This window comes from Lynx canadensis, chromosome B3 (assembly GCF_007474595.2).
Source record: "Lynx canadensis isolate LIC74 chromosome B3, mLynCan4.pri.v2, whole genome shotgun sequence".
NCBI lineage: Eukaryota > Metazoa > Chordata > Mammalia > Carnivora > Felidae > Lynx > Lynx canadensis.
Window position 1 is genome coordinate 58,067,215 of NC_044308.2, and position 144,179 is coordinate 58,211,393.

A 144,179-nucleotide genomic window follows, 5' to 3' on the forward strand; every position below is an offset into this window, starting at 1 on the left:
TTGGGAACCTTTGCTTTCAAATGTACTTCTTTATTTTTTTATTTTTTTTTTTTAATTTTTTTTCCACGTTTATTTATTTTTGGGACAGAGAGAGACAGAGCATGAATGGGGGAGGGGCAGAGAGAGAGGGAGACACAGAATCAGAAACAGGCTCCAGGCTCCGAGCCATCAGCCCAGAGCCTGACGCGGGGCTCGAACTCCCGGACCGCGAGATCGTGACCTGGCTGAAGTCGGACGCTTAACCGACTGCGCCACCCAGGCGCCCCTCAAATGTACTTCTTTATAAATTTTCGTTTAAATGTTTTTATTTTTGAGAGATAGAGCGTAAGCTGGGGAAGGGCAGAGAGGGAGACAGAATCTGAAGCAGACTCCAGGCTCCACGCTGTCAGCACAGAGCCCAACAGAGGGCTCGAACTTAGGAACCTCGAGATCATGACCTGAGCTGAAGTCAGATGCTTAACTGACTGGGCCATCCAGGCGCCCCCAAGTGCACTTTTTTTTTTTTTAATTTTTTTTTTCAACGTTTATTTATTTTTGGGACAGAGAGAGACAGAGCATGAACGGGGGAGGGGCAGAGAGAGAAGGAGACACAGAATCGGAAACAGGCTCCAGGCTCTGAGCCATCAGCCCAGAGCCTGACGCGGGGCTCGAACTCACAGACCGCGAGATCGTGACCTGGCTGAAGTCGGACGCTTAACCGACTGCACCACCCAGGCGCCCGCCAAGTGCACTTTTTAAATGAACAAGATTGTCTAATTGAATGTTCCCCATAGTGGCCACTATAACTCTAGGTTATGTTTAATAAAGTTCTCTCATCTTTCTAGATATCTGCAACTTCTAGGACTACAGTTCTTAGACATAAAATTAGCAGGTGTGCTCAAAGGTACTACTCTTGACTCTTTAGAGTTTAAGGATTTCATTAGCTAAAGCTTTGGGTTTCTTGGAGCTGAACTAATACTTGAAAGGGATTTGCCGCGGGGTTGTGGATTGTGCATGTTTCACAGCGTACTTCATTGTATGGAAGTTTTCTTGAGGTTAGTGGGTGACCTAGTGTCGATCTAACCTGTTCTGTAACAAATTATCCTATCGAAGGAGTCTTCTTCAGGTGACAAGCTCTCTAACGGCTTTAAATGCTCAACACATGCCCATCAGTTTTTTGCAGCTTTTGGGCCTCCAAGATCCTGCTAGCGATAGCCTCTCTTGGCGCAAAGTAGGACAAACAAACGTTCACCTTAATGTATCAGTAGAACTGCGTCCTGGCCATAAGCTGGTCCTCTGCACACCACCACCAATTTTCGTGGAATCCTGCTGAGGTTTTCCACCTGGGGATTTGTGGTCTGAGAGTCTAGAGGCTTGGCTGGGGGCAGACACTTCTGCCAGCTCAGCTGGGCTCTGGGAAATCATGCCGGCTCAAACGGCTCTGGCCATAACTGTCTGCCAGCTCAAACTGACCCGCTCTGTAAAGAAAAGCCAATTCGATGAAGAGCTCAAACACAAAATAGAGCAGAACTTAGACTAAGAGGAACTTGCCCCTGGAAACTGCAAGAAACACAAAGGGCTTGCAGGTAGCACACCTGTGATTCTCATTGTCTCCCCATGCTGCTGGAAGTGTGCTTTGGTTTCCACCACTGCCACCAAATCTATTAAATAACAAAATTCAACCAAGTAAATTTGAAGATCTAATTGGCTTTATTAAGCAACTCATGGGGCGCCCGGGTGGCTCAGTCGGTTAAGTGTCTGACTTCAGCTCAGGTCATGATTTCACGGTGTGTGAGTTCAAGCCCCGCATGGGGCCCTGTGCTGGCAGCTCAGAGCCTGGAGCCTGCTTCCGATTCTGTGTCTCCCTCTCTGTCTCTCTGCCCCACCCCGCTCACACTCTGGCTGTCTCAAAAATAAATAAACATTAAAAAAAAACAATTCATGAATCAGACAGCACCCCACCTAGCAAGTAGACAGGTGGTCCAAGGAGTTGTACAAAATGGAAGGTTTTTATAGACAGATGGTGGGGACAAGAAAGCTACTAGCAAAAGAAAAGGATTGTTCCAGAAGAAGCTGTTTGTTAGGAAAAACAAGAGGCCTTATCATGCAGATTTCCTCCTCTTTTTTTGGTGGATGGAGAGGACCCAGGTGACAGACTCATGGGCAATGATGAAAAGAAACATTTCTTGACTAACCAGTTAAGGCTACATTTCTTGGGGAGGTTGAATCTGCAATTACATTGGGTATTATGCTCTGGTTTGGAAACTCTAAGTGACACCATTTAGTGCCTGCAATTTTCTTTTCTCTCTCTCTCTCTTTTTTTAATAGACCCATTCCTCACCTTTCCCTTCTCTGCTCTGTATCAGGGTGGTCTGTGGTCCCTGTTGCCTGTGTGTGTCATGTGGCTTCCAGCTGGGTTTGGCCAGTGTGGAGCACTAGTAGGGACCAGAGGCTGGGAGACTGGAAGGGGGGAGTAAAAGAGAAGTTAGGGTCTTTGTCCCTCCTTCCTCTCTGCCTTAGAAAGCTCCCTTAGCTGGCCCTAGCTTCCCACTGGAGAGCCCTACCATGATTTCAGCTTTACCAAGTATGTCAGTCAGGGTCCAGTCATCGGAGAGAGAACCTACACCGTACTGCGAATGGGGGAAGTTTAGTACAAAGAATTATTCACTATAACAGACACTGGAGTAATAGGGGATTGGCCAGTAAGAAATAAAGGGAACTCTAAAGAATTTAAAAATAGCAGATATAAGGAACAGTCACCACCTTGGGGCTGAGATAGAGAATCCAAGTACAATCCTTCCCAACCTCCCCAAAACAAAGATATAGATCTTACTGGAGACAGAATCGTCATGGCTCACTGGATGGTGGAGAAGTTTGCTGAGGCGCCATGGCAGCAGAACTTACTGAGGTACGGAGGGTAGCCAGCTACAGGCAGATGCCTCACTTTGCAACTCACTGCAAAGCTACTCTAGGGAATGCTGGGAGACACTGCCTGCAGGGGGGTACCATGTGCTACTGGCTAGGGGATACTGCAGAAGCTGGGCACTGCAGATACCATGCATGCTGCAGAAGCCAGGCTCTGCAGAGGCAAAACTGTGGGAGCACTGGTAGGAGAAGCACCTGGGAATCAGGAAAAGGAAGCGGGGGGGGGGGGGGGGGGGGGGGGGGGGGGACTCAAAATTGCTTCTGAAATGACTCTCCAGTGCCTCCTACTGACAACGCTTACCATTATGCCTACTGACAAAGGAGAAATACTCAGATGGAGCAATATTTATACTGCTGCATAATATATTACCACAAAGTCAGTAACTTACACAATACAAATTTATCATCTCACTCCTTCTGACACATTTTGTCTGGGTCTCTGCTTAGGATCTCACAAGCCTGAAATCAAGGTTTCAGCTGCTGCACCCTCATCTGGAGGCTCAGTGAGGGAATGACCCATTTCCAAGTTCATTGACGTTGCTGGCAGAATCTAGTTCTGAGCAGATGTAATACTAAAGTCTCTGTTTTCTTGTTGACTGTTGACTGAGGACCACTCTCAACAACTAGAGGCCACTGCTGCCATGCGGCCCCATCATAGGCCCTCTTAAACTTTGAATCTCTTGTTTTAGGAGAGAACACAGTCCCTTTTAGGGGTCACCTTGGTGCCATGCTCACCCAGGAAAATCACCCTTTTGATTAACTCAGTCACCTGATTTGAGACATCAACTACATTTGCAAAAGTCCTTTTCCTTTGTCATCTGGTGTAATCCAATCATACGTGTGAAATCCATCATAATCACAGTCCTACCCACACTTAAGAGGAAGGGATTATACGGTATGTATACCAAAGAGGTAGGGGTCTTTGGGGGTCATCTTAGAATTATGCCTATAGGCAATGAAGGGTAAATCTGGAGTGGAATAACTCTAGCTCCTGGGTTCCAGAAACATCACCTCCTCTCCAGCCAAGAAGAAAGCAACTGTCAACCATTGCTAAACCCTAGGTTGCCCTACCACCCCCTGTTGATTTCTTGTCTGCTTCCTCATCCATATGTTATGACTCCCTGTACTAAATTCTGTGTTTCAAATACTCAGAATAGGGGTTTTTTTTTCCTCTAGTTAGACTTTTATTAAGATAAAGTTTTGCTGGTGTGTTTTCACTCAGGCAACTTTGGGTAAAACCATAAAAGTGGCAAAGTTTATACATGGAACTGGGGTCTGGATCACCCGCCTTTGCAGTTAATTTTACTCTACTGACCCTGCTTGTGCCCAATTCAGATACACCAGTCCCAAATTACAATGGTTTATTATTAGATTCATTTGGCTTTATGACTTGGTGGGTCTTACAGAACCCAGCTCATAGCAGTCTGGCCACATCGATACACAATGTTACATAATCAGATGCTCCATTTCTATCAAGGTTCAGTAGCATAATGGGAGCTGATTTTCAAAAGGGTTTTAAGTTTTGTGCAGATTGTGGACCTTGTTCCAGAACCTAGGGTCTACATAGTGATACTTTTATTGGGGTTTGCCATAAACTGCACAAGGCAGCCTTTCCCACCATTAATACCTCCAACATTGGGGTGCCTGGATGGTTCAGTCAGTTGAGAGTCTGACTCTTGGTTTTGGCTCAGGTCATGATCTCGCTGTTGCATGAGTTTGAGCCCATCAGTCTCTGCACTGACAGTGCGGAGCTGGCTTGCGATTCTCTCTCTCTCTCTCTGCCTCTCCCTTGCTCACACTCTCTCCCTCTCAAAATAAATAAACGAACTTTTAAAAAAAAAAAAGCGTGTCTGGGTGGTGCAGTTGGTTAAGCATCTGACTTTGGCTCAGGTCATGATCTCACAATTCTAGGGTTTGAGCCCTGCATCGGGTGAATTTGAGTCCCACATCAGGTGAGCTTGTGCCCTGCTTCAGATGAGCACAAACCCTGCTTTGGGTGAGCCCCGTTTCTCTCTCTCTCCTTCTCTTTCTCTCTCTCTGCCCTTGCTCACTTATGCCCTCTTTCTCGCAATATAAATACACACACACATACATACATACATACCTCCAACATCATAAGGTCTTGTAAGTTCCAGGCAACGGTGCTGTTTATTCCATCAACTCCAGGAAGTCTTCCATGTTACTCAGTAAATGGGCTGGAATGTGGAATATGCTGTCTCCAGAACCCAGAGAAATCTATGGGGTGTTGTGCTTCCTTCTTAGTGGTGGGAGGTACAATTGTCAGGGGTGAGAGTGTGTCTACATTGTGTGAGTAGAAGTCTCAGTCCTGGGACTCCCCATGAGAGGATTTTCATGGGGATCCATGCCCAGAATAAAGAAGGTCAGAAGGAAAGTAGCAAGCAGATGCAATTTATTAAAGCAAAAGTACACTCGCAAGGAGGGAGAGTGGACAGACCCTAGGTTGTTTTGGCATTGGATATTATCGGGTCTTTCTGGGTTGGGAGGAACTGTGAGGTACAGTGGGGTGGTCTCTAATGGAGTCTGTTTCCAATCATTTGGGACACTCATCTCACAGGTTGGGAGGGGGAGTTTTTGACCATACAAGGTTTGTGCCAGAACTGTAATGGCGCCTGGGTAAAAGGGCGGGGCTCGGTGGGGTGGGGAGCCTGTGCCCACAAGGCAAATGCATTATAATGAGCCTAGGGGTTACCCTAGGGCAAAAGTGGAAGAGACGAGTGCATGTTCTGCACCTGTGCCTCTTTATCTGTGAGGCCCAAAGTCTTGGAAGCCACAAGGTCAGGATGTTGAGCTCCAGGGCTTATAATGTGTAACTTTTTTTTTTTTTTAATTACCTTCCTTGCCTCCAGCGCTTGTCTCTATCATTCCTCTTCAAGGACTTGGGACTCTGCCTCAGGGCATTCCTTCCATTGCTCTATATTCTAACTCCTACCTAACATAATTACAATAAGTTGACCTTTACTTTAGAGGAAAATGTCCTGACCTACCCAGACCACTGGATCTCTAAAAACTGATGTTTTGGCCATTGAATCTTCAAAGGGCTTATCTCCCACTGACTGGAGCACAGGTGTCTTTCCAAGTTCACCAATATATTTGCGCCTTCTGGCTCATCTAGTGTAATGAAGTCATCCATAAATATAATAGACCAATGTGACATTCTGCATTTCCAGGTGGTCCAGGTCCTTTTGTACTATATTACATCTGAAGATAAAGTTAACATGGCCCTAGGACAACAACATAAATGTGTATTGCTGTATGCATCCCACAGGAATACAAACTGCTTCTTTATTTTCTTTTCTTACCAGGATGGAAAAGAATGCATTCATCATATCAGAAGTCTGTACTTGAGACCATATTAATCTCCTCTGGCAAGGACTTTAGCAGACTTCACCCACTGAGCTCTGGATCTGAAAGCTGACTCTGATATGGAAACCGGGCAAGGAATCATGACTTTTTTGGGGGGTGGCTGCTCTCAGCCTCCTGATCATCCATTCTTGATTTCTTATTTTACAGATTGAGCAATATTCAAAACTCCTATTCGTTGTCCATTCATCTTGCTCCTAGACACACATCTCTTTGGGGGAAGAGGTTTGTTTGTTTGTTTGTTTGTTTATTAAGTTTTATTTACTTAAGTATTCTCTACACCCAACGTGGGGCTCAAACTCATGACCCCAAGATCAAGAGTCAAACACTCTTCTGACTCAGCCAGACTGGCACCCCTAGACACACATCTTCCTAACTCCTTCATAACTCCACCCTTTTTTCTTATGATAATTGTCCCCACTTTGCTCCTGATGGTTTTAGTCCTACCACTCAGGCTCCGTGACTTTAGGATCCTATTATCCCCATGGTTCTCAGGTGGTTCAGTCTTATAATGATGGAGCTTAGAGCTGAAACCCTGGCCTGCATAAGATAGTCACCATGAAGTTTCTCAATGATTCTGGTGCGCCTTTTACCAGCACATTCCTTATCACTTTAGTAAATGAGATATCATCTGGATTCTTCTGCAGAACATGGTAAACAAATGGGTTTTTCAGACTTATATAATATATCCACCTTAGAATACACATTTCTCTGAGCCTTTTAATCCTCTACTGCTTCCAAAGCAGTTCTGAATTTTCTATTTCAGAATAGAAATTTTCTATTTTCTATTTTTCAAAGCTTCCTCAAAAAACCATTCCTGCAGCAAATTAACACTATTCCCCAGAGTATTAAATCCTGCTATAGAGATTGCTCTCATAACCATAAATTCTTCTTTAGCCAATGTTTATACCTTGCCTCCATTAATCTAACATCCTTAGATCCAGTCCCACTTACATTCTCCCAGCTCCTGCCAATATATGTTGGCTAGACCCTGCAGCTTCTTTAGCTATAGTCCATTCCTTCCCTGAGTAGTTATGGAATGTGCTAGGTTATACTGTTACTTGACCCTAGTCATTAGTCTGATGGCCAGGAGGTGAGATGGGGGTTGATTATGGGGAGCAAGTACATGCTGTCTAACAGAGTGAAGGCCTCGACATCATCTTCAAGTAGCGGAGGATAAGTGGCCTTCAGCTGGAAGGAATGGGTTACTTCTTCAGGCCCAGAGGGGCCAAGGGAATCCAAGGATTCCAGATTTTCAAGTTCATCAACCCAGATAAGATATCCCCATCTCAAGTTTCAGGGTCCCACTCCTTCCCATTCAAGACCCTAACCTTGGTGTAACAGACTTGGCATGGCTAAGAATTCACTCTTCTATGGGGTTGTGCTACTATTTATAAAGTCTTGGACCCAATCTTCAACTTTTGCTTCCATCTGGCTGCAGGATTTGAGAGTCTGCTTATATGCTGCCAGGAAAGTCCTCTGGCTTTTCATATTTCATCTTGAATTGGAAATTAATTGCCCTCAATATTTTGTTGCTTTTTTTTTCTCCAATGCTTCAGTAGCATACAGCAAGAGCCATTAAATTCCATAGTCCTTATAATTACTACTTCTCCCAAACATTTCAAGGAACTGAGTTATTATACCTTGCATCCCTTCTACTAGAGCCCTATCCCAGTTCTCCACCAGTGAAAGTTTTAAATAAGTTTTTAAAAAACGTTTATTTATTATTTTTGAGAGACAGAGAGAAAGCACAAGCAGGGGAGGGCAGAGAGAAAGGGAGACACAGGCTCCAGGCTCCAAGCTGTCAGCACAGAGCCTGATGCAGGGCTCGAACCCACAAACCGTGAGATCATGACGCCTAACTGGCAGGTAGGAAGGTAGGCGCCCCTACCACCAGTGAAAGTTTTAGTAACTACACAGCTGCAGCATGCCAGGCACTCTCAGAACTTCACCTACTGCCAATGATAGATCCTTATTGCTGAAGTGGGCTTCATTGCTAGGACAGCTTGGCCACCAACATTCCTAGATGGGACTGCCTAGGAAATAGATTCTGCATTAGAGATTTGTATACAGGAGGCTTATGGGAAGGTAACGTAAGGAACAATACCTGTCAGGAAGTGAGGGAAGAGGGATTGGCTACAAGGAGATGAATTGAACTGTTTACGAGTTGCATCAGAGGCTTCAATTGATCCTGCGAGTTGTCTCAAATAGAGGCATTGGCTGGACCTTTTATACCTGCAATTAATCATTGGATGCAGGTATCCCCTAGGAAAAGGTGTATAACTGGGCAAATTAGTGCCCTTCAGCAAGGACCTTAGCCGTGTATACCACCAGCTGTCAACATACACAGCAGCTGGGAGAATTGGCACCTCTGTCCTGAAGGAGGGATCGAGAAGCACACCACAACATCTACTATAGTTAGTTTCTGCTCACAAGATTCACAAGCCAAGAGAAAGGAGAGATGTATTGAAGCAGTCCAAAAGAGATTAGACAACTATTATATTTTTAAAAGGATTTGCTTCTTAGATAGGAAATGCTTGGAAATGGGTTAATAATGAAAGAATAATTTTCATTTTGACATTACAAGTAAACTGAGGTCATTTCTGAATTCCTTGACATTCCTGATGACAACTTTCCCTGAGTTTCTATTTGATCACTTCCCAGTTTCCTTCACAAACACCTTTTCTAACATCTTCCCCACTCCTCTAAAAATGTAGCCTATGTGTCCTCCTCAGTCCTCTGCTTTGCACTTCCTTTCTTGTCTATTTCACTTTGTTCGTTAAGTGCAAAGGACACCCAGATCTACGAATCCAGCTCTCACCTCACTTCTGAGCTCCAGACTATATTCCTGCTACCTGCTGGCCATCCCTTCTATCTCACTTCAAATTCAACACATCAAAAACAAAATTCCTTTTTTTAAAGGTTTTTATTTATTCATTTATTTAACTAATCTCTACACCCAACATGGGGCTCAAGCTCACAACCCTGAGATCAAGAGTCACATGCTCTTTTGACCGAGCCAGCCAGGTACCCTAAAACAAAATTCCTTAATAGAACATTCAAGGGTCATCACAATCTGGTCCCCATCTAATTGGGCTATTGCTCCTCTACATTCACTGACATTCTGCCTTTTCTGCTGGTTAGTTTTGGGATATACATACAGTTCTTTCTGACTGGATACTCTGTTTAGCCTTCTCCATTTATCAGAATTCAGTTTGCTGTCCAAATTCCAAGTTGCATGTCACTTGATTTAAGAAATCTTTCCTCACACTACCATTAGAATTAATCTCTTCCATGAGGCCTCATTTATACCTCCAATAAAAGGGCGCCTGGGTGCATCAGTTTGTTGAGCATCCAACTCCTGATTTTGGCTCAGATCATGATCCTAGGGTTGTGGGATCTAGCCCCATATTGGGCTCCATGCTAAGCATGGAGCTGGCTCAAGATTCTCTCAAAAGAAAGAAAGAAAGAAAGAAAGAAAGAAAGAAAGAAAGAAAGAAAGAAAGAAAGAAAGAAAGAGATTCTCTCCCTCTGCCCCTCTCCCCCATTTGCACACGCATGCTCTCTCTGTCTCTCTCTCTCTAAAATTAAAAAAAAATTAAATATATATATATATATATATATATATATCTCAAAGAAGTTACCATTGTCTACCCTGTATTATGGTTATTGAATTTGTATCTGTCTTTCTACAAAGGTTGTGAACTCTCTTCAGGACTTGCATTATCAAGTAGTTTCACTCATCTTTACACATTTATTGCCAGTCTTTTGCCTAATGTAGGGTTTATTTTAGCTAGGGTACATATTCAGTTGCTGTGGCAAAGACCAAGGTAATAGTGGCTCAAACAAGATAGAAAAAAGTCTATCTCTCTCACACAGGGATGTAGGTTCCTTGTAGCTCGTAGCTCTGTCACCATTTGAGTGTCGGCCTCATATGTATGTCTTAGAGAGCCCCACTATATCCACATGTCAGGCAGTGGGATGGAGAAGGAGGAATGGAGAGAAAGAACACACCTCCCATGGCGTGACCTGGAATTGCACATACACTTCCACTCAAGTCCCACTGGACAGAGCTCAGCCAAACTTAGCTGTGGAGAGGTTGGGAGATGTAGTCTTTTACAGAACAGTCACGTACTCAGGTAGAACATTGGGAGGAAGGAGAAAATGGATGTTGGAGAGAAATTAGCAGTTTTGCCACAGAATCAATGAAAGCCTGCTTTAAAAGATAACATTAAAAAATATTTACTTGCAGAGATGTGCTAGCAGATTGGGAAAGAGGAAAGGTAAAAAAGAAAAAAAAATAGGCATGATTGCTGAGTGGGAAAGAGAAGAAAAAGAATGAGAGAGAAGGGAGAGAATCAGAAACTCCTTTTGAGTTGACACTATCACTAGATGCCCCCAGCTGACTGGAGTCCAGTTCTCTCTCAAAAAGATGGTCTTTCCTCCCTCAGCAAAGACTTCTTCAAAGCCACTTTGGCCATACAGTGGATTCACATGTCTGATTTGAGCCAGAAATAAGAAACAACTCAGACTGTCACAGCCAATAATAATTCCAAGTAACTAGATACCTCATCTATTAAGAGTTTCCTTTCTTTCAAATTACTATTTGCCAAAGCCTTCTAGAGTAGCTGTGTTTCCCCCTCTATTTAAGGGAGAAAGAGGACAGAGAATGGGAAGATGGACTCACAGCAAAGACTTTTAGGAAAAACTATTGTCTTTGCAGCTTATACTATATTCTCTGTGTTAACCAAATTTAAAGACTAGATTTATTAGCAGGACTAGAAGATGTCCAATGTCCCTTCCATAATACATTCACTTCCCCTTCCTTGTTTCTCTTCCTCCACCCCCTCTCTTAGCCCTAATTGTTATAAAAGTTATTTCTTAAAATCAGGCATACTCCCAAACTGGAAACAACCCAAGTATCCAGCAGAAAAGAACAAATAAACAAACCAGAGTCTATTCACACAGTAGAATCCTAGGCAACAGCAAAAGGATCAAAGCATTGGTACACACAACATGGAATAATCTCAAAATCATTATGCTGAACAAAAGCAGACAGACACAAAGGAGTAAGTACACTTTGTATGATCCCATTTGCAATACGCTGTAGAACTGTCAAGACTAAGCCATAGTGATAGAAAGCAGAAAAGTAGTCACATGGACCTGAGGGGAAGGGGGTTGACGAATGAGAGGCACAAGGAAACGTTCTGGCCTTTATTTTTTTTATTGTGGTTAAATGCATATAACATAAAGTTTACCACTTTTAAGTGTGCACTGTGTGGCATTAAGTACAATCACATTGTTGGGCAGCCTTCACTATCCTCATTTTCCCCAACTGAAACTCCATACCCGTTAAATACTATCTCCCCATCCCCCTCCCAGCCCCGTATAACCACTATTCTACTTCAAAAAAAATTTTTTAATGTTTCTTTTTGAGAGAGAGACAGAGAGAGAGACAGACAGGGAGAGAGAGAGAGAGAGGGATTGACAGTGCAAGATTGACAGTGCAAGAGAGAGAGAGATTGAGAGGGTCGGAAAGGGAGATACAGAATTCAAAGCAGGCTACAGGCTCTGAGCTGTCATCACAGAGCCCTATATGGGACTGGATCTCACAAATCGCGAGATGATGACCTGAGCCGAAGTCAGACACTTAACCGACTGAGCCACCCAGGCACCCCTCTACTTTTTATCTCTATGAATTTGACTGTTCCAGGTACCTCATTCAAATAGAATCATATGATATTCGTCCATCTGTGATTAGCTTATTTCACTTAGCAGAATGTCTTTAAAGTCCATCTGTGGTATAGCATGTGTCAGAATCTCCTTCACTTTTAAGGCTAAATAATATTCCATAGCATGTATATTCCACATTTTGTTTGTCCACTCATCTATTGATGGGCACTTGGGTTGCTTCCACCTTTTGGCTACGTGGATAATGCTACTATGGACACGGGTGTACAAATATCTGTTGGAGCCCCTGCTTTCACTTCTTTTGGGTGCATGCTCAGAAGTGGAATAGCTGGATCATGTGGTAATTTTAATTTTTTGAGGAATTGCCATAACATTTTCTACAGCAGCTGCATCATCTTACATTCCCACCACCAATGCACAAGGGGTCCAATTTCTCCACATCCTCGCCAACACTTGTTTTGTGTTTTTTAATAATAGCCATCCTAATGGATTAAAGTGGTATTTAATTGTGTTTTTTTATTTGAATTTCCCTCATGATGACGTTGAGCATCTTTTCATTTGTTTATTGTTTATAGATCTTCTTCAGAGAAATGTTTACTCAAGTCCTTTCTCCAATTTTTAATCAGTATGTTTTTGTTGTTGTTGTTCTTGGGTTGTAGGAGTTCTTTATATATTCTGGATACCAATCCCTTTTCAGATATAATTTGTAAATATTTTCTCCTATTCCATGGGTTGCTTTTTCATTGTTGATAGTGTGCTTTGATGCACAAAAGTTTTAAATTTGGAGGAAGTACAACTTACCTATTTTTTCTTTAATTGCCTGTGCATTTGGTGTCATATCCAAGAAATCGTTGCCAAATCCAGTATCATGAAGTTTCTCCCCCTATGTTTTTATCTGAGTTTTATAGTTTTAGCTCTTATATTTAGGTCTTTGATCCATATTGACTTGATTTCTGTATATGATGTAAAATAAAGGTCCAATCTTATTTTTTTTTTCATTTGGATATCCAGTTTTTCCAATACCACTTGTTAAAAAGACTGCCCTTACCCCATTGAATGATCTTGACGCCCTTGAAAATCATTTGACCATTTATGTGAGGGCTCATTTATGGGCTCTCTGTTTTAGTCCATTAGTCCATATGTCTGTGTTTATGCCAGAATAGTAGTTTAGATTACTATAGCTTTGTAGTAAGTTTTGAAATTGGGAATTGTGTGGCCTCCAACTTTGCTCTTCTTTTCCAAGATTGTTTTTGCCTAATCAGTGTCCTTGAGGTTCCATATGAATTTTAGGATGGATTTTTCTGTATCTGCAAAAAATGTTGAAATTTTGATAGGGCTCACATTGAAACTATACATTACTTTGGGTCATACTAACATATGAAATAAGGAAAATATTGATGATAAAAAAGTTCTATGTCTTGATTGTGATGATACATGAGTGCATTATTTTTCAAAATTCACAGAGCTGGGGCACCTGGGTGGCTCAGTCAGTTGAACATCCAACTTTGGCTCAGATCACGATCTCATGGGTCATGAGTTCAAGCCCCATACTGGGCTCTCTGCTGTCAGCGCAGATCCTGTTTCCCTCTCTTTGCCCCTCCTCTGCTGTGCTCTCTCTCAAAAATATTCATTAAAAAGAAATTCACAGAACTGTATGCTTAAAATGAGTATACCATATTGCACATCAATTATACCTGAATAAATTGATTAAAAACTTTTATTTATTTATTTTAAATGTTTATTTTGAAAGAGAGAGCGAGCAGGGGAGAGGTGGCGGGGGTGTGGAGGGAGAGAATCCCAAGCAGGCTCTACCCTGTCAGTGCAGTACTGGCTGGGGGGGGGGGGGGGTCCATCCCAGGAACTGTGAGATCATGACCTGACCTGTACCCAAGTGACAAATGCCTAACGGACTGAGGCACCCAGGCACCCCTTGATTAAAAACTTTTCAGATACTGTAGACTAGGTGCTGGAGAAACCTGTGCCAATGGACACAGAAAAGAAAAAAAGGCTCAAGATATTCTATTCTCTCTCTAGCCAAAGGATCTGGAAAGGAGTGGACCAAACACAGAAAGCTGAATTAGAAATGGTTGGCATACCAGGAGACTGAAGGGAAGACGTAGGACAATGAGAAGCAGTTACCGTACCTGTGGGCAATCTTGGACTTTTGAATAGGCAGGGGCTTTCATTCTATTCTTGCCCAACCTCACCTCACACATACTTAGCTATTTGTATTTTATTATTGTTTTATTCCTTTGGTTCTTGAAGATTTCTTCATAAAATGAAAATAGCCTTGGGAAGCATTCAGCTTTCATCACTTAACATTTTAGTTACCAATTAAACCAGTGGGTAAAAGCAATGGGGTGTAGTGGTTAGTTTTATATGTCAATTTGGTTAGACTATAGCTCCCTAGTTACTCAAACACTAATTTAAGTGTTACAGTGAAGTTATTTTGTGAATATGAATTAAATCCATAACCAGTGGATTTTATTTTAAAAAATGTAAGTTTATTTATTTTGAGAGAGAGAGCATACACACAAGCAGGGGAGGAGCAAATGGAAGGAGAGACAGAATCCCAAGCAGGCTCCACCCCATCAGCTCAGAACCTGATGTGGGTCTTGAACTCATAAACTATGAGATCATGACCTGAGCCGAGATCATGACCTGAGCCAAGATCATGACCTTAGCCAAGATCTAGAGTCGGGTGTTTAACTGACTGCACCACCCAGGTACTCTATAATCAGTAGATTTTAAATAAGAGAGATTATTGTAGATAATCTGGGTGGGCCTGACTCAATAAGTTAAAGGGTTTTAAAAGAAAAACTGAGGTTCCTCTGAAGAAGAAATTCCTCTGTACAGAACAGCTTCAGCTGGTGCCCAGGAGTCTCAGTCTGCTCTTCTTAATGGCCTACCCTACCAGTGTGCCTTGCCAGACCACCACAGTCCTATAAACTAATTCCATGCATTAATGTCTTATTAGTTAGGGGTAGGGGGATAGGCAGGGAGAGGCTTGCAGAAGGAATAAAGGTAGAGGAACAGCAAAGGGAGGGCTGACAGGGTAGTTGATTTGACAATTCTATCCCAGGCAGGGTGTATTTGGGGAAAGTAAAAGGAAAAAAAAAAAAAAAAAAAAAAAAAACCCCAAAACAAACAAAAAAACCCAGGAGCCAGAGGACACTGAAAGTTCAAAGGAAGCAAGAAAGGTGGGGACACTGCACCAAAAACTCACTCTTCTTCAGCAGCTTTAATTATTGCCAGCAGTGGGGGTAGAGACGGAGTATTGACTTTCTGATAGAACCTTGAATCTGCAGGTTGTATGAAAGTTATTCCTTGGAACACCACAAGTTCACATTCTTTGCTACTTTGCGCATTCCTATTCCTTTGTGTAACCAGAGAGGTAAATGTATACCTTTGCAATTAATGCTTCCAAATCATCTGCAAAGTCAAATGCACCTGAAAAAAAAAGAAAGGAAGGAAGGAAGGAAAAAAAAAAAGAAAGAAAAAAAGAAAGAAAGAAAAAGAGAAAAGAAAAAAAAAAGAAAAAAGAAAGATCAGAGGGAATTGAGTTTCTTCTATATCTAGAGTGTTTCCCCAAATACCATGGATAATTCTGGCAAATTTTCCAGAAACTAGTAGGTATTCTAAACTAAGTGCATATTTGAATAACTCAATAGGAAGAATATAATTCAGATAGGATGTTCGGATAAATACATACTTTAATAAGCAAGTTAGTAAAAAGATGGCAGTGTATATGAGCTTTGAAAGAATAAAATAACCCTTGACTATAGTACAATCTTCAGGGAACTTTAAGAAGGCAACTACATGCAAATGACAAAAATCAAGAATAAGCGAAAAGTCGGAGATCCAAAACTGGACAGACTTAAAATTATACCAAATATTAAAGGAATTAGCAATTGGATGAGAATTGTAAAAATTCACCTGGTAGGCTAGAATTTTTCACATAGAAATTACATGAAAAAGAAGTAAGTTAAAATAAATTAGAAAATCTTTGCTATAAAAAAATTTTGGGTTACTATTGAAACATACGATAACATGGATGAATTTCAAAAACATTGTGTTTAATGAAAGAAGCCTGTACTAAACAATGTATACCGTGTTTACATAAAGTTCTAGAACAGGAAAGACTGATTTATGACATAAACTAATCAAAACAATGGCTAGTTATGGGGGATAAGGAAAGAGATTGACTGGAATGAACAAGATGAAACTTTCCAGCGCAATTATTAGTCATCAGGAAAATACATACAAAGTGCAAGTTAGAACTACAATGAATTACTCCAACGAAAACTATGCACCAAGATAGGCATATAAATCAATGGAACAGAGCTGAGAGTCCAGAAATAAGCCCACACATTAGTGGTCAATTGTTTTTCCACAAAATAGCCAAGACAATTCAATGAAGAGAATAGCCTTTTCAACAAATGATGCTGGGACATCTGGATATCCACAGGTAAAAGATGCAGTTTGGGCCCTTCCTTCACACCATACACAAAAATTAACTCAAAGTGGATTATGGATTTTTTAAAATGTTTATTTGGGGGGGGGAGGACATGAATGGGGGAAGGGATGGAGAGAGATGGAGAGAGAGAGAGAGAGAGAATTCATATGGAGCCCCAGTGCAGGGCTCAAACCCACAAACCACGAGATCATGACCCGAGCTGAAACCAAAACTCAGATGCTTAACCAACTGAGCCACCCAGGCACCTCGGATTATAAATTTATATGTAAAAGATAAAGCTACAGAACTCCTAACAGAAAAAAATAGATGTAAATATTTGTAACTTTGGATTAGGCAATGATTTCTTAGCTCTGACACCAAAAACACAAACAAAAAAAGAAAAATAGGTAAATCAGAATTCAACAAAATTAAATGAAAAGAAACCCTGACAATACCCCATGTTGGTGAGGATTAGCAGTAACCTCTTATAGTTTCCTAATGGAGGTATAAAATGGTATAAACTCTTTGGAAAGCTGGAGGTTTCTTATCAAGTTATACATGTAGCACTCCCATAACCTAGAAATTCTGTTAGGCATTTACCTAAAAGAAATAATGGATATCTATGAATATTATAAAATTCTTTTTGTGGAGAATGTTATTGACTCAGTAGCCCCAATTCAAGGAAAGCCCTCAGGAAGATGACAACAAGGGATGTTCTGGTGCTGCTTATTTGGGGGAAGAATTAAAGCTAAGTGTCCCTCTTTGGAAATGTTTGTCCTTAACTACTCAGCTTAACTAACTCAAGATTGGTTAGTAAGCTTTAAAAAAAAAAAAAGAAGGATATTTATTGAGCACTTAGTATATGACAGGCACTGTGTTATGTGGTTAATCTCATTTAGGTGCCACCAAAATCCTAGCAGTGAATACAACAGTAATATTTCCTTCATTTTACAAATGGATTAACTAAAGAGAGTTTGCCCATGGTCACCCAGGTAAATTCATGATTATACATACCATGGCTAAAAGAAATGAATCTGTCTCTTTCATCTTTGGGTTACCAAAGTCCAGCACAAACTGATTATGTAAATGAATGAATGAATGAATGAATGAACGAACTAATGAATGGCAGAAGCGCTTGACTGTCTGACTTCAGAAAATACACACTAGTATCTCTATTCTACAGTAACTCTAACAGCCCTATTTTTAAGACACAATTTTTAATTTAAGGCTTTTTTTGTTTTGTTTTGCATATAGATACTATAGAGATATAGCTTTGACAAGCCAGTAAAATTTTTATTTCAAAATTCTAAATGCTAGCAGGACCCCTGAAATTCACTTACTGAAAGTAAACAAAATGTAGTAATTACTTGAAGGAGTCAGTAGTAATTACTGTCACACTCTGTCAGCTGGGTTAATGTACATGCTGATAACAGAGGCATTTAAAATACCCTTATTAGTTAAGGTAAATAATGCCAGCTGCTCTAACAGATGCACCCTAGAATCTCCAAGCATTAACCAAAGTGTATTTCTCCTTCCCCATACAGTCCTGTGGAGGTCAGCAGGTTGTGGGAGCTCTGCTCCTTCCACTGAATGGCTGTGCCTTCCTCTATTACTAGTATTTTTTATGGGGCAGGCTGGAAGGGCACATATCAGTTTGTTTACATTTTATTGGCCAGAACTCAGGGAGAAGGCCTCACCTAACTGCAGGCTGTTTGCCCCAGCCAAGAAAAGAGGACAAAGATAATGACATGGATACTAACAAGAAATGAGCAGTCTGTGTGGAAACACCCCAACCCCAGGGGTAGGGACCTCTCAAAATCCAACAAAAAAGGGATGTTAAGCCTACTATGACATCTGGAATATGCTGTTGCTGTTTAAAACAGACCAGTAGCTATTGACTTAATGAAAATATCAGATAAAATTAAAGTATAAAGGAGAAGAAAATAATAAGCATAAAGATATCACAACTAGGTAAAAATATATGTATATTTACTGTTAGTCAAAAGGATCAGAATGTTTTTATATCTGAAGTTCTGTCCAAAGGAAAAAAGAGAAGTAAAGGAAGATGAATTACTCCATAATGGTACTTAATCTGCCCAAAAGCTGGGCTAAAATGGGGATAACAGGGGTCAGTTGTTCCTGTTCTGGCTAGCGAGTGCTGTGTAACAAACTACTGCAAAATAAAAGTATGGGTCATGAATTTAAGCATGACTCAGCTGGAGAAATCTGTTCCATGAAGCATCATGGAGGACAACTTGATATTCATATGGCAGATGGAGTGGTCTGGGGCATCCAAGATGGCTTCACACACATGTCTAGTATTTTGGCTAGAAATCCAGGCTAAGTGGAAACTGTTAACTAGAGTGGCTATGTTGACATCAGACAAAATAGAATTTAAATTAAAAATTGTCACAGGAGACAAAGAAGGACATTATACAGTGAGAAAAGGGTCAATATACCATGAAGATAAAACAATTTCAAGTATATATGCACTCAACATCAAAGCATCCAAATATATCAAGCAAACTGACAAAACTGAAGGGAGAAATAGACAGGAATACAATCACAGTAGGAGACTTTAATGCCCATTTTCAATAATGAACAGAACATCCAGATAGAAGATCACTATAAGTGAAAAACACTATAGACCAAATGGACCTAACAGATACCTACTGAACATTCCAGCCAACAGCAGAAAAAAACATAATCTTCTCAAGGGCACATGGGTCTCTCTCCAGGTGAGATCACATGTCAGGTCACAAAACAAGTCTTAACAAATTAAGAAGACTGAAACCATACCAAATATCTTTTCTAATCACAATAGAATAAAACTGGAAATCAACAGCAAAAGGAAAATTGGGAAATTCACAAATATGTGGAAGTTAAACAATTCTCAAGCAACCACTGGTTCAAAGAATAAGTCAAAAAGGAGATTAGAAAATACCTCAAGACAAAGAAAAATAAAAACCCAACCTACCAAAACTTAAGGGATGCAGCAAAAGCAGTGCTGAGAGGGAAGTTGATAGCAATAAATGCCTAGATTAAAAAGAAGAAAAATCTCAAGTAAGTAATTTGTACCACAAAGAGCTGGAAAAAGAAAAAGATTAAGCCCAAATTTAGCAAAAGTCTGGAAACAGCAAAAATTAGAGCAGAAATAAATTTAAAAAAAGAAATGGGAAAAAATCAACAAAATTAACAGTAGATATTTTGAAATGAAAAATGAAATTGACAAGCCCTTTCACTAAGTAATGTAACAAAGAAAGACTCAAATAAAATCAGAAATGAGAGGCAAAATCACAACTGAAAGCACAGAAATAGAAAAGATTATGAGACCATTCTGAAAAATTATATGCCAATGAATTGGACAACTTAGAAGTAATGAATAAATTCCTAGAAACATCTAATCTTCCAAAACAAAATCAGAAAGAAATAGAAAATTTGAACAGACTAATTACTAGCAATGAGATTGAATCAGTAATCAAAACTCCCAGCAGGGGTGCCTGGGTAGCTCAGTTGGTTAAGTGGGTGACTCTCCATTTTGGCTTTTTAAAAAAAAAAAATGTTCATTTATTTATTTACTTTGAGAGAGAGAGAAAGAGAGCATGAGGAGGGGGGGGGGGGGGGGGGTGGTGCAGAGACAGAAAGAGAGAGAGAGAATCCCAAGCAGGCTCCATGCTGTTAGTGCAGAGCCTGAAATGGGGCTTGAACTCACCAACCGCCAGATCATGACCTGAGCCAGAATGAAGAGTCAGACACTTAATTGACTGAGCCACCCAGGCACCCCAAAAAAATTCTCAAAAGAAAAACTCCCAACAAAGAAGACCAAAAAAAGCTCCCAACAAACAAAAGTCCAGGACCAGATGGCTTCACAGGTGAATTCTATCAAACATTTAAAGAAGAGTCAATACCTACTCTTCTCAAACTATTGCAAAAAACAAAAGACAAAGAAAAGCTTCCAAATTCATTCTATGTGACCAGCATTACCCTGATACCAAAACACATTACAAAAAAAGAAAGCTACAGGCCAATATCTCTCGTGAACATAGATGCAAAAATCCTCAACAAAATATTAACAAACTGAATCCAACAGTACTTCTTTCTTTAAGTTTATTTATTAATTTTGAGACAGAGAGTGTGCGCACACAAAGGGGGGGAGGGGAGAGGAAGGGGGTGGGGCAGAGAGAGAGTGAGAATCCCAAGCAGGCTCTGGGCTATCAGCACAGAGCCCTATCTTAACCAACTGAGCCACCCAGTTGCCCCTGAATCCAACAGCACTTAAAATAAAATCATTCACCATCATCAAGTGGGATTTATTCCAGAGATGTAAGGGTGGTTCAATACTTGCAAATCAATCAATGTGATACATCACATTAACAAGAGGAAGGATAAAAACCATACAATTATCTCAATAGATGCAGAAAAACCATTTGTTAAAAAAAGCAAAGTACAACGTCCACCCATGATAAAAACTCTCAACAAAGTACGGCTAGAGGGAGCATACATCAACATACTAAAGACCATATATGAAAACCTCAAAGCTAACATCATACTCAATGGTGGAAAATCGAGAGTTTTTCCTCCAAGACAAGGATGTCCACTCTCACCACTTTGATTCAACCTAGTACTGGAAGTTCTAGCCATAGCAATCAGCTGTAATTAAGCCAGGCATTCCTCTTCATGCTGCTCACCTTCACCCAGGACAGTATGTGAATGCCACAGTAAAAACTATTGGTGAAGGCTTCAAGGTGCCATGAAAAGACCAGCCTGCTACTTATCATTAAATGAAAATCCACAGGAGACTTGGAGCTCTTTCAAACAAGAATGCTTCCATTCTGACCTGGAACTAAAACAGGCTGGACAAATGGGAAGCATAGATGAACAGCATATGGACCCTAAGTGTGGACACAACACACAATATAATCTATGTAAATGACTCTCTACCAGGACATAACAACAGCTCAGTGACTATCAGAGATTCTAAATTGTCTTCATCTAAGTATTTCTGTAAAAATCTACCATTTCCGGGGTGCCTGGGTGGCTCAGTCGGTTATGTCTCCAACTTCAGCTCAGGTCATAATCTCACAGTTCGAGTTTGAGCCCCACGTCGGGCTCTGTGCTGACAGCTCAGAGCCTGGAGCCTGTTTCAGATTCTGTGTCTCCCTCTCTCTCTGCCCCTCCTCCACTTGTACTCTATGTGGGTGTCTCTCTCTCAAAAATAAATAAACATTAAAAAGATTAAAAAATAAAAAGCTACCATTCCCTATATATTTACCTGATGGAGATAAAGAGGATCAACCAAGAGATTTGTATGATGAAACCATGCACCGACTCACATTCTCCCTTCTTAGCCACTATACCACACTTGTTATTTCCATCAAGAGCATAGATATATCAGCTGTCCTCCAACTGAGTTTTGTGAGAAAAATTACCACTCAGATTAAATACATTGGATATGGGGGCGCCTGGGTGGCTCAGTCGGTTAAGCGTCCGACTTCAGCTCAGGTCATGATTCATGGTCTGTGAGTTCGAGCCCCACGTCAGGCTCTGTGCTGACAGCTCAGAGCCTGGAGCCTGTTTCAGATTCTGTGTCTCCCTCTCTCTCTGCCCCTCCCCTGTTCACACTCTGTCTCTCTCTGTCTCAAAAATAAATAAACGTTGGGGCGCCTGGGTGGCGCAGTCGGTTAAGCGTCCGACTTCAGCCAGGTCACGATCTCACGGTCTGTGAGTTCGAGCCCCGCATCAGGCTCTGGGCTGATGGCTTGGTGCCTGGAGCCTGTTTCCGATTCTGTGTCTCCCTCTCTCTCTGCCCCTCCCCCGTTCATGCTCTGTCTCTGTCTGTCCCAAAAATAAATAAAAACGTTGAAAAAAAAACTAAAAAATAAATAAATAAACGTTAAAAAAAAAAATTTAACAAATACATTGGATATGACAAATTTTGCAGTTTGCTGGCAGTTTGCTGACAGTTTGCATTTTAGCAAAACCTCTGTAATTTGTGGATTTCGTTAGTTTTTACTATACGTTTCCCAAGTTATCTTAAGTGTTTATAAATTTAACTTCTTTATTAAAAGCAAAGATGATGAAGCACCTGGGTGGTTCAGTCAGTTGAGCATCTGACTCTTTTTGATTTTGGCTTGAGTCATGATCCCAGGGTTGTGAGATCAAGCCCTATGTCAGATTCAATCCCTATAAGAGGGATTCTCTCTCTCCTCTTTCTGCCACTCCTCCATCCACACTCTCTTTCTCTCTCAAAATAAATAAATAAATGAACATTAAAAAAAATGAGTAAGTTCTAGAGAACTACCATACAACACTGTACCTATAGTCAACAATAATATATCAACGCTTAAAAAGTTGTTAGGAGGGTAGGGGCAACTAGGTGGCTCAGCTGGTTAAACGTCTGACTTTGGCTGAGGCCATGATCTCACTGTTCATGAGTTCAAGCCCTGTGTCAGGCTCTGTGCTGAGAACTCAGAGCCTGGAGCCTGCTTCAGATTCTGTGTCTCCCTCTCTCTCTGCCCCTCCCCTGCTCACACTCTGTGTGTGTGTGTATGTGTCTCAAAAATAAACATTAAAAAAAAATCACAAAATATTTGTTAGGAGGGTAAATCTTATGTTAACTGTTCTTTCCACGATACAGTAAAATACAAAAAAAAATTGAATCACCGAAAGGATTCTTTGTGTGTGTGTGTTTGTGTGTGTGTGTGCAAAACTATTGTATTTACAAAAATGGCACAAAAGTGAATTCAACAGTCGATGCACATGAGTATTTTATTCATCTCTTTAACAAAAGATATTCTAACACTATAGAACTGAATAAGAACAGCAGCTGTTAAGCACTAGAGTCATATAAGTTACACCAGATCAGGCAAATATTGCCCAAGTAAAATTCTATTGTTAGAGCTGAAACGGGTTTAAGGACATTCAAGTTCAAGCACAGAGATACAAATCTTTCAGAGCCCCATCTATTTTTGTTTGAAGAATGTGACCTTTCTTCCAACTTGTGGTCTTAAACTTCTGTTTTACAAAATCCAAAAGGAGGGGTGCCTGGGTGGCTCAGTCAGTTAAGTGTCTGACTTTGGCTCAGGTCATGATCTCACAGTTTGTGAGTTCAAGCCCTGCCAGGGGCTCTGTGCTGCCAGCTCAGAGCCTGGAACCTGCTTCAGACTCTGTGTCTCCCTCTCTCTCTGCCCCTCCCCTGCTCATGCTCTGTCTCTCAATAATAAATAAACATTAAAAAAATTTTTTAAAAAATCCAAAAGGAAAATGCAAAAGAAATTAATACAATAGAGGTTATTTTATTTATTTTTTTAATGTTTATTTTTTGAGAGAGACAGAGAGAAAAAAAAAAATGGGTGGGGAGGGGCAGAGAGAGAGAGGATGATACAGAATCCGAAGCAGGCTCCAGGCTCTGAGCTGTCAGCGCAGACCCCGACATGGGGCTTGAACTCAGGAGCTGTGAGATCATAACCTGAGCTGAAGTCGGAGGCTTAACCTACTGAGCCACCTAGACACCCCGTGGTTATTTTAAATAAGAGTAACATACAGAGCTGAATTAAGATGAATTAAAGAAAGCCAAAACATTACAATCATAAAACTTGCTTGTTACTTGTTGGAACCAGTCCTACACTAGGAGTTAGGTAATATACACAATTATTTTCAAGCAGATTACTTTATGTTGCTCAAACACGTTCTCTTTATCAGCGCACTGTTAAACTAATCAAAAACTCTCCACGCGTATATTTCCTTACAATAGCAGCACACACTACTGCTACCTGCAAAGCTCTTTCTCAAAAGACTTAGTGAATGAAAGGAAATGAAAAGCAGAGAAATAACAAGGAGAAATAATGAGAATTAGAAGATTCATGCAGTTCAGCTCTTTTAATCAGCCAGCCAGCTTGCTTGCAGCAAGGGATGGTTTCTGTGGAGGAAGTTTCTGTGGAGTGGGAACGCGGTCATCAGTGACTTGTCTTAGTCAGAGCTGCAGTAGGAAGCTGCTTGCTTTTCAGTTGTGTTTTAGCCAGGTTGTAATCCCTGGCATCAAAGTATTTTTGCCCTTTCTGCAATCGTTTCCTTAAGAAATCTAAACCTCCAGGCTTTTGTCCCAGATGACAATACCTTGGTTTTAATTTTGCTTCCTCGGCTTTCTCTGGACTCGTCACTTTATCTTCCATTGCCTTCTACTCCTCTGTGGAGGCTGCCTTGGGGACCTCCATGGACATACTGCTTCCTGTTCCCCTGCTTCTCTTCATCAGAAGGATTCTACCAAGTATCAGGGTTAAAGACTCCAAGTCCAGGACTCTATAGTGTGGGATACATACCTTGTTACAGCCATGAGATACTGGATTTGGAGATTTAAACCCCACACACCCTTGGTGGAAACCAAGCAAAGGAAGGAAATGTAACAATACAAAAACAAACAAAAAAAAAAAAACAAAAAAAAACAAAAAAAACCATGAATCAGACTTGGTCAGCTCTGTGGTGACATTAAGGCCTGAGAGTGGAATAATGCAATTCACAAACTTCTCTTTTGTAACAATATTTAGGAACAGTGAATTTCTTCACTATAAATCAAGTGTAAGATCCTGACACTTATATGTAACACAGTGCAATCACATTTGGCTGTTCTGTGGCAAAGAGGAAAAGAGGGAACACTCAGAATCGCTGTAGCTTTGAACCTGCAAAATATTCTGCACACTTTCATATTCAGTACATGCCCCTCAAAAAAAATCAAGCCATATATAGAAGTGAATGCAGTTAATCATCAGAATCCTCCTCTCCTCCTCACCCCTCATCCCTACACTTTGGTATCACTTTGATATGTATCCTTCCTGTTTGTATGCACATATACCTACACGCAGTATATACGTGGTTAGGTATTATCCTAACCACATCATTCTTGATTTGCCTTTCCTACTTAAAATTTCTATTGGCTACATAGTATTACATATGACAATTTCAGCAATCACTCATTGAGGGGATACGTTTCATTGTATTTCACTTCTTTTTTCTATTTTTAAACTATTATTTTTAGGGGCGCCTGGGTGGCGCAGTCGGTTAAGCGTCCGACTTCAGCCAGGTCACGATCTTGCGGTCCGTGAGTTCGAGCCCCGCGTCAGGCTCTGGGCTGATGGCTCAGAGCCTGGAGCCTGTTTCCGATTCTGTGTCTCCCTCTCTCTCTGGCCCTCCCCCGTTCATGCTCTGTCTCTCTCTCTGTCCCAAAAATAAATAAACGTTGAAAAAAAAAAAAATTTAAAAAAAAAAAACTATTATTTTTAATCTATACAAGTAAAACTTGCCCATATTTTTAAAAATTCAGACCGTATAGATGTGTGTAAAATGAGAAACAAAAACATCTCCTACCTCTCATCCCCACCAACCACATCACTGCCACACCCATTACTCAGAGGTTTTTTATGAATACTTTCTGGTTTTTGGGTTTTTAAATTTAAAAAAAAAAAATTTTTTTTTCAACGTTTATTTATTTTTGGGACAGAGAGAGACAGAGCATGAACGGGGGAGGGGCAGAGAGAGAGGGAGACACAGAATCGGAAACAGGCTCCAGGCTCTGAGCCATCAGCCCAGAGCCTGACGCGGGGCTCAAACTCACGGACCGCGAGATCGTGACCTGGCTGAAGTCGGACGCTTAACCGACTGCGCCACCCAGGCACCCCTAAATTTTTTTTTAACATTTATTTATTTTTGAGAGAAAGAGACACAGTGTGAGCAGGAGAGGGGCAGAGAGAAAGGGAGACACACAATCCAAAACAGGCTCCAGGCTCTGAGCTGTCAGCACAGAGCCCGAAGTGGGGCTCAAACTCTCGAGCAGCGAGATCATGACCTGAGCTGAAGTCAGATGCTTAACCCACTGAGCCACCCAGGGGCCCCAATAGTTTCTGTTTTAAATTCTACTACTGTTTACCACTGAAACTATATGTAATATATTTACACCCTTTTTTCTTGATTTATCAACTATAGGTATTAGTTATTAACTCCTCATAATGAAAAATCAGGACCGTTTTATTTAAATTTGTAAATTCAGGGGTGCCTGGGTGGCTCAGTCAGTTAAGCATCCGACTTTTGATTTTGGCTCAGGCCATGATCTCATGGTTGGTCCTGGGATCAAGCCCTGAGTCAGGCTCCACGCTGATTGTCGAGCCTGTTTGGGATTCTCTCTCTCTGCCCCTCCCCTGCTCTTTCTCTCTCAAAATAAATAAATAAACATTTTTTAAAAATTAGTAAATTCAACACATGGATGAAAATGAAATATGGCATTTAGCTGTTGAATAATTCCAACCTGCTGCTAATAACGAATCATCTTTTGCGGTAACACAACCTGGTTGCTACAAACACTAGTTTAATTTGAGAAATACAGTAGTTTAGTAATAACTTGGATTTAGACACCGATAAACTCCTTCAGGGGACGGGAACGCCTCAGTTCACACCATGGTCCTGCTGCAGATTAACTCTGTGACTGTAAACACATTGCTTAACCTCACAGTGCCCTAGTTCCCTATCTCTTCAAGTAGGAATGATAACTATATCTCACAGATCTGAATAAGAATCAAATTAAATAAATTGTGCCTTTGAAAATGAGGCATCCTTAGTGCCTTTCCCTTTAGCCATCTGTGCCATTCCTGGAGCTGGTGCCCGGCAAACACGGCAGAGCCCAGCAGATAGGTCAGGCCGCGAGGTCAGGAATCCTCCCTGTTCCCATGCCTTGCTGCTTCTCAGGTTTCAAGGCCCTAAGAGATCTGATGGGATGGGGGTGCCAGCAGGAGTGGAAACTGAACCAGCATTTGAGTTAGCAGGGTCTCTCATGTACCCCAAGAATGGGCAGTCCTAAAGCAAAACTAGAAGCTGCAAGCGGGAGAGATAGATGCCTGTTGCCAGGGGTGGTAGCAATAGAGGCACCAATCCCCTCAGCCTGGGGCAGGATTTAAGTATCTGACAGGGGACAGGGAGTGCGATGGGAGCAGCCGTGGATGTAGGAATCAGATTTCTAAGTTTCTGAGATAGTCCCAGGAATTAAGTCCCAGGACATGAGAGCAGAAGGGGAGAGAAGAGCGCCTGGTTGCAGACAGGAATATGTCATTGTCCTGGGTGACCCAACAGTCTTACATCGACTTAGCTCTCCGCCTTGGATTCCTCGTTAACTTAACTTGCACGAGGTAACCTGACGATTTTGTATTTCTTTCTGTAAATTATTGTCATTTCCTTTATTGTTTTAATTTTCATGTTAAGAAAAATTTCAAACACACAGAAGTAGGGAAATAATATAATTAGTATATAACATATGTAATGTACAAATAGTATAAAATACCCATTAACCAAATTCAATCATTATTATCAAGATTTTCCCACACCTGCTTCACTTAAAAATTTTTTTAAATGTTTATTTATTTTTGAGAGAGTGAGTATGAGCAGGGGAGGGGCAGAGAGAGAGGGAGACACAGAATCTGAAGCAGGCTGCAGGCTCTGAGCTGTCAGTACAGAGCCTGATGCAGGGCTCGAACCCACAAACTGTGAGACCATGACCTGAATGGAAGTCAGACACTTAACTGACTGAGCCACCCAGGTGCCCCAAAACTAAAATATTTTAAAGCAGATAGATAGACCCAAGTCACTTCATCCCTACTCATTTCAGTATGGATCTTTAAAACATATGTACATGGGGCACCTGGGTGGCTCAGTCGATTAAGCGTCCGACTTCAGCTCAGGTCACGATCTCGCGGTCCGTGAGCTCGAGCCCCGCGTCGGGCTCTGGGCTGGTGGCTCAGAGCCTGGAGCCTGCTTCCGATTCTGTGTCTCCCTCTCTCTCTGCCCCTCCCCCGTTCATGCTCTGTCTCTCTCTGTCTCAAAAATAAATAAAATGTTAAAAAAAAATAAATGAAACATATGTACACTTTCCTACATACCCTCAATATTCTGCTTTGTATTTATTACTCTCTGTGAGCTAGTTAATAGGAGATGAATATATTCTCAGGGTGTCAACAAAATCAAGTTTCTGACTCTGATGCACAGCGAACGCACTGAGGTGGATGTGCCTGTGAGGATTCTTCTGGTCACCAGGATCCCTTTGTATGAGCATGGTCTGAACTACAACAATCCAGGCGCTCTCACTTCTCATGTGCCTACACACGCACACACTGTGCATACACAGACACACAGACACACACACACACACACACACACACACACACATAAAACTACAGCAGAAATGAAGTAAGTGCCTTCTACACAGTGAAACAGGCTGTCACTGCAGCAATTCTGGTAGGCCATCAAGATAAATGGGGATGCTACCCAGACAGAGAACACCAATGCAAAGGTATCATCTATGCTGGCTTGGGAAAGAGAAAACAAGAATGTCAGAGAGCTAGGAAAGTACTGGCTGTTGGAAAGAGAACCGAAAATCATAAGGCACACTAACAGAGGCAGTATGTCATGCCAGAGAGAAATTCTGCTGGTTCCACCTTATCACTTCTATCCTGGTGTGTGAGAATCTCATTCATCTTCCCTTGCCTTCCTCGCCATACCCACTGGCCTCCTCCTGACCCATGGGTCCCCAAGACAGTGATTTCATAGGAAGTTCTTCTCTTTCCCATCCTTTCTCTCCATCTTCCCTACCTCCAAGCCCTCCTCTCCAAATGCCTCGTCTATTAACTACCCAGTGCCTTAATTTTATTATTTATTTATTTATTTATTTATTTATTTAATTTTATTTGAGAGAGAGAGAGAAAAAGTGCGCACATGTGTGTAACTGGGGGAGGGGCAGAGAGAGGGAAGAGAATTCCAAGCAGCCCCACACTGTCAGTGCAGAGGCTGACACAGGGCTCAACTTTACAGACTGTGAGATCATGACGTGAGCCGAAATCAAGACTCAGAAGCTTGAATGACTGAGCCACCCAGGCGCACCCCCCACCCCCAATGTCTTCATTTTAAACTAATTTTAAGCACTAAAGACACATTTCTTTGGCCTAAGACACATTCAACACATAGCACAGTGTCTGGTATACAATCTCTGCTATGATCTGAATGTGTGTGTCCCCCAAAAGTCACCAGTTGGAATCCTAATGCCGAAGTGATGATGTTACAAGATGGAGACTTTGGGAGGTGATTACGACACAAGGATGGAGCCCTCATGAATGGGATTCATGTTCTTACAAAGGAGGTCCCACAGACCTCCCTACCCGCCCTACTCTGTGAGGACACAGTGAAAAAGCAATGGCTATGAATCGGGAAGAGGGTCCTCACCAGAAGATGACCCTGCTAGTGCCTTCATCTTGGACTTTTTTTTTGTTTGTTTATTTATTTATTTTGAGAGAGAGAGAGAGCAAGCAGAGGAGGGGCAGAGAGAGAGAATCCCAAGCAGGCTCTGCACTGTCAGCATAGAGCCTGACATGGGGCTTGAACTCATGACCTGAACTGAAACCAAGAGTCAGATGGTCAACTGACTGAGCCACCCAGGTGCCCCTTGATCTAGGACTTCTAAGCCTCCAGAACTGTGAGAAGTAGATTTCTGCTGTTTCTATGACACCCAGCCTGTGGTATTTTGTTATAGCAGCCCAAACGGAGTGAGATAGCCTGTTGAGAAATATTGGTTAGGGGCACCTGGGTGGCTCAGTAGGTTAAGTGTCTAGTTCAAGCCCCACATCCGACTCTGTGCCAATGGTGCGGAGCCTGCTTGAGATTCTGTCTCCCTCTCTCTCTGCCCCTCCTGCTTGCTCTCTCTCTCTCAAAAACAAACAAACAAACTTAAAAAAATAGACATATTGGTTGGATGGATGGATGATGAGTGGTTTTAAGCAAAAGGGTAATACTTTATTTATTTTTTTTTTAATTTTTTTTTTTCAACGTTTATTTATTTTTGGGACAGAGAGAGACAGAGCATGAACGGGGGAGGGGCAGAGAGAGAGGGAGACACAGAATCGGAAACAGGCTCCAGGCTCTGAGCTATCAGCCCAGAGCCCGACGCGGGGCTCGAACTCACGGACCGCGAGATCGTGACCTGGCTGAAGTCGGACGCTCAACCGACTGCGCCACCCAGGCGCCCCAAAAGGGTAATACTTTAAAACCCACATGAGTTCTGATGGAACTTTGCTATGACACTGAGGAGCCATTAGCCAAAATGGGCAACAGTCATCATAGCTGGCTGTTCACTCGGGAGGTTACAAGAGTGAAAATGTGATACACGTGCCCTTCCCAGCACCACCAGCTACCAAGCATAAGAAGGGAAGAAAATGTCAGGATGGAAAGATGATGGGCACTGGGCTGGGGGAAACCTGAATGCAAACCTTGAGTCCACCATCTTCTAATAACGTGGCTTTCAATAAATTATTTAAAAGACTTCATTTATCCTTGGGTGCCTGCATAGTTCAGTAGGTTAAGTATCCGGCTGTTGAATCTGGCTCGGGTCATGATCTCAGGGTCATGGGACAGAGCCCTGCATGGGGCTCTGTGCTGGGCATACAGTCTGCTTGAGAGTCTCTCTCTCTCCCTCTCTCTCTCTCTCTTGTGTCCCTGCCCCTCCCCCTACTCTGCTCTCATACACACACACACACTCTCTCTCTCTCAAAAAAAATTTCATTTATCCCATGTATAAAATGGGGATAATAGTATCCACTATGCAAGGCTGTTATAAGGATTTAATTAAATGATGTATTTAATTAAAGTTCCTAGCACAGTGCTTAACATATTTTGGGCTCAAAATCTTGTAATTTTTATGACATGATAATTATTATCATTAAGAAATCTCTGGAGAGAACCTAGGAAGTTATGGTTTATTTGTGAAATAAGCATGGTAAACACTTAAAGTTAACTTTAGACAAAGATGGTCAAATGGTATCTGTAAAAAGAAAAATTAATTTACTTAATTTTTGAGGAAGTAAACAGTGTGTAGGTAAAAGGGAACTGCTTTATATTTTCTACCTTAACACCTTAAAAAAACCTTTGACAGATTTCCAAAGGAGAGGCTGAAATAAAAGTCACATAAGATTGGAATGTTTTGTGAGGCCAATGTTTTGTGAGGCCATAAGGAACTAAGCAAACATAAGCAAACATAAGGAAGCAAAAACAATGGGTGGAGCCTGTTGATTCCAGCCAGGGGAGGGAACTAGAGGGCCCAAGTGACAGGTCTTAGAAAGGCAGCAGATATATGAAGGGTGTACTCATCATATTTCTAATTCTGGGTTTCTCGAAGGAAACAGTGCAGTTCTCTTCAGGCAGGTGGAGTCCTATGCACTTGGGATGCCTGAGCAAGTGGTAGTTAGACATCAGACAACCATAGAGTTGACAGCAATGAGAGGAAGTGGGGAAGGAGCCTGACATTAATCTAACAGTGACTGGAGCAAGCCATGTGCCAGTTACATCTTCTCATTTAAGTCACCACAACCCAGTGATAGTAACTCTTATCTCCGTTTGACAGAGAAGGAAACTGAGGCTCAAAGAGATCTTAAAATTCAAGGTCTCTCTGCTAATAAGGGGAGGGAGCTATTATAGACAACAATGCCCAGCCAATAAGCTGAGGTCTGCTGTGGATCTGGTTCCTCTGTTCAACAAATGCTTTATTGAGCACCTACTGCGTGCCAGGCACAGGGTCAGGTGCAGGAGATATGAGCAAAGATAGACAGCCCCCAGTCTCATGAAGCATAAAGCCTAACAAGGGAGTGAGAAGCAGCCACTAGTCAAATAATGCCACTAATGAAGATAAATTTACAAAGTGAGACATGAGCATATGTAACAAATGGACTTGTCTAGACTTGGGGTGGGATGGATGCCATGGGGGAGAGTGACTCTAGACTTTATCTAGAATTGAGTAGGTAAAGGAGTGGTGAAAAAAACCATGCCATATAAGGCAACTGCAATTACAATGTATATCACTTATATGTATAAGTGATCAGGAGGAGGGAATGAGCAGTGAAATCTCGAACAACACTTCTAACTAGTGATGAGTCTGGATCATGGCCAGCAAACTACAGCCCACAAGCCAAATCCAGCCTACACCTGTTTTTGTGCATCCCTTGAGCTAAGAATGGTTTCTCCATTTTTAAATGGTTGAAAAAAATCGAAAGAAGACTAATATTTTGTGGCAGGTGAAAAGTATATGAAATTCACATTTCAGTGTCCAGTGTTTTATGGGAACATAGCCATACTCATTTGCTTATTATCACCTACGGCTGCTTTCACAAGGGCAGAAGTGAGCAAATTCGACCAGCACCAAGGTATTGCTGCAAACCGGAAATTATTTATTATCTGGCCCTTTATAGAAAAAGTTTGCCAATCCTTGGGCTAGTCAGAAGAGCCTATAAATCTGACTCTGTGGTCAGACAACTGACAAGTGAGCTTTAGTGGGAACAAGTGCAAAGTAATGCACTTCGGGATAAAAATATCCCGACTATTTATAAAATGAAGACAGGGCTCTGAGCTGCGAGGTCACAACTCAGAACTAAGCACAACTGGGAGAACTAAAGGCAGTAAAAGTAATACTAAGTGATAAAAATCAGCACGCCATGGATGGAAGTGGTTATCTGAAGACTTTACCAGATGGGGGCCTGGGGAATGATTTCAGAAAGACTAAACTAAAATTGAACCAAGAAGAAAGGCTATATTCTTTTCACTTTCGCTCGAAAGTTATATATAGATATCAACAGTCTGCATGGAATCTGGGGGGGGGGGATTAGTAATAAAGAATTAGAATTTATGCTGTATATACAGGACTAATCAGGGGTGGGTTATCATCTAGACTTTGTCTTATCCAATTCTATAGCTCCAGTGCCTACTTTAGTGACTGGCATATGATAAACACTCAAATAACATTTGTGGAAGGGAAGAAAGAAAGAGAAGAAGGAAAGAGGAAAGGGAAGGAAGGGGCACCTGAGAGGCTCAGTTGGTTAAGTGTCCAACTTTGGCTCAGGTCATGATCTTGTCATCTGCCAGTTTGAGCCCCACATCCGGCTCTCTGCTGTCAGTGCTGCCTGCTTCAGGTCCTCTGTGCCCCTCTCTCTCTGCCCCTCCCCCACCCATGCACATGTGTGTGTATGTGCACTCTCTCTCAAAAATAAACTTTTTTAAGTTTAATAACAAAAGGGAGGGAAGAAAGAAGGGAAGGAGAGGAGGAAAGAGGGAAAGAAGGAGGGAAATTGGGCAGAATCCATTGGGTTTGAAAGCTGAATGGCAGTTAGCCAGACACCGAGAAGGAGAAAGAACACCCCAGCAGGGAAAAAGGAACACAAAAGGCCAGGAGAGGCCATGAGGCCTGTAAACGATGTCACTGAAACCCCCCAGCCACCTTTGTTCTAGCTGTAAGGTAACTTGGTTTCTCATATTCACTGGTCCTGTGAAGAGGGCATCCAGGGCAGTAAGAGAGTTGTACCCCAGGATAATTAAGCAATCAACCACACAGTAATTTACTCAGTCTCTTGGGGCAGTCTGGCATACACTGACTTCCCTAGCCTCACCCTCAGGCAGAGTTTCCACACCTGCAAAGTTACAGAACTGACTTGGGATCTCCGCGGCTCTAACAGGGTCATGGTACCTTGGGGGTCCTATCTGAGGTGGTTGGCCTCCCTCTCAGACACCTTTGACCTCTTCCATTTCACTGTAACAGGAGTCACATCCTGAGAATTCCCTGAGAACACCCAGCCCAGTGTGCTGCAGGGCCCAACAGGAACAAGGTGTCTTGCCCAGGTAAGATACTCTCCCTGCCCAGCAATATCACGGTTACAGAATCTATTCTTGCTACAAGGTAAACTCATCCCAGTAAACTGTGGTCTCAGGTCTTGGAAATACCCTCCATCCCGAGTAAATCAGGACAGCTGGTTGCCTGCCAGACCGGTTCCTCATTTACAATGGGCTTCTTACCCTACTGTTCCCCAGACTTCCCCTGGACCTGCTCCAGAGTTTCTGCTACCTTAAGCCCACTGTAGAGGCAGCTTTTAGGCAACATGCCTGAGCAATGGAAACCTCAGTAAGGTAAAAGGGCCCACAGTGACCACCAGGCTAAATGCAAATAGGCCCATTAGGTGACCCCCCTCAAAATAGCCTTAAGACCTAGTTGACAACTGAGCTACTTACAATGGGGCACAGGTACCAAAAAAAAGGTACCAAAATTCCACACATTCTCATACCTCCCCACCTTCCCCCCTTAACTACACCCCACCCCCCCACCCACAGCCCCCTATCAAACAGTCTCTCCTTTGCTGTCCTGCCTGTAGCTCCCTTGCGGTGTATTTAATAAACTTCTATCTCCTTTGTTCTGCCCAGGGTGAATTCTTTCACCACCCACATCACAGGCCTCCACCCAATTGGGTTGCCCCACACCCACACTCAGAATATTCAGAGTAGCTCCTTCTTGGGGTGTGGGGGGGAAGCTCACAGTGCGGGCTGGGTGGGTCACTGGGAACAGGATTAAGATCAGAGACTGGGAAACTGAGAAGGGGTTCCCAAGGAACCTCAGCTGCTGGAGAGTTGGTTGTTAAGACACCTGTCTTTCATCTGTGTCTATTTGTTTCTGTGCATACAATGAGGATTAGACAGTATCTAGTATCAGGAAAAAACTCTCATTCTCATCGTTTCTAGTATTCTGAGGTGAGGAAGGCCTACTAATGGGAAGACTGCCTTAAAGCCTATTTGTAAGTGAGTAGAATGTGAGTTAGTAAAATATAAATAACAAAGAGGAGAGTAAAACTTGGTTGATCAGTATAAAACAGCTGTAATAATTACAGTAATTTATACCTAATTACCATATGGCATAGTGATTATGAGGCATTACCCGGTCATGTAAAACATACACCAAGATCTTTGTGATTAGGGTACTAACTTCTGCTCATTCAAGCATGCTCCTATCTATAGTCATTTTAAAACCATTAGAGGTCGTTTAGGTTGGCTTGGTCTTGGGTTTTTTGCTTCAGGGAATACAAGTTATACAACAGGTGAATTTGTTACATTTGATTCTGGGAAGATCCATATAAGGATACTTCTAAAAAAAATAATTAATGCCATCTTTATTTATAAAGGAATTCTGGGAAAAACTCAAAGCACTTTGCAGATTTTAATCTAATTAATCCTCACAATAACCCTGGGAGGGAGTTTTTATACAATGGCCTTCATTGTTTAAAGCCACCAGTTCTAAGAGGTCACAAGAGTCACTTTGTCCGCAGTTGCTTCTCTGTCTTGGTTTAATTCATAAAGGTTATAATGTTCTCTGAAATAAGTCTACTGTAAGTATAAACTGAGTATTAGTGTTTTAATCATCTCCAATCAGTATGAGACAGATTAATCTCACCACTAAGAATTTCTTAGAAATTAAACATCAGTTTCAAGAAATACAAATGTTTTTTAGAGGGGAATTTAAAGTTATGAATGAACTATGATTAAAATATTTTTTCTTTCTTTCTTTTTTCTTTCTTTCTTTCTTTTTTTAATGTTTATTTATTTTGAGAGAGAGCACGAACTAGGGAGAGGCAGAGAGAGAGAGAGAGAAAGAAAATCCCAAGCAGGTTTGACGCTGTGAGTATCGAACCCAATGGAGGGCTCGATTCCATGAACCGCAAGATCATGACCTGAGCCAAAATCCAGAGCAGATGCTTAACTGACTGAGGCACCCAGGTGCCCCAGATGGTATGGTTTTTAATAGCTCTCTCTAGTAAAGTAAGTAAGGGAATGTTTTCACATGCAAAATTTCATTGGATTCTTACAGTGTTCCTGTGACAGAGGTAGGACAAATACTATTTTCCACTTTTACAGCCAAGAAAATGAGTTCAGCAACAGTATGGTGCTGGGGATCACTGTGAAAGGATGGCAAAATTAGAGGCTGAAGGAACTTCTCTTGTCTGTGATGGATTCCTAAAGCATGTCCAAAATCAGTGTTCCACCCTCACCTTCAAGCTGTTACCTCCAGACTCCAGGGCGGGTGTGCTTATGTCTTAAACCCATCCCAGCTCCTATTCCCTCTAATTTTAGCCAGATATGGTTAGAGAAATTCACAGGTACATTTCCTTTAAAAAGTAAGGAAAGACAAAGCAAAGGTATGAAAACAATGAACTTGATTGTTTTAGCTCACAGGTTGGTTTCCTGACAGATACATGGGTGTGGCCCAGAGACCCTCTCCTTATCTACTCACTGTCCAAGAAGGCAACTTGCCTGTCCTTGGACAATTCTCTTACCTACTTTGCATCCTTCTCTTCCCCTGGAGGAGGGGTTAAACTGACTCTCCAGCCACTCTGTTAGCATAGCACTCCATAGAAAGAAGAAATTATTATACTCCCCATAGTTGTGTATCACATCACTAGCTCTTGTCCATTTGTATCTGATAGCTTTCAACCCCTCCTGAAAAGATAAGAAGTCACATTCCAAATGCATCCTTTGGAAATCTCCTACAATCATCTATTCCAATGGAGAAGGAATTCTCAGGTTGGGAATATGCAACATGTGAGCCTGTCAAGTAAGTGGCACCTTTCCCCATACCTCGATTTTAAAAACTTTTCCACTTTTTCCTTTCCTTTCCAAGAAGGATTTCACAGGGTGATGTTGAAGTCTCAAGGTGCTGGCAAGTCTTGATATATGGAACAGGGATTTCTCCCAGCACACCTGAAGGAGTCTAGGTGCTTTTCTGCACATCATTCCATTTGTGTGTGAAACTGAGAGGACAGTGCAGGCTAGTGTTTGAGAGCTTGAGCTCTGAAACCAAACTGATCTGGAATTGAACTCCTGCTCTGTTTTTTAGCTGCATGACTCCAGTCAGTTTACTTCACTTCCCTGAGACTCCACGTCTTCATCTACTTAAAAAAAAACATGAGCTGTCATCGACTGAGCACTTACTATGTGCTAGGAACTACATATGCTATGTTTTACATGCTTTACATGCATCATCTCATTGAATCCTCACCACAGCCTCGTGAAGTGGGTACTCTTATCATCCCCATTTTATATGTAAGAAATTGAAGCACAGATTGGTGAAATAGTTTTCCAGAGACGATATAACTAAATGGTGAAACCAGGATACAAACACGGTCAGACTTAAGACCCATGCTTTGAATTCTTAACTTCCCCTCTAATGGAAATCAGGTCCCCTGCAGAGGTGCTTGGTGCATAAACAAGCCCCAAGTAAATGTTAGCTGTGGTATTATTTTCAGCGTTGTCATTTGTCCCAAGAGATATCTGGGCCACAAAACAGGTTCTGGACGAAGGATATTTGGGGGCTATTCTCGTTGACTGCTGGAGTGTGTGTCTTGCAAATGTCAGACTTCTGGTATTACCTAAACAGATTGTGTGTTAGGAGTTACCTGGGTAAGAAATAGGATAAATGGTTGGCAACTTTTTCTATTGCCCATGCAAAAAAGTTCTTCAACTGGAAAGAAGTATTAAGTCTCTTATAAAGAATGGCATGGTGAGCAATAGCTAGCTGAATTGCAGGCAGTGCCCAGATTATAAATGGATTATTTTTCAAAAGTTCATTTGTCTGTTGTTATAAATTCTGAATACATAGAAATAAGGTTGCAAATTCCAAGACTATTCACAGAAGTCTATTTATTTAGCCCATTTTAAAGTTCAGTGATAGAAATCATGCCACTAGCCCAAGGACAGGCCTAGGAACAAGGGCGCGCGTGATAAAAGAATAGAAAAGTGTCTTTCCTGGTACAGAGCAAAGTTGAGATTGAGTATATTCATTATCTATTGCTGTGTAACGAATTATCCCCAAACTTACCATACTAAAACAATGAACATTATTATCTCAGTCTCTGTGGGTCATCTGGGAGTGGCTTAGATGGGAGCTTCTGCTCAGGATCTCTCATGGGGTTTCAGTCAACATCTCCTGGGCTACAAACATCTGAAGGTTTAACTAGGGTGGAGGACCTGCTTCCAATACGGCTCATTCACATCGCTGCTGGCAGGAGGTCTCCATTCTCATCACATGGGCCTTTCCTTGGGGCTGCTTGAGTTCCTCGTGACATGGTAACTCTGGCTTCTCCCAGTGCAAGTGATCCAAGAGAGAACAAGCAGGCAACTACAGTGCCTCTTATGACCTAGTCTTTTAAGTCATCTACTGTCACTTATGTCACATTCTATTCCTTGTAAGCCATTAGATATTCAATAAGAGCAGCTCACATTCACTGGGAGGGAGATTAAGCTCTACCTCTGGATGGGACAAGTATCTGAATTTGTGAACATACATTAAAATCACTAATAGTTTTTGTTATCCACCCCTCACTCTGTCCAGATACCCAGCGATAGAAAATAATAAAAATAAATGGGACGCAGAACTGCACCCCTTCCCAACAAGCTTACTGTAAGTACCCAAAACAATCCATGCTCCTGCCTCAACTTTCCTTGAACACATCTATCCCCTTTCCTTGGATGGAATCCTATTTGAAGAAGTCATACTAAAGAGAGAGCAATCACACTCCTGACATAGTTGCTTTGTTTCATTCATCTTTCTCACTAGCAGAATTTCAAGCAGTATAACAAATGAAAACCACTAACCTACTCCCAAATTGGGTGGATTAAGAATTTTGGGGTTAGGAAAGCACTACTCACTAAGCACTCTCCCTTCAGCTGATAATGAACTGAGGGCCCTGATTATTGATAATTTCCTAGGCAAGGACTTCCCTCCCGGGTCTTGGGAACATGGGATCTCTGATCCAGGTTTCCTAACCTAACTCCCATGGCTGCAGCTCTGTGGGGATATGGTGGGCATTCAAAAGTGAAAGGATTGCTGGGGGAGTTTCAAAGGCAGTTGGTGCTCTTGCACCCAAGGCATGCAAGATTGAAAGTGCATTCTAAATCTTCAGAGGAAAATGATGTTCCATGTGACTTTTATTGCAGATTTTGTAACTTGAAACTTGGCAATCCATGTAGACTACTATCCAAATATGACATCCATTAACACAGGATAAATAGAGGAGTTTGCACTACAAGTCAACTCTGAGTGGAAGCTAGGGGGTTGATCTATGAGTTCTCCTGACAGTGTTGCTGTTTTAAATCTTACTTGAGTCTTAAACCCATTTAGAACATGATGAAAGCTAGGGGACTTGACTCAAGAAAACCCATATAAGCCACAATATTTTGCACATGAATTTAAGGCTTCCAGAAGCCCCTAAAACCCATTCAAGGGCTCTGGATTAAGAATCTCTTAGACTTTCAAGGGAGAAGAGGAGTGGGGAGGCCTATTGCCATTCCATTCTGCTATTATTTTTTAAAGTTTATTTATTTGAGAGAGAGAGAGCGAGACAGAGGGACAGAGCATGAGCAGGAGGTGCAGAGAGAGGGAGACACAGAATCCAAAGCAGCTCCAGCTCAGAGCTGTCAGCACAGAGCCCAACACGGGTCTGAAACTCCAAGCTCATGACGTGAGCTGAAGTCAGGCTTAACCCACTGAGCCGCCCAGGCACCCCTCCATGTTACTATTAAAAGTTAAATCTTTAAAAAAAATTTTTTTTTAGATATTTATTTTTGAGAGAGAGAGAGAGCGCGCGCATGAGTGTGAACAGGGGATGGGCAGAGACAGAGGGAGTCACAGAACCTGAAGCAGGCTCCAGGCTCAGCTGTCAGCACAGAGCCCTAAGCAGGGCTGGAACCCAGGAACCACGAGATCATCCGGGAGATCATGAGCTGAGCTGAAGTCAGACGCTTAACTGAGCCACACCCAGACGCCCCAAAACTTAAATCTAAATCAGAAACTGCTTCTCAGAACTTCTTTTAAATTTGTGGTTGTTAACAGAACCAAAGGCCAAAACGAACACCCCTACTAGATTTTCTGCTTGGGTTTAGTCTATGTTATATGGAGGGAGAAGGGACACTAAGCGAACACACAGGATAACACATACTTGCTGAAAAGCAATAGTAAATATAAAGCAGGCCATAGAACTGCTGACCATAAGCTTTGCTTGCCCTCTCACCCGTGCAGCAAATTTTGTCAACTTGCCAGAGAAGCAGCAACTCGAAGAAAGCAAGCTGCTTAGTTTCTCACTTAGCAAGAAAGCACAAATTCGTTTTCTGCCCAGGATCCGCAACCGAGATCCTGCCCCGAGATTCCTGAGGCCCTCTAGGGTGGAGCGACCTCCCGCAGCAACGCCCAGCCCCAGGCGGGCGGGACCGTTCGAATCTACCCACTCGGACCGCAGGCCCCGGCTCCATCCGCTAGCGCCTCTCCGCCTGGGGAGGCGACAGTGCGGCACCAGAGACTGGGGCTTCCCTGTGAGTGCCCCTCGGGCAGAGCCGGGCGCGCGGGGCTCCGCAGCCGAGACTGGGCTACGGGCGGGAGGCGGAGGACTGGATGCGGCACGAGCCCCTGCCCCGCCCCTTTGCGGGCGCCGCAGCCCTGCGCCGCGGGCCTGCGTGGGCTCGTGCGGACCCCTCCTTCGCGCTCCTCGCCTGCGGCCGCTGCGGCGCACGCGCGCGGCCTCGCGCAGGGCGGGGAGAGGCGGCGGCCCCCGGCGGCCGGCCCCGAACCTGTCAGACTCGGGAAGCCGGCCTGGAGTTGCGGGTGCGGCAGGCGCGAGGACGGCCCCGCTCCCCGCCCGGCCCCGGGCCGAGCTGCGCGAGTCGGCCCCGCCGAGCCGGCCGGCCGGGGGCGGGGAGATGAGCGGCGGCCCCGCGGCAGCGCCCCAGGTAGATGCGCCGCCCCTCGCGGAGCCCCGGAGCCTCCGGGCCGGCCTGGCGCCCCCCGCCGCCCCGGGCTTCGGAACTTGTGGGCAGTATTGGGGCGCCTTTAATTTATAGCGTGTTTCGTTTTCCACAGGATGGGGAGGGACGCGCGGCAGTGCCATCGGGAACTGGCTCTCCGGTGAAGTAGGAGCCGCCGGCCGGCCGCCTGCACCGAGCCATTCCGCGCCGCGGCCGCTCAGCCTCTGCCATGGCCGGATCCGGCGCGTGGAAGCGTCTCAAATCTCTGCTACGGAAGGATGATGCCGCGTTTTTAAATGACACCAGCGCCTTTGACTTCTCGGATGAGGTGGGGGACGAGGGGCTTTCTCGGTTTAACAAACTTCGAGTTGTGGTGGCCGATGATGGTTCTGAAATCCCAGAAAGGCCTGTTAACGGGGCGCACCCGGCCCTCCAGGCCGACGACGATTCCTTACTGGACCAGGACTTACCTTTGACCAACAGTCAGCTGAGTCTGAAGGTGGACCCCTGTGACAACTGCAGCAGACAGCGAGAGTTACTGAAGCAGAGAAAGGTGAAAACCAGGTTGACCATTGCTGCCGTTCTTTACTTGCTTTTCATGATTGGAGAACTTGTAGGTGAGTTGTGTGGCCAACTCACTTTCCATTTACCTTGTCCGGAGGGTTGTTGTCAAGCTTTAGCTACACAGGATTTGAGGTTTAAACGTTCTTTTCAGGAAGTTTGTTATATATCAGTATACCGATCTGATGATATGGAAAGGCCACACGGTTCCAAAGTGCAGATCAACCTAAGTACAACATAAACTTTCAGAGATAACTGACATTTTCTTCCAGTTCTCCAAACACCGTGACATCTACTGTAAAGCTAAGGACATGAGCTTCATCGTTTATCATTTAACTTCCTCTTTAAAAAATTTTTTTAAAAATAATAATGGCCAGGTTAATTTTTGCAACCTTTAAAAATAGTAAATGACCTAGAATAACTTAGAATCATAAAATTATGAAGGTATGAAGTGACCTTACTGAACACCTGCTTTACTTTCTTTTTCACACTTAAGGAATCTGAGGGCCCAAAAGAGGTGTAAATAAGTTGTGAGGACACTTAGCTGGTTAGTGAAAGAGCCACATCTACAGTCCCGGTCTCTATTTTTTTTTTTTTTTTTTTTTTGTGTGTGTCTGCATTTGACTTCAGGGGTCTCTTCATACTCTTTCCTTTTGTATTTATAGCCAAGAGATTTTCAGAATTAGCTACTACTAACCTTTAAAGTTTTTCATTATAGTGAGGATCTGAAAGGAAACAGACGGCTCCCCCAGGGTTTATGAACTTGGTTTTTTCACTTTTTAATTACTCAAGTAATACATTCTCACTATAAAATACATTCTTAGAGATTAATTTCACAGTCACATTAGTGTAATTGCTAACTTCTCTTAGTGACAGTTTACAAAGTGACATAAAAGCAAGGATGTTATTCTGCCATGTTTCTTAACGAGAACCCATGATGAGAATAGAGGTGGCAGTCCAGATTAAGATGCTGGCTGGAGGTTGTATGTGGGAAAATTATATACATTTCCTACCTCATTTTATACCTCCTCCCCAGTCCTCACTTCAGCCATGCTGGCCTTCTTTGTCCCTATGGCTTACAAAGCTCTTTACTGTCCCTAAGGCCTTCAAACTAGCTGATCCCTCTACCTCAGTGGCTCTCAAATTTTTTAATCTCACTATATAGTAAGAAATACACTTAACACTGTGCCCGGGTGGGCATGCATGCATACATATGTAGGCATGTATGTACACACACACACACACACACACACATATATTATATAGCATATATATGTATAATTAAGACAAAAGTCTTATTTCTTGTGATGCATTCTAATATTTTTTCAGTTATCCCCCCACCCCACTTAATTGATTTCGTGTTCCACAAAATAGATCAGGGCTTGCAATTTGAAAAACACTGCTTAACCTTGAGTGGCTTTTCCCAAATCTTCTCTTGACTGGTGTCTTGACATTCATATCTTACTCCAAAAGATACCTCTGAGAAACCTTTTCTGACTAAAGTAAACATCTCCTCTCTCCTGTTCTGTCCCCAACTTTAAAAGCCCAAAGCATGAGATTATCTTGTTTGTATATTCACTTGTTTAATATCTCTCTTCTGCTGAAATGTAAGCTGCGTTCTCAGCACCTAAAACAATGACTGGCACAGAGTTGACACTCAATAAATTTGTGTTGAATTAATTTTTATTGTGTTAGAGAATTATAAATGCTTAAGCTATAAAGAAATTAAAAGGAGTTAAGCTGTAGCTGATAAGGCATGGCCTCAGCAGACTAAGATTCAATGACTTGCCCAAATTCACACAGCTAGAAAGTTGAGTCAGTCAGACTTAGTGATTCTTGAAGTTAATATTTAATATTTGAAGTTAAAGTCACATTAATCACAATTTTCCCCCTTAAAATTATTTTACCTAAGTAAAAATTAAGATAAAATTGTTCTGACATACTATTTTTAAAATCTGTTATTTGGTAAATGTGGTTTTGTGAAAGCCACAATAAGTATTTTCTTTCAAATATTTGTTTTCAAATAGAAAAATCTTTTGTTAATACAGAAATGCTAATACTTAGGATAAGCATTAACAAATATTCAGAATATTAGAGTTAAATTGTATATAGTAGAGCATTTATTAAAGTGTATCAAAAACACTTAGAAATAACGTATCTTATATAGGAAGTATGGAATAATGTAAAAAATGAAGTAATTTAAAGATCTGAAAGAGAAGACTTGATTTTGAATCTTGGCATTGCACTAATTTGCTCTGAGACTTTAGACAGGTCTATTCTTCTTTCATTCAGCAAGTATTTTTTGAGTACTTAACTCTATGCCAGGCACCGTATTATGTATTGTGGTATGCAATGCAGACAAAACTATTATAATCCCTACTGTTTGAAGCACTTAGTCTAATATAGGGCACAGATATTAAATACATAAATAAATTTAAAATTCATATGGACTTAAGTGTTAAGAAAAAAAATTAGGTAGTATAAGACATTGTAACCAAGGGGACATAGTTTATGTATGAGCCAGGTATAGTTAAACCAAAAAAAAGAATGGTAGGAGTTACCCAAGCAAAAGGAGTAGAGGAGTTTTCCAAATGAAGAGAACAGCATGTACAAAGGTCCTAAAAGCCTCCAAAAAGAAGGCAAGTTTGGCTCGAATATAGTAAGAAAAAAGGAAAAGAGACAGGAGCGCCAGGTCAGGTTGGTTCTGATAGACCATGTTAAGAGTGCAGTTTGTTTTTTTTTTTTAAGTTTATTCAATTTTGAGAGAAAGAGAGAGAGTGAACAGGGAGGAGCAGAGAGAGGGAGACAGAATCAGAAGCAGGCTCCAGGCTCTGAGCTGTCAGCACAGAGCCCAATGCGGGGCTCGAACTCACGAGTCGCGAGATCATGACCGGAGCTGAAGTCAGAAGCTTTACTGACTAAGCCACTCAGGTGCCCCAAGAGTGCAGTTTTTAATTATAAGTACAACGAAAAGCCAGTGGAGCCTTTTAAATGGAGAATGACATGATGGGATTTATCTTTTTAAAATACTATTGTGGCTCTTATGTGGAGATGGATTGGAGAGTGCAAGAATGGAAGCAAGTAAACTATTGCAGGGGTCCAGACAAGAAATGATTATGGCTTGGATTAGTGTGGATGGACTGAGAATCATTCTAGAGGTAACATTAACAAAACTTACTAATGGTTTAGATATGGGGATTAATGGGAGAGCAGCATCAATAATGATTCTGAAGTTTCTCATTTAAGCATCTGAGTGTAGGGAAATGTATGTCATTTATGAAGCACGGAGGAAATACAAAGCAGGATATAGGCATCGGCTCAAGGGTTGTTTCAGACATTTTAATTATCAATTGTATGTAAAATAGCCAAGTAAAGATGCCTAGTGAGCTGTTACATATGAGTCAGTAGTCCAGAAGAGAGGTCAAGTTAAGAGATACAGTGTGTAATGTCATCAGAATGTGAAAAACCAGCTAGAAAACCCAGGTTTTGAGGAACTCCAACTTTGGAAGTCAGGCAGAAGACAAACAGGTATTCCAGAATCTCAGAAAATAGAGTATTTCCAAGTGGAAGTAAGTTGAAGCTGCTGAAAGGTCTAATAAGATGAGAACTAAAATATCCTTTGGATTTAGTAATGGTTATTGATTAACAACTGCATTTTTATTGGGAGTGAAAAAGCTTGAATGAATGAATGAAACAGACTTCCAGATAAAGATAGCAAATGAACTCATGTATCTAAATGTACTTTCTCCTGAAGCCTCTCTTAAACTATAATAAAGGGAATTTTAAATACACACACACACAAAACCGTATATCCATCCATATGTGTATGTGTATGTATATCCACAAAGATTGGGAAAACTAGAGACAAAATAAATTTGGGAAACTAGAGAGGGGGGAAAGAAGTAACTGACTTAATAGACCCTAGGAAGCCAGCTCCTAAGCAAGCAGTTGGGGACATCCAAGAAGCAACCTAATTCATCAGAATTCATCAGAAATACCTAGAGAATTTATTTGTAAGTTTGTTTATTTATTTATGTATATAGAGAGAGCACGAGTTGAGGAGAGGCAGAGAGAGAAAGACAGAATTCCAAGCAGGCTCTACACGGACAGCGTGGAACCTGATGCAGGGCCCATAAGATCATGACCTGAACTGAAATCAAGAATTGGACGCTTAACCAACTGAGCCACCCAGGTGCCCCACACCTAGAGAATTTATTAAATAAAACACAAATTGCTGGGGGAGAGTTTCTAATTTCGTAGGTCTGGGATAGGGCCTGAGAATTTGCTTTTCTATCAAGTTCCCAGGGGATGCTGATACTGCTGATCTGGGGACCATACTGAGAACTAACTACTGCACTTCAGAAGCCTCAGTAGGCCCAGAATTGTTTGCACCAGATACCTCTAGGAGTGTGGGTAAAGAGGAAGACTAAGGAAGCTAGTTAAACCCTGTTTAAGAGCCAGTCGGATATAATAATATAATTCCTATCCAGAGAAATAGATTATTTATCAACAAGAATAGGCTAGGGCAGCTGGGTGGCTCTGTTGGTTGAGCGTCTGACTTCTGATCAGGTTACAATCTCACAATCATGTGTTTGAGCCCCACATCAGGCTCTCTGCTGTCAGCACAGAGCCCACTTGCGATCCTAAGTACCCCCCTCTCCCTACCCCTACCCCACTTTCGCTGTCTCTCAAAACAAACTTAAAAAAAAAGATTAGAAAAAGAATGAGCTGTTGTAAAAAAGAAAATCAGGGTAAAGAGCTTTTCAACAATAAAACAAAATTTTTAAACTTCATAGAAGTTAGAAGAGAAGATGAATTAAGGTAATCTCTTAGAAAGTAGAGCAAAAAGATAAGAGAAAAAACGTAAGAAAATTAGTGTATCAATCTAAACTCCAAGTAATAGGAGTTTGAGGAATAGAGAAAGCAGAAGAAAAGAAATTACCAACAATATAGTTTAAGAAATTTCTCCAGAACTGAAGGGTGTACATTTCCAGATTAAAACAGTCAACAAAAACCCAGCAAGTTGGGTGAAAATAAACCCACACCAAGGCATATCATTGTGAAATTTCAGAATACAGGGAACACTTTGTTATCTGTTGCCTCAGGCAGCTGCAGTGTTGAACAATTCCCTGTGATTGTTTTTGACAAACCTTCCTTAGGGTTTGCATAGGGCAGATCCCCAAGTCCAGTGAAAACAGCCTTGCTAGTATGGCCTTCCAGGGAACTACCAGACAGATCCAATAATGCTAGTTCTTTGGGATTGGGCTTTTTAGGAGCTCTAACCCCATTTGATACCTTGCAGTGGCTGCCAGACTGATATTTTCACTGTGCTTGTTGGTTTTCAGGACTACCACAGAGCTGGAGAGAGGGAGATGGGTCCAAGGCGAATTAGAATGCCACAGAGCTCATTGTTCTTATAAAGATTCAGTCATTTTCCTTGAATTAATACTTCCTGTGTCAGCCTTTGGTTAATTTCCAGGGTTCTGAAAAAGCTGATTTGGACCATTTTTGCACATATTCTCCCTGCTTTTGTGGAGGAGATTGTTTTCAGAGGTCCTTAGTTTGCTAGTTTTGCTGATCATTATCAACACGTGGCTCTTTAAATATGTTAACTAAAATTAAATAAATTCAACTCCTCAGTTGCACTAGCCATATTTCAAATGCTCAAAAGTTACATGTGACTAGTGTCTACTCTACTGGACAGCATACATAGAATATTTTCATCATCTCAGAAAGTTAATAGACAGTACAACTTTGAAGTATTATTTTTATTTTATAAAGAAACTGAGGCTCAAAAGTATTAACTAACTGGCTGAGAGTTTCAGAGAGTCTAAAATCTCATTAACTACCAAGTTATACTTTCTCTTAGTGATTTTAGCTTTTTAATGTCAAGGGAATACATAAAAGCTGGTATTTGTATAGAGCACACTGAAGTAAATGGATGTGATTTCAAGATCGCCAGCTTGTGTCCTGCTGCTCTTGGCTGTGCACACTCATCCCAGAAAGAGAGGGAACAGTGGCTCAGCACACTTATGTGTCATAATACCCTGACCATGAAGTTCATTGTAACAGTGATTCTCAGAGGTACCAAGACTAGAAGCGTCGATGTCGCCTTGGGAACATGTTAAAAATAGAGATTCTCAAGCCTCATCCAGCTCTATTGAATTAGAAATTCTGGGAGTGGGGCAAGCAATCTGCAGTTTAACAAATCTTCCAGGTGATTCTGATACACAAAAGTTTGAATGCTTGGCATTAAAAAGCTTATTTAATGAATGGTGCTAGGAAAATTGATTCACCATAATAGAACAACATACATATATGTATACACACACATACACATCTATGAAATGAATTTTACATGCTACATATACATATAATGGCTGGAAAATCAGTGTTAAAAATTGTACTCTAAATACCATGTTTAATCCTTCTGAAACATTGCTGTCTATAACCAAGGGAATCAGTTAAGGTACTAATTAGTTAATGTACTCATGTACATTAAAAAAATGTCTTCCATTTAATTTTGTGTTCAAACCCTCACAACAAGTGAGTATCTACCTTTACCTTTTTTGTAATATTTACATATTGTGGTTATTAATTTCAGTGTCTAATAGGATTAGTAGTTTGAGTAAAAGCTGCAGTGCTAAACCACAAAAATTTCTGTGTGTTAGCCTCCAATTTAGTGGTACTTAATTTTTTAAGGTCATTGACTCCTCAGAGAATCTGTTCTTAGAAATGAAAATTTTCTTTTTTTTAATTGTTTTTAAGGTTTATTTATTTTTGAGAGAGCGAGCAAGCAGGAAAGAGGCAAAGAGAGAAGGAGAAACAGAATCCAAAGCAGGCCTCAGGCTCTGAGCTGTCAGCAGAGTCGGATGGGGGGCTGGAACTCACAACTGTGAGATCATGACCTGAGCTGAACTCGGACTTAACCAACTGAGCCATCCAGGCGCCCCATGAAAGGGATGTTTTCATCACAAAAATATATACATATTTAGTGTTCTGTATAAAATTTCCGAATACCTTGATTTAATTGTGATTGGATAAATATTTAATTGAAAGTTGATGTTTTGTAGGATGTTACATATTTTTGGTTTGATGGCTTATGTTTATTATTTTAACTAACGTATTCCTTCTTCTCTCTCACCCTTACTCCAAGGTGGATACATTGCAAATAGCCTAGCAATCATGACAGATGCACTTCATATGTTAACTGACCTAAGTGCTATCATACTGACCCTGCTTGCTTTGTGGCTGTCCTCAAAATCTCCAACCAAAAGATTCACCTTTGGATTTCATCGCTTAGGTAGGTAATTGGAGTTTCTTTTGGTTTATCAAGTTTTATAGTAAAACCACAATGAACTATAACTAACCTTTGATTAACTGAAATCTTTCTGGTGATAACCTATTTGAAAAAAGCAAATGACAACAGATGAACAAGATTTATTCAGATACATATATTCCAGGGTACATTCAGCCTAGTCAGCTAAACTGCTTACACATGTAAAATTATATGGTAATCATTAATCTTTAAGTGTTGTTCCCTATTTCCTGAAGATGTTATCAGAAAAAAAGTTTACCTTCATTTTATTCAACCAGGCAAAACTACATGGGTTTGTTAATGTGTATTATTAACTTTTTTCTTTCACTTCAGGTGTTCCAACCAAAGCTACTGTAGCCCAGATCTTAAGCAGTACTGTCATAGGTATAACATATACTGTGTGGCTGACCTTCACTGCTGCCACTGTATCAATATAATTCTGTAAGTGCTGACAAAGATTCTTTGCTTGACCAAAGTTTAGTCAGTTTCCTGAACCTTCTCCCAAGCCCATCTGTGCACTTCCTTATAAAATCTTATTTTAGCAAAAACCCTTCTAAGCCAATTTAACAGCACCCCCACTCTTAACGTCTGATGGATTATCCCCTAGGCGATGTCTCATTGCACTGGCTTGTGTCTAGCGAGAATTCTGTTATGTCCGTTTAGCCAGAGTCCCCATACTCCTGATGTTTCCCCTTAGTAATTTTCCATCCACTGACTGCCACCTTGCTCCATGGCTGTAAATTCCCCCTTGCTTATTCAGTATTCAGCGTTGAGCCCAATCTCTTCCCCCACTGCAGAGTTCTGTTACAGTGGTCCTGTAACCTATCTTGGTAGCTTCCTCTCCCTGAATAAAGTCTTCTTTACCATGTGTTGACAAGTGTCATTAAAATTTTTTCTTTCACTGTACACATATTTTTATTTTACTATTTTGAGCAAATAAGAATTGAGTTAAAATCATACATTGTTATCCATACAACTCTTTCCTGTGTTACTGTGTTTTTAGATTTTTTACTTATTTTTAAAATATGTATAAGGCAGTTACTTGAACTAATATGTGAAATGCCATATATCCAGATGTCATTTGCTTAGAACCCAAAAACTGACATTTAGGTGGCTTCAGCAAAACCTATCTTAAAGAACCAGAATTAACAACTTGTAGTTTAATTTTGTAGAGACACTGACACTCTAATATATCAGTATATCTGCTGTCACTGACACTGCTAATATATCAATCAGTTCTTCCCCTTCTTGGTTACTTTTTAGCGTAATCTTAACTAAGCTCTAGGTCTTCTAAAATTTAGTCCCTGGGCCTTCTGTGTAAAACTTGACATTGTGCCTTAAAGGCTATATATTTCAAAGAGCTATCCTGATTATCAGATTGGGAAATTATTTGGCATCCCTACCCCTTAGCTGCTTGCTGTACAGGAGAGCTGATGCCCTGAGTGAGGTGTTTCTGTTGTTTGTTAAGCCACTGCATAGCGTACATTGGGATGTGTTCCTAAAACACACCCCACTGTGTACCAACATACTGTACCCTCATTTGTTACCTGATTGCCTTGCACCTTTTAAACAACTTCAAGATTATTTTCAAACTTTAATTTCTTGTGATTTAAACGCCTTCAATTTAAGATCTGACACTCAAACATAGCATCACGGAATGGGGGTTTTTACCTTCCACTACTATTTGGAAGAGTGCATTTCATTTTGTCCTGTGGCTCTTAACCTTTTAGGTTATAGAGCATTTGGAATGCTAATGAAAATAGTGGAGTTCTCCCCCAGAAACACGCAATAACAGAATATAGAAAGTCCCACATATAATAAGAACCCATAATCATGAAAATTCTGTTAGATATCAAAGTAGTACTTAGTGTTTCTCTAGGTAGTCACTTTGTTTCATCATAGATAACAAGCACTATGAAAACATGAGAGAAAACGGAACTCGCTGTTCTATTTGTCTCTGCAAGTTTCTGTGGAGAGTTGAATCTTCCTTTTTCCTTAAAAGTACAAAGTTCACACTTGTGGCCTAGACATCAGCATTTGACTCCTGTCTCTCCTGAGAGTTCCTTGAAATAAAAACAATAAAGAGAAGCAAGGGATTGGGTCACCAATAAGCAAGAAATTTCTGGAAGTTGGAAGATAGATGGGAGTGGGTTGGAGGAAGAAACAGGGAAGCTGTAGCCTAGAGGACACTGAGCCAGGAGCTGGATCAGCCCAGCAGATCTCCAAAGAAGAGCCAGGGACAGAGATGAGTAGGAGGGAGAACTGGGGCTGAAAATAAGCACAATTAATTGAATGGCTATAAATGGGAAACTGTTGCACAACCTTGTGCCTATACTAAAAGCCACTGACTTCGGCACTTTAAATTGTAGAAATGGTGAATTTTGTCTGAAGTTTTAAAAGTCATCTAAAAAAAAAGAGTTGTTAAAATCTAGGTAGATGAGTATTTCTCAAAGGTACAGAGGGACTCAAATCTTCACTAGAAGGGCCTTTTGGGATCTTCATTTTCTTCTTTGCATTCCAAAATTTTATGAGGCTATATCTAGATATAGAACTTACTTCACTTATTCTGCTCTTTGGGGGAGGATTAAAAAGACAAGGATATGTAGAATTGAATAAGGCTGTAAAACAAAGCAGTGGCTGTCTGTGTTCCACAAAATATATTGCTTCATGAGTAATCTCTTCACGTTCTGTAGGAGAACGTATGTTTATATTGGACACTTTTAAGTAGTGTGCCTCCTGTGTCTTAGGGATTCAGGTCCTAAAAAAACGCTGCAGAAGGAATCCCCTTCTGGTATGTTAACTGTCGTTGAATTTTGTTTTGATGCAGGGTAGGGGGAGGGGGTAAGACAGGAGTTGGTTTTTTTCTTTGTTGATCTGTCTTGTAAATATGTAAAGTTTATGTGTTGCAAGAATAAACAATTAATTTCTAATACAAAGGATTTCCTCAGAGAAGCCTTGTTTTCATTCTGTCCCCTCCATCCCTTCCTCTAATCCCACTCCTTATTAGTAATGATTTTTTTTAATTTTTTTTTTTAACGTTTATTATTTTTGAGACAGGGAGAGACAGAGCATGAACGGGGGAGGGGCAGAGAGCGAGGGAGACACAGAGTCCGAAGCAGGCTCCAGGCTCTGAGCCATCAGCCCAGAGCCCGACGCAGGGCTGGAACTAACGGACCGTGAGATGGTGACCTGAGCTGAAGTCGGACGCTTAACCGACTGAGCCACCCAGGCGCCCCATTAATGATTTTAAATTTGTTTCTGACCTATCCTTCCAGCATTTCCTTTTGAAAGTACAAGAGAATATATACATATACCTCACCACCTTACTTTATGTGTTTTTTATACATGTTCATATCCTGTTACCTGTCACCCTTCTTATGCAAAAGGCAGCATACTGTGTACCCTGTTCTAGACTAGAGGTGGGTGCCTGTGAACGATAGTCAGATATTAGTAGTACCATTCCTTAAATATATTTCCTTTTTGTTTGCTCATCACACTTTATGTATGCCTAATAGCATTTATCACATTTTTATAGCTGTTTTTTATGAAACCATATCTCCTAGACCATGAATGAAGTAGGAATGGAAACGTAATATTAAACTCTGTAAGTGCAGTATAAGAGATTATTAATTGTTGCATAGTCAGGCTGAGTAAATAAGGACATGAAAACTGTGAAACAGATTATTTAATATAGCTCATGAACCTCAAATCATTGTGTTTGGGGTGCATTAAGCCAGTTTCCAAACTAGGAATAGGGATATTTTGAAATTTGGGGACTAATTATTTGGGACTTGAAAACATTTATCTGTAATTCTGAAACTGTGGTCATGTTCACAAACTACACTATAAAATTTATATGATCCATAACATAACTGAGTACTGACTTCTAGATCCCTTTGACGTAGTAAGAAATTAGTCAAAAGAGTGTTTCTTCTTGGTGTCAGTCAGGGGCAGCCCTATTTGTTTTTTTTACCACTTTTAGAGTTTTGTGAATAAATTGTCTTTGGTTCAGATCAGAGATCTGCAGTTTTACTAGCTATTAAGACCTTTTGGAGAGTGATTTAATCTAAGTACAAATTTTTGCGTTTTTTTTTTTTTTTCTGTAAAATAGGAATGATAATACTTCCACTGCAGAATTGTAAAAATACATTAAGATGGTAAGGTATAAGTACCTACCTAACCTGCTACCTGGCACAGAGTAAATTCCCAATAAAAGTTAGTTCCAATCTTCTTTTCCTTCCCTCTTCTCCCTGCCCACACTTACCCACACTTTTCATATCTTTGAAAATGGTCCACGCCCCCAAATTGCCTGCCTTCCCTCCCTGCTAATTGGAATTCTTCTCTTTGTGTAACTGTCTAAGCTAGGTAGGAGAAAAGAAAGGTGATTCATCCTGATGATTAAGCAACAGTTTAAAATTTTTTTTAATCTTTTATTTATTTTTGAGAGAGAGACAGTGTGAGTGGGGGAGGAAGAGAGAGAGAGAGAGGAACACAGAATCCAAATCAGGCTCAAGGCTCGAACTGTCAGCACAGAGCCTGACATGGGGCTCGAACCCATGAACCATGAGATCATGACCTGAGCGAACTTGGATGCTTAACCAACTGAGCCACCCAGGCGCCCCTAAACAACAGTTTTTAAAGGGCACTATTTAACTCAGGTCTTTTGTAGCACTTTTGGCAATATAAAATTTATTTTAGCAAAAATCATTTAGTGAAGGTGAGAGAAAAGTGGTTTTAGTTTGAGGAGAAAAGAAAGTGGCTGTCCCAGGAGTCAGTTCCATTCTGGTGATACATTCCTTTCCTTCATGTGAACTCAGAGATTGTGTAAAATCATTCAGGTTTTTCTGTTTTTCTTTTTTTTTTTCTTTTATTACATTACAGTGGCAATTCTTTTGTGGGAAAAGGGAGAGTTGGCTAGGAACCATTATATGAGCTATTTTTAAATGCTTGGATTTATTTGACTGTGGGTATGTCCTCTTTTTCTGGAAGTTAAAAACCTTAGAACTTAATGAAACATACTATAGGAGAAATCCCACAAATCCTTAGGAGGAATAGCACTATCTGCCAGACAAGGGAAAATGCTGTTCTAAAGAAAACTGTGAAAACCCTTGCTTGCTTTCTACTTTTATCCTTCTCTATGGATTATGAGCATAATTGACTCTTATTTATGGCTTTTCTTTCACTTCTTGGGCTGAAGAAGCTGCATGGCTTAGATAATGATAGAGATAATATGAAAGGACTATAGTAAGCAGAGTTGTCTGTATTTGAAATAAAGAAAGCAAGATTTACATTTTGGCAATGCGAATCATCAACCTAGGTTAATGGCAAAGTGACAGTGTAGGAGTGTAGCAGTGTGTGGTTCCACTCAGCAAAGACCTTGGCAGATCTGGCTAGATGATGGTTGTCCTAAGGTAGGTATATAGTTGTAATGTTAATTCTGTGTAGTTTGTTATTTTATTCCCTGATTCTAAAGGAGCAGAATGTTTTCAGCTAAAAAATCTCTTCCCCCATACATGCAGCAAAAAAAAACCATCATCTCTTCTCCCAGTGATTCATTTTAACAGCTTCCTCCCACCCCCTGACAAGAATTATGCCTATTAATTATGCACATCTTAGAATTAATTCATATCACCTGAACATCTGGAAAGAATAGGTGTGTCCTAGAATGGGAGTTTTTACTAAGGCTGAAGGAAGCCATGAGTGAGGTGGTCAATGTTGGACAGCCAAACGTCAATTTGACAGTGCTGGGTACCTTGGGTGTGGGGTAGAGGGAGTGGTGAGAAGGCAGGAAATAGAAGAGAATTGAGAATAGCAGTTGAAAGGATCCAAAGAAGAACTTTGCAGTTTAGCTTGGTGTTCTGGTGGCAACAGTGGGCCACTGAAAAATGCCTTAGCCTGAATGCAGTAGGGCTGTCTGTGATTAAGTTGAAATTCAAATACACGTTTGGAAATTTTAGCCAAATCCAGCACAGCCTACTGATTTTCCTTCTGTTTCCTTCCTATCTTTTGTGGGAAGAAGGTAGTAGCATAAAAGGAAATACAAGAGACAATGTGTCTCCATTCTCCTTCCCTGTTCGTTTTTGTAAACCTCTGAAACCTGTCTTTAGATGTTTGCTATAATTTTTGAGGCATAGAAAGACAAACATTATAATTTGAAGGAAATCTATCATTATTGGCATCATAGCATTAGAAAGTTAGCAGTTATGATAGGCCAGTACATCTGGCCACACTCATAGAAAACAAAGTATGCTTGGGTTGAGTTTGGTTACATAGTTGAAGCAGATTGTTAATCATTCACTGATCGATGCTCAACAGGTTATTGAATGAATAGTAGTATACCTTGGGGAGACCAGCAGTAAATATATACACAAATACAACATAATTATAAATTATGTTAAATGCTATGAAGTAGGGGTACCTGGGTGGCTCAATTGATTAAATGTCCGACTTCAGCGCTGGTCATGATCTCACAGCTTGTGGGTTCAAGCCCACGTCGGGCTCTGTGCTGACAGCTCAGAGCCTGGAACCTGTTTCAGATTGTGTGGGTGTCTCTCTCTCTCCCGCCCCTCCCCTGCTCGTGCTGTGTCTGTCTCTCTCAAAAATGAAATAAACATTAAAAAAAAATTTAAATGCTATGGAGCAAAACGAATATGGTACTATGATGGAGAATAACTGAGGACAGAGAAGGAAGGGACTCAGTGTTTTTCATATGAACCTTGAAAACCTCTAGTTTTGGCAATTTATAGATGTGTTAAAATATGCATTTTTCACACTTTATAGTACTGTCAAAACTTGATAAGCATCGTGTGTTTTCTCCCATTTGATTTTTTTTTCTTACCATTTATTAGCCATTCAAAACCAAAACTGTGTTATTCTCTGTGTGTGAAATTCAGGGTATATTTTAAAAGACCTAAGTGATGTAATAATAAACATGTATTCACTCACCTTCCTCTTCCAGTGCTACATTTCAGTCAGGTGGAGTGAGTTAATTATTGTGTGTAAGTAGCAAAATATGTTAGAACTACTATAATAATAGGTTTTTCTAGAATTTCCATAAAAATCTTTCAAGAGTTTTAATTTATGATACATTTCCATTTAGTCAAGTTTACCTAAAGTTACCGGGGTAGTAACTTTCACAGAAATCTGGGTTGTTGTTTTTGTTTATTTTTATTAAAAAAAATTTTTTTAATGTTTATTTATTTCTGAGAGAGAGAGAGAGGGAGAGAGAGAGACAGCATGAGCAGGGGAGGGGCAGAGAGAGGGAGGGGAGACACAATCCGAAGCAGGCTCCAGGCTCTCAGCTGTCAGCACAGAGCTCGACGTGGGCTTGAACTCACGAACCATGAGATCATGACCTGAGCTAAAGTCGGAGGCTTACCTGAGCCACCCAGGTGCCCCAGAAATCTGGGGTTTCAATTGTGAAAGTTCCTGGGTCTCCCTTCAAAAGATGAAAAATCCGTATGTTATGTACTCTTTTTTTTGTTGAAAACCTTTATTGTATGTTATGTGACCAGAGACTAACCCAGAGCAAGAATGAGAGGAGTAGAGCAAGTCATAATGTGGTTGTTGATGGAAAGCTTCCCTCTCTCTTAATTGTTGGGGGGCAAAAATCTTGCCTATGTTTATCTGCATTCCATCATGTTAAAGATACTATGGGGAAAAAAATCTTAAACGCTCATTCCTCCCATTCTTGATATTTCACCAAAATCTCATTTATTCATAGTGAAAGAGCTTTTATCAAAAGAAATGATCATAGTAGTACTATTAGGATTTTTAGCTATATACTATCATCTGTGCCTTATACTTCTCAGTTATAAATCTCAGCCCTAAAAATCTATTTCAGGTTTTCTTTTTCTCCTTTTGCAGTTATCGGTATCCTGTCTAGAAGACATTTTGACAGGTGATTAGAATAAAAAATAACAGATGAGGGGCGCCTGGGTGGCTCAGTCGGATAAGCGTCCGACTTCTGCTCAGGTCATGATCTCACAGCTTGTGGGTTCGAGCCCCGTGTTGGACTCTGTGCTGACAGGTCGGAGCCTGGAGTCTGCTTCGGATTCTGTGTCTCCCTCTCTCTCTGACCCTCCCCATTCATGCTCTGTCTCTCTCTGTCTCAAAACTAAATAAACATTAAAAAAAAAAATTAAAAATAACAGATGGATGTCTTTGCTTTTCACCAAGGGAACTAGACATGAGGCCATTCCTTACTGATTACTGGAAAAGAGATATTGATACCAGGATCCTAATATGTGATTTGGAAAGTTCTAGGAATCAGCTGGATTCCATTACTCTTAACTGTGGGCAAGCATTGGGATCCCTTTATGCTACTCACATGGGTGAAAACTGGTATGGAGACTGCGTGTTCCGTGGCAGGAACCCCAGTGGGCCTTCTAAGTATGGGAATCCTCCCTACCAAAAATCTGGTCATGCTTTAGTTTGACTTTCACTTCATTTATTTATTTATTTTTCAATGTTTATTTTTGAGAGTGGGGGGAGAGGCAGAGAGAGAGAGAGAGGGAGGGAGGGAGACACAGAATCCGAAGCAGTCTCCAGGCTCTGAGCTGTCAACCCATTCACCAAAGCAGGGCTCGAACTCACAAACTGTGAGATCATGACCTGGGCCGAAGTGGATGTTTAACTGACTGAGCCACCCAGGCGCCCCTCACTTTATTTTTTTTTTAAGTTTATTTATTTATTTTGAGAGAAAGTGCAAGCGTGAGCAGGGGAGGGGCAGAGAGGAGGGAGAGAGAACCCCAAGCAGGTTCTGTGCTGTCAGTGCAGAGCCAGAGGGACATGGGGCTCAGTCTCACCAACCATGAGATCATGACCTGAGCTGAAATCAGGAGTTGGATGCGCACTGAATGAGCTACTCAGGTGCCTCCATTTTACTTTATTTTCAATGTGTTTTTGCCTTATCTGAAAGTTCACAGTAAGGTAATTTTAAGTGTTTAGGAAAATTATCACTGGGAGGTGGGGGTTGCCAGATTTAGCATGTGTTATGTGCATACACACATTCTTTCAAGACACCCAGTATGTCTGAAAAATTGCATGGGACATACTTATACTAAAAATTGTTGTTTATTCTGAAATGCAAATTTAACTAGACATTCAGTGTTTTTTATCTGGCATACCTACTAGTGTAACTGTATCATTTACCATCCAAACCAGGACACTTTTGAGAGTAAAGTGGAGCACTTTTAATAATTTTGGCCAGGACACAGATATATTGGGACTATCCCAAGAAAACTATAAAAGTATTGTCAGCCTAATTATAAGAGGTTCTGAAAGGATTTTTGATTACTGGTTTAGATTTTCATAAGCAATCACATCTTTATGTCATTAACTTGTATTACTATGAATCTTTATAAATGTAAAGTGTATGCTTTATAATTTTATATTAAGAAATATGACTAAGGCATCTTGACACATGATTGAAGTTCTCTTTTTTGGGAAGGTGTTGGGGGAAGAGTTTGAGAAGAATTGGTTTTATTTATTGAGTGAGTGAATGAGTGAGTGGGAGCAGGGGAGGAAAAGAGAGAGAGAGAGAGAGAGAGAGAGAGGAGAGAGAATCCCAAACAGGCCCTGAGCTGTCAGCACAGAACCAGATATGGGCTCAGACTCACAAAACTGCGAGATCATGACCTGAACCAAAATCAGAATTGGATGCTTAACTGACTTAGCCATCTAGGTGCCCTGGTATTTTTTTAAGTAAACGCTAAACCCAACATGGGGCTCAAAACTCATGACTCCAAGATCAGAGTTGCGTGCTCCACTGTCTGAGCCAGCCAGGCATGACAGAATTGGTATTAAATATGAATTCTAAAGATAAAATTCTCTTACTTTGTGAGTTAAATGAAGCCACCACTAAGTACATGAATTACGGTTTAAGGATATTTAATTACTTCTTTTTATTATATATATGTGTATTTTACTATCAGCAGTTATACTTAAGACAAGAAATTCTGTATGTTTTCTGTCTTGTATTTGACTTAATTCTTCTCTTCTAACCTGTGTACTTCTTGTTTTGGGGGATATAGTAAATAACCTATTATACACATTTAGCTCACCCTTCTTAATTTCATAGCCTTTTATCATCTGCCCTTGCTCAACTAACTACTTCATTTTGCAAATCCACCCATAGATATTTGCTACATGACAACTACTCTGCTGAGTACTACAGTAAATGTGACATGGGAGGAAACTGGTCCTGTCCTCAAGCTGCTGAGAGTGTGCACTTGATGTGGTAGTCTCTCCACAGCTTTGTATATTTCACATTGTTTTTCTCTGTCTTCTTAACCCCGTCTCTTTTGAAGTGTGATGATTAGTATGTCAGAAATAGGCGTAGCATGGTTTTGAATAGGAACTGTATGTTGTCTTATTCCAACATTTGTTCGGCTGATGCACAGGATTTTATTGGAATTTTGTCTACATTAATGAGAGGTGTTCAGGAAACAGCTTAAAACAACTACTAGATAATTTTTTCTGTGCTGTAACTTATGCATCAGAATAAAAATGTATCAAAGTTCAACAGATTTGAACTGCCTGAGGAACCTTTGAGCAATGAGTTGACTCAGATAACAGTTTCCCAGATTGTTTATACCTTTAACAAGATTGCCTGGTTTCTCTAAAGGAAAAATTTTCTTCACAAGTATTTTCTTGCTTTATTGTTTTGATTATCAACAGTTGTTTATATTATAATGTTGGTTAATTATTAAAAATGTAAGTACTTCCCATTGCCCTATTTGTGTTATCTTGAAAAGCTATAAAATTATTTCTACTGTATACTCACATGGTAAAAAGTTTATATGATATAAAAGCATATATAGTGCAGTCATCTCTGTCTCCCAGCCACCCATTCTTTCATAACCAGTTTTTTGTCATATTTATATATCCTTTAAGAGATTACATGTACAGATATTATATATTCTTTTTTCTTTTCACATAGTAACATACCATATGCACTCATGTGTACTTTGCTTTTTTTATGTAACACTGTATCTTAGAGTTTACTCCTTATCAGAACATAAAGAGCTATAGCCCTTTTTTTAACAGCTGCATATTATTCCGTGTTACAAGGCCCCTACTAATCACTTTATTGTTTTCAGTTGCTTGCTGTTATATACAGTGCCTGATGAACAGCTTCATAACATCTCATTTTGCACATGTGCAACTCAATTAACATGAATGTGTATATCATTGCAAGAAGAATTTCTGGGTCAAATTGTATTCACGAATAGTTGAATGTCTTATTGTTTTTATGTCTAATTGTTTTTCTTTAAAGGTAATACATATCTGTGGTAAAACTTAAAACCTTACTGAAAAGAATAAAATGAAAAATAAGTTCTCCAAGCTTCTAGCCCCACTTCCTAGATGTAACACTTTGTTGTCTTTCTTGTGATTATCAACTTGCCTAATACTCATTTTTCTTTTTTTTTCCTTGTCTTTTAAACATAAATGGCTTTATGATATTCCAGTATATGGATATATCATACTTCATCCAGTAAGTTCCTGATTGGTGGACATTTAAGATGTCTCCAGATATTTTTTGATACTAGTGAGGTTACAGTGAAGAACCATGTAGATACATGTATTTGCATACATATCATGTGTTCGTTCTATTGAATAGATTCCTTGAATCAAGGAATACATGCATTTTAAATATTGATTCATTTTATAAACTGCTCTCCAAAAGTTCTACTCGATACGTCCACCAGTATATCCTTGCTAACTCTGGCTAGTAAGATCAAACTTTTTAATCTTTATGTGTTTAGTAAATGGCAAAAACACAATCATATTCTTTTTTTTTTTTAAATTTTTTTTTTTCAACGTTTATTTATTTTTGGGACAGAGAGAGACAGAGCATGAACGGGGAGGGGCAGAGAGAGAGGGAGACACAGAATCGGAAACAGGCTCCAAGGCTCTGAGCCATCAGCCCAGAGCCCGACGCGGGGCTCGAACTCACGGACCGCGAGATCGTGACCTGGCTGAAGTCGGAACGCTTAACCGACTGCGCCACCCAGGCGCCCCAACACAATCATATTTCTATTGAACTTCTTGTATTATGATAAGTTGGTCATTTCTGTTAATTTTCTATGTGTTAATATTTGTGTCCTTTACACATTTTTGTTATGCGTTGTTCACTTTGGTAGTGATTGTAAGTGTAGTCTTCTATTAGGGAGTAGTCTGTGATCATGTATGTTAGAAATAGTTTTTTCTCAGTTTTTCATTTTTTACCATGTTTATGTTCTGTTAAATATACACAGTTTGGACCCTAAAGAGATAAGGGAAAGGTGGAGAGTGCTGGGAATGAATTAGTGGAAGATCCGGAGAAAACTACTAAACACATTTTAAATAAGGAAAATAACATGACAGAAATGATACAGTGTTTTTGTCTCTTTAGAGGAAAGATATAAATAAAAGATTGTGAAGTGTTCAGTTTGTATGAAGTATAACAACACACAGATATATCACTTTTTTTATATTTTTCCCTCCAGAGGTTTTATCAGCTATGATTAGTGTGCTCTTGGTGTATATACTTATGGGATTCCTCCTATATGAAGCTGTCCAAAGAACTATCCATATGAAATATGAAATAAATGGAGATATAATGCTCATCACTGCAGCTGTTGGAGTTGCTGTTAATGTAATGTAAGCTCTATTTTTTTTAATGTAATAGCTTTATTTTTTAGACTAGTTTTAGGTTCACAGCAAAAATTGAGCAGAAGGCATAGAGATTTCCCATATATTCCCCTGCCTTCAAACATGTGTGGCTTCCTCATTATCAGCATCCTTCAGCAGAGTCATGCATGTGTTACAGTTGATGAACCAACATGAGCACATCACCACACGGTGTCCCTAGTTTACATTTGAATTCATTCATTCTTGGTGTTGTATATTCTTTGGGTTTGGACATTATGGTGTCACACACTCTATATTGTTTTCACATCGATATTTTTAAGTACTGTGAACTGAGAGATTTTTATACATGCATTCAGTAATGTGCAGTGGTATTTTTATGTATTTTAAAATTATATATGTTAAATATGTAATTTTTCTTATGTTAATAAAACACTTGGAATTATAAATTCCTCACTAGTTTGCTCAATTATGCTGAAGTTTGACCAACAATGAGGAATTTAAGTGGGACAAAGTTTTTTTAACTTTTATTTTATAATACTTTTGTATTAATAAGATATTTTTAACTACAAACTTTTTTCCCTAAGAATTATGAAATTTTAGGTTTATACTTAATCATTTGGATCAGCAGTCAGCAAACTTTCTTGTAAAGGGCCAGACAGTAAATATTTTAGGCTTTGAGAGCCATGCAGTCTCTTTTGCAGCTGCTCAACTCTGCTGTTACAGAACAAAAGCAGCAACATGTAATATATAAACAAATGAGCATGGCTGTGTCCCAGTAAAACTTTGTGTACAAAACCAGGCATTGGGCCACATACGCTTTACAGACCATGGTTTGCCAATCCCTGCCCTGGCTTCCATTCCTACTTAAAATAAAATCAAAATCCTTACCATCACCTTTTTGATAAGATCCTGTGTACCTCTCTAACTCATATCCTAGCATTCTTGCTCACTTTAGCAACAATGGTTATCTTGCTTTTTTGAAACACGTAGAGCACATTTTCATACAAAGGCCTTTGCCCTGGTATTCCTTCTGCCTAGAACCACCCTTTCACCACCACCTGCTTCTTGACTTGATTCGAGTCTCTGCTGAGAAGGAATCTCAGAGAGACATTGTCTGACCGACCACCCCCTCCCCCCCGACCCTAGCACTCTCCATCCCTCGAAGTGCCTTACTTTTCTTCAGAATAGTTGCATTGCCTGGCAGTATTTTCTGTATTGATTTGTTGAATTCTCTGCCTTCTCTACTAGAACAGAAGCTAGTAGAGCTTCTACTGCTAGCATGGGGATAGGGATAGGTCTATCTGATTCACTGTTTTGACCCTAGCACCTAGAATAGTACCTGCTATGCAATAGGTGCTCAGATATATATTAAATGAATGAGTTCCATGTTGTCTCATTAGTGTCTGATTAGCAATAAATATTTTTATCAATACTGCTAGGAAGAATAATAATGTTTTCTTTTATTTTTGACAGAATGGGGTTTCTATTGAACCAGTCTGGTCACCACGCCCATTCCCACTCTCTGCCTTCGAATTCTCCTACCGTAGGTTCTGGGTGCAGACACAACCATGGGCAGGACAGCCTAGCAGTGAGAGCTGCATTTGTACATGCCTTGGGGGATTTGGTACAGAGTGTTGGTGTACTAATAGCTGCATACATCATACGATTCAAGGTAATAGGATTGCTAATTTTTCTATTTTAAAATATATTTAATTTCAATATTAAAACTAAAGGTAATTGTCTTTTATCAGTATATTGGACACCAAAGCTAGTCTTACTCATTTTGCATTTAGGGAGGCTTAACTGAGCCACCAGTATAGCTCTTTTGCTAACACTAAACACAGTAGTATCATTTCACAGAGTAACAATCTGTAGCTGGCTTCAGTACCACCTTCACTCAAGTTTAAACCTTGTCCCTGAACTGCTAGGTACTGGCATGTGTGCTGGACTAGAAATCCAGAGATTTGTGTTCTAGTCTTGGCTCTGCCATTAATACTTTGAGCAAGTATTGAGCAAGTAAGTCCCTTAACTCTAAACTCTTATTTATTAGGTTTATTTATTTTGAGAGAGTGCACACAGGCACACACATGCACAAGTAGGGGAAGGGCAATAAGAGAGAGAGCAAGTGAGCGAGAAACTCAGTCTCCTCACTCAGCACAGAGCCTGACGCAGGGCACTATCCCATGACCGTGAGATCATGACCTGAGCTAAAATCAAGAGTCAGACACTTAACCAACTGAGCCATCCAGGAGCCCCTCTAGATCAGATAAGTGGCTGCTAAAACTCGTTTGAGCTCTGATATTCTCTGGTTCTGGTTGGAAGATTTAGGGAAGGCACAGAGGAAAGCAGTAGAACAAATGATTAAACCTCTGGAAATAGGTCTTACCAGGAAAGGTATTTAAACAATCCAGGAAAGAGTCACAGTATCTAAATTTAAAGGTATTCTTCAGTCCTGGCAAAGGCAGCTAAAGAATGGGGGACATGGGGACAGAGTATGGCTTGTTTTGCTTTACAGTCTGTTTTATGTCAGCCTGTACTTAATCATACAATTTTGCCCTGTCACCTTTCAGCCAGAATACAAGATTGCCGATCCCATCTGTACATATGTATTTTCATTACTTGTGGCTTTCACAACATTTCGTATCATATGGGACACAATAGTTATAATACTAGAAGGTAAGCTCTCACTAATATCCCCCGTTGTGGGTTTATTACTTCCCTAAATCAGATTGGGGGGTGGGCGGGGCACTCTAGGGTAGGTAGGAGTCCTGTCTTTTCTTTTTACAGATGCTTATAGGTTATAGTAACACCACTTTATGTGTATATAAAATATAAGAATTGATGTGCTCTCCCATCTGTTACCTATTCGATCCTTATAATCACTGAGAAAGGTAGGTAAGGTAGACATTATTATCCCTATTTACCAACAAGGAAATTGAGGTTCAGAGGGGTAACATAACTTGCTTAATTAAGGTAATGCTGCTAATAAATAAACTATGGAGCTAGGACAAAGATGCAACTCTTTTGAGTCTTAATACAATTATGTCTACTGGTTTATTAATTCCTTAATTCCCATTTAACTTGCTATTTTGTTATATTTCCTACATCCCTACTTATATTAAGTATATGCCTATATTTTCAACAGTACGTTCATTATCATTGGATGTTCCCTTTTTTTCATTTTTTTTCTGTCTATCCTGGCTTTTTTTTTTTTCAACGTTTGTTTATTTTTGAGAGAGACAGCGTGAGAGTGCAAGCTGCGGAAGGGCAGAGAGAGAGGGAGACACAGAATCCCAAGCAGGCTCTGTGCTATCAGCAGGGCTCGAACCCATGAACTGTGAGATCATGACCTGAGCCAAAATCAAGAGTCAGACACTTAACTGACTAAACCACCTGGTGCCTCTATCCTAGCTTATTTGTTAAATGAAGTATTCAGGTTTGATATATATATTTTTAAGTTGATTTATTTTGAGAGAGAGAGAGAGTGCATGTGCACGTGTGCCAAGCGCAGGTGGGGGAGGGGCAGAGAGAGAGAGAGAGACAGCACCCAGCCCATCGTGGGGCTCAATCTCATGTGGGATCATAACCTGAGCCAAAATCAAGACTTGGATGCTTAACCAACTGAGCCACCCAGGTGCATCCTTGTCTTAAAGTATTAAGATATTTTAAAGTATTCATTTAAACTGAATTTGGTAAAGCCGTTTGAGTTCTTTGGAAAAAAAAATTCTATCAGTTATATATAACTTTTTCCCCCAAATAAACTTTACTTATAAATGATATATTCTAAACTAATAGGTGTACCAAGCCATTTGAATGTAGACTATATCAAAGAAGCCTTGATGAAAATAGAAGATGTATATTCAGTGGAAGATTTAAATATCTGGTCTCTCACTTCAGGAAAACCTACTGCCATAGTACACATACAGCTAAGTATGTTGCTGACGGTAAATCCTGGGGTTGGTGGACTTTGTCTTTGGAATTTAATTTAACATTTTTGCTTTTAAATAAGTAGGAAAATTGTTTCTGCTGGAAAGGTTTGCTTTAAGGGAGGGTTCAGACTTTTCAAAAGGTGAGTTGCAGATCAATAATGGCAGCCGAGCAATAATTTTCAATCTCTTTAAGATGAGACATTACAAATTGATTTTTGCTTTCAGATTAAAGCATGAAGTTTATCTACCATGCTGTATTTCTACATAAGAAAAGCTGGATCTGTTTTATTTCTTTAGGTCATTTCACAGATTGATGCTTTTTATTTATCAAAATAATACATGCATGTGGTTTATTTTTTTTTAAAGTACAGAAGACTTGCAATTGATGTCCAGTATTCTTTCTCTGAGAGTGGACTAGAGGGATTGGAATAATGACAAGCCATCCTTGCTTTTTAAGCTGGTGTGCTTCTCCAAGAGAGGAGCTTCAAGAGGGGAGAAATCAAACTAATAAAAATAGGTTCACTGTATATGAAATTTGTTATTTCCCTGTGTCATTGTAATTTTGTACAATGAATAGTAATGATATTTTCTTGACATTGCAGTTCCTGGAAGTTCATCTAAATGGGAAGAAGTACAGTCCAAAGCAAAGCATATGTTATTGAACACATTTGGCATGTATAAATGTACTATTCAGCTTCAGAGTTACAGGCAAGAAGTGGACAGAACTTGTGCACATTGTCAGAGTTCCAGTTCCTAATTTTATATGTTTTGGGGACCACTGCCTTATTTATCCTGCAGTCACAGACCTGAGAGCAATAAATGTGCACATCTGAAAGAGAAAATGGAATCCCTGACAGCTGTGTCCATATCAAGCACCTGTCTCTCAAAACAATCACTCTAGCCTGAGAGTGCTACTTTCTGTTTAATGGTAAAAGGAGACTTCACCATGGTTTTCAGATGAAGATGTTTCCAAAACACTATTTATAGAATGAGACGTGACTCTACAGATACCTCAAAGAAGACAATCCAAGACCACATTTCACTAACTGTGACAGAGTACATGTCTTAAAGGAAGCATCAAGAATTCAGTATTTGCATTTAAAAATCCTTTTTAAGGACCATTTTTTATCAAGCTAGTGCTGGAAAACTGATTTTTTTTTTTTATTAGGTAATCTTGACAGCCAGCTTCGGGAATTTGACACCCAGTTATGTTTTTACAGAAATTATTTCTCAACAGATTTCAGAGAATACTAGAAATTATCCAGATAGTGGAATAAGCATGTATTCCTAAGTGTTTCAGAAATGTTTTATTTCACAAATAATGTTATAGTTATACTTTATAAACAACTTTTTCCAGATGTTACAGGGTTTTGAATCTCAAAGTTATCATTTTGGTTATTTGTAATCTTAATCAGAACCAAATCTTCACATGTTGTGGTGGTCACTGTCATTAGGAATATTTAGGAAATATTTTCAATACTATTCTAAATGGCAGAAGTTAATCTTAAATTACTATATGGTGATTTAAAATACAGGAGTGAGGATGGAGTGTGGAATGTCAGATTTAAGTCTTCCTGCAGTCACTTTTATTATTCATGGAATTATCTTAAGAATAGCAGGAGACTGCAAAATGTAAACAATGATCCTCTGTCCTTGTAAGAACTGAAAGTGTGCTTGGTACCTTGCTTCCTGCCTCCATACCAGTTAGTCTGTGCCCCTTCAGGGTAAAACTCTGGAGAGCTGTGGTTCAGTTTGTAATGCCTATCTTTCACATGTAGATTAACCACATTCCTTCAGAGACAATTTGTTTGATGATATGGGTTAGGGATTCTCCACGGACTCCAGAAACCCTAAGATATAATTTTGAGGTTTTCCAATAATACCAGAGCAGAAATGCCCATAGAGATAGGGAGAAGACATTTAAAAAGAAAGAAAACATCAAGGGTTTTTGACCTTGTATTTATGTTGTTTGAAACACAGGAATTGGGATGGACATTCAATCTGTGTTGTAGGGAGGCTAAACCTGAAACTTTCCAAACCGAATGCAACCTAATTGGTACCAGTTGTGTTAAAGGGGTAGCTGTGAATAATCAGGTTTCATTTTGCAACTGTTGGTTTTGTGATTATCTTTATGCACTTTAGAAGTCTATTTTCACAGGGACAGTTTCTTAACCAAGAATGGATATGGTTCTTGAGGTTCTCAGAGAATCAGAGTACAATTACTAGGCAAGTTGTGAATTAGAAGCCTAGATAAACATGCAGATGACTTATAATATCAAAGAAGGAGAGGAAACAGATTTCGTGTTTCTACCAAGTACCTCACTGTAAGTAAACCTAAGATAAAACCTGAAGTTCCCTAAAAGATGATTAAGAGTTGATGGTATCCCCCAAAAAAGGGTTGATGAGGGTTAATGGTATCTAGTAAAACCCAGTGTTTATTGAATTGAATTGAAAATTAACCTTATGCGGTTCTTGCTGTGAATCCATTTAAAATGATTTGAATTTTTAAAAAATTTTAGTAGTACATACATAGTTTAAGTCAAAATTCTCTTAAATGTGGAAGGCAAATAAGAATAAATGAGAAGCATTTCAGTGGACATCTGGGCATTACGGACTTTGGGTACCTAGCAAGAGAAAGGAAAAGAACATGCATTGTATGTAATGGCTTTCCCCGTATTTGCAGGTGTTTCCCATGTGTCCACTGAGCTTGTTTCTTGTAAACTTTCCTTTATCCTAAATAGGCGTATCTTACTTTTCATATCGACCTGTTCCTTGAAAAAGTTATGTGATAAAACAGTCTGAAATTCATTTGAGGATTGAAAAGGATTTTTTGTAAAATGCAGAAACAGTGAAAACTTTTGTAAATTTTAGTGAGTGTGCTTTGTTTAAGTGAGGTACACATGAAGTTCCCTGTGCTTTGTCTTTTGTAGCAAGGACTACACATTTTGTACTTGTGCTTTCCTGGGGCTGAGATTGAAAATTGATAGATTTCACTTTTTGTAACTTGACAAAACCCACACAGGACGATGTGAACTTAGCAGATAGGGCCAGGGACTGCACGACGGAAGCCACAGAGCCTTGGGTCTGTCCCTACCCTGCTGAGCTGCAACCCTGAGTCACACCCCTCAGACAGCCCTCACAGGAAGAGTTCTCCACTGTCCTGACACAGGCGCTGGGTAATTTTGGATAAACACTTTGCATTGTTAATTTTGCACTGAGAAAACAGATCACAACCTAAAAACTGGGCAGTTCTTCAGTGTGATGTTTTTTTTGTTTTTTTTTTTAAGTAAGCTCCACAAAGCGTGGAGCCCAGTGCCAGGCTTGAACTCCCATTCCTGAGATCAAGACCTGAGCTGACATCAAGAATTGGACAGTTAATCAACTGATGCACCCAGGTGCCCCCAGTTTGATGTATTTTAATTAACATTTGCAAATAATCAGAGTTACTTGTATATATAAACCTGTCAAAACTCTGGCCAGAGGCAGCATTTTGATTTATTTTAGGAAAAGACCTATTTTTCATTAATGACCATGCTGCCTTACAAACCTAATGTGAGGAATATAGTTGAATAGGGCATCTTTCAGAGAGCTTTGAAATGTAGAACCATTTCAAATAGAATTCCCACATACACTTCCCATTAGCTGTGCCTTGTGTAATATGAGCCCAGATTTTCGCAGCTTGCAGCTCCTGTCAGTATTGTTTGCCAAATCACAGACTCTCTTATTTTACTGTTTTCGTTTCAAGTTTGGGTACTTTATTTCCATTTTCTAAAACTAAGTTTCCTGCTCTTAAAAGTCTCAGTGTTCTGGTTCTGTGTCTTGAACCCAGGTGTCCTCACTGACAGTGTTTGTTTTTAGTAGAATTTTCCCAGAATAGACACAGGCAAGATCAGATACATGAGCTTCCCTTTTGTTTAAATGTGAGGAAAACCATCTTTCAGAAACAAAGCACCACTTATAAACTTTTTCTTCGTGAGGAAGAACCCTTTTTTTAAACAGCTGATTGTTCTTGATCCAGATTTCTCTTGGACACTGAACTTTACAGTATAAGTATGGTAGAAATAGACTACACTATACAACCGTAAGTGAAGATTCTCTCTAATAAGACTGGATTGTGTTTCTTAAACAACTACTCTCACCACTTTAGAAGAGGTAGTCATTCACTTTTGAAACAAGCACAATGAGGTAAATTTATTTTCTTTTTTATGAATTTATGTGAATTGGTTCACCATAATGAATAAGGTGTGTTTTTACAGAATCTGAGCCCCGTTGGAATAAGATTTTAGGCAATTTTCCTGTTGACTCTACCTTACATATAGTAAATTTAAAGTTACAGAATGTGTTAATAGATGTAAGATTAGTTCCTTTGGCTTGGTTTCTTTTTAAACCAAGCTTAGCTCATGAGCCAGTTGAGTATTAGTCCCAAAGAATAGTGACACCTTGCTATATGCTGTGTTGAGGGGAGGTGAGTCTGATTTCCAAATGATTAAGTTTTTTTTGTCTCTAACCAAAACATGATTTGCAAACTCTAACTACAGATCTGCCACGGGAATCTTGCTGGAAAGGACATCAGATTTGTTTTACAGCTCACCAATCAGGGATATTTTTTGTTATGTTCGTAGGAGCCCGCAAATTAGAAGAAACTGTCGTGGGAATTCCTCAGTATTGAATTGTGTATATGCATTCAGGCCATCCGATCCTTGAATTCCTGCTTACAAAGGGTTTACTCTGTTATGTTATTCTTCCGATCGTATTGTAAAGACCAATATTTTCTGATTTTTGGTAAGACTGGAAAACATTTACGGAGACTTTCCCAATTACATCTATGACAGCGTCAATTTAAATATTGCAGTTAAGTATATTCTGAAAAATTGAAATGGCCAGTATGTCAGCTTTGCACCTGGAAGATACCTTATATTTGGAAAGCTTATGCTTCTCTAAAAATATATGTTATTAAGCCATATCACAGTTTAAGAAATTGTATATACTTTTCCATTTGCCCTTTCAGAAACCAGGTATTTTGCATACGATTGATTTTAGGAAGATTTTGAAGCTGGTGTTTCTCCATATAATTTAAGATCAAGGTATAGTATATGTATATGTACTTATTTGCAATTTTCAAATTGTAATTTCCTATACATTTATTAAATAAAGTATTGTTTTGCCGTGTGGTTTATTAAAAAATGAAAATATATAATCCTGAAATTTCTGGGCTGCTTTGTTGAGCAATAGCAGACCTTAAAACATAGTAATAATCTTAAAAAGCATTGGAAAATAGATGATAACCTAGTTTTATAAACTCAGACTGTAATGCCCTGTTTAAGGTGTTTAAGAACTAAACCTGGGAAAAACCTTCCAGATAAAGAAAAAAAGAGCTATTAAAAGAATCTATAACTTTTTCTACAAGTCACTTTTAATATTCCTGCAGGCCCAGCAGCAATGGCAGAAAGGAAAGAGATGCTCCCGTGAAAGTAAGATTGGTGAGGGCCTTTGTGAAGTCTGAGAGGAATGACCTGGTGACCCTCCGATGGTACAGACAGGGGGGGTCAGCACACTGTGCCTCATGGGCCGAGTCTGGCCTGCAGCCCGTTTTGCGTGGCCCATGGAGCTGAAAATGGTTTTTGTATTTTTTAATGGTTAAAAAAAAAAAAATCAGAAGAATGATATGTGAAAATTACGTTGAACTTTAAATTTCAGTGTAAATAAAGTATTCCTCAAACACAGCCACACTCATTTCATCACGTATGGTTACCTGTGGCTGCTTTCGTGCTGCGGTGGCAGAGTTGAGTAGTTGGGACAGATATAAAATATTTACTATCTGACCATTTGTAGGCGAAGTTTGCCCGCCCTTGGTATACACTGTCGTATGGTTTCAAGGCTCTTAACAGCACAGATGGATGCGGCAGGCTTTTCTGGAGCCTGCTCGGAAGTTTCTGTGACTGGCCAGTCTGAAGGCCACCTGCGCTGTCAAAGCTTCTTCCCCTCCCTTACCTTTTTTTCTTTTGTCTGTCTTCCTCGGAAGTTTGAGGCAGAGATAGAGGAGAAGAGGAGCAGGATTTCAAACACCATCTATGTGCCATATACTCTCTAAGTTTACTAGCAAAGCAGTTTTCTACCCCCTAACACCAGGATCATTTCAGAATACTTTTCAATATACAGGTTTACTGGATTTTTTAATTTTCACTTAAGTTATGACAAAAAATAAAGAAAATGTCCAACCTACTGAACCAATTCTCTGAGATGTCCCAATTTCAGTATTATGGTATCTTAAAGATGAGAATGCTTCTCAAACCAAGTATGTAGATCTCAGTGGCTAAAACACTGAATTATATAATATTTCTTAGAACTTTAACAACTATGCATTAAAGTACCCTATGTGTGATGAGTACCCTATGCAGCTTGTGCCAAATGGGCACTCATGAATGAAAAATACCATTTTATCTGCTAAGACGAAAAACGTTAAAAAAAAATTAAAAAATAAATAAATAAAAATAAAAATAACATGTTCTTTAAAGTTTCCCAGTCACCTAGAGAAAGACTGCTCTATTTTTGAAAATAGTACTAAAATATAGTTTTAGGTAAGTTATAGTAGTGAGATGTTAACATATGATTTGATTACTTACCTAGCTGTATATCTATTTTGATGTGTCATTTTTTTCGTCCTTGTCAGATGCCAAAATGAATTCGAATTTACTTTACAATAAATTATAAATTAGACTTACAAACTCTTATGCCAAACTTTCCATTTTATTTTATATATTAGTTGGATAATATTTTGGTTATAATTCCAGCTATGATATAGTATATTTTCTTTAAGCTAGAATATAGCCTAAGCATAAATAGGAAGTATGAAGCCTTCTGACTAAATATCATTTTTACATAAATCATGTGTTTAAGATTAGGAGCTTTAAAACTCCAGCCTCAGTGAAATTTTCAGGCAGAATTCTGGTTTAAGGCTCTATGTGACTTTTACAGAACATGAACTATAAAGTTTGGCCAATAAACATGAAGATGATACTTTGTAAGTTACCAAATTCCTTCTGTGAACTTTTCAAAAATTTGTTCTGGTTTGACTTGAAATTCCTGTTTGTTTTACTTGCCAGCTTCTGCATATTGGTTTGTGGGGTTTTGGTGTGTTTTGGGTTTTGGTGTTTTTTTTTTTTTTTTTTAACACTTTTGTTCACTTTAACAAAATGCTGGCGCCATGGGGAAAATGTGTGTGAGTTGGTTTTTCTACAAAATATACTGAGCTATTTCTTGGGAAGAAAGTAGGATTTTTTTTAATGGAAATTTTCAGCGACCCCATGAACGCAAAGCCAACCTGAAAGCAAGACAGACCACCTCTGTTCCCTTGACTTTCCTAGGATTGAAGATCTGCTCCCACCCTCCCTCATTATTCTTTCTTCTACTTCCTCCCCAGAGGAATCCTAACAACATAAATGGTTACAGGGACACTTGCCTCAGGACAGTGATTGTAGTGGATATCTGGCCTAGTCAAGGAATGAAGAAGTGGGGTGAAGAGGAGAGTTTCCTGGACTTCCATTCGTTAAATCAGTTCCCTGTGAAGGCTACTGGCAAATCCTAGTTCCAACAGGCTCTTAATCACTTTACCGTCTGACTGGAGTTTCAGCAGTATCTGAACACAAGCCTATACCATTGTTGCTTTGCTTTTTTGTGTAAGAATATTTTCCAAAGTCCTGCATATTTGTTAAAATTCTAAGAAATATATAATTCAGTGTTTTAGCCATTGAGATCTACATACTTGGTTTGAGAAGCATTCTCATCTTTAAGATACCATAATACTGAAATTGGGACATCTCAGAGAATTGGTTCAGTAGGTTGGACTTTAATAAGGTATATTGAGACTATCTTCAGATGTCAATTCATTTTACAATCATTTAACCAAGAAATGATCTGTGAAGGCCACCTCCCTACCACTGAATATGTTGTGGACTAGAACAAAAAATTCCTGTGAATTTTTAAAAATTAAACAGGAAATGAAACAATATTATGTTTTTGGAGAGTGTCTTGGGTCATACCCTCACTCCTACAAATAGAAGATCACACTCCCATTATGGATGGCTTGAGAAACTGGCCTGTAGGATAAAGTCCATCCTCTTGGTAACGACGTACAAAATCCTTCTGGTTTGGTGACTGCTCATTTCTCCACCCACAATTCCACCCTTTCTACAACGACTATCCTATCTCCCATGCTTCAGCCATACCAAACCACAGTCCAATTTTGGTTAACGGGGGAAATAATTGCTAACATTTATTGAACCTTTACTGCCTTTCAGACACTGCTATATACTTAATTGTGTAATTCTCATGATGGTATTTTGATAAATATTATAATCTTCACTTTACAAATGAAGAAACTGAGACCAGGAGAAGTTAACTGCCGTGCTGAAAGTCACATAGGTAGTCATGTAGAAAGAGAAGGTCACAGACATCTCTTAAATATAGTTATAACTAGTAAACAATATAAAAGGGATCCAGTGTAGACTACTGTAGTCAAAATCACAACCATTAGACCATAGATGTATACAAATAATGGAAGTATAATAGTTTAGGAAGACACAACTTTCCATAATTTATATACATGCTTAGCAAAAAAGTAGCCAAAAGTTTACTCTATTTCTTAATTGAGTTCTTGTTTTTTGAGGCACCAGGATAGTGCTAAATCAGGTTTCAGCATGTTCTCACTAGCCTTTCCTTTCTTCATTCCTCAGTCCTCATAGCCATGACTGGGAAGGGTTGGGACCCAAGCCACAAGGGCCAGGCTCCTTCTGCCATTTCTTCAATAGCCAGCCACTGCTTTGCTCTCAGGACAATGCACTTCTGTGCCCACAACTGGTCTTGTTTGTGAAGGGGAGGGGCTAGTCCACGTTACAGTCAAGGTACCATGGGACCCCCTGGGCACAACAATCCCCCAAATCTTTTTTTTTTTTTATTTTTTTTTAACGTTTATTTATTCTTGAGACAGAGAGATACAGAGCATGAACGGGGGAGGGGCAGAGAGATGGGCCTCGAGATCGTGACCCGGGCTGAAGTCGGACGCTCAACCGACTGAGCCACCCAGGCGCCCCAACAATCCCCCAAATCTTAAGTCAATGTTTACATTTCTTGGGGGTGGGAGGGGGGGGAGGGAAAGGTGGCTAAAACAAGCAGAAAGGGTTGTGCCCACCACTGAATCCTTACCAAGACAGGGTCGAGACAAAGAAACAGCTCAGAAATATTACATACAGACTGTGAACCCATGGGAAACAAAAAACACAAGCCTCCAGTAATTCATAGATATTTCCAGGAAGTCAATGAACTTCCCACAAGCCATGGAATTATGGGTTAAAGCTGATCTCATCTTGGTTGGGAGTGGGTAAGATGTAGTAGATATCTGGGTTAGTTACTAGGTAGCTCCAAACCAAATAGATGCTTTCATTGTGAGCTCACACAGAGGTATGGACTCAGAGCAGACTGCCTAGGTTTCCATCCTGGCCCTCCCCTCCCTTTCTAACATTGAGATTTGGGGAAACTTTTTGAATTTCTCTGTGCTTGGTTTCTCTGTCCACAAAATAAAAATATTAACTGTTCCTGCCTCATGTGACTTTTATGAGGATTAAATGAGCTACATAAAGAAAGTGCTGGGAACACATCATTATTACTACAAGTTAATTTCTTCACAAAGGCACTGCCTATTATTTTTTTACTTGGCTAATTGAGCAGTGCCAGTCTTATAGCTCCCAGAACGAGGCAAATTTTCTTATCCTCTGCTCCTTTGCCCCTTCTTTATCTGGAAAATCATTTCCCCAGCTTCTTTACCTCATAAAAACCAACTCATCCTTAAAGATTCTCCTCAGGTATCATCTCCTCCAAAAAGCCTTCCTTTCCCTCCCTATGTGAATTAGGAGCCCTTCTTCTGTGCCTACCTCCCTCCCTCATTTGGTCACTGTGGGAGCCACCACTGTCTGATTACCCACAAGCCCTTGGGGGAGGGACCTAGGTGTTTTCTTTGAATTTCTAGTGTTAGAGACACAGAAGGGCTGTGTGAATATTCCCACAGTTAAAAACCATACATACACTAAATATCTTTTTTTTAATGTTTGTTTTTGAGAGATCGAGAGAGTGAGAGAGAGAGAGAGAGTGAGCATGAGTGGGGGAGGGACAGAAGTAGACACAGAATCCGAAGAAGGCTCCAGGCTCCGAGCTGTCAGTGCAGAGCCTGATGTGTGACTCACAAACCGTGAGATCATGACCTGAGCCAGTCAGCTGCGTACCCAACTGAGCCACCCAGGTGCCCCACTAAATATCTATTTTTGCATGGAAATTTTTTAAGGAGCCCTAAGAATCCTCACTGTCAATGCTGTAATCTCTTTTCCATAATGTAATTGAAACCCTATCATAAAATTGCTTCTCTGAAAAAATGTTCCAGATTGGCTATCTCCCAATAACAAAGAACTGGGGTTTTTTATACTTGGGTATGTGTAATTATAGTACAGCTATTCAAGAATTTCTGGTTATTTTCTGTATCTCTTTAAAAAGATTACAACAGAAATTAGACCCATTTCTGAAATATCCCAGACAATTACACAATTAATTGCAACTAAATTGGTAAAAACAGCCAGTAGCTATTATCACTTACAGAACCTGATAATCTCTCCCAGAGCCCCTCCTTAGTAGCACCAAGCTAGTGCTTGTCAATTCCTATCTTGCTGATAACAGCTTGTTTGTTTTACAAAAGACACTTTATTTTTAGAAGATGAATAGTAACTATTTTCAGCTTGAAGCTGGGGGACAGCTTACACTACTTTGAAAGTACTGATGGAGTTGAAATCACTCATTTTTTAAATATATATATTTTTTAATGTTTATTCATTTTTTGAGAGACAGAGACAGAGCACAAGCAGAGCAGGGGCAGAGAGAGAGAGAGGGAGACACAGAATCCGAAGCAGGCTCCAGGCTCTGAGCTGTCAGCACAGGGCTCGAACCCACGAACTGCAAGATCATGACCTGAGCTGAAGTGAGTTGCTTAACCAACTGAGCCACCCAGGTGCCCCAGAGCCCACTTCAGATCCTCTGTCCCCCTCTCTTCTTGCCCCTCCCCTGCTTGCACTCTCTCAAAATAAATAAACCTCAGAGAAAGATTTTATATCTAATGTTTTATTTATTTATTTATTTATTTATTTATTTATTTATTTAGAAAGAGACAGAGTGTAAGCAGGGGAGGGGCAGAGAGAGGGAGACACAGAATCACAAGCAGGCTCCAGGCTCTGAGCTGTCAGCACAGAGCCCGACGCAGGGCTCGAACTCAAATCATGAGATCATGACCTGACCTGAATGAAGTCAGATGCTTAAGTGACTGAGCCACCCAGGCACCCCTAAATCACTCATTTTTTAAAACTAATTAATTTTTTTCTTTTTAATTTACATCCAAGTTAGTTAGTATGTAACTAACTCAGTTATGTGGTGCAATAATGATTTCAGGAGTAGATTCCAGTAACTTATCCCCTACATGTAACACCCAGTGCTCATCCCACCAAGTGTCTTCCTTAATGCCCCTTACCCATTTAGCCCCTCCCCCCAGCCACAACCCCTCCAGCAACCTAATCACCCTTTATTCTCACGGCTAAAACATAATACCAAACAGACAGATGTACCCTGGAGTAGGAGGCAGCAGAACCGATTCTGGTCTCAGCTTTGCTAGGTGTGTCTAATTGGACAAGTTACTCTGTTTTGCCGGGACTCAGCCTGGCTGTCTGCATAGTTAATAATAATAAAACATTGATTGAATGCTTAGCCCTGTACATGCCGAGCAGTGTTCTAAAGGCTTCTCAGGAGGGGCGCCTGGGTGGCCCAGTGGGTTAAGCGTCTGACTCTTGATCTCAGCTCAGGTCTTGATCTCTTGGTTTGTGAGATCAAGCGCCACTTCCGGGCTCTACAATGACAGTGCGGAGCCTGCTTGGGATTCTCTCTCTCTCGGCCCATACCCTGCTCATGCACACGCATGCACATTCTCTCTCTCGTTCTCTCTGAAAGTAAATAAACATTCAAAAAATAATAATTGCCCAACTGGATGGACAGGTTACCTTAACTCTGACCTCATCTCTCCCAGAACTGCCTGAGGCTTACTGACATTTTTTGTCAATAAAGACCCCGAGGGGCTATGCTCTTACAGCCTCTTCTCTTATGTGTTTTGTTGTTGAGACACTAAAGAGAGGCAGTATGATGTGATGAGGAGAAAGTTTGGATCCAACCTGTGAGGGCTCAAATTTGGCTCTATAACTTAATAGCTGGGTGATCTTAGCCTGCAACTAGCCCTCTCAGCTGCACAAGGTAACACCCTGGATGTCACAGGTTTGTTTTAGGGGTGAACTACCACGATGTCCATAAAATGTCTAGTGTGGTGCTTGCCGTTCAATACATTGTCATCTCCTCCTCCCACTCCCCACTCCGTGATTGAGAAATCGCAAGTGTCGCCACTGGACCTATCTACTTAGTATAATTCAGGAAGCCTCTTATACCAAGGAGTAACGGAAGGATGGAAAGAAACTAACATCTGAGATTTTATGTCAAGTCATTTCAAACCTATCAGCTTCTTCTCACTGGGGCAGAAGTGACCCCTAAGTGTATGTTCAGGTTCTGTCGGTATGAACTAAGGTAAATTATTTGACCTCTTTGGGCTCAGTTCTTTCACCGGTAGAATGGGGGTCATAAATGTCACCTGACCCCAGGACTATTGGGAGGATTACACGAGGTGATGCATGCCAAGTGCCTGGTGCATGCCAGGTGCTCCTGAGTGGTGGCTGCAGCTGCCATTATTCCCATTTTGGTTTCCTGAGCTTCCCTGGCCTCACTAGAAGCTTTCCTGACACCCTGAAAAGAACACCAACATCATAACTTAAATACACAATTGAGGGGCAAGACCTGCTCCCCAAATGACTCATTCATAACCACCCCAGCACAGGTCATGCCGTCAGCGCAAAGATGACATCTTACTATGCTTGCACTTCCTTCCACCAACGTCCTGGGCTGGGGGCTGCTTCTGGCAAAGTATCCACAGGCAGAATCTGTGAGTCATGAGCAGAAGGACCTAAAAATTCTTAGGAAGATTCTTGGCTCACTACACCCACAGCCACTAACTCAGGGCCTAAACTAGTTTTTCTCCAGAGGGAAACATAAGTAGAGATGTGTGTATACTGTCACAGTGACCGAGTGAGGGCTTAGACTATGGGGAGTTCCAATGAGCATGTGCCCCCACCACGTGCCTGGGACAGGCACAACTAGTCCTAACACAGCATGTGTCTCCTTCTCCCTCCCCTTCACAGCAAATGTCCCCCCCCCAAAAAAAAACTGCCTGAAACACCAAATTCACCAACTGCACCTCTATTCTCTAAACACACCACCATCTCTGTACCTGGTTCTTATTTTCACAGGTTATATCACTAGGAGAGGGAGAGGCTTCATCCCTCACCCTAAGCCCATACCACTCCTGGGGCCATCCCAACACCTACACAGACTTGAACTACTCTACTTTATAATCGCACTGGATTCGTCCTCTCATTCCCCAGTGGACTTAGTACACCCATAGGCAACCAGACTGAGTCCACTAGAATGTAAGTACCTTAAGGGCGGGGTCCGTATCCATTTTGCCCCATTCCATCCTTAGTGTCTAGCAAAATGAGCAGCACAAAGTGAGTCTCAATAGATCTTCACTGAATGAATGAGGAATGAATATATTCCGAGATTAGAGCAGGAGTGAAAGTCTCTCCCTGGTACAAAATCACTGGAGTAATAAATACATTCTAGAACTGTGCTGCCCAATATGGGAGCCACTAGCTACATTTGGCCATTTAAATTTAATTACTATATTTTTTAACGTTTATTTTGAGAGAGAGAGAGTACACATGTGCGTGAGCATGAGTGGTGGAGGGGCAGAGAGAGAGGAAGAGAGAGAATCCCAAGCAGGGTCTGCACTGTCAGCTCAGATCCAGATTTGGAGCTCAATTTCACAACCCTGGGATCATGACCTAAGCTGAAATCAAGAGTTGGACACTTAACCGACTGAGCCATCCAGGTTCCCCTTTTTAATTAATATTAATTAAAATTTAATTAATATTTTAAAATTAATAATTTTAAAATTTAATTAATATTAATTAAAATTAAATAAAATTAACTCACAAAAATAAACTCAAAATGGATGAAAGACCTAAACGTGAGACAGGAAACCATCAAAACCCTAGAAGAGAAAGCAGGCAACAACCTCTTTGACTTTGGCCACGGCAATTTCTTGTTTGACACATCTCCAAAGGCAAGGGAATTAAAAGCAAAAATGAACTTTTGGGACCTCATCCAGATAAAAAGCTTCTGCACTGCAAAGGAAACAATCAACAAAACTAAAAGGCAACCGATGGAATTGGAAAAGATATTTGCAAATGACATCTTAGACAAAGGGCTAGTATCCAAAATCTATAAAGAACTCACCAAACTCAACACCCAAAAAACAAATAATCCAGTGAAGAAATGGGCAGAAGACGTGAATAGACCCTTTTCCAAAGAAGACATCCAGATGGCCAACAAATGAAATGATGCTCAACATCACTCATCATCAGGGAAACACAAATCACAGCTACACTGAGATACCACCTCACACCAGTCAGAGCGGCTAAAACGAACAACTCAGGAAACTGCAGATGCTAGCGAGGATGCGGAGAAACGGGAACCCTCTTGCACTGTTGGTGGGAATGCAAACTGGTGTAGCCGCTCTGGAAAGCAGTGTGGAGGTTCCTCAAAAAATTAAAAATAGAACTACCCTATGACCCAGCAATAGGACTAGTAGGAATTTATCCAAAGGATCCAGGAGTGCTGATTCATAGCACTTGAATGTTTATAGCAGCACTCTCAACAATAGCCAAATTATGGAACGAGCCTAAATGTCCATCAGTGGATGAATGGATAAAGAAGAAGTGGTTTATACATACAAAAGAATACTATTTGATGATGAGAAAGAACGAAATCATGCCATTTGCAGCAATGTGGATGGAACTGGAAGGTATCATGCTGAGTGAAGTAAGTCAGTCAGAGAAAGACAGGTATCATATGTTTTCATTCATATGTGGATCTTGAGAAACTGAACAGAAGACCATGGGGGAAGGGAAGGGGAAAAAATAGTTACAGAGGAGGGAGGGTTACAGAGGAGGGTTACAGAGGAGGGTTCTCCTTAAATACGGAGAACAAACTGAGGGTGGATGGGAGGGTGGGGGAGAGGGGAAAATAGGTGATTGCGGATAGGCATTGCGGAGAGCACCTGTTGGGATGAACACTGGGTGTTACACGTAAGCGATGACCCATGGGAATCTACCCAAAAAACCAAGAGCACACTTCATACACCGTATGTTAGCCAATTTGACAATAAATTATATTTTTAAAAAATTTTTTTTAACGTGTATTTATTTTTGAGACAGAGAGACAGAGCATGAACGGGGGAGGGTCAGAGAGAGGGAGACACAGAATCTGAAACAGGCTCCAGGCTCTGAGCCATCAGCCCAGAGCCCGACGTGGGGCTCGAACTCACGGACCGCGAAATCATGACCTGAGCCGAAGTCGGACGTCCAACCGACTGAGCCACCCAGGCGCCCCAACAATAAATTATATTTTAAAAAAATTAAATAACACTGTAAAGTTACAACTACCATATATTCCAGCCACAGCATTCCTAGATATATACCTAAGAAAAATGGAAGCATAGATCCACATAGAGATTTGTATAATGATCTTCATAGCAACTTTATGTGTATTGGCTAAAAACTGGAGAAAAGAAGCAAATGTTCATCCACAGATGAAGGGATAAAAACAAATGTGGTATATCCATACAACGAAATACTACTGAGTGACAAAAAGGAATGAACTATTGATACATACAACATGGAGGAATCTCTAAATAACTCTGCTGAGCAAATAACATAGACAAAAAATAATATTGTGTAATTCCACTTGTATAAAATTCAAACTAATCTATAGTGACTGAAATACTGACTGAAAGCAGATCAGTGGTTTTCTGTGTGGGAAGAGGGAAGGGTAAGAGGGAAGGATTACAAAGGCACATGAGGAAACCCTGGGCTGAGAGAGAGGCTCCCTGTCTCAGCTGTGGTGATTGTTGCACAGGTGTATACACATACCAAATATTATTCAGTTGTACTTTTTAAACATGTGCAGAGGACATTGTCAATTATATCTCAATTAAAATCGAGTGTTAAAAAAACTTCAATAAAACTAAAATTCAGTTCCTAAGTCGCTTTGGCCACATTTCAAGCACTCAATAGCTTTATGTGGCTTATGGCTACCTCACTGGACAGCAAAGAGACAGAACTTTCCATGCAGAAAGTCTGTTGCACGGCGCTGCTCTGGAATAAGAAAATCGGATGCACGGGGGCCTCAGAAGCCATCTGCACAACCCGCCACCAGACCATAAAGCTGCTGCAAAATTCCTGGACTGTTCCTGTGGCCTCACAAGTACACAGGGCTCGCCCCACAATGTGCTTAGCCCCAGGGCGGTTCTCACCAAGCTCTTCATTCCATCCACTGTGCTCCACCAGCCTCCTGGCCTTCACCTTCCCTCCCCTGGGATGCCTTCTCTTTCACCCCTTTGCCCTCAGTGAACACCTCACATCTCTCTCCTGAGAAACAAAGTAAGCCCCCTTTTGGATCTTGGCCCCAAGTCTGGCTGCTGTCCTCCTTCCCTCCCTCGCAAGCAAAATCAGGCAAGTGTGGGGAGTCTGTCCCCGCTTCTTCTCCTCCTTTTTGCCCAAACTTATTAGACTTTGGATTTTACTGTCCCCTCTTGACCAAATCTCTCCCCCAAGGTCACCAGTGCTCTTTCAAGTGACATCACCACTGAACATATTTCAGCCTTTTAAGTTACTAGGTTTCAAGCTTTCTCTTTATTTTCAATACATAAACCGGCATATGCTTCAAACATTAAAGCCAGATAGAAAGACACACGGCAAATATCTGTCTCCCCCCAATCAGTAACCACCTGTTTTAGCTCCTTGGGTGTCTTCTTCCAGAACCTACTCCCCGATTTGTCTCCCCACCCTGCAGAGCACACACAGTGCTCTCTGTTCACCGATTTTTCAGGCCGGCAAGCCTAGCACTCCCTCAGGCTTTTGTTTAGCTGACTCTCCACTGAATGGGCAAGGGTTTTTCTTAAGGCTTTATTTTTTCCTAGAGCAGTTTTACGTTCACAGCAAAAGATTTTCCATCTTCCCTAATGCAAATTAAACTGAGGTGAAGTTTTTTCTTCCTAGTGGGTAAAATCTGAATGACTTGGGAGACTGGGGTTTTTTGTTTTGTTTTGTTTTGTTTTGTTTTAGTTTTCAGGCTTCCACCATACCTTGGCCTTTCTCCACCTCTCTTCCTCCTCCAAGAGTCTAAGAATAAGAAGTTAACCATTTTTCATAAATTCACTGTCCATTGGATATCCTTTTTTACTAAGTGCTTCTTTACAAGACTCTTGCTCCTTTTTCTATTGCATTCTTTTTTTTTTCCTTGAGAGAGAGACAGAGAGAGAGAGAGAGAGAGAGACCATGAATGCTAGACGGTAGAGGGGCAGAGGGAGACAGAATCTTAAGCAGGTTCCATGCTCAGCGCTGAGCCAGACACAGGGCTTGATCCCACAACCTTGGGATCATGACCCGAGCAGAAATCAGAGTCAGAGGCTCAACTCACTGAGCACCCAGGCGCCCCTCTATTTATTGCATTCTTTACGTTAACTTTTAAGAGTTCTTTACGGATTCTGACACAAACGCTTTGTTGGTTACACGGGTTGTTGCACACACCTTTTCCATCTTTAAGTTTCAAATCAACTCATTTTTCACCAGTACACACCAGAGGCTCAAGGCAAATTCAATTTTGTCATACTCAGAAGTGACCAGCAGATGGCGCCCGAGTCTCACACCTGAGCCTTCCACCGACTGCCTGAATTTCAGCTAAATCTCCCCAAATTGCATTTTACAAGTAAGCAATATTAAAGAGAGAGAAATGAAAGAGAAAATTTAAGCCACTATGCAGCTACACAGAATACATATGGAACTTTGTTTCTTGGAGGAAACAACACACTAATCTTTTTTGCTCAGAAAAAAGGAATAGAAAAGGTCTTTACCACAAGGCAGAAAGGCAGGGGTGGGGCTGTCCTCAGGCAGGCGGGCACCAAGCAGAATCCATGGAAACACCCTCTGAGAGTAACCTGCAGGCAGATAAAAAAGAGAATAAGTACCAGCACAGGGTCTGAAATGACAGCAGAACAGGGATTTGTCAGGGGGTTATAGGTGTTTTTCCACCTCCTCTTCATTATTCCTTTTTGTTTTGTCTTTTATTAGTTATAGTTTATGATTGCTTAAAACTGACTTGGTGGGTCTCAGAAACCTCGAGGGAAACCAGCCCACCCGCTGTGATGAAAATGGTGTCTAAGAGTGAACATGTTTGAACCCTGAGGCCCCGTTGGTGATGAGCAGCCTGCCCACGCTGCCCCTCTTTGTCCCTCCATTCAGAATGGATGCTCCCCTTGAGCTGGACCCTCACTCAGTCTTGGACAGACCTTCATCCTCCTTCTCGTCCCTAGCCCTGCTCCCCACTGAACGAATGAGAATGAATGAATGAGCGAATGACAAGGTCCCAGCCTTCCTGATCTTAGAAATCAGAGCACATAAACCCCACACCCAAAGGAAGACCCAAGGGAGAATGCAGAAGCCCTACAAGTAGAGGCAGCTCATCTGAGAGGGAGCTAGGAGGAAGCCTGGTGTGATAGGTTGCCTTGGGACGGGCTACGGTTATGGACAAGGGGAAGGCACCTTCCGTTGAGGGACAGACGTGAACCAGGGCCTGAGGCATATTTGGGATGTGGTGGGAAGATGACCTCTTTCCTCCAGCCTTCACAATGGTCATTGACAGGAACACAGGAGCATCAAGCCAGAGACCCAACTCATTTCCTGGGGTAGCCAAGACAAAGTTTTTGCCGCTGTGTGTCACCACCTTTGACATCGCCAAGACCTAGTGCAAACTCTGGCACATTCAGAATGTGTCAAGTAGACTCATCAGTGCTTTTCATTCTCAATGAGCCTGGGTTGAGTTGCAGCCCTGAAGCTCTCCTCTATCCCTTGTTTGTTCACACCCAGCACTATCCCAGTTGCATTGCAGCCCAGAGTAAAGAAATAGAGGCTCTGTCCTCTTTTGTTTTCGTCATTGCTCAGAAAGCAGTCTTGCCCAATCATCCCCAGTGTGGAAGTTCCAACCCTCACAAGATTTCACACATTCAAAGGAGAAGGGCATGGCTCCACTCAAATTTCCTGGCTCCGGGCTGCCAGGGTAGGTGTCCAGAGGCTGGGACCTGGGCAGACACAGGGTCCAGGGATCCAGGCCAGGAAAGCACAAGTCTGCAGGCAGGAGGGGTGCCCAGGGCCGGGCTCTGCTCCTCTGGGTCTTACTGTAAACACGGACGCTGAGGCTCACTGCCCACCTCCTGCCATCCAGACTGACATTGCCCGCAGCCTGGACAGGGAAAGGATGCCAGAGGAGATCCACATCCATGGAAATGTCACCCCCTAGAATTTGGGGTTTGGAGTCTCCCCCTTTTCTCATGGCCCCGGTGGCACTTAGTGGTTGCTGGAGCCAATCTGTACTACTTGCAAAGCTTATTGTTAAACTTTCAAGAATTTGGCAACGTGGTTGTTAGACATTACTTTATTATTTTTAATTTTTTTTAACGTTTATTTATTTTTGAGACAGAGAGAGACAGAGCATGAACGGGGGAGGGTCAGAGAGAGAGAGGGAGACACAGAATCTGAAACAGGCTCCAGGCTCTGAGCTGTCAGCACAGAGCCCGACGCGGGGTTCGAACTCACGGACCGTGAGATCATGACCTGAGCCGAAGCCGGCCGCTCAACCGACTGAGCCACCCAGGCGCCCCTATTATTATTTTTTTTAAGTTTGTTTATTTTGAAAGAGGGCGGTGGGGGGGTGCCTGGGTGGCTCAGTCGGTTGAACGTCCAACTTCGGCTCAGGTCATGATCTCACGGTCTGTGAGTTCGAACCCCGCGTCGGGCTCTGTGCTGACAGCTCAGAGCCTGGAACCTGCTTCAGATTCTGTGTCTCCCTCTCTCTCTGTTCCTCCCACACTCATACTCCGTCTCTCTCTCAAAAATAAAATAAAATATTTTTTTAAAATTTAAGGAGAGAGAGAGAGAGAGAACGAGCAGGGGATGGGCAAAGAGAGGGGAACAGAGGATCCAAAGTGGGCTCTGTGCTGACAGCAGAGAGCCGGACATGGGGCTTGAACTCACAAACCGTGCGATCACCACCTGAGCCGAAGTCAGATGCTGAAACAACTGAGCCACCCAGGCACCCCTAAACAGCCATTATTTTAAAAGTTACATTATAAATACTTACAAGAAAGTAAGTTATACTCTTAAAAAGCAATAAACACTCAAACCTCATCACTTCCTAATTAATTTGCCACCCTTTGTGATCACACACTCTTGAAGCTGTCTACACCTATTGTGTCTGTCCAGCGGGAATGTTACATGAGAGTGTGTTACTTACACGTCTCGTCCCAAGTCTGCATTCGGTGACGTCATGTTGGTAGCTTGAAATTGGTCACAGCGGGAATATTGACACCACAGGAATCAATAGATTCTATCAACCAAGGGCTTTTTGCCCCAGGCGCCTGTCACACATTTGCTGGCTCACCGCTGCACTTGGCCTCCGGCCTGTGGAAGCTGGATATGCAACGGCCGGGCTGGCGGCCAGCCCTGGGACTTCCTTCCCTCGCTGCAGCCAGCTCGGGACCTTCCTCTCAGCCAGACCAGAGGGAGGAGAGGGAAGGGGAGGAAGGAGAAGGAAAGCAGCAAACACCTTTGGCTCCTCGACCAGGGACCAGGACGCAGCAGAGAAGGGCCTGGCTTCCTCCTGGGTGAGCAGGACTAACTCAGGAACTCAGGAGTGTGAGGAGGGTAAGGAGGGGGACAGGCAGGAAGGAAACATGTGACTGAGTGGAAGTGAAAGAGCTCCACCTGCCGGGGCTGCACCCTGTGGAGCTGGGGTCTCTGGAAGGCGCTGCTGCACTGGCACCTCTCCCCGGCTGTAACGATGGGGTAATAATCACGAGGAGGGTGGTGGAGCCCTGAGGAAGTCACAGGACTCCCAGTGCTGGCCCTTCTCCATCCCTAACTCACACCTCTGCCCCCTCCTTAAAATTCCCTTTGTCTGGGGCATTGCAGCCCCCTCCCTCCACTTCCTGCCACCCACTCACCCTACATCCTCCCCCTCACACCTAAGGTTTCCAGAACCTGCCATTGCTGGAGACACCCCAACTTCTGCCTTGAACCGGAAGTCCCACAGGCACCCAAACTCATCACGGACTCCTCCAAACCTGCCGCTCCCCACAGACTCCCATCCCAGGGAGAGGCACGTTGGGCGCTGGCTGCCAAACCTAGGAGGCCTCCTTTGCTCAGCAGTCCTCATGGCTCAGGGGGGCTCTCCCTGCATCTCCCCCGCCATGTCCCTCTTCCTTCCCCAACCCACCTCCCAGGCCTCAGACCACTGCTCCCCAAACTTACAGGACTTCTTCTTTGTGCCCCATGTTTTAAAAGATGCTAGGACATCGCATTTATTAAACAGTAATATCAACCACCCTTAAAGTTGTGCATACAATTTCCAATCACAACTTCATCCATTAAACACCTACTGAGCAGTTACTGCGTACTGGGTGCTGTGCCAGTCAGGCACGAGGGATGCCACCGTGAATAGGGCCAGGCCCTGTCCCTCCAGGGTTCATGGCCTACTGAGGGGAGAGTCACAGAAAGAGATCATAAATTGTAACCATGCCTTGGGGTAAGGCCAGCGATGGGATGTGCACACAGTCCTACAGCACCTCAGTCTCCTTCGCGCATCATGTGCATGTCCCTTTAAACTCTCAGTTTAACTCTTTAACTCTCCAGAAATTGTATGCAGTCCCCTCACCAACACAGCCATGGCTGGAGATTAGGTCACCAGACTCTGCCACTTGGACTCTCTGTCCCCAGCCATTCTCCAGACCAGAGTCAAAAAGGGATTCCCAGAGTACGAAGCTGACTGATTCCCCTATTAAAAACCTTCAGTGGCTCCCTACTGCCACTAGGATAACATGCAAACTCACGAGCACAGCTTCACAACCCTTTCTGATTGAACTCACGTTAACATGAGAATTCTTTCCCTTTAACTTGTTCACTTAATACCAGTTTAACTGAACACTTGCTATGTGCTGGGCATTCTGCTGTGCACGGGAATCCCGCAGAGAATATTAACCCACACCATTCTCTCTCCTGGAGCTTTTGGTCTAGCAGGGGATACAGATATTAAAGAGACATACAGATCATTGAATTGTTACAAGTGCAGGAAAAGGAACATTTCCTTGTCAACAGTCTGCTCCAACCACGGTCAGCATCTCTGGTGCCTGCCTCCCGGCCCCGCCTAGGCTGTTCCCTCTCCTGAAATGCCTCTCTCCTTCAGTTGGCCAAATCTCTCCAGCTGTCTAGGTCTCGGCCCAGGGTCCTCCCCTGGTGGGGAGTCTTCCCTGAACCTCCTAGGTGGTTTCATGAGATCCTGCCCTCAACTCCGCGAGAATGCAGCATACAGACCGGCATGGGATTCAGCACTGTAAACGCTCAGTAAACGCTTGCTGCGTGAATGACTGCCGGGTCCTCTTTAAAAAAGTGGATTAAAAAAAAAAAATCCATCCACTTACAAAAGTCTGTGTGTTTTAAAAATAGTCATCATGAAATTTACCTCGATATCTACCATACATTCAGAAAATGCCCGGGAGGCCCCAGCCCGTGTGGCATGGCAGCCAAGGGGAGGCAGCCCGCTGCCCAGCCCCACGCTGTCCATGCAGGGCCTTCATCTTTCCTCGGGCTCCTGGCCCAGGGGTCCCGCTGACCTTCCACTATCACCCAGCACCCCAGCCCCTGGAGCCCTGTATCTGCTCCTGGGCTCCCCTCCTGTGGGCTACACTTTGCTGAGGGACAGAGGGGCATCTGGGAAAGGAGGGGAACCTCCAGGGGGGCTGGAGCCGCTGGACCCCAGGTGCCTTCTAGCACTTTACTACCTGCGGCAGCCTTACCAGCCTTACCGAGGCGAGGCGTCAGGACTCCTGGCCTGAGCCTGGCGGGGAGCTCCACTTCCTGCCTCCAGTCAGGGCCTGGGGGCTCAGACCAGGTCTCCCAGCAGCAGAGGCCCAGCAGGGAGGTGACCCTGACCCCCACCCACTCTGAAAAGCCTCCGGTCCTCTCTAGAGGAGGCTTTGTTCTGGCTGAAAGCCCCCACCTGCCACAGCTCCTCCTCCAGATCCCCGGCGGCTCCCTTGAGTTTTCTCTTTCCCTGGAGTCAGAGCTGGAAGATCACCTGGCCCACCCACTACCTCTTACAGCTGATGAAACTGGAGGGAATTAAGTGTCCGAGGTACCAGATCTGGTAAGGGCAGAGTTGTGCTTTTAAACAAACAGGGCAGCGCCCTGACTCCCGGGCAGCGGGGGGGCCCCCCTCCGTGACGCCCCGCTGTCGGCCTGGTTCTGGTAGGCCGCCCCAGCTTTGCCAGTTGGTCTGAACCCGAAAGTTAAGCCTACACCAAATGACACTCGAAGGAATCATTGCCACCCCCAGCCTACACCCTCTTCCACACCCACTCTCCTTCCTCCGACCTTCTGACACACAAGTGAGGGCAAAGCCGGACCCAACCTGGCAGGCCTCTCCCAGGCAGGGACCCAGAGGAGGGGCGGCACAGTCACTCAGCCTCAGGAGTCACCTGCATAAGTAGTGGCTGCACAGGTGTGCTCAGTTCACCTTCCTGGCCCACAAGCACGACCCGGGTTCTCACAGCCTGACAGGATAAGGCCCCGTCCTCTTAGCCCGGCCCTCAAGCCTCTGCCACTCCGGCTACAACCTGCCCATCCAGCCTCTTCTCCCACCGCTCCCACCCCAAGCTCTTTCCTGTCACATCAAACCATCCTCAGACCCCACCACACTCTCCAGGCCTCGCTGGCTTTGTAGGTGCTGTTCCTTCTGCCTTTAATGCCCTTCCTTGCTTCTCCATAGAGCAAGCTCCTTCTCAGGAGACCCAGCTCCGAGGTCATCTCCCACCCTCCGTGTAGAAGCCTCCCTCCTCCTCAGTGTGTCTGCAGGGCTTCTGTGCCAACTTTATAGGACAATAAAGAAAATACAAGGTCACGAATCTGTGTCCCCACTGGACTCTCAACTCCTCAATGACAGCAATGTGTCTTTGTCTTCAAATTCTTGGAGCGTGGCACAGAGTAGACACTCGAAAGACAAAACAAAACAAAACAAAGGAATAAATGACTAAACTAAATCAATACGTGGACCCTGCATTTATTCCAGAGCTAAATTAGGAAGCAAGTCTCAATGTGACACAAGAATCCCCTTCCAATTTATTTATTAGGGACGGTTATGTGCAAAGCACTATACAAAGTACTAGAAACTCAGAAGCTGGAGTAGACACAGGAATGGACAATTTGGAGGTACAGACGGGGAGAGAAGAGTACTAGCTGTAGGGAAATGTCTGGACTGACAGACCAGTGCGGGTGTAAGCAGTTTATTGCATGTAATCCGACGTCAGCCCTGGGATGTAGGCACTTTTGTTATTAGTCTCACTTCACAGACGAGGAGACTGAGGCTTTCACAAGTGGAGAGACTTGCTTGTAAGTCATGAGGGCAGGATTTGAACCCAGGCTGTGGTTCCCCCAGACATCACATGCTCAAACAGAAAGGTCTGTTACAAGTGTTTTATTTTCTCAGTCGTGGCCCTCAGCATTGTCTGCATTCTGCAAACACCGGTTGGGGGGGGGGGGGGAAGGGGCTTTAAAAAGACTGGTGCCCACCCTGGTCCAACCCAGAGATGCTGATGTAACTGAGGTGGGGTGCAGCCTGGGCATGGGGGTTCTAATGTGCAGTCAGGGCTGAGTCCCCCCACCTCTGCTGAAATGAGGGAGGCCAGTGTCAAATGTGTAAGGGGAGACCCACCTGCCGCCGAGACACTCCCGCTCGTGTCAGGGTCCTGTTTGTGGAGACACGAGCTGTCCTGTCCTCCTGGGAGGGGCCCCCGGCAGCGTAGGCAGGACCGGCACTTCCTCCCTTACATTCTCTCCGTGTCTCACCAGTCCTGACCTTCCTGTGGCATTGGAGTTGCCAAAGACAACGTGCTGGGGAAATTCCATGGTTTCCATGCAAGGGGGCGTGGGCTCTCCGGGGCGCCGCCCAGCTTTCCGTGTGAAGGAGCCAAGATCTGTGGGTCACAGTGAAGACCGCTGATGTGAGGAGCCTGGGTGGGTGGCTTGTGGGCCGCAGGCAGGCAGGGAGGGCAAAACGCCACCCACTACCACACGTCCCAGTAGGCGGGCTCTGTGGGAGCAGAGTGGGCCCACCATATGACTTTAGCATGCGGCAGCCGCTGGACCCCCTGCTCCCGCAGGCCCTGAGGGGCAGTGAGGCTCCCCAGAGCTAGTGGAGCCTGGCTGTGTGGCTGCAGGCAGCAAGGCTGGGTTTCCCCTTCTCAGGCCCAGGCAGTGACTCAGGGCACAAGTATCGAAAGCAAATGGTGACCTCGGCATACTTGCCCGGTAGGGAGCATGACCCTACCCCAGAACATCTGAGGAGCAGTGAGTCCAGGGCCCAGTGGGATGGAGACTGGCAGCACTGTGCGCGTGTCTGGAGTACCCCGGACACCGTCCTCATTCGCTGGCGAGGACCCTTGAGACCCTGCTCCTCACAGAGGTGCTGTGAGCACAGTTTCATTGGCTCTTCGCCACAGAGCTTGAGGTGCAGCTTTTCAGCGCAGTGGGCATGGGGCTTCCCAGGTCACACGGGCCCTCGGGCAGCAGGGCTGGGCTCCCACCCGGGGGCTCAGGGCGAATGGACTTAGGCCGTCTCCCAGAGGTCCCCCGATGTCAAACTTCTGCCTCTCTAGTTCTAAGTCACGAGTCACGACCGGCTGACTATGAGAAGCCATCGCTTAGGGTGGCCATGTCTGTTCTTGGAATCTTGGGGGTTAGGGTGTGCCTCATGGCTGCACCCCACCGTGACCATACGGGAACTGGCTTTCCGTGCAGGAGAACCACCGGTGAGGCCCCAGAGCAGCCATGGCAGAAGGTGGGTCTCACCCCCAGCCTGCACTCATTAAGGGTAGAGGTCCCGTTTTACGTTTACCTAAGCCCCTTCCTCCCCATATTGCCTGGTACGATACCTGGCATGTGACACACGGTCCTTAAAAGTTTTCTGGATGATGAAGCCCAGTGACGAATCATTTTGCAAAGACTCATGCCATGACGGATCCCTGGCATACGGAATCTTCGGTGTTTGAGGTATGCATTTATTCAACACATAGATGAGTGCCTTCTATGTGCCAGGCACATGCCAGCGGCTAGTGATCCAGCGGCTAGTGATGCAAAAAAAAAAAAAAAAAAAAAATAGCTCCTCGTGGAGCTCCACTTTTGTGGGGGAAGAAATGAATTACTTTCACCAAGGCACATCAAATGACACTACATAATGTTTCTAAGGCAAGAGCCCCAGGACAGCGGGAGTCCAGGGGAGAGGGTCTGTGTGGGGGTCAGAGAAGGCTTCTTTGAGGAAGAGGTCTGCACATCGACCCACCAAACCACCATTATGGACTGTGCTCCAGAGTTTGCTTAGCAAGATGCCGGGCACACGTTGGCTGCTTGGGTGATTTCCGCCCCCCAGGACCCTGAAGGACAAGAGGAAAACCCGAGGCTTCTGACTGCCCCGTCCTTCCTCATGCCACCTCAAGCTTCTGGGGCTAAGTTTTCTGGTCAAGAGGAAAGAGGACTTTTGTTTTTTTATGCAAAGCAGATTAAACTGAAACTGATCTCACCATGGGCGTCTGAGGTTTTTTTCGGTCAGCAAAGAAGGAAGTGAGCCAACTTTCCAGGAACCTTGAGGCCACACCCGGATTGCCCAACAGTGCAGGGCAGCACAGGTCAGACACCTCCCAGGCCCCTTCCCCAGCCACAGGACCCTGGGGGGACATCCTCCTTAGTGCCAGCTCCTCTAGAGCCAAAGGTCCACAGGGGATGACCCCAGACAGAACCTTCTCCAGGGTCAGCACAGGGTGAGATTAAGGGCAGGCCTGGAGGAGTGACCCTCGGACCAGCCAGATGAGACTCAGAAACCAAATAGTGTGTCAACAACCAGGAGATGGATGAGGACTCTGTTCCCTCTGATGCTTTGCCCCTGAACTGCCCTCATGCCTTTTCAGGGCTCGTAGCTCATGCTAATAATCCTACTTGCCCTGGACAGGTGCTCTGTCCACTAGGCTTCTGTCTTTCTCCTCAGCTCTCTCTCTCTCTCTCTCTCTCTCTCTCTCTCTCTCGACTGGCTTTCCTCCATCTCTACTCCCTCAGTAACTTGGGGTGCAAGTGGCCCTATTACAGTTTCTCAGCCCTGACCCTTCTCCCCAGGTTGTGTGCCTCTAACTGTAACTCCTGTCTATCTCTTCCTTTAAGCTCCAGAGAGGGTCTGAGTGGTCTAGTAAGCCTTTGCAAGCCAGGCCTCCTGGGGTCTTTGAGAAGGGGACTGAAAACACAACAGGCCCCCTAAGATCTAAGCTCACCCCCTCTCATTCTCTCTCTTTCCTGCTCATCAAATTGCTTCTCCCTTTGGATGTACAGATGGCTACTGTTCTTCCCGACTCCATGGCTTAGAACATGAGCTCTCCTGCAGCCTGAGCTTTGTCCCTCCCAAGGAACACTCTTTCTCTCTTACCTTATGCTGCATACATACACACCCTGGCTTTCGGGCTATGGTCTCAGCTGTGGATTTTGAAGCTTCTATGCTGAAACTTCCTTGTTCTAGACCAGAGCGTTTCAAACTTTAGCCACATATAATAACCTGAAGAGTTTATGTGTTAAAACACAGAATCCTGAGATTCAGAGTCGGTCGGCCTGGGGCGCCCCCCCCCAGATGCTGCCCACGCTGCCCATCTAACCCAACTGCCCTAGGAGTGGGACAGGGCTCACACCTGATCCCTCACCCTGAGGCAAGGGATGCTCCTGCCTTAAAACCGGAAGGAAGATCAGTGAGGAAGTGAAGCAGGAATGTAATATCTCAGTGAAAACATTTGTAAGTATTAACCCAGCCCACAGGCCTACCCCTGAGATGAATCCCCCTTTGCAAAGCAAGGTTCTGAGAAGTTAGGAAACTTGCCCAGGGCACCCAGCTCCTAACTGACAGATCCTGGAGTCAGGTGCTGGCCTGTCTGCTTGCTCCTGGCCCGCCATGTCAGCTGTGAAGCTGGATTAATGTTTGATTTGATTGTCACAATGGCAGAACCACTGTCATCGGTCCTGATACGGGTGGTCAGCAGTGTCATCTCTGCAGAGAAATGATGTTCACAAATGCAGATGCATTTACGCACATGCCCGATAAATCCACCACTCCTCAGGGTAAGTCACCCGACCAGAGTGACTAAGCAGGCAATCAGGGCAGCCTGCCTGGGAGAGGCGTTCCCGCCCTTGAATCTTCCATGCCTGGCCTGACCCTGCTCTCCTCACAGCGAGAGTTCAACTGGTGGCTAGGGACTGGACTAAGATGTTACTGAGTGGGCAGAATTCCCCACTAATTACCAAATGTTGTAAGGGGCAAAGAGCTTCAGCACCGTGCCCAAAGTGTGGTCCCCCAACCAGCAGCATCAGTCTTACCTGGGAACTTGTTAGAAACCCAGATCCTTGGCTCCCACCCCAGGCACACCAAAGCAGAAATTTTGGGTTTGGGGCCCAGCAATCCACATTTCAATGTGCCTTCCGGGAGATTCTGATGCACGGCTGAAGTCTGAGGACCGCTGTCCTACTGACAGAATTAGATTGCTAGTGGAGGACTTGATCTGGTGCCACGGAGGGCTCCCTGCTCTCTGGGCGAGCTCTGACGTACCCCAGTGGCACAGGAGTTGGTGAAGCATATGCTAGTCCAGCTGTGAAGTCAACTATACCTTCTCCTGCTTCACTTGGTTACAGCCTTGCCCTACAGAGGATTTACTGCCGGGATAGCCTTGTTGCTATGGGGACTCTTGCACTCTGCCTGGGCCCTTCCTCTGCAGGTGGTAATATTTGTATCGCTTAGACACTAGGTAAACCCAGTGTCCACACTTTGCTCCAAGGTCTCTCCACACCACAGCCCAAGGAAGCCTATTTGTTGTCCCTGCAGGGACAGACTGAACTAGGAGCCCTGGTCCAGGTGATCTTGTTAGTGTGTTTCTTACAATCTTCAGCAATGTCCAATTTCCTGTTTTCAGAAAAAAGCAAATAAAATGTAATATATAGGCTAGAGGATTACTTCATATGGAGGGAAAAAATTATGCCAGCCTCTCTTATTTCTGAAGGTAAGAAAGCAAGTAAATGTGGAACAGATTTTTTTTTTTTTTTAGAGAGGGGGGCAATAATTCACATACAATAAAATTCACCCTTTTTACGTCTACAGTTTGGTGGTTTTTAATTTAAAAAGTGTCACAGGAGAACCTTCTGGGGTGATAGAAATGTTCAATAGCTTGTTTTGCATGATACCTTCATGGGTGTATATAATTATCAAAACTCTTATAGGGGTGCCGGGATGGCTCAGTCGGTTAAGCCAACCTCAACTCAGGTCCTGATCTCATGATTTGTGAGTTTGAACCCCGCTTCGGGCTCTGTGCTGACAGCTCAGAGCCTGGAGCCTGCTTCGGATCCTGTGTCCTCTCTCTCTGCCTGTCCTCTTCTGCTCTCGCTCTGTCGCTCTGTCTCTCTCTCTCTCAAAAACAAACATAAAAAAAACAAAACCCTCTTCTAACTGAAGCATTAAGACCGATTCATTTTGTTATATCTAAACTTAATGCACTTGTCTCCAAATAACAAGCAAACTACAGGTCACATTGGTCTTGTGGTACAGATTCATTTCTCATTTATGTTGAAAAGGAAAATTCAGATAAGCAAAGGCATTATGAAATAAGTCAGGCTAACTTTCCTGAGGCAATATATCCTTAACAACCACCAAGGAATAGTACCAACTTCATGATTACACACAACTATGTAAAGGAAAAATCACATACATTACTTGATGTAAATACAAAAAAGTGGAGTGTAATTTTTTAAACAGTATGCCCACTCTCCAAACAAGCAGTATTTTATTATATATGTGTTATAAGTCATACCAGCTGAATGAGAAAGTTGGTTTTAGCATGTCTTCCAGAGTTATAAAATTTGGAGTTTTCCTTCATTTTATTCTAATTTTCATTTTAAAGCTAAGTAACATGCACACAGGCAAATGATGGAATAAAACACCATGAAAACCAAAACAAAAGCTTTAGTTTCTAGAGAAAAATTACATAATTACCTGAGGCAACTTTCTAAGCATGGGGAAAAGATGCTATAAGGGCCAATGACCAGAAAAACTAATTTGATTTCTTTTTTTTAATGTTTATTCTTGAGAGAGAGAGAGAGAGAGAGAGAGCATGAGCAGGGAAGGGGCAGAGAGAGAGGGAGACACAGAATCTGAAGCAGGCTGCAGGCTCTGAGCTGTCAGCACAGAGCCTGATGTGGGGCTCAAACTCAAGAACTGCGAGATCATGACCTGAGCTGAAGTTGGACGCTTAACCAACTGAGCTACCCAGGCAATACCCCCTGCTCCATGTTTTTAAATTTCTATAGCTGTCTTAGGTACATGCGCTCAACTTCACCTGCCTTCCTTGTTCAAACCACATATCATCACTTTTGAATGTGAGAATGTATGTAATGTACTTGTGTCAATATAGTGATTACTAAAATACAGACATTTGTCTCTATGGGGGCATATATGTATATATGTATACATACATATTTTAATTTTAGAGAGAAAGAGAACATGAGTGGGGGGGAGGGGCAGAGGGAGAGAGAGAGAGAGAGAGAGAGAGAGAGAGAGAAGAGAGAGAATCTTAAGCAGGCTTCATGCTGCCAGCACGGGGCTTGACCTCACCACCCTGGGATCATGACCTGAACCGAAATCAAGAGTCAGTCAGATGCTCAACCAACTGAGCCACCCAGGTGCCCCAGGATATGTATATGTATGTATATATATACATATATATTATATATGTATATGTATGTATATATATACATATATATACATATATAATATATAATATATATACATGTGTATACATATATTATATATTATATATTATAAATATATACAAATATTTATATATATAAATATTCATAATATTATATATGTATATATAATAAATGTTTATATTTTTATATATATTTATATATGAATATTTATATTTATAATGTTTATAATATATATTTATATATTTATAATGTATGTTTATAATATTTATATATTTACATATAAATATTTCTAATATTTATATGTATTTATCGATATATAAATATTTTTGTTACTATGTGTTTTCTGGATATGAGCACATCTATGTGGGCATAAATGTAGGGATTCTTATCTCCAGCTAGGTATCTATGTAGATGAGAGCTGAGGTGAGATGTATTTATCTATGGGTGTGTTTGTGCTCTCCCAAAGGTTTATAATTGGGGCGTTGTGCACCCAAAGCGGACCAGTTACTACAGGTAGGTATGTGTGAATTCAAACAGGCAATGTTCCCAGCCACGGAAGAATATACTTTTAAATACATTAAGATCCTTCTACTTTACAGAGATAATTTTTTTTAAAGAAGGGAACACTTTTTGAACAACTAGCCCTGTACATGCAAAACACCTCTTTCAGTATTTTATTGTCTCACCTGATTTTCACAACTAACCTAAGCAGGTACAAATTAACCCAGTTTTATAGATGAGAAATCTGAGGCTTGTCCAAAGCAACACAAGTAGTAAGTGGCAGAACAATCTGATTTCAGAGCCTGTAATTTCACTCTCTACCGGAAAGTCTCAACTAAAATGTGACACAATCTTCCAAAGGGGGAAAATATGATGAATGAGTATTTAACTAGACCCCAGGCCAGTTGTTAGTGATATCGAATGTGATTTTAACGTTTTTATTCAGAAAGCTTATTTATCTAAGCTTCACATCTAATTTTTTATGTAAGAGAAAATAATAGATGTTTGCTTAAGGCTCAAGGCCATAAAGTTGAATGGACTCTGGTTTAATTGCTGGAAAAATCTGACAGGGAAGAGCACTCCTCCCTCTCTGGGCCCCTGGACGCATGTCTCAGTCCTCCTTCCCTGGCCATGACCTCTCAGTCCCCGTCAGGGATCAGATCCTCCTCCTCTACCCACGCCCTTCATGATAACATTCCTCTCTCTTCGGTCTTCATTTCCCTTTGATGCCCTCTGCCCTCTGTAGGCACGTCCTTGGTCTTACCGCCCCTGAACTGCCTCCAGCTCACACCTCCTTGCAGTTCTCCAGAAGCAATCTACCTACATAGCTCACTGGGTTTTCAAAGGCAACAATTCCAAAGTCTAACTCATTTCCCTCATTATCTACCTTTCCCTTGAATATTCCATTTTGTTTCCCTCCTATATTCTCTATCTTGGCACCACCCCCCACCCACTTCCTCAGGTGAGAAACTGGGGAGTCATTTTGGACATCCTCCATCTACCTTCAATGAGCCTTGAAGTCTTCTCATCAATGTCCCTCAAACGTACCCTCTCTTTTTCTATTCTCTCTGCCATTGCTTTAACCAAGGCAAAGGTTATGGCCCTCACTACCTGCACCCTAGACCGTTGGCAGCAGCTGGTCTCTGGCCTCCAACCACAAAGTCCCTTCCAGCGTGCACGCCCTACTTCTACTTGCTGTAGCCAACGCCCCATTAAGTAAAGTGTATTCTCTCCTTCCACAGCTTAAAACCCTTTTCTGGTTCCTTTGTGCCTGCAGGATAATAGCATAAAGGGCCCTACATGTTCCATGTATCCCACTCTACACTCCGATATTAAATTCCACACATTAACCGACTTCAAGTTCCCAGAAGATAGGCTATTTTAGCCCCTCTGTGCCTTGGTAAACATGCCCCTCTACTTCAACTGAACTGCTGACTTCCAATGATTGGTTTTTCAAGAAGCCAGACTGATCAGTCTTTCAGCGATCCGCGTTTTTTGGGAAGCTTTTTTTTGTACCTTATGCTCAGTTCTATCCTTGCTGTGTGGTCACTGTATTGCTTTGATTTGTTCATAAGTGCAAGCCTTTCCTATGCCAGATTCTTGAGGCCAGCACCATGCCTACCACATAGTGGATGCTCAATCACGTGCAATTTCTTAAATTTCTTTAAATTACATGAAAACATTATTATATTTCAAATTTTGAAAATTCAAAGTCCACATCCAGGACTATTTTATCCAGATCAAACTCTATAGAGATAACAGTTCTACAATGCTCCTATGGAGTCATTTTTATGACCACATATTTGTCAAATACTCAGTACAAACGACCTAACAATCATATGCAACAAGCGAATCTTGAGTTGGATTCCAGACATAAAAATACAGCTATTTGGCACAAAAACAGGCACTCAGATCATTGGAACAGAATAGAGAACCCAGAAATGGACCCACAAACACGTGGCCAACTAATCTTTGACAAAGCAGGAAAGAATATCCAATGGAATAAAGACAGTCTCTTCAGCAAGTGGTGCTGGGAAAACTGGACAGCGACATGCAGAAAAATGAACCTGGACCACTTTCTTACACCATACATAAAAATAAGCTCAAAATGGATGAAAGACCTCAATGTAAGACAGGAAGCCATCAAAATCCTCGAGGAGAAAGCAGGCAAAAACCTCTTTAACCTTGGCCATGGCAACTTCTTCCTCAATACATCTCCAGAAGGGAAACAAAAGCAAAAATGAACTCTTGGGACCTCATCAAAATAAAAGGTTTCTCCATGTGAAGGAAACAATCAGCAAAACTAAAAGGCAACCGATGGAATGGGAGAAGATATTTGCAAATGACATGTCAGATAAAGGGTTAGTATCCAAAATCTATAAAGATCTTATCAAACTCAACACCCAAAAAACAAATCATCCAGTGAAGAAATGGGCAGAAGACATGAATAGACACTTCTCCAAAGAAGACATCCAGATAGCAAACAGACATATGAAAAAATGCTCAACATCACTCATCATCGGGGAAATACAAATCAAAACCACAATGAGATACTACCTCACAGCTGTCAGAATGGCTAACATTAACAACTCAGGCAACAACACATGTTGGCGAGGATGTGGACAAAGAGGAACACTTTTGCACTGCTGGTGGGAATGCAAACTGGTGCAGCCACTCTGGAAAACAGTATGGAGGTTCCTCAAAAGGTTAAAAATAGAATTAGCCTACGACCCAGCAATTGCACTACTAGGTATTTACCCAAGGGATACAGATATGCTGTTTCAAAAGGACACGTGCATCCCAATGTTTACAGCAGCACTATCAACAATAGCCAAAGTATGGAAAGAGCACAAATGTCCATTGATGGATGAATGGATAAAGAAGATGTGGTACATATATACAATGGAATATTATGAGATCTTGCCATTTGCAACTACGTGGATAGAACTAGACAGTATTATGCTAAGTGGAATTAGTCAGAGAAAGACAAATATCATATGAATTTACTCATATGAGGACTTTAAGATCTAAAACAGATAAACATAAGGGAAAGGAAGCAAAAATAATACAAAAACAGGGAGGGGGACAAAACATAAGAGACTCTTAAATATAGAGAACAAACAGAGGGTTACTGGAGAAGTTGTGGGATAGGGGATAGGGGGTGATGGTGTGGGTTTAATGGGTAAGGGGCTTAAGGAATCTATTCCTGAAATCATTGTTGCACCATGTGCTAACTAACTTGGATGTAAATTATAAAAAATAAATAAATTATAGGAAAAAAAGACAGAAATAAAATGTTTTCATTTCTCAAAAAAAAATACAGCTATAAAGGACATTACAATTAGAGAAAATAGAAATGGATTGTATGTTGGGTGATACAATTGAATTAGTGTGAATCTTCTTAGGAATGGTAATGGTATTACAGTTACCTATAATGTCTTTCCCTTAGGTATAAGAAGCTTTATGAGGTGTATACTCATTTTCAAAGAGCTCATTTTATTTATTTATATATTTAAATTTCTATTTATTTATTTTGAGAGAGAGAGATCACAGCGGGTAAGAGGCAGAGAGAGGGAAAGAGAGAAGAGCGAATCTCAAGCAGGCCCCACACTGTCCCAGTGTGGGGCTCAATCTCATGAACTATGAGATCATGACCTGAGCCAAAATCAAGAGTTGGACGCTTAACTGCCTGAACCACCCAGGCACTCCTTCAAAGAGTTCATTTTAAAAGAGCATAATAATATGTGGAGAGATACAGCGAATGTGGCAAAATGTTTGATTAAAAGTTGTGAGTATTCCTTGTACTGATTTTCCACCTTTTCCACATATTTGAAAATTTTCAAAATAAAACATTTGGGGCAAATGCTAAGAACACAAGCAAAAATAAAATCAGTCAGTTTTGAAATGTAATTATCAATATTGCTCTTGGGGTTTCTTCCTCCCAAACCTGCCGCCCTCCATTGTCATGTCCATCCCTTAAAGCTACTGCATTTCAATCAGGTTTGTGTTTTAAAGTTGAAAGGTTACCCCTCACAAAACACTCTGCAGTTTGTTCTCCTAGTTGGCCAAACTTCACAAAGTTGTTCATTTTTATTTGCCTAAAGGGTACCATAGTGCACTTTAAAAACTTAAGCAAATAAAATTTTGCTTCCTAATTGGTACAGGTAATACCGTGAGATCAACCACTGGAGATTTTCATCTGGGAAAATGAGGTGATAAAAGAATCACAAAGGTTGGCGGAAGTAGTCTTGTTTTAATCCTTTCAGAATCGCCAAGTCTCTAGCAAGAGCTAGATATTTTTTATTGCCGGGAAGCTAATAGGAATTTAGCCCTTCCCTCAAATTTCTATTATATTCAGATGGAAACTAAAACAATTTTTTTTTAATTATTATTTTTTTTTTGAGAGAGAGAAAGAGCTGCGAGGGATGAAGAGGAGCAGAGGGACAGAGAATCTCAAGCCAGGTCCATGGTCAGCGTGGAGCTTGATAACGGGCCTCAATCCCAAGACAGGATCATGACCTAAGCTGAAATCAAGAGTTGGACGCTCAACTGACCAAGCCACCCAGGTGCTCCTCAGGTGGAATTTTTTTATTAAAAAAATATTTTTTTAACGTGTATTTATTTTTGAGAGACAGAAGGAGACAGAGCAGGAGCAGGGGAGGGACAGAGAGAGGGAGACACAGAATCTGAAGCAGGCTCCAGGCTCTGAGCCATCAGCACAGGGCCCAATGCCAGGCTCAAACCCACGAACCGTGAGACCATGACCTGAGCCAAAGTTCGATGCTTAACTGACTGAGCTACCCAGGAGCCCCTCAGATGGAAAATTTTAAAAGCATGTATCATCTTTATTTAAAAGAGGTGATGAACACCCAAGAGAACTGAAAATGTATGGCTACACAAAAACTTGGACGTGGCTGTTCACAGCAGTATTACTGATGTAACAACCAAAAAGTGCAAACAATCCACATCAACTGATGGATAAACAAAATATGGTACATCCATACAACGGAAAATTAGTCATAAAAAGGAATAAAATACTCACACATGGCACAACAGGGATGAATCTTGAAAACATTATGCTAAGTTAAAAGAGCTAGAGACAGGGGTGCCTGGGTGGCGCAGTCGGTTAAGCGTCCGACTTCAGCCAGGTCACGATCTCGAGGTCCGTGAGTTTGAGCCCCGTGTCGGGCTCTGGGCTGATGGCTCAGAGCCTGGAGCCTGTTTCCGATTCTGTGTCTCCCTCTCTCTCTGCCCCTCCCCTGTTCATGCTCTGTCTCTCTCTGTCCCCAAAAAAATAAATAAACGTTAAAAAAAAAAAAAAGAGCTAGAGACAAAGGCTACATAATGTATGATTTCATTTATGTGAAATGTCCAGCATGGGCAAATCCATAAAGACTAAGTTTATCAGTGTTTGCCTGGGGCTGGGAGCAGAGGGGTCAGGAATAGGGGAATGACTGCTAATGGGTAGAGGGTTCTCTTTAGGGTGATGAAAATATCCTGGAGTCAGATGGTGGAGGTGGTTTTAGAATTTTGTGTGAATACACTAAAAACCAATGAAGTGTGCACTTTACATGGATGAATACTATGGTGTGTTCATAGCTCCTTTTTTTAATAAATTATACCTCCTTTTTTAAAAAATAACTTAATTTGGGGCGCCTGGGTGGCGCAGTCGGTTAAGCGTCCGACTTCAGCCAGGTCACGATCTCGCGGTCCGTGAGTTCGAGCCCCGCGTCGGGCTCTGGGCTGATGGCTCAGAGCCTGGGGCCTGTTTCAGATTCTGTGTCTCCCTCTCTCTCTGCCCCTCCCCCGTTCATGCTCTGTCTCTCTCTGTCCCAAAAATAAAAATAAAACGTTGAAAAAAAAAAATTTAAAAAATAACTTAATGAAAAGCAATTCCTACTTGGTCCCATTTTTTTTTAAGTTTATTTATTTTGAGAGAGAGAGAACAAGCAGGCAAGGGGCAGAGTGAGAATCCCAAGAAGGCTCCATGCTATCAGTGCAAGAGCCCAACTTGGGGTTTGAACTGACTACCTGTGAGATCATGACCTGAGCTGAAACCGAGAGTGAGATACTTAACCAACTGAGCCACCCAGGCGCCCCATACTTGGTCCTGTTTTTAAGAAAAGTCAACGGGGAGCCCAGGAGCATGTGGGTTTGGTTGCACCTTTAGTCTCCAAGTCACCATGGGCCAGAGTCAAGAGTGGCCCTGGACTCTATCATGCATGGGCAAAGCTCTCCATTCTCCCCTCTCCCACCCTCACGGGAGAACCATGTTATCCTTGGCATCTGCAAGGCCGGTTTCGGCGTGCCCCACCTTCCTACGTTGTAATCCCAGCACTTCCTTCCAAGCCCAATTGTCATGCAAGTCTCATCCCCCATATCATCTTCATTTTCCTCATTGTGCTTACCATCTTTTATTCATCTCCTTTCAAAGTTTGGTTTTATTCACTGCTTTATCTCACCTGCACAAGAACAGGGCATAGCTAACAGCAGGGGCTCAATAAATTTCTGGTGAATGAATAAACTTGGAAGAAAAGTTTACACACAAATTTGCACTGTATGTTTTTTAGAAAATGAAGCTCCATGCTTCAAAATAGGTTTTTCTTCCATAAAAAGACTTTCTCCTCTATTTAAATATGTATCTTTAAGAAATCTTGCACAAATAGTATTTTATTATAGACAATCTAGTTCACAAATCTTTACACACTTTAGGAAAATATTCAGGCATCATAAACATAAAAATTTCAATATGCAACATTAAATTTACAACAAGAAAATAAACACAAACTTATTTTTGAACTACGTGGTTATTGCTGCACTACCTTTATAATTCCTATCCAGAGTCCAAAAATGTAGTCAAGCCCTAAAAATGTAGCAGAAGCATTTCCGCACACTGGTATCCATAATCTAGTTTGTGCAGAAATGTTTCCACTAGATTCATAGAGTACTCTTTGGAAGAAAGAAGCAAGAGCTGGTCATTTGGTGGCCCTTCGGACCTTCTGCAACTCTTCAATGGGCTTCCATTGTTGGTTGATTGTTATAAGCTTGAAAAAAAAGAAGGAAAATACAAATGTTTTTCAGGATCTGTCCTTCATCCTCATGTCCCTTTTTAGGGTTTGTCCACACTCCCTTTTGGAAAGAGCATCACCGTAGTATTTGTAGTCAAAGAACCATTTCTTCCCATCTCTAAGAACATGCACAAAACAGTAATATGAGCTCTAAAAAGCCTTTGGGTTCCTGAGTGTTATAGGATCATCAAGAAAGGTCATATACATTTGCCCACTTTCACACAACAGGTTCTAGATTTCTAAGCTTCCTATGGCTTTAGGTGAATTATAAGTTCAAAAAGTGTGTCTGCTCCCGGTGAGTGGATGTAAAATGCTCTAGCACAGGGCTTGGCACACAGTAGGCTCTTAACCAAACTTCCTCATTGTAATTACTCAACAAAGGTACACATGATCTAAGTTATGCAGTAAGGGAAAAGGGATAGAGCTGTGGATAGTCCTTGACTTCCCCAAAACTCAAATTCAGAGGTTCTCATTTATCGTCACAGTTACAGGACATAGGACATACCCCATACATATCATACCCCAGGACACAGGAGATGTAGATAGGTTTTTTTTGTTGTTTCAAAAATTTTTTGGAGGGCGCCTGGGTTGCTCAGTTCGTTGAGCAACCAACTTCAGCTCAGGTCATGATCTCACAGTTCATGAGTTGGAGCCCTGCATCAGGGGCTCTCTGCTGTCAGTGCAGAGCACGCTTTGGATCCTCGGTCTCCCTCTCTCTCTGCCCTTCCCCCACTCTCAAAAATAAATAAACATTAAAAAAATTTTAATTTTAATTTCAGTTATAGTTAACCTACAGTGTTATATTAGTTTCAGTTGTACAATATAGTGATTCAACGTTTCTATACATTACTCAGTGCTCATCATGATAAGTGTGCTCGTAATCCCTATCACCTCCTTTACCCATCCCCCGACCCGCCACCCTTTGGCAACCATCAGTTTGTTCTCTATAGTTAAGAATCTGTTTCTTGGTGTCTCTCTCTCATTTTTCCTTTGCTCATTTGTTTTGTTTCTTAATTCCACATATGAATGAAATCATATGGTACTTGTCTTTCCCTGACTTATTTTGCTTAGAGATGCAGGTAGTTTTAAAGATTCTAAATGTCCCTCACTAGGTCAAACTCTACTATTTGAAAGTTTTGTTTAAAAAAAGCTTTCCTGACAGATCTAAGTAGTGTTGATTCCAACAGACTCAGAAATATAAAAAAGTCTTTGCTATAGTCTTAAAAGAATGAGCGACTGTTAGGTGATTTTGCGTAAAGAGAACGCCACTCCTGTTTTCAGGAGCTCCTGTTATTTATCACAATAGACCTTGTATTAACCTTAGATAAGCAATGGATACAATGAGATAATATATTACAATAATGATGAAAGTTAATATTTAAGTACGTACTATGGGCTAGGCACTATGCTAAAGGGCGTTATGTATTTTACATTCTTTAATCCTCTTAACTCTGAGGTAGAATCCTATTATTGAGCCCAGTTTAGAGATTCTGAGAGCCTCAGAAAGGCCAGGTTGTCCAAAATCACCAGTGAATAATGGAACAAGGATTTGAACTAGATCTCCATAATTCCATAGCACTCCCTTTACCACTACACTCAAAGGCACGCTGAAAGTGAAAGGTATTTTTTAAAGTTATTTATTTATTTAGAGAGGGAGAAAATGAGTGTGGGAGGGGCAGAGAGAGAGAGAATCCAAAGCAGGCTCCACGCTGTCAGCACAGAGCCCAACGAGGGGCTTGAGCTCACTAACCACGAGATTATGACCTGAGCCAAAATCAAGAGTCAGCTGCTTTACTAACTGAACCACCCAGGTGCCCCAAAAGGGAAAGGTATTAAATCCATTTTGCTGACAAGGGTGCTAAAGCTTGGGGTAAATGTAAACCACTTTTTAATTTAGCAATACCTTGCTAGGTACATTAGGATCCACAGTTTCCCAAGGTTCTGGATTTTTTTTCCGATCAATGCTAAAAAGTAAAAGAAATTTGATTAAACAAAGTAAGTAAATTTAAACCAACTCTGACAGTGGGTCTATAAGCATGCTGGGACATCACAGGACAGACCTAGACTGACAAACAGGCATTTATCTGTTAGTTCGCTGAAATTAATGGAAGGTTACTTAAGGGAACTTCACGATTTGGCTCAAACATTAAGGATCGATTCCTCTGCAGGGTGAAAGGTCTGTATTCCTTTTATTGGGCTGAACTGGAGAATGTTCCCATAAGCTGAACAGCAATGGGGGTGGAAATGCCAGGATAAATGCAAGCAAAAACGTTCTTGCCCTGGTTTCTGGGACAGGGAGAGGGGCCGGGCTTGAACTCTGTAGATGGTGAACTCCGAGGTGCAAGGCCCCTGGGCCAGAGCCTGGCATTACCACCCTCTCCAGCCCTGCACTGGGCCAAGATCAGTTTCAAGTTTTTTTCTTCCTCATATTCCAGGATACATGGTATTTTACCTCCCTATATCCAGAGCTGAGGTTAGGTTCACTATAGACAAATGAATCCGTAAAGGCCATTTAAGAACTTTAAATTTCAAAACTTAAGTTAAAAAAAAAAAAATCAAACCTTGCTGAAGAAGAGGAGGGTCAGTGGATGAAAGGATACTTAGATACAAGGAACAAACTTATTCTATTAATATCATAATTCAAGGGTCTTCCGATATCAGGCTGCTTTCTAGTCCCAACTCCAAGTTGACAATTTGGTATTCTTATCCTGGGGGTAAAACTAGGAAACTGACACCATGCATTTCATATGCGGAAGGTCAATCTAGCACTGCTAAAAACGTTTGTATAAATGATGGCTACTTACATCACATCAGTCTTTTGAAGGGAATATACTGCAAAAGCCGAAGCTCCACCCGCTGCTGTGGTCATCATCAGCACCAAAGGAATAAGCTAACAGAGAACAGGTTTGAGGGTGAATATTCCCATGTTTCAGTGTGAAACATGTGACATATAACAGAATAACTATATATCATCTTACATACTTCCTTCAAAATTTGCACCGTCTTTTCATCTTTAAAAATTAATATTTTAAGTCAAGAATTTCAATTGCTTTAAAACTTACTTCCTTCTTTTTCCTCAGGAGTTGGAAGAGGTTCATGATGACTTCAGTGTTGAATGCCAAATCTAGAATTAAAAAAAAATCCAAGATGCTGCTGAAAACTTCAGCCACTAAGGACCCAATCTGGCGGGCTCCAACCGGCCAACGTCCTCCCCAAGGCAGCCTGAGGCAGCTCACCTGGGAGGCGGGGCAGAGCGGCGCGCGGACGAGGAAAACGCCCCGACCCGAACTAGCCCTCTGCGTCCTCACTTTATATACGGACCGCAAATGATGGGCCGGACCAGGGCGCTCAGGTCACGCGGGCCTGGCGGGGGGCGTGCGGAGCCTGACTCGCTTTCCCTTCCCGGCGCCCGGCTTCCGGGCGCCCCCTGCAGGACAGCCAGCTGGAGGACGCGCAGCAGCCGAACGCGGGAGCTGGCGCCCCCTGCCGTCCGGCGTGGTCCTTACTTGCCGCCCAGATTGCTGAGGCTTGGCGTTGATGCTCCAGGTTGCTCCCAGCCGGGCCCAGCGACGCCAAGAGAGCGGCACCGAGAGCAAGCCGAGCTCTGATGGCCAAGGCCTGGATGAAAACCAAGCCCCCTAAAAGGAGGTCTGGAAAAGAAGCCGGAGAACCGGGGTCTAGAGGGATGGAGGGGTGTGTGGCTCCCAGGAACAGGCAGGTAAATTAAAATCCATCCAATCACATTAAAAGCTCTAAAATAAGATGTATCTCCACATATGGAGATAATTATAATTAAATGTAAAATTCACTTCAGAACTCCCATGGTGTCCTGATTTGTTCCTTTAAAAATTTTAATTTCCATCCCCCTCCCCCCCATTTTTTTTTTTTTTTTTTAATGGAAAAAATCAGGTGAGGGAGAAGATACAGAGAGAATCAGGTTTGGAAAGGTTTCCTTCTCGGAGACGACTCAGTCCTTGGCGTCGTCTGGAAGTCTCCTTTTAACTAGCAGTCTCGCCTTGCACAGAGCATGCAGGCAGCTGCAAAACCACGGAAATAATGCTAACAACTCCATTAAAGCAAGCCCATGTGCTAGACTCTGTGCCGGAATCGTCTTCGGCATTTTTACAAGGTGAGTATGTTATATAGAGGCTCAGAGATACTCAAGTCACATAGTAAGAGGCGGAAATGTAATCAGAACCCATGCCTGTCTGACACCCAACACCCCTGTTCTTTCTGCATGGTGGCGCTCTTAGATACTGCAATTAAGCCAAGAACACAAGCGCCGTTATTTAAAAATAGTTATTAAAAACAATTATTTTTAAATTGTTTGAGGTTCAAGCTACCAGTTAACGTTAAAAGGGAAACACCTTCATGTTTCCTGGAAATGATCAGACCCAAGATCTCTTTCAACCCCCTTTTAGTTTAAGGCTCGGGCTTTGCAGTGAAATGGCCCAGAATTCAGAGCCCACCCCTGCTACACTTCATTAGCTGAAGGACTTTGAGGAAATGAAACTTAACCTTTATGAGTCTCAGTTTATATGTCTGTAAAATGGGAACAAACCTAGCAGGGGAGGCAGTTGGAAAAAATGTTAGAATGTATGCAAAGCACATCAATAAACAGTAATTACTATTTGCAAAGATTTGTTTTGTTTTACATAAGGAAGATCACAAATGTAGCATCACACCCACTTATTCTGATAAGGATTCTCCCTATGTAACCCCAGAGATGTAACTGGAGACATTTTCTGGTTGGTTGGGTTCAGTAATCAATACATCAAAGAAAACTCAACATTAATTCTCTGTGGTTTGTATTGAATAGAATCAAACTTCTCCTGTCAGAAGTTTCTTTAAAAAGCGTCATGTGTTTCCAGGAAGGAAGGGAGGAAAAAGGAAGGGAGAGAGAAGGGGAAGGAGGAAGGAAGAAAGAGGAAGAAAGAAATTTTACAAGAATGTATTATGGCCCCCAAATTAAAATTAGAGTGTAGCCCTTGCTCACTGATGTCTGTAAACTGCTTTGCCAATGCCGTTTCTTTTCAAAATGCAGTACTGTTTTGTAGTAATCTAGGCATTAACCTGGGGACAAGGGCACAGTAAATTTAAAAGATTAATAGGATATGAGTCCCTTACTTCAAGGTTCTTACAATTTAGTGCCTGTAAATAACCCCAGGCATGATGTGGCACCAAAGGCAGGTGAATAATTCCACCAAGGCGGTCTTTGAGAAAACTTACAAAAGGTGAAGATGTTTATTTGGCAGCAGTTAAGGAAACCAAATGCAGACCATATATGAAAGAATATTAAAGAAGTATTGTTCATTTTGTTAGGTGTGATAATGATATTATGTTTATGTTAAAAAATACCCCCCCTTTATAGAGATTATATATGAAAATATTTAAGGGGGAAACATCTTTTTAAATCTTTTTAATGTTTAATTTTTGAGAGAGAGAGAGAGAGAGAGAGAGCGTTAGCAGGGAAGGGGCAGAAAGAGAGAGGGAGACACAGAATCCAAAGCAGGATCCAGGCTCTAAGCTGTCAGCACAGAGCCCGATGCAGGCCCAAACTCATGAGCTGTGAGATCATGACCTGAGCCTAAGTCGGCCGCCCAACTCAGGTAGAAAAAAATTTTGGTTTTTTTTGTTTGTTTTGTTTTGTTTTTGGTTTTTTTTGTGTTTTTTTTTTTAAAGTAAGCTCTAGGCCCAACTTGGAGCTTGAACTCACAATCTCAAGAATTGCATGCTCTACCAACTGAGCCAGCCAGGTGCCCCGTAAGGGAGAAATATAATGACTAAGATTTACTTTATTTAGTTTTTAAACGTTTATTTATTGAGAGAGTGCAAGCTGGGGAGGGGCAGAGAGAGGGGGATAGAGGATCCAAATTGGGTCTGCTCTGACAGCAGAAAGCCCAATGTGGGGCTTGAACTCATGAACCATGAGATCATGACCTGAGCTAAAGTCGGAGGCTCAACAGACTGAGCCACCCAGGAACCCTGACTGAGATTTACTTTAAAATATTTCTGCTAAAAAAAAACAAATGAAGCAGGGGCACCCAGATGGCTCATGGCTCAGTCCATTGAGCCTCCGACTCTTGTTTTCAGCTCAGGCGATGATCTCACGCTTCATGGGTTTGACCCCCACATCAGGCTGACAGCATGGAGGCTGCTTGGGATTCTCTCTCTGTCTCTCTCTCTGTCTCTCTCTGCCCCTCCCCCACTTGCACTCTCTTTCTCAAAAATAAACATTTTTAAAAAAACACAAATGGTCAACTTTAGTAAAATATTAATTAGTCTAGGTGGTAAGTATGTGGGAGTTTTTTATACTATGTTTGAAAATGTTCAGAATAAAATGTTTTAAAAATTACAAATTGTATACACAGATATAACGTACCCATTTAACCATTAAGATCTGCTTATTTCTATTTGCGGCAATGAGAATTAGACCCAGACAACCACACTTACCTTCCTTTAAATTAATGCCATTTTACTGACCTTGTGGGAGCTTCAAGGTCAATATGTAGTTTGTTTTTTTCCAGGATTACTTGCAGGCACAGCTCCCACCCTTCAAACTCTGGCAGCTCCCAAAGAACCCACTTAGGACACTCACCAGAATCACTGTCCGCATCTGCTCCAAAGCCTATAATTCCTTCAGGAAGCCTCCCCACCCCACCTTAATTGCCAGTAACTTCTAGAACCTTCTCTAGCTGATGCCCTTTACAGGGGTGTTGAACCATGGCTGCTTGGCTCCCAGTCTAAGAGTTTCAACTTAGATTTTAATCAGCCCAGCTTAGTCTTTATAAGAAAAATATTTTTTGTTGAAATTCTTTCTGCCCATCCTTCAGTGTCTACCTAGTTACCAGGTTTAGTAAAAACTGCATTTGCTTAATTTTGGAATGTCTGGGAGTACACTATATTGTTTATGGCTGTTAATTGTGGCTCAGAAAAGAGTTTGGGCTCAGTGTATAGGGAAAGCTGTTCACACTTCCCAGGTGCTCAGAAGCTGAAGTATTCTTTTCTCACTGATTAAGAACACAGCTTTTACAAGTTTCCCAGAGCCATCTTCAAATCACATTAAAACTGATCCAAAGAAATCCTTGATCTGACTTCATTATTTATCAAGTTTTTCAATGAGAGGAGACACATGGTTTTTGTTCTCAGGGGGCTTCCAAAGTTTTGTTGAGAAGTTACCATTACAATTTAAAAAGACATTTTCAAATCAAAACTCAGTCTCTAAACAATGTACGGGTACTACATTTCCATTCTGGACACTAGAAACTTTTTCTAGGGAAAACAAGGAGTCCATAGCTAGAGTGTGAGTTAAGGGCCAAGATGTCTCAGCACTAGGATGGCGAAGCCTTAATGGCTGCCTTATCCCATAAAATCAGTAGCTGAGAGAGAACATGAATGAATTGTCAGAATTCTAATAGGTTTCTGGGTGTCTTTCCTACTATTCAAAAGGGGTCAGTTTGTTAGAATAATTTTAATTGCATTCTATTTTATGCCTATAAATAAGACTGGTCTTTTAATTATTCCCAAGTAGTGAGGTTTTGCTTAATCAACAGACCTGGTTCCAGTCAGAAATAGGAAACTTTCAGGGCACTTGGGTGGCTCAGTTGGTTGGATGGCTGACTGTGGTTTGGGTCATGAACTCATGGTTTGTGAGTTCAAGCCCTTGCATCAGGCTCTGTGCTGACAGCTCTGAGCTTGCTTCGGATCCTATCTCCCTCCCTCTCTCTCTCAAAAATAACTTAACATTACAAAAAACAAAACAAAACAAAACAGGGGCACCTGGGTGGCTCAGTCGGTTAAGTGTCGACTCTCAATTTCAGTTCAGCACATCATCTCCTGGTTCGTAGTTCAAACCCCAAGCACGGAGCCTGCCTGGGATTCTTTCTCTCTTCTCTCTGCCCCTCCCCTGCTCATGCTCTTTCCCTCTCTCTCAAAATAAATACACATTAAAAATTTAAAAAAAGAAAATAGGAAACTTCCCGACTGTGTAACATTTATAACTCGCATGTGTCACGCACTATGCTCTCCAGTACCCTACACTTGTTTTGAAGCACATCTTCATTGTGCTTAATTCACTGCATGATTTGTCTGAGGTCTGTGCTCACAGCTGGCCTACAGCGGCATGTCCATCTCATCCATTTACACTCCAGCATCTCGTATGGCACCTCCTTGGTGAAGAAAGGCTCAGTAAGATGCTTACCAGACAGACACTGTTAAGTGAGAAAAACAAGTTAAGAGCTATACCATGCATTTTTGGTTTTAAAAAAAAGATCTACACATGCATAAGGGGCTAAAAGGTTAAATATCCAAGTATTTTCTTTGTGTTTATCTGTATTTTCTAACATTCTATTACTTTTGTAGTAAAAGGAAATAAAAACATACGTATCACTAGCTCCTTAAAAATTGTTTAGAATTGCAAAAGGAAAATTACAGCTATACGTGGAGAAATTGGACAATACTGTGAACAAGTGATCAAAATCAACACCAATATGAGTAGACTCACGTGCCTCCAGCTGTGATCTCTGAGAACACAGCACTTATGTAGTGCACCACGGGTGATGCATAGCCTGAATCTAGATGCAAAAGCAGGCAAACACAAATCAGAAGCCAGTGGTTCTATTAAGTAGTTAGTCTGTACTCCTTAAAAAATGTCAAGGTCTAGACTGAGGAACTGTTACAAATCTAAAGAGGTTAAAGATACATGATAACTAAATGCAATGTATGATCTGAGACTGGATCCTGTAACTAGAAAAACATTACTGTGGGGACCATAGATAAAATTTATTAGATTAAAATATTGTATCCATGTTAAATTTCCTGAGCTTGATAAATACACCATGGTTACATAATAAATAACCACATTTGTAATAAATATCCGCTGAAGGGGCGCCTGGCTAGCTCAGTTGGTGGAGCATGAGACTCAATCTCAGGGCTTTGAGTTCGAGCCCCATGTTGGGTGTAGAGATTACTTAAAAATAAAATCCTAAAAAATGTACACTGAAGTATCAAGGGGTAAAGGGGCATGATACATGAAATCTATTCTTAAATAGTTGTGAAAAATACTGTGTTTATGTATATGTATGTATGTATGTATGTATATGTTTATGTATATATAAAAAAGGAGAAAGTAAATACGGCAAAATGTTAAAAATTGGTGAATCTGGTTTAAGAGAACATAAGAGTTCTTTGTACTTTCCTATAAGCAACCAACCCGGGGTGCTTGGGTGGCTCAGTTGGTTGAGATCTGACTCCTGATTTTGGCTTAGGTCACGATCTAAGTGTTTGTGAGTTTGAGCCCTAGGTTGGGCTCTGCACTGGCAGATGGAGCCTGCTTGGGATCCTCTGTCTTCCTTTCTCTTTACCCCTCCCCTGCTCACTCACTCTCTCTCTCTCTCAAAAATAAATAAAACTTAAAAAAAAAAAAAACCAACCCCAAACAAACAAAAGCAACCACCATCCCCATTACAAAAATCAACATACATATACTCTCTTCCCAAATTATGGTATTTTCATATACTTTTTAGAAATAAGATGAACTTTAAGCTTATCAGGTGCTTATCCCTTTTATTTACAGGAAATGATACACACAAACTCTAAAAATGCGAAGTTGCAAATCATAGAGCAAGTTCACAGTTCAATTAATCCTTGAGCAGGGATGTAACGTAATTTTTAAAAATCCTCTAAGTTAGATAATCCTTGTTCCTGAAATAAGTTTTCATATAAAGTCAAGACCGCGCGACTTAAGGACGGTTTTATAGTCTTCAGTGATTTCAGGAAGTGCTCTTGTTTCACTGTGGTTGCGTCTAGTCCATTTTCTTGCAGAGCCAGCAAGGCAGCCTATAAGAGACAAACAATAGGAAGTAATTAATGTGCTTCATTTTTTACAATTTATGGCAATACTTCAAAACCTAAGTGTAAAAACCTCAGTCCCACTTCTCAGAATTCCAACACTCATAACCAAATATTAAAAAGTTAAATATCCTGTTTAAAAGTTGTCTCAATGGATCATCATTTCTTCTACATTAAACTCTAGCCTTAAATGGGAAAAAAGAAAATGCAAGTTGTAATAATAATATATACACTATGAGCCCATAAAAATATTTACAGATGAGAGACTATCTCCCTGACCTCAGAGTAGTTTTTTTTTTTTTTTTTTTTAAGTTTATTTATTTTGAGAGACAGTATGTGCACATGAATGGGGTAGGGGCAGAAAGAGAGAGGGAGACAGAGAATCCCAAGCAGGCTCCACACTGTCAGTGCAGAGCTGATGCAGGGCTCAAACTCACAAACCACGAGATCATGACCTGAGCCAAAATCAAGAGTCAGATGTTTAACTGATTGAGCCACCCAGGTACCCCAGAGTAGGAGTTTTTAAATAGGACACAACACTGATCATAAAGGAAAAGGTCAAACACATACTCTATAACATAGCAATTCTCTCTATAAGTATATACAGACACATACACAAGATTGTTCACAGCAGCACAATTTATAAAAAAAAGTCGTAACCCAAACGTTCAAAAGAATGAACACAGTATATTCATAAACCATAAAGTGATGGGCATGCACAAACTACTGTTATGCACAAAATCACAGATGAATTTCACAAACATAATCCTGAGTTAAAGAAGCAGACATAAAAGTATACAGTAGGGTCCTATCTTTATAAAGTTCAAAAATATGCAAACTAATCTCCAGTGCTGGAAGTCAGAAGAGTACTTCCCTTTTGGGAGAGAGATTGGGAAAGCCCCAAGCGAAGCTTCTGGGGTATTGATAATGTTCTCTTTCTTGGTAGTTACACAGTGTGTTCATTTTATGTTAATTCAGTGAACCATATCCTTATGGTCTGTGCATTTTCCTGAACAGTACATTTAATAAAAGGTTATGGAAAAGGAAACACCTACGATGGCTTCTTTTACTCTCAAAGTCTAAATTCCTTAAAGTGGCTTACAAGGACCTGTGTGATCTGGCCATTGTCCATCTCCTCAATAAAGGCATGTTATCTCTTACTCCAGTCGTCCGCACATTTTCTCCCCTCCCTTAGCCTGGTCAATGGTCTCACCATCCTTCCAATCTCAGTTTACACACGAGAGCCTTCTCTGATGCCCCCAAGTCTGGTTCAGTCCCTGAACTTCCTGATTCACCACATATTTTCAGTTGCCAACTGAGTACTACAATTTGCCTCTCTGCAACTCGCCATGTACCTGTAAGCTCTGGAAGGGCAGGGCAGTGGCGACATCTGTTTCACCTTCCACAGTGCCCACCACATAGCAGTCCTTCAGTAAATGCTACCAAGTGAATGAAGATCTGAATAAATGAAGAAATGTTCTCAACCATATGTTCCTTCACTAATTAACTTACTTCTTTGCAAAGGTTTCCAAGATCAGCACCAGAGAAAAAACAGGTTTCTGCTGCTAGGTTTTCTAAGGAAACATCGGGTCCCATTGGCATGTTTTTGGTACAGACTTTCAAAATAGAAAGCCTGCCCTGGAACAAAATTAAAAGTAATATGTTTATAATCTTATAACATTTATGTGTGACACAAAGCTAGATTAAAATATTTCAAGGGAGTGTTTCCTGTCATACTACAGAGAAAGTGTTATGTATATTTTAATGATTAAACAATAAGAAAGAATCACTTCTGAAGAGATAAGAAAAAGTACTTCATCAATGGCTCATATGACAATGGTAAAAATAATGACATGATAAATTGCTAACACTTTTATAATCATTTTTAAAATAGCTGATTGTAGATATATTTCTTTAAGAGACATGATGAATCCCCTTCTTTTGGGTACAAATAGTGTTATCAGACATGGATTAAGAAGGAAACACATGACTTATCCAGACATAATTTAAAAATAAACAGACATTTAAATATTTATTTATTTATTATTTAGGAAGGGAGGAAAAAATTCATTCTTTGTCATTAGTCTCTCCCTATCGGTGGCTGTGGATGTTAAGGGCAAAAGATTTATTGATTGTTTGACTATGGATAAATTGTGTAATCACTCTAACGTCAGATTTTCCCACTGTAAAATAAGGATACAGATACATATATTCTCCAGACATTTTAGGATTCCTCCATTCTAGTTGTAAAATAATGTTGAGTATACCTAATAAGCTCGATATTTTTTCAGTCTGACACAATAATGAAATAAGGCAACTACTTTTAACTTTTAAGCTTATGTTTCTCTGAAAATATGCCCAGAGTATCCAGCAAAAGCAGATCAAAATTATGACTTTATGAAGGGCCACGAGGCGAGGAAGAATGCAGAGCCCAGTGTAAGACACACACCAGGTACGTATATATCCAGTTTGGGATTCAATGCTGCCAGGCTCCTTACAGCTCCAACACTGATGTATTAAGAATCCTAACATAGAGTAAAACATGTACAATTACCTTTTCATCTGGAGGTGGAATATAAATAATCTTATCTAATCTTCCAGGTCGTAATAAGGCATCATCTAATACATCAGGTCTATTTGTTGCAGCAACAATCATGACATTTCTATTAAAAACTTCTCGCAACTCTAACTGAGGGAAAATACACAACACAAAAGTAATGTCAATAAGTTGTTCGTTATTACATTTTTAAGAAATATAGATAAGAAGGGTTCATTTATTTTTAAATAAGCATATCCTTTTCTTGGGACGGGAATGCTTATACCCCCTTCTCGATCTCAAGGTATGCAAATACAAATTATTAACCAAAGAACTACTTTCTGTGTGTGGTGAAAGAACTGGCCAATCCTGGGGGACATCTCTCCACGTGAGAACCAATGGAAAGCCTACACCACAGCAGAGAACACCTACTGAATGTACCTGAGCCCCAGTGAATGATTGGTAGATGACTTGAAAAGACAAAGCATATGACTAACAGGTAGAGATGTATGGCTATGAAACACCCTGGCTCTAATGTCCTAGAAGATGGAGATCTACTTTACTTTTTATTTATTTTTCTTTCCAGAGGCAGAAATATGACAACATAAGCTGAAGATGGGTAAATCCTAGATGAAGGTAAGAAATACCGAAAAGCAGTCAGGGCAAGGCCTTACACAGGCTAAGCATTCAAAATTGTTTGTTGCGAGTTCAAAAAGTCCAGGACCTGATGGCTTCAAAGGGGAATTCTACCAAACTTTTAAAGAAGAGTTAATACCTGTTCTTCTCAAACTATTCCATAAAATAGAAGAAGGAAAACTTCCAAATTCATTCTTTGAGGCCAGCATTACCCTGATACCAAAACCAGATAAAGATACCACAATAAAAGAGAACTAAAGGCCAGTGTCTCTGATGTACATGAAAGCAAAAATCCTCAACAAAATATTAGCAAACTGAATCCAACAATATATTAAAAAAAATCATTCACCACAATCAAGTGGGATTTATTCCTGGGATGCAAGGGTGGTTCAATATTCTCAGATCAATCAATGTGATACATCAATAGAGAAAGGACAAGAACCATATGATCCTCTCAATAGATGCACAAAAAGCAACTGACAAAGTACAACATCCATTCATGATAAAAACCCTCAACAAAATAGGTTTAGAGGGAACATACCCCAACATAATAAAGTCCATATATGAAAAACCCACAGCTAACATCATACTCAGTGATAAAAAACTGAGAGCTTTCCCCTAAGGTCTCAAGAACAGGACAGAGATGTCCACTCTCAACTACTTTTATTCAACACTGGACTAAAAAAGTCCTAACCACAGCAATCAGACAACAAAAAGAAACAAAGGCACCAAAAATGGCAAGGAGGAAGTAAAACTTTCACTATTTGCAGATGACATGATACTATATTAAGAAAATCCAAAAGACTCCATCGAAAGACTGCTAGAACTGATAAATGAATGCAGTAAGGTTACAGGATACTCAATGTACAGAAATCCATTGCATTTCTATACACTAATAATGAAACAGCAGAAAGAGAAATTTAAAAAACAATCCCATTTACAACTGCACCAAAAATAATAAAATACCGAGGAATTAAATTTAACGAAGGAGGTGAAAGCCCTGTGTACTCTGAAAATTATAAAACACTGATGAAAGAAACTGAAGAATGAAAAGACATCCCATGCTCATGGACTGGAAGAACAAACATTGTTAAAATGTCTATACTACCCAGCAATCTACAGATTTAATGCAATCTCTATCAAAATACCAACAGCACTTGCCATAGAACTAGAACAAGAATGCGAAAATTTGTATGGAACTACAAAAGACCGCAAAGTAACCTTGAAAAAGAAAAACAAAGATGGAAGCCTCATAATCCCAGATTTCAAATTACACTACAAAGCTGCAGTAATCTAAACAGTATGGTACTGATGGTATTGGCACAAAAATAGACACATAGATCAATAAAACAGAATAGAAAGCCCAGAAACAAATTCACAATTATATGGTGCCTTTGCCTCAACAAAGGAGGCAAGAATATGCAATGGGAAAAAGACAGTCTCTTCAACAAATGGTGTTGGGAAAACTGGACAGCTACATGCAAAAGAATGAAACTGGACTACTTTCTTACACCATACAGAAAAATAAACTCAAAATGAATTAAGGACCTAATTGTGAGACCTGAAACCATAAAAATCCTTAAAGAGAGCACAGGCAGTAATTTCTCTGCATCAGCTGTAACAATATTTTTGTCTCCTGAGGCAAGGGAAACAAGCTTTCAGAGACAAAGCACAAGTGGGGAAGAAGCAGAGAGAGAAGGAGACACAGAATCTGAAGCAGGCTCTAGGCTCTGAGCTGTCAGCACAGAGCCTGACACTAGGCTGGAACCCACAAACCATGAGATCATGACCTGAGCCAAAGTTGGACACCTGGGGTGCCTGGGTGGCTCAGTCGATTGAGCGTCCGACTTCGGCTCAGGTCATGATCTCATGGTCCGTGAGTTCGAGCCCTGTGCCGAGCTCTGTGCTGACAGCTCAGAGCCTGGAGCCTGCTTCAGATTCTGTGTCTCCCTCTCTCTGCCTCTCCCCCACTCATGCACTCGCTTTCTCTCTCTCTCTCTCTCTCTCTCTCTCTGTCAAAAATTAATAAACCTTAACAAAAATTAAAAAAAAAAAAAGTTGGACACTTAACCTACTGAGCCACCCAGGCACCCCTACTGTAGAATTATACAATAGCCAAATTACAGAAGCTGCCCAAGTATCCACTGATAGATGAATGGATAAAGAAGATATGGTATATATACAATGGAATATTATTCAGCCATAAAAAAGAATGAAGTCCTGCCATTTGCAACAACATGAATGACTCTAGAGAGTATAATGCTAAGTGAAATAAGCCAGAGAAAGACAAATACCATATGATCTCACTCATATGTGGAATTTAAGAAACAAAACAAATGGACACAGGTTAAAAAAAAAAAAAAAGAGAGAAACAAACAAAAAACAGACTCTTAACTATAGAAAACAGAGGGGAGGGGAGGAGGCAGGGTGGGTGGTGAAACAGGTGATGGGAATTAAAGAGTAATCATGATGAGCACTGAGTAATACATGGAATTGTTGAATCACCAAATTGTATACCTGAAACTAGTATAACACTATATGTTAACTACACTGGAATTAAAACATTTTTTTCTTTTCAATTGAACTGAATAATCAGAGTAGTTCACCATTAATGTGATCTCTCAAAGTAGTGAATTCCCTGTATCTGCAAAATTTTAGCAGAGGTGAGTGAACACCTGTCAGATGCTGTAGAAGGAATTCCTGTGTTACAAGAAAATTTGGTTAGAAAATCTCATGGGCCCCTTCAGATTCTAGTGTCATATATTTCTCAAGAGCTATAAGACTTTCCTGTGGAATGATTTTTCAACTGGGAAACAAGTAAAAACAAGGAAAGAATAAAAGAAAACGGATCTGTTGGGTAATTTAAGGGTATCAAACTCTATCTAGGAAGAGACTCAGAAAGGAAGAAGGGGCTTCTGAAGGTCATTTTAACTTCATTATAAGCAGGGAAACCCATTCCTCAAGAAAATCGGAAGTTGTGAATTACTAAGATCATTGGTAATAACAATGTTTTGTTTTGTTTCATATAAAAACTTTTAGAAAGGGATGAACACTGGTTCTTCAGGATATAAAAATAAGAATAAACCCCTTTTCTATGCAATATGTAACGTTAGGTTTCTAAATCTCAGGAAAAAGAAAATTCACATTCATATATATTTAAGATAACTTATAAAATTTACCTCATCTTTTCTAGCCAAATCACAATTTTTAGCAGCTCTGTAAACATCCAGTCAAACTGAAATTACATAATTCCTTCTATGAGATGAATCCACATAGGGAAAGCTAGTGTATATGCACTGTATTTAATATTGGCTTGGGTTTTGTATATTCTGGCTAATAAATACCTCTTCGTTTTTTCTCAGCTCCTTGTATTTACCCTGTTGATCTGATTTACTTCCTCTTCTCTCTGTAGTCTTCAGTCCTACACCATCTAATTCATTCAGGAGAACAGAAAGAACACGCTCTTGAACATTACATTCTGTTTTGCTGATGGATCGAGAGCCCAAGATTGAATCAATTTCATCCAAAAACACAATTGCTGGAGTATTTGCTCTTGCTTGTCGAAATACCTTTTGTTGGGAAAATAAAATTATTGAAAAGCTATACATTACTCAGTATTCAAGTGAATATATGCTTTATGTATTACTACTTATGATTTTTAAAATGTAAAAAGAAGAGAAAGATGCTACATGTTTAAGAATTGGGAACTGAATAAACAGAACAAGAAAGAATGGAGTATTATGTACAGGTTAAAAATCATATTTTCAAAACATTTAATACTATGGAGTTTTAAAAATGATGATTTTGGGGCGCCTGGGTGGCGCAGTCGGTTAAGCGTCCGACTTCAGCCAGGTCACGATCTCGCGGTCCGGGAGTTCGAGCCCCGCGTCACGCTCTGGGCTGATGGCTCAGAGCCTGGAGCCTGTTTCCGATTCTGTGTCTCCCTCTCTCTCTGCCCCTCCCCTGTTCATGCTCTGTCTCTCTGTCCCAAAAATAAATAAACATTGAAAAAAAAAAATTTTTTTTTAAATGATGATTTTAAAAAATCGTGATAAAGATATATATAATCTGCCCTCAAGTTTAAAACAAAAGCAAAAAAATAAAGGAAATTCACCAAAACATTAACAGTAGGTAGGGATTACAAAGGATTTCTTACCTAACACTTTCCTATATTTCCTAAATTTTCTATAAACAAATATACATAACTTTTCTAGTTGAAAAAAAGGTCAGTAATATTTTTAAAAAAAATTTTTTTTTCAACGTTTATTTATTTTTGGGACAGAGAGAGACAGAGCATGAACGGGCGAGGGGCAGAGAGAGAGGGAGACACAGAATCCGAAACAGGCTCCAGGCTCTGAGCCATCAGCCCAGAGCCTGACGCGGGGCTCGAACTCCGGACCGCGAGATCGTGACCTGGCTGAAGTCGGACGCTTAACCGACTGCGCCACCCAGGCGCCCCAGGGCCAGTAATATTTTTAATAACTAAGGTTTATCCTTAAGGCATATCATGAAAATTCAGAAGGACACTTAACTATATGGGAGAAAATAAACAAACAAACCTGAGACAAGACTTTTTCTGAATCTCCAACAAAAGGAGAAAAGAGATCAGCTCCACTCACTGAAACAAAAGAGCAATGACAGCTTGTGGCCAGGGCCCTCACCAGGGTGGTTTTAGCACATCCAGGGGGACCATACAGGAGAACTCCCTTTGGCTGTGTCAGGCCCATCCTGACAAATTCCCGAGGGAATTTTAGAGGCCACTCAATACTCTGTAAGTACATAAAAAGAGACAATTGTTTTAGTATAATGATAAAACATCATATGATCCAGTAAATTCAAGTGTTCACTCAACAATTCTCAGGTACCTGTTATGAGCTGGAAATGCAGTCCACTCTCCACACAGCAACCAGTGATCTTATAACCTAAGTCAGGTCACATCATTTCCTGCTTCAAATCCTACAGTGACTTCCCATCAGAATTAGAATAAAAGCCACATCTGAACTCCTTCCTACCACTCCTTCCTATTACAAGGCCTTATGCAGCCTCTTTCCCAAACACCCCAGTTTGTTCCCATCTCAGGGCCTTTGTTTGCTATTCTTTCTCTGCCTGAACACTCCTTCAAAATCTGTGTGGCTATCCCTCATCATTCAGTCTCAGCTCAAATGTCATTTCCTTGGAGAGGTCTTCCCTAACTACTTTAATTAAAGCAGACCCCACCCCCATCCCCGCCCGCCAATCTATGCTACTGCCCATCTTTTATTTTGGGAGCACTTACTCATTCACTATCTGAAATTATTATTTTTCCATGTTGGGTTTATCATTCTGCTCGGCTAGAATGTAAATAAAGTTTACCACTTAAATTCCCATACCTAGAATGACACCTTCACAAAGTAAGCATTCTACAAATGTTAACTAAATAGTAAACAAGTCCCCATTACCTCTGAGTATGTGGTTTTATTGTCATCATACTTTTATAGATGCAGAAGCTCAGACTTACAACAGTGAAGTAATTCGCCCAGGTCTTATTTCTAGTGAGGCAGCAGAACTAAGGCTGTCCCCCTCCCCCGCCCCCCACCAGGCAATGTAAATCAGGAAGTGCAAACTCTTAACTACTGATGTACTGTCTTTCTATTAAAAAAGGATAAGATCCCCGTAGCAAGGGAACTCAGATTTTAGTTGGGGAGGCAGGCTTGTAAACTAACAATGAGGCCAGAAAAGGGCATTCCACCGGGAACGAACAATACACACAGAGACACTTGAAACTCTTATTCATCCCAACAGTAAGTAGTAACAGAAAGGAGAATAGGGGAAGCAAGGAGTAATGAAATGAAAGTGGAAGTAGGAGTCAGATTGTGTTAAGCCTTGAAAGTTTTAGTCAGCACTGAGGAAGCAGGATGGAGAATGGACTGGAAAGAAATAAACAGAAGCAGGGCGACCAGTTAGAAGTCTCTTGCAATAATTCTGACTACAAAAATAGTAAGGCTGGATGTGTCACAGGTACTGGAAGGGATAGATTTGAAACATAAAATTAACTCTTTTATGCAGGGACCATATTTCTCTGTCTCTTTTTTTTTTTTTTTTTTTTAATGTTTTTATTTATTTCTGAGAGAGGAGGGAGAAAGAATGTGAGCTGGGGAGGGATAGAGAGAGAGAGGGAGGCACAGAACCTGAGGAGGCTCCAGGCTCCAGGCTCCAAGCTGTCAGCCCAGAGCCCAATGCGGGGCTTGAACTTGCGAACCCTGAGATCATGATCTGAGCCTGAAGTCAGATGCTTAACTGACTGAGCCACTCAGGCGCCCCTGCAGGGACTATGTTCTAAATCCAAAGGGGAACTTACGTGCACGTATGGCACGACCCCTGCATTTAGAAGACAGGTTTCTGACTTAGGAGATGGGTTGCTGGCTTTATTCACAGAGGTAGAGAATCCAGGTGTGAAGGGTGGGTTGATTAGCTGAGCTATGGATGTCCTGAGTTTGAGATTCCTGGAAGTTACCTGGTAGGCAGACAGCTAAGTAGCTCTGATGACCAAAAGAACTATCTGTGTTGGATATAAAGATTTTTGAGTGAACAGTTTTCAGGGGACAGCTAAAGCCCTGGATATTGAGATCATGGACTCACAGAATGCAAAAACAGGATTCCTAGGAGCTTGGAGTACTAACACGTATGGCAACATTAGGGAACGGAATGTTCAGAAAGGCAAGAAAGCTTAACATCTCAAAGCTAAAGAAATAGTGTTCGCAACAGGAAGTGTGGCTGATCTCTCACGCACTTTGTAAAGATTAAATGAGACAATGCATGTAAAAAATTAGGGTATGTTATAAATGCAATGATCCACGGACACAAGGATTCTAGGGTTCACTGTAGATATAGCTTCTAGTTATGATGAATAAATTTTAGTGATACTTATACATCAGTCTTTTGTATGGGGTTAGAGAAATCTAGTTCCTTATGGCAGGATCACCTGAAGGTAAATGAACAAAATTAATTTCTGAAACTGCAATGCCAGTGAGAGGATCTGGAGAGTTGTGCTCCTTAGCATCCACTGTGAGAACCGTAGCCACCCAGGCCATACTGTGTATTATAACTGCTTTTATCAGTCCCAGGGCAAACTCAGGCCTGTAAACTAAAAATCTGTGTTTGTACCACCCACAAACTAAGAACCACTCTTACATTTTTAAATGCTTGAAATGAAAATCAGAAGAATATTTTGTGACGTGTGACAATTATGATTTCAGTGTCCATAAAGTTCCATCAGAACGCAAGTAGTGATTACATATTGTCTTTGGCTGCTCTCATGCCATGAATACCGAGTTGAGTGGTTGCAATAAAGACTGTATGGCCCACCAAACCTAAAATGTTTACTCTCTGGCCCTCTACAGAAAAAGTCTGCTGACTCCATTCTAGGTTATACAGTCTTTAAAGAAAACAACAAACAAGAGAAGGGTGAGGTAGGAAAATATGATGAATGGCATCTGACACCTATAGAAGCCCATTTAAACAAGGACTGAGAAGTAACCCTTGGATTCAGATGTTAGGATGGCATTAGTTTCAGCAAGTGCGGTTTGTCTTCATCACAAAAGTGTTACACTTAAACTCTACCATTCTACTGGCGCAAGCAAACTCTCTCTATCACCTGTTTTAACTTCAGTTTTACATCTTCGAGGCCACCAATCTGCTCCCAGCCAACAGGCTTGATGTCCATCAGTCCAATGACACTTCGAAAGGATGAGGGTTGAATCTTTTTGAAAGCTTCAAGGAAGTCTGCTTCATCAATAGTCGGGTTGTCCTGGTTCTGAAGAAATATGCCCCAAAAAGCAAAATCAGACCAAAAATTACAGGGCCTTTTTGTGATACAGGAGCACAATTACTTCTTCTTCTTTTTTTTTTTTAAATCTTCTTTTGAATTATAAATCTATTTCGCTATCATTATAAAGAATCCTACACACACAATACAAAAAAAAATGAAAAGTCTCCTCTCCTCTCCCAGCTCTCCCCACTAACATCTCTAGAGGAAGTCAACCACTCTCTGTGTATGCCACTAGTATGTTTTATGACGGTAAGGACACATACATCTTTTCAAACAGATATATAAATGGGACCCCACTGTACAAATTAACCTGCACTTTTGTGCCACTTATGTTAGAAATCTTTTCTATCAATTAATATAGTTCAACCTCACTCTTTCTGACACTGTTGTATGAGTGTACCATAATTCAACTGCATCTTTCTGTTGAATGTTAGGTTGTTTCCAGTATTTTGTTATTAAAAACAAAGCTACAGGTGAAAGTGCTTGTGCACATGTTCAAGTATTTTATATAATTTCCTCCAAGTAGAATTACTGGATTTAAGAGTATGCACATTTATGATTTTGACAGGTATTATCACACTGCTCTCAAAGCTGTACCAATAATATAAAGCTGTTCTTCCCATACCTCTCCAGCACTGTAGATCACCAAACTTTTAAATTTCTGCCAATGTGATAGAGGAAATCGTAACCACTATTGCGTTCATTAAATTTCTTCAATCAAGAGTAAGGTAGAGGGAATGATGGAATTAGAAAGTTAGCTATTTTGCAACCATTTAAAGTAAAGGCTGTTGGGGTAAGAATCATCTATGGGTACAAAAAAGGGGAGGGAAGTATGCCAAGGAGCACGATCTCAAAGGTCTCTTCACAGATTTATTAGTTACAAAGGGAAACACAGCACTATACAGTGGAGAAACTGGACAAAACTTGGACTGGCTAATCACCTCAATCACCGATGAGAGACATCACCAACGAGGGGCACGCAGACATCCTGTGCCTTCATGTGTATTACCCTAAGGACACACTATCACTTATGGAGTATTCCAAATGGGCATGCATAAGCTGAACCTATGAACAAATATTAGACAAACCCAAATTGAAAAGCATTTTATAAAATCACTGACCTAAAATGTCAATGTAAAATGTGTCATTTTAAAAAGCTAAGGGAGTACTGGAGATTAAAAGAAACTAAAAACTAAATGCAATATGTTAACCTGAACAAGATCCTGTACTGGAGGGGAAAAAATGCTAAGATGATTGAAACTACCAAAATAAGAATATGGGCTGTAGATTTGATAACGTTTTGTATCCATGTTAAATTTCATGAATATAATGAGTACACATAATCATATTGTGGTCACGTATAGAGACATACTTGTTCTTAGGAAATAGATAACTAATGGGATATGATGCATGCAACCCATCCTCAATTGATTCAGAAAAAATAAGTAATATGTATACACATATACAATTAGAGACAGAGAAGGAGAGAGAGAATGATAAAGCTAATTTGGCAAAATGTTAAAAATTGGTGAATTTGGATGGAGGGTTTAGCAGGAGTTCTCTATTTTGCAACTTTCCTTCAAGTTTTTAATTATTTCAAAATAAAAAGTTAAAAAATAACTGAAAGAGACTAATTTTTAAAGAAAGTAAAGTTGAGGATTTTTCACATTTATTGGCTGCTTGTAATCCTTTTACTGTCTCCTACCTGTTCATATTTTATTACCCATTTTCTCTTAGATTGTTGGTCTTATTGATCTGTGAGAATTCTTTCTATATCAAGGTAATTTGGTCTTTTTGTCATAGGCCAAAGTATTTTTTCCCAGTCTGTCTTTTGTCTTGTCTTTGTTTATATATTGTTTTGCCATCCCCAAATCATCAAATTAGTAAACCATTTCCTTTTTGGCATTAGGTTTTATGTTATGCTTAGAAAGGCCACCTTCACTTTAAGATTACATTGTGGAGAATCTTTCTTGAAATTTCCTTGATCATTCTAGTGAAACAGATTTTTTGTTACAGTTAAAAACTGCTTATATTTATAATATCTATTTGTAATATCTGTATTATATTTAAGATTTACCCTCATATCAAATTCTGAACACTTAGTTGTCAAAAAAATTCCCATTTTCTTTTTTTTAAAATTTTTTTTAACACTTATTTATTTTTGAGACAGAGAGAGACAGAGCATGAACGGGGGAGGGTCAGAGAGAGAAGGAGACCCAGAAACTGAAACAGGCTCCAGGCTCTGAGCTGTCAGCACAGAGCCCAACGCGGGGCTCGAACCCACAGACCGCGAGATCATGACCTGAGCTGAAGTCGGAGGCTTAACCGACTGAGCCACCCAGGCGCCCCAAAAATTCCCATTTTCAACAAGAAACTATTCTATCCCATTTATATAAGATTATATAAGTACATACATATATAGAAAGAGAGAGAGAGAAAGAGAGCTATTCTGAACAATGTTCCTAAAAATTAGAATCTCTGTGAGGTGAGATTTCATGCAATTTTTACTTTCTTTATAATATTTTTATTTTGTTTAATTTCTCACAAAGAAAGCTATTAAATAATTTTTTTAATGTTTTTTTTTTTTTTCCTAATTGGCTAGGAGTATTAGATATTGGGTACCTTTCTTATTTTTGAAAGAGAGAAAGACACACAGAACGCAAACAGAGGAGGGGCAGAGAGAGAGGGAGACAGAATCTGAAACAGGTTCCAGGCTCTGAGCTGTCAGCACAGAGCCCAACACAGGGCTCAAACCCACGAACTGTGAGATCATGACCTAAGCCACCCAGGCACCCCCTAACTAATTTTTAAGTAACACTAACTAAGATCACTTATATGTATATTATCTCACTTGATTCTAATAACCCTGTTAGGCAGATAAAATTCTTTCCCCTGTGTGTGTATGTATTAAACTCTATTTCAAACCCTTTAATGGGATTACTTCACAAAAAGCTGAACAAACTTCAATGCATCCTTTGTCTGTCCTGGTATAGATGGAGGCAGCAGTAGCCCCTCAGCTGCCAGAGGGGTAAAGAAGAAAAAGGTGAAGCCAGTACCTTCCCAGATGCCTCTGTCCCTTCTTCCTTTTTGCCTTTCTTCCTTCCACTTCCCCTGGTTGTTTATGAACTCAGCCATCACCTGCGGTAGCTATGCCTGGGCAGGCCCCTCCTGAGGTAGCAGCTGGCTGGTCCACCTAAGCCAGGGTGTTTAAGGTCAAACCTGGAACTTCAAAGCAGAGGGAATCCTAAATGTAAATCTCCCTTCCCAAACCCTGGTGCTCTCATCCTCCCTTCAAAAGGCATATATTCTCACACCTCTATGCATGAGAAGTGTCATTAAGTCTTCAAGCAGTTTTGGTTCTAAACCCAGAAGAAGAGAACTTATAAGTTCACATAACTCCTTCCCACCTTCAGAGTACCTGTAAAAATAAATGGAAATGAGGAAGGATGTAAATTATATAGGTAAAAAGGTTTTACAAACCTTGGATGATAAATCATCCTTTTATAATTTAAACAAGCTAAAAACTGGTTTTTAAAAATTACAAGATTAAAGGCAATTTTAATGTTATAATAGTTACAATAGAGATCGAAAACTTTGTCCTAGAATCCTCTGGGTGCTGAAATTAATTTTTTTCTGAAGGGGTTTAGGGATTAATGACTACTTATTACATACAAAGTGAAGAGATTTTCCAATCCATAGTGTTGAAAACTATTATATTTAAAGCTAACATCTTAAATATTTTAAAGAAAAGACAAGTTTAGAGAAAAATTCCAGGTGCCCAATCTTCTCCTGGGTTAGAAAAGTTTACTTTCAAAAAAAGAAAAGTTTATTTTCCCTACAAAATATTTATTAATAAGGAAAAAACAGATGGAATGGGAACACAGTATTTCTGTGACCCTTCTGCCAAAAATGCAAAAACTGAATCCAATCATGAGGAAACATCAGTGAAACCCAAACCAAGGAATACTCTATAGAAAAAATAACCTCTAGTCTTAATAAGTTAGCCATAAAAGACTAAAAATGGTTCTAGGTTAAAGAATATTAAGAAATCAGGATAACTAAATGCAATGTGTAATCTTGGATTACTATTTTTTTTCCTTTTTAAATTTCTGCTAGAAAGGAAATTAATAGGATAGAGTCAAATTTGGATAAGGTCTACAGAGATTATACAAAAGTAGCATGTCAGTGTTAATTTCCTCATGTTGATAATTATACTGTGGTTCAAGTCTTTGTTTTTAGAAAATATATATATACTTAAGATTTTAAGGTTAAAGGGACATCATGGCTGCAGTACATTCTCAAATGTTTCACACACAGACATATATATATCATATATAGGAAGAGAAATATATATGTACGTACACAGTACATATATATTTAAAACACAGAAGAGAGAAGGAAAAAGCAAAACTGGAAAAATGCTACATTTGGAGAATCCAGGTAAAGCACATACAGAAATTGTACTGTTTTTGCAACTTTTCTCTAAGTCTGAAATTGCTTCAAAATAAACAAAACCAAAAATTAAAAAGAAATACATTTGATTCTTCTGGGGGCCACGCTATCTTCCCTAGCTGCTCTGGGCTTCTGCACACTAGGTGGTTCCCTTTGGCAATGAGGGAAAATGTCCTGGTAGACCTGGAAGACTCAGCCCTCTGTCCCCACCTTCAGTCTTATGCTATTCCCATGGAGCGGAGATGTAGAAATACAGGTAAGAAATAACTGTGGAAGGTATCAAAAGTTCCAAAAAAATGTACTTACCACTTGTTTAATCCCAAATTAATTTGCTATATTAATCAAAAGGCCAACATACACAGTCATAAATCAGTGCTTCCTACCTTCTTACTATGAAGGAGAGCATGCAGGGCAGCTTCTCTACAAAGTGCAGTCAAGTCCGCACCAACGTAACCAACTGTCATTTCTGCAAGGAGGCTCAAATCGACTTGACTGGAGATGGGCATCTTTGAGGTAATCACCTGGAGTATCGCCTTTCTTTGTTTAAGTGTGGGAGTCCCAATGACAACCTATATGCAAAGCAAAAAAAGAGAAATTAAAGCTTACACAGCTTAAAACATTGTATAATATTTATATCCTCTCAAAGGTGTATACTTACTGAGCAAATTTGGCACTACAACTATGTACTCTTAAGGATGCCATAGATTCTGAATATATTAAAATCCTAATTTTCCAGAGGAGTAACACTGGCTGGATAGTTGCACAATGAAAATTACATACAGATCTTCCTCACCTTAAGATGGGGTTACATCCCAATAAATGCATCATAAGCTGGAATTACAGTAAGCGGATAATGCATTTAATATACCTAACGTACTGAACATCACAGCTTAATCCAGCCTACTTAAATATGCTCAGAGCACTTACATTATCAGCTGGTGGTTCAGCAAAATCATCTAGCACAAAACCTATTTTACAATAAAGTTTTGAGTATCTCATACAATTTATTGAATACTGTATGAAAGTGAAAAACAGAATGTTTGGATGAGTATAAAACGGTTGTCAACGTGTCAGCTGTTTACCCTCATGATCTCGTGGCTGCCCAGCATCACAAGAGAGCATTTTACAGTATATTGCTAGCTTGGCAAAAGATCAAAATTCAAAATACGTTTCCTACTGAATGACTATGGCATTCACACCACCATAAAATCAGAGGCCCTCTGTATGTCATTTAACAACATTGTTATTTTTTACAACTTCCCAAGTTCTACCAGCCAAGGGTGCAACAGTAAACCAGATAGTCTAGGTCCCTGCCCTTATGGATTTTATTCAGGAGACAAGTACTAGATGATGCAAAAAAGAAACAAATGTGCTCAAGTTATGCACAGATTAAGCTAAAAGTGTGCAATTATCATCTGTCTCTTTAGATTCCTAACACAAAGTTCAAATATCACTTAACCACTATTCAAACTATTTAATCAGGAATCAATTTGGGACTAAAGCTTGTAAAATAGTTCAGCTTTTGAGTACTCAATCTTTCTGGCAACTCAGAGAGCAATTGTGGGTAATTTCTCACTTGTGGGTCAGGATGCTGGTGTCCTGACAAGGAATGAATAAGTCCAGAAGAATTAATGCCTGCTTTGATTTAGATCTTTCCCGACTTCTCCCTTTTTATTTCAACACACTCATTTCTTGAAGCTATCCTAATTTTAATTTTCATTCCAAATCCATAAGAGTTGAATACACTTATAGCTGAACTAGTTCCCTAAACAATTAACATTACTGGTGGTACTCATCTTCAGGACCTGCACAACAAAACTCATCCCTAAAGGCCACCTTGCTTCTCAATTTGACTCGGGAAAAACAGGCCCCGGCTCACAGATCACACAAGGACAGAGAACAGGTTCTCTGCACCACACAAAGCCCCACTCCAGCCTCACCGACTGCCAAACCTAAGTGGCAACCGCCTAGGGGCAGCCAATCAAGGCCAGAAGAGGCCGAGGTTCCAGGAACAAAGGTCAGACTGGCCCCGCCCATTTACCTCTCGGTCAAATCTCCCCGGTCTGCGCAGCGCTGGGTCTAGAGCGTCCGGCCGGTTGGTGGATGCCACGACCACCACCTCGCGGTCCCCACTGATGCCGTCTAGCAGCGTCAACACCTGGGCCACCACGCGGCTCTCGGGGGCTCGGTGTGGGCCGCCCCGCCGGGGACACAGGGCGTCCAACTCGTCCAGGAAGAGGAGGGTGGGTCTGCGGCTGGCCAGCTCCCGCGCGCGCCGGAAGACCTGCCTCACGTTCTCCTCGGTCTCCCCGGGCCGGGCGCCCTGTAGCGCGGGGGCGCTCACTGCCAGCAGCTCCGCGCCCGCTTCCCGGACCACGGCCCGCACTAGCTGAGTCTTGCCCACTCCGGGGGGACCCGCCAGGAGCACCCCGCGAGGCACTGCCAGCCCCAGGGCCGCCAAGGTGCGAGGGTAGCGGAGCGGCAGGCTGAGGAGCTCCCGCAACGAGTCGACCGCCTCCGAAAGGCCCCCCAAGGGCACCTCGGGCCGTGGCTCCGCTTCCGACGGAGGCACCCCGCTGAGACCGATGTGGGTGCGAGGAGTGACTAGCCCGGCCGGATCCGGGCTGGGCGCCCCGCTGACGATGTGCAGCGCGGCTACGGGACCCGGGGCGCCCGGCGGAGCGGTCACCACGTGGCCCCGGGAGACAGGTCGGTTCCTGAGAAGCTCCTGCGCCGCCTCCAGTACCGCGGCTGGATTCGAGGCCCCGGGCGCGCCCGCCCCCTCCCGCAACACCGGCCACACACTGAGGTGCCGCAGCGACGGGCAGGACACCAGGCGGAGGCTGCTTAAGCGGAGATTACCCCGGAACCCTGAAGCCTCCACGGCCGCCCCGGGGCTCGCGCACTGGGGATCCAGTTGAACAAAGCCGTCTGCTCCGTCCCGCCGCAGCCAGGCGGTGCAGACGCAGGAGCCGCCGTCAGGCAGAGAGATCTTCACCGCCGAGCCCAAGTGCGCGCCCAAAGCGCGGAGGGCGGACGGGCCCAAGCGACAGCGCTGAGTGCCCCTGTCCTTAGCGTCTAAGGGTAGCACCTTTAAGAGCGGCTCTTCAGGAAGGGGACCTGAGTCCGGAGCCATTGCCCACAGAGAAACTCAAGCCGAGGAAAGTGAGATAGGAATTCCACCCGGCCTGGGAAAGCGGGAACACCCCGCTCTTCGGCCGGAAACAGGTGACGCGCATGCGTCAGTGATGGCCTTCAGTTGCCAGTCCCTGAGCGGAAGCGGAAAGGGCCAATCGGAACTTAGACTGTGCTGTGGCTGTCGGTGTTGTGGTGTTGGATTTGACAAAACTCAGTGGCCCATTCCAGAACTTTAAGGAAAAGGCTTTAGTTATGGGTGTCTGGGAGGTCGCGTAAGCTAGCTTCAGTAGGCCATTATATATATATATATATATACCGGTGACTTAGGCCCCGCATAGCATGCTCTCCCTGGCTCTTAGAGTCGAGCACCACCACCTGTACTTTTGGGTTATCACCTTAGAGGCTGTATTTTGTGAAAAAACCTTAACTGTCCTGGTGGGCAAAATATTTTGGAGTGCTCTGGTGCTAATATCTAAGGTGACTTAGAGTAGCTGAGAAAAACAGCCTTGGCACCTCTGATGAATGTGGATTCTAACGTGTTCTGAAGATCCAGGCATGCCCCTCCTACGGAAAAGCACCAGGATTGCAAAAGAGAAGCAGAGGGTAGCATTTTAAATCCCCAGGAGAGAGAAAAGAAGGAAAACCAGGCCATCTAACCTATTTGTGGCACACCAATACATTCTGTTCAGATTCCTTACTCCTGTAGGGAGCAAGGGCAGGCCGGGTAAACTGTACCACAATGGCACACTGAATATTTTGAATTAAAGCTACTTGGGACAAGGACACTCAGGCTCTCCTCTGTACCCCTGAAAGCAGGAAATAAACCTCCCATGTGAAAGGTAGTAAGAAGTAAACAGACATCCTTATAACACAGATAGGAACTTAAAAAGTGAGAAAGCTGTAAAAATAAACCTTGTTGCTTTTTTACTAATCTACTACCTCAGCCCAAATTCTACTTAGAATTCATTACTAATTAAAGCTTCCAGGGCGCCTGGATGGCTCAGTCAGTTAAGCATCAGACTCTTGGTTTTGGCTCAGAGCATGATCTCACAATTTGAGTTCAATCCCCACATTGGGCTCCATGCTGACTGCACGGAGCCTGCTTGGGATCTGTCTCCTCTCTGTCCCTCCCTCTTTCCCTCCTCTGCTCATGCTCTACCTCTTTCTTTCAAAATAAATAAATAAAACTTAAAAAAAAAAAAACAAACCTCCCAAGCATTTTTTTAGATCCTGTCAATTCCTCAAAAATTTATTGTCTCTTTGTCTAAGAAGCATAAAAACTGCCTGCATTGGTCATTTCTTTATGTCTCAATTTCATTATTGGGTCTCTGCATACGTAACAATAAAACTTTGGGTTTTCTCCCCTTTTTAATTGGTCTTGTGTAAATTTAATTCTTAGTCTAGCAGAAAGATCTTGAAACGCAGGGAGAGAATGCTCCTTCCTTACACTTCTCTGAATGTTCTTTGACAACAGTTATAACTCTTCTGTTCATGTGTTTATTGTCTTCTTGGTGCACAGCAGTACTAAGGCCTGTATTAGGGATGATGGTGGTCTACATCATTAAGACTGCTGCCTGCTCTTCTCTTCCCACTGTTCTTCTCCCTTCCACATAGGGGATTACTCTTTTTTTTTTAACTTAAAAAATTTTTAGAATTTATTTTAATTCCAGTATATTTAACATACAGTGTTATATTAGTTTCAGGCATACAATATAGTAATGCAAGAATCCTATATATTAGTGCTTATCATTATCAAGATAAGTGTACTCTTGAATCTCCTTCACCTGTTTTATCCATCCTCTCACCCATCTCCCCTCTGATAACCATCTGTTTGTTCTCTATAGTTAAGAGTTTGTTTTGGGGGGGTTGTCTTTTTTTCCCTTCATTTGTTTCTTAAATTCCAATATGAGTGAAATCATATGGTATTTGTCTTTCTCTGACTTATCTTGCTTAGCATTATAGTCTCTAGTTCCATCCATGTTGTTGCAAATGGCAGGGTTTCATTCTTTTTATGGCTGAATATTCCATTGTACATATGTACTGCATCTTCTTTATCCATTTATCAATGGACACTTGGGTTGCTTCCATAATTTAGCTATTATAAATAAGGCTTCAGTATACATAGGGGGTACATATCCTTTCAAATTAGTGTTTTCATATTCTTTGGGTAAATACCCAGTAGAGTCATTACTACCAGTAGAGTCAGAGGGTAGTTCTATTTTTAATTTTTTGAGGAACCGCCACAGTGGCTGCACCAGTTTACATTCCCGCCAACAGTGCATGAAGGTTCCTTTTTCTCCACATCTTCACCAACACTTGTTGTTTATTGTGCTTTTTTTTAATTTTTAATATTTATTTTTGAGAGAGAGACAGAGTGTGAGCAGGGGAGGCACAGAGAGAGAGAGAGAGAGAGAGAGAGAGAGAGAGAGGGAGACACAGAGAGAAAGGGAGACACAGAATCTGAAACAGTCCCCAGGCTCTGAGCTGTCAGCACAGAGCCCAATGTGGGGCTTGAATCAATAACCATGAGATCATGACCTGAGCCAAAGTTGGATGCTTCACCAACTGAGCCACCCAGGCGCCCCTCTTGTGTTTTTTATTTTAGCCATTCTGACAGTTGTGAGGTGATATCTCATTGTGGTTTTGATTTACATTTCCCTGATGATGAGTGATGTTGAGCATCTTTTCATGTGTCGGTTCGTCATCTATAGGTCTTCTTTGATAAAATGTTTATTCATGTCTTTTGCCCATTTTTAATTGGATTATTTGGTTTTTTTTTTTTTTTTTTTTTTTTTTTTTTTTTTTGTTTTTTTTTTTTTTTTTTTTTTTGGTGTTGAGTTGTATAAACTATATATTTTGGATACTAACACTTTATTGGATGTGTCATTTGCAAATATCTTTTCCGATTCAGTAGAGAGTTGCCTTTTAGTTTTGTTGATTGTTTCCTTTGCTGTGCAGAGGCTTTTTATTTTGATGTAGTCCCAATCAAACATAGTTTATTTTTGCGTTTGTTTCCCTTGCTTTAGAGACATATCTAGAAAGATGTTGTTATGTCAGAGAAATTACTGGCTGTGCTCTCTTTAAGAATTTTTATGGTTTCAGGTCTCACATTTAGGTCCTTAATCCATTTGGAGTTTATTTTTGTGTATGGTGTAAGAAAGTGGTCCACTTTCATTCTTTTACATGTAACTGTCCAGTTTTCCCCACACAATTTGTTGAAGACAAAATTTCCCATTGCATATTCTTGCCTCCTTTGTTGAATATTAATCGACCATATAATTATGAATTTGTTTCTGGGTTTTCTATTCTGTTCTGTTGATCTATGTGTCCGTTTTTGTGCCAGTACCATATTTTTTTGATTACCACAGCTTTGTAGTATAACTTAAAATCTGGAATTGTGATACCTCCAGTTTTGTTTTTCTTTGGCTTTGGCCATTCAGGGTCTTTTGTGGTTCCATACAAATTTTAGGATTGTTCTAGTTCTGTGAAAAAGTGCTGTTGGTATTTTGATAGGGACTGCATTAAATGTGTAGATTGTTTTGGGTAGTATGGACATTAGCAGTATTTGTTCTAGAGGATTACTCTTCCTCTGTATCAGCTAGAATACATTTCCTATCCTTTTAAATTCTGCTCAGGAAAAAGGGATCCAGATATTTCAAGGTCAAGAAAATATGCTTTGTTTTTATCTTACTCACATCTATCTACCTCTATTTTTTCCACTTCATTGCACCCCAAACTTATTTTATTTTTTTTTTTAATTTTTTTTCCACGTTTTTTATTTTATTTTTGGGACAGAGAGAGACAGAGCATGAACGGGGGAGGGGCAGAGAGAGAGGGAGACACAGAATCGGAAACAGGCTCCAGGCTCTGAGCCATCAGCCCAGAGCCCGACGCGGGGCTCGAACTCACGGACCGCGAGATCGTGACCTGGCTGAAGTCGGACGCTTAACCGACTGCGCCACCCAGGCGCCCCACCCCAAACTTATTTTATTACAAAACTGAGATTGCAGACAGAGTGCGTAAGTCACTGGGGGCTGGTGGGTTTCTTTCTGCTAATACAAATAATCTATTATGGACTTTCTAGCAATGTCTTCTCAATAGAAAGTACTGTGAGATCTGGGATCTTAAGACCCATGCCAGTTCCCTTTATTCTACTCAAACCTCAGGGCAGACACTATGACTGACTTCTAGAATCCACATTGACGTATTTGGTCTCCTGCTGTATGTTTCCAGATCCAGTGCTGAAACAACTTAAAAGGAATCAGGAAATAGCATACCTAGGAGAGGTTCTGAACTGGATAAGTCACCCATTACATACCATTTACTTCTTTTTCTTAATCTTATTGCCTGTTTGGAGAACAAAGACTCCAAACTCAGACTTGTCAAGAAAAGTTTTGTATTTTCTGAAATAAAAAGCCAGTATTTTCACTGACCCCTGTAGGGGTGAATAAAATGCCCCTCAAGTTATTCTATCACAGATGTTCTTTTATTCTGGTCCCAAGAAGCTTTGAAGATTAAAAAAAAAAAAAAAGGCGGGGGGAGAAGACTTAATGAGAAAATGATAACTGTCTTAAATATGTGAAGGGCTGTCATATAAAAGAGTTGGTAGATGTATATATATCTGCAGTGCAGAATTGTCTAGAAAGTGAAAGGTTAATGGAACGAACATAAGAGTCTTCCTCCTCATATTTTGAGTATGGTTATATGGTTATATGAAGACTTTTTATATGCTACAGCTAAGAGGCATAACCAAAGCCAACATAGGGAGGTAAGTAAAGTTAAATCAATGTTAGAATTTTCTGCATTTGATGTAAAGGAAAATACATGTTGCTTTGGGTTCTCTGACTTGTAGGACCCATAGGCCCAGAAAATATTTACTTTACCCTTCTCCAAAAGTTCCCATGCTCACCTTAGGTTGCAAACAAAAGCATCCAGGAATCCTGTTTCTGGACCTTCGACCCTTATCCACACACTCTCAGCAGAATTATAACCAGCTTTTCCAGTCAGCTGGTGAAATTCACGGTGTCCCTTCCCTTAAGGTCAAACCATTTCCAACACTATTATTTCAACTATCTTAATGTTTACATATATCCTATCAATGATAAAAGACAAGTCTTTTAATAATTAGTGACATAGTTTTCTCCTTGTGGAAAACTATTCTAATAGTAGTCATGTGGTTCTTTTGCTTTATTTTTTTTTTTCTCATTTGTTTTTAATATGACCCCAAATTTGGTGATTCTATGAACTGAAGAGTACCAATTAAAGCACCAAAAGGTTGAACCACTAGAGGGAGTCCAAAACCAAAGCACAAAGGTTATAGGATTGTGGATACTGAGGAATTCTCATCTGTGACTGTTAGATTTCCCAAGACTCACACCCAGGTGTATGAAAGGGTCTTTGGTCTATACAGTTACTTATTTTCACATAATTTCTACATGCTTCAGGCCATGTGGAACTCACTTTCCAAGTTATAGTTTAATTGTTGTATTAAATATCAAAGTGACACTCTCCCCAATCCAAATTTATTCGTGGATCAAAATCCAAACAAAATGAATTTATCTTGCGATAGCCTAGAAATAATTATAGCTCTGAGTTGTTTCAAATATCTTTGCTAAACAAAATCTTTTGTGAGATTTCCCTGAAGAGATGCATTTAACAAATAATTCCTCTTCATTTTAGTTGCTACATTCAAGGTTACAATCTGTTTAATATTAAATTAACTGTAAACATTCTTCATTAGCAATAAGTCTAAAATTCAAAAGAAGTAGTTGGAACCTGTTCATTATTTACTTCTTTCTTTTTAAGGTTTATTTATTTTTGACAGAGAGAGACAGAGCACGAGCAGGGGCGGGGCAGAAAGAGAGAGAGACACAGAATCCAAAACAGGCTCCAGGCTCTGAGCTGTCAGCACAGAGCCTGACGAGGGGCTTAGACTCACTAACCATGAAATCATGACCTGTGCCAAAGTTGGACCCCTAACCGACTGAGCCACCCAGATGCCCCAGAACTGTTTGTTTTTTAGAATAATGACTGTACATTATTGTATGCCTTCAGCATCAATAATATTACATATTAAATAATGTATTTCAGGATGTGAAATACCATAATTGTAAAAAATTTAAAGGAAATGGTTAAGTTAGTCATATGCTAATCTTTCTTATGTTTCCATTTTCATATTATGAACATGTTACATTCAACTCGAATATACTTGAGCAGTAGTAATGATTATGAGCTGTAACAGATAAGTATAGAGAATCATTTAACCACACTTGAAAAGGCATATTTGCAAATGCTCTCATCTCAACATGTTCATGTAGGTGTATCAAATGACTTATTTCCACAGATACTTAATATGCCAAACAGAGTTTCTTATTTTAAAGTATATAATGAAAATCCTCTAAAATAGGACATCATTAAAATTGTTCTTTAAAATTGGACATCTTTAGTCTTTCTCATATATCAAAGCTAGAATTATTCTTTGCAAGATCCAGAGTCAGGAAGTGATTAGAGCCATTAGAAATCTTGGCAGGACTACAAATGACCTGCAGACTATGGTTCACAGAACACCATTTGCAAAGTCTCTTCTTGCAAATTTTTCAGAAACTACTTGTTTCATCATTTTTTAGAAGTTAAGTCTTTATGTCTAATTATCCTCTTTGATGTTGGTTCAAACTATTCAACTAATGAAAGTAACAATATTCATATATTTATTAAACAAATATTTATTGAACACCTACTTTGTGCCACTTACTGTCCCAGAGTCTTAGTGTATGATGGTTAAAAAAAAAAAAAAAAGGTAATTCTTGCCTTCATGAAATTTATACTTTAGTGGGGAAGTCACACATTAAAGGGCTCAATAAGTGAATAAACCAGATAATTAAAAGTGATGAAAATTGCTGTTAAGAAATAAAACAGAAAAGGGTCACTTCACACAGGAGGCAGGGAAGGCCTCTCTGAGGAAGTGACGTTTAAGCTGAAACCTGTAGGAAGAGAAGGAGCCAGGCAGGAGAATTGGGGATGGGAGGCAGGGTGTGCTAGTTAGAGAAAGGGCTATGCCACTGCCCCGAGGGTGGAGCATGATTGCTACACTGGAGAAATTAAAAGGAGGCTAGCTTTTTGTGTTGTGTGTGTGTGTGTGTGTGTGTGCACGCATGTTTTGCTTTTTTTTTTTTAACCATATCTTTGGTACTTACATTCCAATTTTTTCTAAATAGATGAACACTTATTACTCATACTTCTCTTCTGGCTAGATACTTTATTACTACTCTGAGTATACAATAAATTACATAAAGATAGAAACTAACTTTAAAAATATTGGTGGTACACTTTTAAAAATATCTGGTAGTGTGCTGGAATATATTTGTGCTCAGCAAATATTTGTTGAATTGAATTTGACTGAAATTAGAGAACAGAGTCTGGTGACTTGTTGTGTACGTTAGATTTTGTTCTATCCAAACATATCAGACACTATTCAGGGCAGACTCAGGTAGGCCTCAAGGGTAATCTTCAAGAAGGATGTCCTTGCTCCTGTCTGAGGCTACCCCTCCTCCATTTCTATCATTCATCTCTCCCTCTTTTGACATTTTTAAATTTTCAGTTAAACTAATTTTTATAAGAGTCTGTTAAATTTCAGGATTGTTCCCAGAATCCTTGCTAATGTTCAAATATTTGTATCTTAAGGTTGACTGTAATGTGCCAATTGGAACGTCAGTCATGTGCTGCTGACTTATCTAAACATTCATCTTCCTTTTTCTCTTCTACTATCAATAGAAATTCATATCACTTTTTTCCAATTATTACAACAGCTTCCTAGCTAAACTCCACCCTTCCAGTCCCTCCTCACATTGCCATTATATTAATCTAGTCAGGAAACTACTATACTTTGACTGGCTTAGGGGTTATATCTATCTTCATGAATCCTAGATCTTTCAAACACTCAAACTTGTTGAAGAGTGGACTCAAGTTTATGTAAGATCTAATCTTAGAGACTGAGCCAGACGGGGCGCCTGGGTGGCGCAGTCGGTTAAGTGTCCGACTTCAGCCAGGTCACGATCTCGCGGTCTGTGAGTTCGAGCCCCGCGTCAGGCTCTGGGCTGATGGCTTGGAGCCTGGAGCCTGTTTCGGATTCTGTGTCTCCCTCTCTCTCTGCCCCTCCCCCGTTCATGCTCTGTCTCTCTCTGTCCCAGAAATAAATAAACGTTGAAAAAAAAAATTTTTAGAGACTGAGCCAGAAAGAAGTCCTGTATACAGGAATAGGGGAGACACTATCTGAAAATGTTTTCTTCATACTGACTTCAAGGAAAGTTGTAAACTTTGATAAACTTTAGTAAACTTTATTTTAAAATTCTATGTTGGATCACTTTAAAGTTGATAACTTTCCTTGAGGCATTCTCTCCTCTGAGATAAGTGTTTCTGCTGTGGGTTTCCTCAATAGCCTGAGCATACCTCTTAGAGTGATTATCATACTGTATCATAGCTTTGCTCTCTTTGTCTAAACTCTGTAAGGGCAAAAAATAGGTCTAGGTCTTCTCTGGATGCTCTGTGCCTACCACAGAGTCTAATGCATTTACCTGTAAAATAAAACTCTGCTGAGTGAATGAATAAGTAGTAGCAAGGCTGGATTGGTAATATAGGACTCAGTTGTGGAAAGCCTTGAATACCGTTTCATTTGTTCATTTTGCGTGCCAGGCAATGTCTTGAGAAATGGGCAGGAATGAAATACCTAAAGCACTACAAGGGGGCAGAGGACAGAGTTAATGGTATTCCCTCCTGCAAATACATTCTTTACTCCAGTCCATTCATTTATAAATCCTCAATACAAAGCTAACTTCCTCTTCCACATCGAGGTTCAAATTGCTCTTGCCTTAGTCTGAGGTCCTACAGCATTATCCATACATTTATGCATCTAGTTGCATTCTGTTTGTATTTGTTAGGCAATTATTTAACGCAATTTTGTATTCTCTCTCCAGTGAGATCTTCAAGTGATTTGGGATTTTTACCACCCTTTTCGAATATTTTATAATTTTTGCTCCCCACCCCCAACATTGAGCAAAATGTTTGTTGCTTAATAATTAAATATGTATGTTCTTTCCATCACCTAGATATTTGGTTTTAATTTAGCAGAATGAGCTTGAAGAATCTCAGAAAATCTGGTTTGAGTATTACACCTGAGATATACTGGATCTGAGAACTGTAGTCTATCATAATGAATCCTAGAACTTTCACACTCTCAGACTTGTCTAGGAATTAACCTAAGATCTCATCTTGGGGGCTGAGCTGGAAACAAAGCCAGTCTACAGAAAGAGGGAAGACACTATCTGAAAATGGTTTATTCATAGTGACTCACAGATACCTACTTCATTAAAGTTTCCTCTAGTGCTTTGCCACACCCCATCCAAATAGGAGTAAAATCTTTTATTTCTACTTTCTAAGCCACCAAGATCAGGCAGAGGAGAAGGAATCATCTTTGCTGCACCATGATATCTCATTGATTGGCAAGATCTTGCTGGAAGTGTACAAGCCCTGAGAGAGGAGAAAGAGAGACAGAGAGAGAGAGAGAGAGAGAGAGAGAGAGAGAGAGAGAGAGAATATTTCATAACCCTAAGGCCTCAAAATGGTAGGTCTGTCTCCAAAAGAAATTGATCCACTAGGTTCCAAAGTAGCAAAACTAAAGATAAAAGGAAGAAGATACACATTCTGAATCCCTTCAAGCAGATAGGGAACTTTCTTTAGAATAATCACATTGTTCACATTATCCTTGGTACTGAATACTTCATTTGTCCTTAAAATGAAGGTCACTGTTTCCCTCCTACATTCAGAAATGTGTAGGAGTTGCCATGAATGCCCAGGCATTTTTCAAAGTTTTATTTGGGCAACTTCTTTCTCTTGTTGTTCTGTTACTCCCAGACCTTTTCTGCCTTCAAGTAAACCCAATATGTTTCATTACCACAAAACAGCGCCTGACCTGCTTTGCTGCCGTTGGGATGACTTCTAGGCAAACATACTACCTCCAGACAGAATTCATCGATTCTTCTGGCTTTCTTCAGCGTGTAGTGTGCACCCCTTTTAGCACATGGCTGCATTTATCATTAAATGAGCTGGTTGTTTTCCTATCTGCATTCCCTCTAGTCTCTTCTGATTTTAAGAGTTGACACTGTGTGTTAGCCATTTTAAATCTTTCATTGTTTCTTCTCCCAACGGGGGCTACTGATTTGCTGCTGTATGACCTTGGGCAATCCATTTAACCTTTCTGAGCCTGATTCTTGTCATCTATAAAATGGATTATTGTGAAAACTAGATGACATGGTATTATACTAACTGTAATTATTGTTGTCTACTTTTTAAGAACATTATGAGATAATTTATGGAAATTTATTTTGGAAAATAGAAAGCTCTATTGGTGTATATAAGGCTCTACTAAACTCTATACTTTTTTTAATGTTTATTTATTTTTGACAGAGAGAGAGAGAGAGAGCGTGAGCATGAGCAGGGAGGGGCAGAGAGAGAGGGAGACACAGAATCCGAAGCAGACTCCAGGCTCTGAGCTGTCAGCACAGAGCCCGACGCGGGGCTCGAACTCACAGACCGTGAGATCATGACCTGAGCTGAAGTCAGATGCTCAACCGACTGAGCCACCCAGGCGCCCCAAACTCTATACTTTAAAAAAAAAAAATGTTTTGTTTACTTATTTTTGAGAGAGAGAGAGAAAGCACATGAGTAGGGGAGGATCAGAGGGAGAGGGAGACACAGAATCCAATGCAAGCTCCAGGCTCCTAGCTGTCAGGAACTTGAACTGGGGCTTGAACTCACAAATGGTGAGATCATGACCTGAACTGAAGTCGGACACTAAGGCACAGTTCTAAGTGCTCATTTAATCCTCCCAATAACCTTGGCAGGTTGGAATTATTATTTTACTGTACAGTTGAAGGAATTAAAGCACATAAAGGTTAAGTAACTTTCCCAAGGTGACACAGCTAGTAAGTGGCAGAGCTTGGATTCAAGACTAGGTGATCTCGCTGACTCCAAAGTTCCCACTCTGAGCTACCACACTATGCAATGCTATAATCAAATGTGGGCTTTTACAAACTAGGTTCACTTGTTGCTTCATAGTTATGTGACCTTAAGCAAAGCTTAAAATTCTAAACCTACTTTTCATCATTTGTAAAATAGATAAAGGTAATCCCTACCTCAGATTCATTTACTCAGCAGTATTTATTGAGTTCCTACAGTTTGCTACATGCTGGGAAAACTGTAATATCATGATGACTACAGTCACATAAAACAGTTGGCATATTGACAGGCACATAGTAAGTGGTCAATGTTAATTATTATTTCAGTGAGTTGTAAGAAGCCAGTAACTTCTCTGATACATATTTCCTATTACTTGGCTAGAGATTATGTTCTCATTTGAAACATTTTTGTGGCACTGTTCTATAGGATATTACTTGCTATCACAGCAAAAATGAAGCAAAACAAAACATGGTGCAAGAATTTCTCAGCGCTAAATACAGAAAGTGCTTTAAATAGGTACTTTCTGATGCATAGCTAAGGCCAGGCCAGGCATGCAAAATAT

At 41.2% G+C, this 144,179-nt stretch overlaps 3 protein-coding genes, 2 long non-coding RNA genes and 1 pseudogene across 9 annotated transcripts in view; 1 reads left to right on the top strand and 5 right to left on the bottom strand.

Annotated features, from left to right (window-relative positions):
* LOC115516002 overlaps positions 1–8,050 on the bottom strand; it is a 16,256-nt gene extending 8,206 nt beyond the window's left edge. Inside the window, exons 1-2 of the long non-coding RNA XR_003969454.1 lie at positions 5,009–8,050; positions 1,232–1,457 (exon numbers count right to left, since the gene is read on the bottom strand). This is a non-coding gene — a long non-coding RNA (uncharacterized LOC115516002). The remainder of the gene's footprint in view (positions 1–1,231; positions 1,458–5,008) is intronic.
* A 15,840-nt stretch (positions 8,051–23,890) lies between these two features.
* On the bottom strand, positions 23,891–86,652 carry LOC115515993 (annotated as a pseudogene).
* SLC30A4 (solute carrier family 30 member 4) lies at positions 40,965–70,866 on the top strand. Of its 4 annotated transcripts, XM_030318281.1 has the most exons (8): positions 40,965–41,035; positions 41,166–41,667; positions 48,768–48,914; positions 61,421–61,574; positions 63,039–63,237; positions 64,136–64,241; positions 65,361–65,495; positions 66,097–70,866. In XM_030318281.1, exons 2-8 carry the CDS (start codon positions 41,280–41,282, stop codon positions 66,249–66,251), a joined length of 1,284 nt encoding a protein of 427 aa, XP_030174141.1. In that variant the 5' UTR covers positions 40,965–41,035; positions 41,166–41,279; the 3' UTR covers positions 66,252–70,866. The 4 variants fall into 4 exon arrangements, with proteins under 4 accessions (XP_030174141.1, XP_030174140.1, XP_030174144.1 ...); XM_030318280.1 differs by lacking the exon at positions 40,965–41,035 and having other exon boundaries at positions 41,046–41,667; XM_030318284.1 differs by lacking the exon at positions 40,965–41,035 and having other exon boundaries at positions 41,046–41,667; positions 63,113–63,237; positions 66,097–66,203.
* Positions 86,653–89,949: 3,297 nt separating the features above from the next.
* Positions 89,950–95,000, bottom strand: LOC115516003. Its single transcript, XR_003969455.1, has 2 exons — positions 91,773–95,000; positions 89,950–90,815 (listed from the first exon to the last, which is right to left on the bottom strand). It is a non-coding gene; the product is annotated as an uncharacterized LOC115516003 (long non-coding RNA).
* An 8,764-nt stretch (positions 95,001–103,764) lies between these two features.
* Positions 103,765–107,530, bottom strand: CB3H15orf48 (chromosome B3 C15orf48 homolog). Its single transcript, XM_030318302.1, has 5 exons — positions 107,426–107,530; positions 107,252–107,313; positions 106,994–107,079; positions 106,093–106,153; positions 103,765–104,165 (listed from the first exon to the last, which is right to left on the bottom strand). Exons 2-5 carry the CDS (start codon positions 107,285–107,287, stop codon positions 104,097–104,099), a joined length of 252 nt encoding a protein of 83 aa, XP_030174162.1. The 5' UTR covers positions 107,288–107,313; positions 107,426–107,530; the 3' UTR covers positions 103,765–104,096.
* Positions 107,531–113,733: 6,203 nt separating this feature from the next.
* Positions 113,734–132,704, bottom strand: SPATA5L1 (spermatogenesis associated 5 like 1). Of its 2 annotated transcripts, XM_030318269.1 has the most exons (8): positions 131,511–132,704; positions 129,853–130,038; positions 124,844–125,002; positions 121,770–121,979; positions 120,555–120,779; positions 116,593–116,727; positions 115,551–115,676; positions 113,734–114,026 (listed from the first exon to the last, which is right to left on the bottom strand). In XM_030318269.1, exons 1-8 carry the CDS (start codon positions 132,603–132,605, stop codon positions 113,859–113,861), a joined length of 2,304 nt encoding a protein of 767 aa, XP_030174129.1. In that variant the 5' UTR covers positions 132,606–132,704; the 3' UTR covers positions 113,734–113,858. The 2 variants fall into 2 exon arrangements, with proteins under 2 accessions (XP_030174129.1, XP_030174130.1); XM_030318270.1 differs by lacking the exons at positions 113,734–114,026; positions 115,551–115,676 and having other exon boundaries at positions 116,605–116,727; positions 120,587–120,779.
* Between the last annotated feature and the right edge of the window lie 11,475 nt (positions 132,705–144,179).

Coding starts and splice junctions, on each gene's coding strand:
- CB3H15orf48 (XM_030318302.1), bottom strand. CDS start 107,287: ATGAACCTCTTCCAACTCCTGAGGAAAAAGAAGGAA. Junction 106,154..106,993: donor CTTCAAAAGACTGATGTGAT/GTAAGTAGCCAT, acceptor TTTACTTTTTAG/CATTGATCGGAAAAAAAATC. Junction 104,166..106,092: donor ATCCTAATGTACCTAGCAAG/GTATTGCTAAAT, acceptor TTTTTTTTCAAG/CTTATAACAATCAACCAACA.
- SPATA5L1 (XM_030318269.1), bottom strand. CDS start 132,605: ATGGCTCCGGACTCAGGTCCCCTTCCTGAAGAGCCGCTCTTAAAGGTG. Junction 120,780..121,769: donor CAGAAAAAGTCTTGTCTCAG/GTTTGTTTGTTT, acceptor TCCCAACAAAAG/GTATTTCGACAAGCAAGAGC. Junction 115,677..116,592: donor TTCCACCTCCAGATGAAAAG/GTAATTGTACAT, acceptor ATTTTGTTCCAG/GGCAGGCTTTCTATTTTGAA.
- SLC30A4 (XM_030318281.1), top strand. CDS start 41,280: ATGGCCGGATCCGGCGCGTGGAAGCGTCTCAAATCTCTGCTACGGAAG. Junction 61,575..63,038: donor GGAGTTGCTGTTAATGTAAT/GTAAGCTCTATT, acceptor TATTTTTGACAG/AATGGGGTTTCTATTGAACC. Junction 63,238..64,135: donor CATACATCATACGATTCAAG/GTAATAGGATTG, acceptor GTCACCTTTCAG/CCAGAATACAAGATTGCCGA.